Source organism: Nicotiana tabacum, chromosome 6 (genome assembly GCF_000715075.1).
Source record: "Nicotiana tabacum cultivar K326 chromosome 6, ASM71507v2, whole genome shotgun sequence".
In the NCBI taxonomy this organism is placed as follows: Eukaryota; Viridiplantae; Streptophyta; class Magnoliopsida; order Solanales; family Solanaceae; genus Nicotiana; species Nicotiana tabacum.
Window position 1 is genome coordinate 203,117,204 of NC_134085.1, and position 144,179 is coordinate 203,261,382.

The window sequence follows — 144,179 nt, forward strand, 5'->3', positions numbered from 1 at the left end:
TATTACTTACTGAGTTGGCGTACTCACATTGCTCCCTGCAACCTGTGTGCAGATTCAGGAGCCTCGGGTCACGCTAGCGAGTGTTGATTGTCTTCCAGCAGGCTTTTGGAGTTGACTAGGTAGTTGTTTGGCGTCCGCAGCCTAGTGCTTCTCCTTCCTATCTTTATTCTGTTTTGTATTAGCTTGATTCAGACTATGTTGCCTTTTCATATTTCTAATCGAGTCGTAGTTGCTCATGATTGGTGACACCCCGATGTCGGGCTGTATTTTATTTCCGCACCGTTCTATTCTACCTTACATTTAGGGATTCTAGCTTATAATAACTTTAAATGACTTATTATAATTGTTTGGCTGGTTTTTGGGGTTTGTGTCGGCTGGCCTAATTTCAGGATAGGCGCCATCACGGCTGGATCCGTTTTAAGGTTGTGACACCTACAGAGTATCCACACATGATGGTAAGAGATATTTTGTTACCCTGGTTGATGATTACACGAGGTATACTTGGATTTTTTTCCCTACAATCTAAGTCAGAAGCTATAGTAGTTCTAAAAAGTTTTCTTAGTCAAGTAAAAAATGTGTTTTCTGCTACTGTAAAGTTTCTAAGAACTGATAATGGAAGTGAGTTTTTTAGTACTGAATTTAAGACTCTACTATCTAATCTTGGTATCTTTCATCAAAGTACATGTGTCTATACACCCCAACAGAATGGGGTAGCAGAACAAAAGCACAGAATCATCATGGAAGTGGCTAGATCCCTCAGATTTCAAGTTGTTATACCTTTGAAATTTTGAGGGGAATGTGTTACTACTGTAGTATATTTGCTCAATAAACTTCCTTCAAACGTTGTTGGATAAAAATCATCATTTGAGATGTTATATTTACATCCTTCTTCATTGTCTCATCTCAAAGTCTTTGGCTGCTTGTGCTATGCAACTTGTCCCCAAGTACAGGATAAGTTCTCACCCAGAGCAATACCTGTTGTATTTTTAGGATATTCTTCCACTCAGAAGGGTTATTTGCTGTATACTTTGCACTCAAAAACATTCATTGTCAACAGGAATGCTGTATTTCAGGAGAATATTTTTCCTTTCAAGCATGTCACAACCACTGGAAGTCCTATTTCCTATCCTAGACTTGTTCTCTCCTGCTCTAAGCAATATTCCTTCCTCTTCTTCTGCACCACCAACAACAGAGTTGTCTATTGACTTCAATTCAGATCAGATGCCTACAAATATATCTCAGAGAGTCCCTCATTCCACAACAAGTTCAGAAGAAGCTGCTTCTATGTTTCCTTCTACTGATGATCCCTTGCCTAATGTCACTCAAACTGCACCTGTACCTTCTCCACAAGCTGCTGAGCTTCCTACTGAACAAAGAAGATCCTCTAGACCAAGCAAGCCTCATCTTTGGCTGCAAGACTATGTCACTACTTCCAAAGGATCCAACTGTGCCTACCCTATATCCTCTTATGTGGATTATTTTTTTATTGCCCCATCATACAAACAGGTCCTTGCAGCTTATTCAACTCTTATAGAACCAACTTCCTTCAAAGAACCTGCTTCTGATCCTCAATGGATAGCAGCAATGAAGTTGGAAATTGAAGCACTTGAAGACAATTACACTTGGAGTGTTGTTGACTTGCCACCAGGAAAGACTCCCATTGGGTGCAGGTGGGTTTACAGAATCAAATACAAAGCCTCTGGTGAAGTGAAAAGGTTTAAAGCTAGGCTAGTAGCCAAAGGCTATAGCCAGAAGGAAGGATTGGATTATGGAGAAACTTTCTCTTCTGTGGCCAAAATTGTAACTGTTAGATCTATTATTGCTTTAGCTTCTTCAAGCCAGTGGGTGATCTTTCAAATGGATATCCACAATGCCTTTCTGAATGGAGATCCCACTGAGGAAGTTTACATGGAATTGCCTGAGGGGTTTGCCAGACAGGGGGAGTCTAGGAAGAAGGTCTGCAAACTACATAATTCACTCTATAGACTAAAGAAGGCACCAAGGCAGTGGAATATGAAGTTGACATAATCTCTGCTCAACATGGGCTTTCAGCATAGTCATTATGATTATTCTTTGTTCACAAAGAAAGATGGAGATGATATAGTTGTCATATTGGTCTATGTTGCTAACCTCCTCATCACTGGGAACAATCAGCAACTATTATGCAGTACTAGATCAGATCTTATGAAGAAATTCAAGATGAAGGAGGTGAGCTCAAATTCTTCTTAGGAATTGAGTTTGCAAGGTCCAAAAGAGGGATTCTTATGTGCCAAAGAAAATATGTATTAGAGTTAATTTCTGAGTCTGATTTGAGTGGTGCAAAGCCTTCTGGAACACCACTAGAACTGAATCAAAAGCTAACCTCAGTAGAGTATGATAATCACTTAAAAAATGACAATGTCCAAACAAATGAAAATCTTGACAATCCTGGTGCTTATCAAAGACTAATTGGAAGGCTGTTGTATCTTACCATGACAAGACCTCACATTGCTTTGTGGTTCAAGTACTCATTCAGTATATGTATTGTCTTAAGAGGTCTCACATGGAAGCAGCACTAAGGGTTGTAAGGTACATAAAATAAGCTCCTGGCTTAAGCCTCTTCTTGTCTGCAGAATCTTCAGATCAACTAAGTGCCTTTTGTGATTCAGACTGGGGGCATGTATACAAACTAGAAGGTCAGTTACAGGGTACTTGGTAAAGTTTGGAAGTGCACTTATATCCTCGAAGTCGAAGAAGCAGAGCACTGTGTCTAAGAGCTCTACTGAAACTAAGTTTAGAAGCATGACTTCATGTGCATCAGAAGTTACCTGGCTGGTAGGACTATTTAGTGAACTTGGTGTCAAGGTTAAACTTCCTATAACCTTGGTATGTGACAGTAAAGCTGCAATCCAAATTGCAGCAAATCCAATCTTCTATGAAAGGACAAAACATATTGATATAGACTGCCACTTTGTGAGAGGAAAATTAAGTCAAGGTATGGTGAAAACTGAGTATGTCAACACTGCGAATCAACTAGCAGATATACTTACAAAAAGGCTTGGAAAGAGCTCAACATGTGCATTTGTTGAACAAGCTGGGGTTGAAGAATATTTGTATCAACCATCGGCTTGAGGAGAGTGTTAATCAACATGGTTAACCTTAATTTATTTATAAAGTGTAATGCTAAACCATAGTTAGTGAGTTAGTTAAGAAAGTTAGTTTGAGTTTGTTGTAAGTGGTGGTTGTTTGTACAGTTAGTCCGCAACTTCTCTTTTTGAAATGAAGATTGCTCTTCTCTCATTTCCTCTCTTCTAGATTCTTCTTCTCCTTCTTCCTCTTAGCTCAAAGCTCTCGGCTAACAAATACTCGGTATGTTGTCGTCGTCGAAGTGAACGTTGGTTTTGGAAAACCTAAAAACTGTCAGACATCAAATTTAGTCGCCCAAGAAGGTAAGATCAGTGTTTTTAACATTAGGCTAAAAATCTAGTTCTAGTTCACGTGACTGCTTAACAAACAGCCCCCCTGGGGTCTGAAGATAGCATGAGAGAATACGACTGAGAGTAACAAAGACCTCTTTTTCAGCAGGCGTGCGTAGAAATGGGCCCAGAGAGTCCTTTATGGAATAGACCAAATGGGAATAGTATCCAATCTCCCACTTCAAATTTTAAGACCATCCTCAGTGAAAACCATGTCTATTTTAGCCAAGGGACTAACTAATCAGATTCTTCCTATTAGATTTGTTTTGACTGTTTGAGCTATTCAACACCGCATGCTAAATGATATAGTCGTCACTTATCACTCTTAAGCTAAAATAGTTACTGGCCTCATCTTATATTACTCTTAGCTAGTCTTAGAAGAGGGTAAAATTTCCCCGGTTACATGGTATGGTAGAAAATATAAAATAAAACCAAACTTGAGCTTATAAAGTTAACAAGTGTAGAAGAAGACAAATCATAAAATAAACAAACAGCCTCAAAATCTAGAACTTCATCAAGAAATTCCATAGGACATATCTAAATAGAGTCTGTTAGGTGCAAGATAAATAAGAACTGGATTTAGTGGTGGAAAATGGACTAAAAATAGTTATTCATTCATATTATTAATTAAAAAATAAGTTGGATAATGAAATTTTTAAAAACGGGTCAAATATGGCTAAAAACCATATTATCCACTTAAAAATAGTAATAACTATTGGGAATCCCTCAAGTTTGGAAGACTAGGAAGTTTCCCAAAAATAATCATATTCAAGAAGTCATGAATAACATAGATATCCATGTTATACGCTGAATAACCTATTTTCTATTCATATTAAATATAGGTCAGGTCGAATAATTTATTCGTTTTTGCATCGCCCGTTTTCGACCTGTCCATATCCTACCACCCCTTTTGTCACCCCTAACTGGACCAATAAAATCCGGGACCTAGGATTACCACCACTTCTTTTATCCCCTTCTTATCAATACAAATTTCTCTTCCTTGTTTGTTACCAATCATTGAAGCAATTTGTTTCATTTTTGGTCAACAAAAGAGTCCCTCTTTCTACCTTTTTTGTTGTTTATCACCTTGTTTTTGCCTTCTCTACTTGATACTTCGTACCTTAATTATATTACTCACAAAGCACGAGTCACGGCTGAGGTGGAACACTGGTCCTACAAACTAAAATATAGAGAGAAATGGGAGGAGCAAATTCCTATAACCATTGAAATTTGGTAAGTTTCTTGAGTAATAATTTGTGAAACACCAAGGTGTTTATCAGATGGAAATTTGTCTTACTTTTCTTGAGGGCTTTTTCTTGAAAAATTATAAAGGTGTCGTTTCTACAATTTCTTTTGCTATACCAAGCTTCTTTAGAAAAATGAAAAACCACAAAGGTGAGGGTGTGGCGTTACCCAATCTTAGCAGAGGAACTAACACCATTTTTGTATTTGCTACGAATTTATTCTCATGTCACGTGAATCCATGCTCCGCTTCCTAGAATATATATAGTAATGTTAATTTTTTTCAAAAATACTTAAATGTATATATATGCATCCAAACTCAAAAATATCATATAATGTGATAATTATTAAAATTTGGGTGCATCTTTCTAAGTGAGGTTGGGAGTTAAATCGTATGTCTATCTTATCATTTTCCCCCTTCTTTTACTAGAATTTGGCATACCCATAAGTAGGAGCATTCAAACCGAACCGAAAAGCCACACCAAACCGAAAAGTCAAACCAAATCGATTAAAAAATCTTTACTAGGTTTGGTTTGGTATTGAACAAAAAAATTTCGAACCAAACCAACATATAAATATATAATTTTTTATATATACTTTTAAGACTTTATATAGAATTTTGTTTAAAAGATAACTAACAATATCTGAGATCCTCTCATAGGATATAATATCTAATAGAACTATAAAGTGTATTCATTTTTATTTACTTTAAATAACGGATTCTATCATTTTCTTATTAAGTATTGAAATGCGTTAATCATCTCTTTGTTTTTTCATATTCATAAGTCAAAATTTCTTATATCTTTTTCCAATTTGAAGTGGCAGTTAGATAATCTAAAATTACATAGAACATATCATTATTTAGGTGTCATATTGATCTTTATGTTAAACTATTAAATTCGGTTAACCTTGAAACTGTACATCAACCAAAAATTATTGTTACACGACTAAGAGAATAAACTATTATGTGTTACTAAAAAAAGTTCTCCCATAAAAATACGTTAATAGATCATATGTTTTTTTTTAATTTGTAGTAAACATATATTTAGACAAGAGGGGTTGCTCTGATGGTAAGCAACCTCCACTTCCAACTAAGAGGTTGTGAGTTCGAGTCTCCCCAAGAGCAAGGTGGGAAGTTCTTGGAGGGAAGGATGTCGGGGGTCTATTTGAAAACAGTCTCTCTACCCTAGGATAGGGGTAAGGTCTGCGTACATACTATCCTCCCAAAAATCCGACAAAATCGAACCAATCCAAACCGTTATAATTGGTTGGTTTGATTTTGATAAAACCCGAACCAGTCCGGTCCATGTACACCCCTACCAGTGGCCACAAGAGATGGACATACCTAGTGTCACTTCTTGCATACTAATTCTTTCTTTGTTTGGTGTATTAATTTTTTAATCTGACACATTGAGGAGTATAGATCTGGAAAAAATTAAAAGTTAAACTCGTAAAATTTATATCCTGAAATTATTATATATTTATAATAGTGCACTCATCTTCCCAAAATCTTGGATCCGGTGCATCGGTGGTTAAAAGGTGATGTAACAAGAATTCAACCCCTAAATCGCGGCAAGCCATGCTAACCCCGTCCGTTATGCTCTACGTAGTTTTCTGCTAAAGTTTATATTTCGTCAACCAATTACGATGTTTGCTATTGTCTCAAACTCAAATTGGTTAAAAGTTGTCTTGTTTTCATCTCCGATTAAAATATGAAAATATGATGAATTTATGTCCAATTAGTAGACGAACTTCAAATTTCTCTAATTAAAGAGCAAAACATATTTCGTTGTTATAGAATTGCTGGTCAATAGTAGAATGTTGAAGTGGAAAGTGGAGAATATTCATAATTTAAAGTTGGAAGGAACCTTATTGTAAAATGGGAGGGCAAAAATAATTTTCACCCATATATTAAATTAAATATTAATTAAAAGGTGGTAATTTCTATTAGACTTGGTAAAGGACAAAGAAAGAGATATTTCTCTCCGACTGTAACTCTGTAAGAACATTAATATTACTCCACTTATACGGTTACTTTTTCTTTTTTAATAAATTTTCTCCTTGTCTTTGTTTTTGCCTAGGACAAAATAAACCTTTGGCTAATCAAACTCTTTAAGATTAATTCCTCTAATTTTCATAAAGTAAAATAAGATAATCATGTAGATAAGATCGATTATTTTAATAAACTATTTAACAACCTAGAAAGAACGAAATATTATGTTAAAATCTTGACGGATGTACTTAAATCATTAATTTTTTTATCAAAAAGGAGAAAATTTATGAATTAAAACTCCTAAGCAAAATCGCCTAATTTAGGTCAATATTTAGTCCCTTACCAACTTTATCTCGAGAAAAAAAAAATTTGAATAAGTAAGATAGTAATTAATCTTCTAAAAGAATACTAAGTACTACTTATAAGATAAACATGGAACAGGTTAATATTTCGTCACGTACCAACTTTATCCCGATAGAAAAGATAGTGTAATAAGATTGATTAATTAATCTTCTAAAAGAATACTAAGTACGATAATTATTCTTCTAAAAGAATACTAATTAGTACTGCTACAATAGGATAAGCATGGGACCCAACTCTATTATATTTTTCTTCTATAAATAGATTTGTCTTGCCACCACGTACCTTCACATTCTACTCAAACCTCTCCATTGAGTACTTCACAATGATTAAAGCAATTAGTTCTCCATGGCTAATTATGCTGCTAATTGCAGCACTAAGTACTGTAATTACAGTTGAGTCTGATATTAATGATATTTCGCCGGAAAAGTTGAGTTTTGACACCGGAGGTTTAAGCAGAGAGAGTTTTCCGAAGGGATTTATATTCGGAACAGCAACTTCTGCGTACCAAGTTGAAGGTGCTGCTAGTACTGATGGCCGTGGACCTAGTATTTGGGATACTTTCATTAAACGACCTGGTATTAATACATTAATCTTGGATTATACAAGTTTTAATTATGTGATTTTGATTTTGTTGGTGTTTTGCTTTTACTAATGAATTTTGATGGAATAATAAAAACAGGAGTTGAACCAAACAATGCCAATGGAGAAGTTGCTGTTGACCAATATCATCGTTATAAGGTGAGTGTACTAAGTTAATATATGCTGCAACATATAGGGGTCGGTAGTAATGTCGGAATTATTTATGTTGGGATTAGTTATTATGATTATTAAGTATCGACTATTTGGTATGTATTAAAGGTTTTGAAAGGTCAGTTCCGTCTTTATTATTACAATCCCATATTGTGAATGTCTGACCTATAATGTAAAAATTCCTTTACGTATAAGTTAAACTCTTCATAAAATTGGAATTACTGAATATAATATAAAGACTGAAGTTCAAGTACAGGACATTAAGCTGTTTGATTTTTTCCAGTAATGACTTCAAAAAGTCATGTTATTTGATGCCACTTTAATGGGTACAGGAGGATATTGATCTGTTGGCGAATCTGAATTTTGAAGCTTATCGCTTCTCTATTTCATGGTCCAGAATTTTCCCAAGTAATTTCCCTATTCCTTTTTTATTTTATAGTCTATTCACTAGCCATTTGCAATAATAAGTGAAATTTTAATCTTTGCGTCTGAAATTTGTAATGTAGATGGGACTGGTAGAGTAAACTGGAAAGGAGTTGCTTATTATAACAGGTTGATCGACTACATGCTCGAAAGAGGTAACAATCATAGAGATTGTTGTTGTGAAAATACATAGTTTTTACTATACTGAAATTTAAACAAATTTTTAACAGGTATTACCCCATATGCTAATCTTAATCACTATGATTTACCACAAGCACTTCAAGATAGGTACAATGGATGGTTAAGCCGTGAAGTCGTGTAAGTATATCATCACTTAAACTCATGCTACTACCAACTATTTGCTTCTTTATTTGAGTTATGGTTTTTATTGTTGGAATATTGCAGGAAAGATTATGCTGATTATGCGGAGTTTTGTTTTAAGACATTTGGAGACAGAGTGAAGAACTGGTTTTCGTTTAATGAGCCAAGAGTTGTTGCTGCTTTAGGGTATGATACTGGATTCTTTGCACCCGGAAGATGTTCTAAACCATTTGGAAACTGCACTGAAGGAGATTCTGCAACTGAGCCTTATATTGTTGCCCATAATCTCATCTTATGTCATGCTACTGCAGCTCAGAGATACCGCGAAAAATATCAGGTACGATTTTCTCTTTCTCTTTTTCCTACTTTGGAAATCAAAGATCGCCTTTTGACCTTATTTTCTAAATGCAATAACAGGAGAAACAGAAGGGAAAATTTGGCATTCTCTTGGATTTTGTGTGGTATGAACCTTTGACAAGAGGAAAAGCCGATAACTATGCTGCTCAAAGAGCAAGAGACTTTCATTTGGGATGGTAAGAGCTTTCACACATAGTAATGTAGTCATGTTGGAATTGCTAAATTAATGGGTGATTCTTACCGGTAGATCCAGAATTTAGATATTGTCGTTTCTGAGTTGAGAGAGTGGGTTCTGACTAACTATAATCATACTTTGGGGTTGTTCGACAGGTTTTTGCATCCTCTTGTATATGGTGAGTACCCAAAAACCATGCAAAATATTGTGGGGAAGCGATTACCCAAGTTCACGAAAGAAGAGGTTAAGATGGTCAAGGGATCAATTGATTTATTGGGCATAAACCAGTACACTGCCTACTACATGTATGATCCTCATTACACGACGCCACAACCCTTGGGATATCAACAGGACTGGAATGTTGGATTTGCTTGTAAGAAACTACTCTTTTACTAATTCTTAAGTTATAAATGAAACTACTTGTTTTAGTATGTAAGAGGTTCTACTGATTCTAATTCTTTCACTTGCTCTTATGTAGATGATCGCAAGGGAGTACCAATTGGTCCCAGGGTGAGTATATGATGAAGTTAACATTGTTTTTAACCTAAAAATGTACTAATATCCTAATTATTAGCTAACACTATCTTTATTGAATATGATTGTAGGCACACTCAGATTGGCTATATATCGTTCCATGGGGTCTACATAAGGCTGTCAACTATGTTAAAGAACGTTATGGAAATCCTACCATGATTCTGGCAGAAAATGGTATGGTTTGTTTAATTAGTGAAACTTTTCAAAGCTGCATTTGACAAAAAGAATGTCTGAACTAATAGTATATGATTTACAGGTATGGATTATGCGGGCAACATTACCCTTCCTAAAGCATTATATGACACCAAAAGGATTGCTTACTACAAGAGCTATTTGAAAGAACTAAAGAAGACTGTAGATGAAGGAGCTAATGTCATAGGCTATTTCGCGTGGTCATTGGTCGACAACTTTGAATGGAGATTGGGTTATACTTCCAGATTTGGCATTGTCTATGTTGATTTCAATACCCTCAAACGATACCCAAAGTTGTCAGCATTATGGTTCAAGAAATTACTTAGGCGCCACAAGCATTAAGGCGGCTCTGCCCTTGTCTGTCTTTTTTTACTCTCATTAAAAGTAGTTCAGTTTTTAGAATGTCTGTTTAGATTTTAGAGGACTTGAAACTCATAATGGGGCCTTTATTAGGCACTAGGATTTCAAGTTGTGTTAGTTTAATACAAGAATGTTCTTTCTACAATATAGCTATGATGTTTGCAAGGAAATAAAAGAATGAATGATACAGCTTTAGTACTGCAATTCCTAATTCTTGACTTCTACTTATATAATTATATGCACAAGTCAGAACAAGTATTTTAAACTCTGTATCTACTTGGAACCTTCTAATTAATAAGCACTAAGAATCAAACTTACATAATTAGATTAGGGTTATGGTCTAGATAATGGAAGATTGACCAGTCTCGACCTTTAAAAAAAACTTAAAAAATTTATCACAGTTTACAGATTGCTTACCAGTGGAATGTTGGCAGAGGAATTGTTGTGTCTAATTGATGATAAAATTAAGAAATCTGCAAGATAATAGACTAAAAAGGAAAAGTGACTGATCAAAGTAAATTAATCAAGGCTGAAACAAATTCAATAAATTACACGCGAGAAAAGAAATTCAGTATAGAGTTTTTCTTGTTTTCTGAACTTTGACAATTACTCCTCTTAACCTTCCTTTCATTGGTAACTTTTCTTAATTCAATTCTTTTAATCGGCTTAGATTCCACACTTTTTTGTGATTCTGGAGTAGTACATACAACTTTCAGGCTTTCAACCTCAGTCACTTCTGAGATTTGTTCAGTAACACTTTCCATTTCATCTGGCTCAATTTCCTCCACTTTTCTTTTCCTAAAAAGGATTATTATCTGGAACTTTCAACACTTCTTTCTGCAGACTCTGTCTCTTTTCCCACCATTTTCCTAGTTGATATTGAAGGGCATAGCATGTTTTGAAGAGCTACTGCTTCCTCTATGCACTCCTTGTCGTCCATAAATGGACACTGGTTCTGTTCATCCGAGGCTTGCTTCGTCTCCACCACTGAAAGTGCCAACAAAAACTGTCTCTAATAAAAATTTGGAGCATCATTATCATTTTGCCAGCACATTATGTACCCCTTAGTTCCATTTAAATGCACTAGAAAACGATTGTAATATTAGTGACAATCTATATGTCATGCTTGCCTGTTGTTTCTTTTCTGGTTTTACTAGAAGAAATAGCAAGAAAACTGCCTAAATTTTGAAGCTTGAGCAGATGCCTGTTGTCGAGAGAATGGACCGCAAATTTTCTTGATGTTTGCAGTGGACACATGATTTACCTTGAGCAATTGCAGTTGCCAATGATGGAAGAATTTCTCTATTGACTGTCAAGGATAAATAGTTTTGCCATACCTTTCATTGCAAAAGCATCAGATATAGCAATTTAAAGCACTATTTTGCAAAAGGTCAGAGAATGCTGAAGCTTCATTCATAACAGAAGGCAAGCTCCAAGTAAGAGGAGGACAAATTTTGTCATATAACTCCAATAGGATGAAAACCACAAAGAAACTAAAGGATACGGTCCTAAGAAGTCAAGTTCTTCGTCCAGAAACTGCAACAGCTGTTCTGGGACAGGTTTCAAGTGCTTGGTCTGCTTCAAACTAATATCATATCTAATTAAACATAGAAGAAAAGTTTATCATTCACGTGTCAGCTGACAGAACAAATGCAGAACTATATAGAAAAGTTGTCATGTTAATTGTTAGACTCACATTCTAGCATGGTGGAAAACTGCAACAGCTTCTTTAAATGATTTTGTGTAATCTTCAGGGACTTGATCTCCCTTCTCAAACTTTAACATGGAAAGAACCTGTTAAACATTGGAAAATGATTTTTTATCTATGAAGCTCTAACTGTATAAATCTTTTCAGGACATCTTTGTTGCGGAAGCCAAATGTATATAGTGTGAATAAGTCACAACTACTATACCAAAATTATGACAGCCACCAAATAATAAATAAGACAATAAAGCAACAATAAAGGGAACACCAGAATTTACGAGGTTCGGCTAATTTTGCCTACTCCTCGGACACAACCAATATTTTATTCCACTCCAAAAATACAAATGAAATAATACTAAAGAGAGAAGATACAAATGCCTTAAACAGATGAGAAGGCAAATGAGAGGTGTGTTTAAATCCTAAACATTAAGCCTTCTTTTATAGGGGAAAAATCCCCCCAAACTTAACTCCCAACCAATGTGGGACTTTGGCATTTTGCCAAACTTCAACAAATCTCCACCTTGGCAAAATTCCACATTTTCAATTCTCTCTCAATAACAAATTTTGGTTGTGTCTTCATCTTCAATCTTCAGTGTTCAACAATGTTGATCAAATCCAAACAATGTTGAAACTTGATCGCAGTCACCACCTTAGTTAGCATATCAGCAGGATTCTCCGTAGTATGAATTTTCTTCACTGTGACTCCTCCTTCTTCTATGATTTCTCGTACGAAATGATACCGAACATCAATATGTTTCGTCCTTGCATGATAAACTTGGTTCTTCACTAATTGAATAACACTTTGACTATCACAAAAAATTGTAATACCTTTTTGTTCAACACCAAGCTCCTTTAGCAATCTTTGAAGCCAAATTGCCTCCTTCACAGCCTCTGTAATAGCCATGTACTCTGCCTCTGTTGTAGACAAAGCAACTGTTGACTGCAAAGTGGACTTCCAACTAACTGGTGCTTTTGCAAAAGTAAACACATAACCAGTAGTTGATCTTCGTTTGTCCAGATCACCCACAAAATCTGAGTCACAATATCCAATTACAGACTGATTGTATTCCTGCTCAAAAACTAACCTGATACTACAGTATTATGAATATACCGTAGAATCCACTTCACAGCTTGCCAATGCTCCTTCCCTGGATTGTGCATATATCTGCTAATAACTCCAACAGCTTGTGAAATGTCAGGCCTTGTGCAAATCATTGCATACATCAAGCTACCAACAGCATTTGCGTATGGTACCTTTGACATATACTTTCGTTCAACTTCATCCATTGGCGACATAGTAGTGCTTAGCTTAAAATGGGAAGCAAGTGGAGTACTAACTGGCTTAGTCTTGTCATCTATGCCAAAACGTTGAAGTACTCTCTTCAAATATTCCTTTTGAGATAAACAGAGTTTCTTTGAACGTCTATCTCTAATTATCTCCATGCCAAGAATTTTCTTTGCCTCACCCAAATCCTTCATCTCGAACTCCTTCTTCAGTTATATCTTCAACTTATCAATTTCTTCCAAATTTTTGGAAGCTATCAACATATCATCAACATATAGGAGAAGATATACAAAGGAACCATCTTTAAGCTTGTGCAAATACACACAATGATCGTATTTACTTCTCTTGTACCCTTGCCGCAACATAAACTCGTCAAATCGCTTGTACCATTGTCTAGAAGATTGTTTCAATCCGTACAACGATTTTTCAAGTTTGCACACCATATTTTTTTTTCCAGCAACTTTGAATCCTTCTGGCTGAGTCATGTAGATTTCCTCTTCCAAGTTTCCATGTAAAAATGCAGTTTTTACATCCATCTGAACTAGTTCCAAATCCAATTGTGCTACTAAAGCCAACATAATTCTAAGGGAGGAATGTTTTACAACTGGAGAAAACACTTCATTGTAATCAATTCCCTCCTTTTGAGCATATCCTTTGGCCACCAATCTTGCTTTGTAGCGAACATCTACTTGGTTAGGAAATCCTTCCTTCTTTGCAAATACCCATTTGCACCCAATTGCTTTCTTTCCCTTTGGGAGATTGGCCAATCTCCATGTATGATTCTGATGAAGGGACTGTATTTCATCATTCATGGCAATCCTCCACTTATTTTCTTCTGAACTTTGGACAACGTCTTTATAAGTAGTAGGAATATCATCAGCTACAATTTAGGTTGCACAAGCAACCGTCTCTATGAGACGAACAGGTTTCGTTATTGTTCTTTTTGGCCTGCTGGTTGCTATTGATTCAAGTTGTTGTTGAGGTTCCTGAGTTGGAATCTCCTCTACCGGCTCTCCTTCTAGAGGATAATCTTCATTTGTTTCCTCCTCTGCTTCTTGTGTAGGAAAAATAAATTTTCCCTCAAACTCCACCTGCTTAGAAGCACCTTTATTTTGTTTGGTATCTTCTGTTACCTTATTTACCATAGCAGATTCATCAAAGGTAACATCCCTGCTGAATATTACTTTCTTTGTCATAGGACACCATAAGCGATATCCTTTGACTCCAGAAGTAATTCCCATAAAAATAGCCTTCTTTGCCCTTGGATCCAATTTTGACTCCGTCACATGATAATATGCAGTTGAGCCAAACACGTGCAAAGAGTTATAATCTACAGCAGGTTTTCCATACCATTTTTCAAATGGTGTCTTGCCATTAATAGCAGCAGATGGTAAGCGATTAATGAGGTGGCATGCATATGTAATTGCCTCAGCCCAAAATTCTTTGCCCAAGCCAGCATTGGACAACATACACCGTACCTTCTCCAGCAAGGTCCGGTTCATACGTTCTGCCACTCCATTTTGTTGTGGTGTATGTCTAACAGTGAAGTGTCGGACGATGCCATCATTTTCACATACCTTATTGAAATGATCATTTTTGTATTCACCTCCATTGTCTGTGCGAATACACTTGATCCTCCTGCCTGTCTGATTCTCCACCATCGTCTTCCATTTGAGAAAAATTCCCAACACTTCATCTTTGCTCTTCATTGTATACACCCATACTCTTCGGGAAAAATCATCAACAAAGGTTACAAAATAGTGCTTCCCACCCAATGAAGGTGTTTTGGAAGGACCCCAAACATCAGAGTGTACATAATCCAAAATGCCTTTAGTATTATGGATCGCTGTACCAAATTTAACCCTTGTCTGTTTCCCTTTGACACAATGCTCACAAAACTCCAAGTTGCAAGCCTTTACTCCTTTTAACAATCCTTGATCTGATAGAGTTTTCAAGGATTTTCCTCTAGCATGTCCCAAGCGCATGTGCCATAGCTTGGTTGCTTCTGCCTCTTTGTCGTCACTGGATGTCACTGTCGCTGTCCCAATAACTGTACTGCCACGATAGCGGTACATATTATTATTCTTCCGATTAGCCTTCATTACCACTAGTGCACCGGAGCATACTCTCATCACTCCATTTTCTGCAATGATTTTGAACCCTTTTGATTCCAGGGCTCCCACCGAGATGAGATTCTTCTTCAAATCCGGTACATATCGAACATCTGTCAATGTTCTGATCATTCCATCATGGTTCCTTAATCGTATTGAACCAATGCCATATGAGGTAAGAGGGCTGTTATCTGCTGTGTGGATGACTCCATATTCTCCTTCTTGAAATTCCACAAACCAGTCCCTGTTGGGACACATATGATGGCTACAAGCCGAGTCCATCAACCATATGTCTGATGATGTTAATGACTCTGTTGTAACTAATGAGAAGTCTGAATCATCACAATCAGCTACATTTGAATCCATAATGGCCTTTCCATTATTATATTTGGCCTTATTCTTCAACTTCGGACAGTCTTTCTTCCAGTGCCCTTTTTCTCGACAAAAGGCACATTCATCTTTGCTGGGTCTGGATCTTGACTTGGATCTTCCCTTCTTTGTCCTCGTTTGATTTTGAGGACGACCCCTCACAAATAGTGCTTCTCCTTCTCCGCCCTTCTGTTTTTCTCGCTTTCTTTGTTCATAGCTGTACAAAGCCGAACAAACTTCTCTGAGAGAAACTTCGTCATTTCCATGGAGTAGAGTAGTTTCAAGGTGCTCGTACTCATCAGGAAGTGACGCTAACAACATCAAGGCCAAGTCACCATCATCATAAGTTGTATCCATATTTTGCAAATCTGTAACCAACTTATTGAAACTGGTGATATGTTCATTCATCGTGGTACCAGGAACATAGGTGAAGTGAAACAATCTCTTCTTCATGTACAATTTATTTTGACTGTTTTTCTTCAAAAATTTATCCTCCAGTGCTTTCCATAATCTACTTGCAGAAGTTTCCTTTGTGTATGGATATTTCTGCTCTCTAGCAAGGTAGGATCGAATGGTACCGCAAGCAACACGGTTGAGAATCTTCCAATCTTCTTCTCCAATAACATCTGGTTTCTTTTCTTCAATGGCCAGATCTAGCCCTTGTTGAAAAAGGACATCTAGAACCTCGCCTTGCCACATCCCAAAATGCCCGGACCCGTCAAAAATTTCTACCGCAAATTTCGCATTTGACACAATTCTTGTCATAAGCGAAGATGTCAATGATGACGTATTGTTGACACTTGATGTAGATTCTTCTTGTTTATTGTCTCCCATATTTGACACAAATATTATTTAATAGCTGACGACACAAATCAAGATTATTTCCTTTCTAATGTAGAAGATCAGACTAAGCTGCAACCACAGAGCATACTCAGACAGAACCTTGACTCAGTTACCAAGATAAATCTTTTCTGATGTGGAAGATCAGACTATGCTGCAACCACAGAGCATACTTAGACAGTACCTTGGCTCTGATACCAATTGTTGCGGAAGCCAAATGTATATAGTGTGAATAAGTCACAACTACTATACCAAAATTATGACAGCCACCAAATAATAAATAAGACAATAAAGCAACAATAAAGGGAACACCAGAATTTACGAGGTTCGGCTAATTTTGCCTACTCCTCGGACACAACCAATATTTTATTCCACTCCAAAAATACAAGTGAAATAATACTAAAGAGAGAAGATACAAATGCCTTAAACAGATGAGAAGGCAAATGAGAGGTGTATTTAAATCCTAAACATTAAGCCTTCTTTTATAGGGGAAAAATCCCCCCCAAACTTAACTCCCAACCAATGTGGGACTTTGGCATTTTGCCAAACTTCAACAATCTTAAGCTAAGAACAATCAGGGACAGTACAAATTCAGCATTTGCCCGTTCAACCCCCCCCCCCCCCAAGAGTCACGCCCAAAAGGAGAAAGGAAGAGGAAAAAAGAGCAAATAAACATCTATGCAAAATCTAAAATCAACAGTAATTACGGCTTCCTGTTGACTCCATTAAATTGTTGAACAATATCTAGTGCAAGTAATTATTCCATTAAATGTTGTTCCTCAATGTCTTGCTGTAAAAGGCTCTTGTAAATTCACTATGAAAAAACAAAGTTGGTTTTTTGGAAGAGTAAAAGTTATGGCGTAATATCTTTGATATTTGTGGTACTTAAGAAATACGTAGATATTCTAGAGTCTTGGATATTTAAGGAAGATATTAGTAGAAGATGATAGAATTGTCGAGATTATTTTTGTATATAAAATCATCCCTGGACAAGTATAAATAGGAGTAGTCTTATGCATTTGTAACGAAGCCAAAAATCAAGAAAGTCTTTCTTTCCTAAACAAGTTCTCATATCTAAAAACTCTCTTCTCTTTTCAAGCTTCCTTTTCTTTAGTTGAATCTTCCAATCTTAGTTAACGATCTTGGGTTAGCAGAAGGTCTCCAAATAATACTTTTCTTCTGCTATTGTTTACATGGTATCAGAGTCATAGTTGGCTTCTAGATATATTTGCAAGGTCGGGTTAGTGGTTGATTCAACTGGTTTCTCTAAATGGATTTGGGTGGTCGTGCTAATGGACTGGGGATGAAATTATTAAACCAGTCCAACTACAAGGTATGAAAGACTTGTATGGAGTCATACCTTGTTGGTGAGGATTTGTGGGAAAATTGTCAATGGGAGTAACACAAGTCCTCCTGCTAACGCATCGGAAAATAGCAATGCGCGTAAGAAGTGGAAGCAGATTAATGCTAAGGCGGAATTTATCCTAAAGAGGTCTATCTCTCCTAATTTATTTGATCATATTATAAGGTGTAAATCAGCTCATGAAAAATGGAGGACCTTCGATCGGCTGTTCAACAAGAAGGATGAAGCTCGGCTATAGATTTTGGAGAATGAGTTAGCTAACACCACTCAAGGTAATCTCTCTATCATCGAGTATTTTTTGAAGATTAAAAATCTGTGTTCCGAAATTACTCTATTGAATCCGGACGAGGCTATCTCTGAAGCATGAATAAGAAGAATTATTATTCGTGGTTTAAAGCTAGAATATATTCCCTTTATTACATCGATTCAAGGATGGGTTCAATAACCATCTTTGGAAGAGTTTGATAATTTGTTGTCATCACAGGAGCTACTAGCCAAACAGATGACTGGTGTATCTGTCAAAGAAGGGGGAAGAAAATGCTCTTGCCGCTGATAAGAGGAACTTTAAAGGGAAATCAAGAGATAAACTGTACTCTCGATCCTCAAATGGTTCAAGCTCACCAGGAAAGAAGGGGGAGTCTTCCAGCAATGGTAAGAAGCCTTTAAAATATTACCATTGTCGCAAAGTTGGACACATAAAAGATATTGTCGAGCCAAAGAGAACAATATGGGTCAAACCAAGAAAGCCGTTGAAGAAGAAGAAGAAGAAGAAGAAGAAGAAGAAGAAGAAGAAGAAGAAGAAGAAGAAGAAGGAGAAGAAGAAGAAGGAGAAGAAGAAGAAAAAGAAGGAGGATGAGGAGGAGGAGGAGGTTGGGGAAAGTACTTCGCAGCGGAGACTCGAGCAAAAATGCCATGGCTTCCATAAATTTTGAAAGAGATTGGATCGCGAATTTATGATGTGCGCACAATCTCACTGGAGATCAATCCAAATTCTCCACCTTTTGCGAATACAACAGACATGATGTCATTGGTATAGCAGATAATACAGTCCATAATATGGAGAAGGAAGGCACTGTTGTGATCAAGGAGAAGCAAAAAGACACTATCACCCTCAATAGAGTCTTTCATGTTCCAGGAATGAAGAAAAATCTATTTTTAATTGCAAATGTTGTAGATGCTGGAAACTATTTGCTATTTGGCCCATGTGATGTGAAGTTCCTCCAAAATATCAAGGTACTCAAGGCAGATATCATTCACTCAGGTAAGAGAGTTAACAATTTATATATTTTATTTGTCTCTAATTCATATATTGAGAAGATGAATAGCAATGATAACACATATCTTTGGCATGCTAGACTTGGACATCTTAGCATGGATAAATTAAAAGCCATGATAAAATTGAATCTAGTAGAAGGATTGCCTAACTTAAGAAATTTTGGTGGAGGGGAGGTTTGTGAAGGATGTCAATATGGAAAGGCACACTGTCTTCCATTTGATAGATCCTTGTCAAGGTGCAATGTCCCACTAGAACTTATTCACAGTGACTTGATGGGGCCAACGAGAACTTCTTCATTCTCAAGCTATTCTTATATGCTAATTTTTATTGATGATTTTACTAGATTCACTTGGATTTATTTTGTGAAGCATAAATCAGAAGCTTTCAATAAGTTTGTGGAGTTCAAAGAAACAGTTGAAGGCAATCTCGATTCCAGAATAATGCAGTTGCGAACTGATAATGGTAGTGAGTTCACTTCAAATGAATTTCTTTCCTTTTGTCGTTAGCATGGCGTTAAAATAGAACTCACATACACTGATACACCATAATAAAATGAAGTGGCTGAAAGGAAGATCCGACACTTAACTGAGATATGTAAGAGTTGGCTTCATGCCAAGAATTTACCTAGAGCCTTGTGGGCTGAAAGTATGAAATGTGCAGGGTATGTGATTAACAAGATGCCTCTTTCTCTAAACAATATGAAGTCTCTCTATGAATTATTGTTTGGAGAAAATCCTAGCATTAAACACCTCAGGATTTTTGGCTCTATTTATTATGTTCATATTATGGATTCTCAACGGAGCAAGTTGGATGCCAAGGCAAGACAATGCATCTTTGTTGGATATGATGAAAGAAAAAAAGGGTTGGAAGTGTATGGATCCTAAACCCCATCTCTTCATTGTTTCAAGGGATGTCATATACGGTGAAGTCTCTTTGTATGATGGATTTGCGCAAGAAGGCGCAGGTTCTAAACCCTTGAACCTTGAAGCATCAGATCTGCCAATCACAAGTACTTCTTTAGATAATGCAGTTGTTGATGAGCTAAAAGAAAGGGGGAGCCCGAGAACTCAACGACATGAAACTCGGCAAAGAGATGATTCAAATGTTTCAGGAAGGCCAAAAAGAACTATTGTTAAACAAGCTCGTTTCAAAGATGAAAATTTCGTCAGCACATACTCATGTTCTTTGCAGGACCAATTAAGGAACCTTAAATATTTAGGGAAGCAAGACGAGCCAGAAAAAATAGTGCTGAGATCTTCACCAAGACACGGCGTAAAGCATCGATTGAGATCTTCAGCGACAAGCTTGGGATAGCTTCCAAAAAATCACTTTAAGGGTGAGTGTAAAAAAATAAAGTTAATTTTTTGGAAGAGTAAAAATTATAATTAGAAGAAAGTTATAGAAAGTTATGGAGTAATATCTTTGATATTTGTGATACTTAAGAAATACCTAGATATTCTAGAGTCTTGGATATTTAAAGAAGATACTAGTAGAAGATGATAAAATTGTCTAGATTATTTTTGTATCTAGAATTATTCCTAGACAAGTATAAATAGGAGTAACCTTAGGCATTTGTAACAAAGACAAAAATCAAGAAAGTCTTTCTTTCCTAAACAAGTTCTCGTATCTAAAAACTCTTCTCTTTTCAAGCTTCCTCTTCTTTAGTTGAATCTTCGAATCTTAGTTAACGATCTTGGGCTAGCATAAGGTCTCCAAATAATACTTTTCTTCTACTATTCTTACATTCACCTCTTGTCCATATATCTAGTATCAGGTAAAGATTAGGTATCAGACTGGTGCAAAGCTGATATAAGCAATGCTAAACAAACCAAGTATATTATGATGAAGTTATCATAGCAATTAATCACCAATTACAGATACAAGAAGGTAAACTTCCTTGTTTTGAACAAATAGAGAATATGCTTACTCGATCTAAGCTACGATACTTAGAGACCAGATTATAAGCTTTTGTGATTCCTATACTAGGGACAAACGGAATAAAATCACAGCTAGCTAATACACACATGCGTGCAAATGATGAATAATGTAACTATTGTAAAAGTTACAAAGAATAAAGACAATCAAATGCTATTCAGAAAGAATTTCAATTTCAGCAGCTATTTTGCTTCTGTTGACTACACAAAAAAACAATTCCATCACCATTATTAGCTGCAAGAGTAGTCTATGCTTGATTTTAAATGCTTTAGGTTTGGTTATCAATGCAAATGAGTTAAAGCTAGAAATTGCAAGTAACCTACAAATAAATCTTTGTTCAAATATCTAAAGGAAGGAAGGTGAGTAGCAGAACTAAAAACACGATCTAGTACCACTTCTTAACCATTGCCAAAGGAATCCATCTTAAAGAAAACCTACTCAAAAGTACATAAAATTAACAGAGGTCACTTAGCTTTTAATTAAGGGAATTGAGCTATTAGGAGAGCAGCAACCTCCATTAGGCCATATCAAGGTATTTGATAATTTCTTACAGCGGGACAGTCATATGCTAGTAAGTCGCTATCCTCAGAAATTACTGCCACAATTCCACTCTTTTCTTCTTCTAGGCTAGACAAGTAGGCTAATTGTGCATCAACTTCATATGGTGACTACAACAAATTCTATATTCTCTGACTTCAGAATCTGCATGTGTTGTTAGAAGTATACCACCCACTCCTGATTAGTGTTAGGCCCATATTTTGTTTTGTTATTATTTGTATTGGTCTAGGCCCATTTTCATTTCTTTGTAATTATTATCTGAGTTGGGTTAGAAGGGGAAGTCGGGTCATGTATATATATTGTTTGGGCTTCTCATTTGTAAAGGGACGGATCATTGTAAATAGTCGGATCATTTGATTCTTTCAGTTCAGATATAATATCAAAAGCTCTCTTCTCTCACTCTCAAACCCTAGATCAGATTTGTATGATTTCACCTCAATTACTACTGTTAACATGGTATCAGAGCCCGGAATCTCATAGATCCAGTGTTCTTCTTCCTTCCGAGGTTACCCTTGTCGGATATCATCACTGTTACAATTTTCGATGAAACTGACAAAATTGACGGAGTTTTTATTGATCGAGCTTTATTGTGGTCTTTTTCTTCTGCACAACACGATGATTATCACTTCCCCGCTGGTTACTGCTTCAATGCTGTGCATCAAGGTCCAAACAACATATATTAGGGTTTGCTGGTGATTTTTCTTTTGATTTCAAGGTCATACCTTCTCCGGTTGCGAGAAGAGTTGGTATTCTCTTTCATTTTCTCCTATTGTTTTGTGATTCTTCATTAGGATTACTATTTTTTTTTAGTATTTTTGGTTTCAATGGAGATATCTACTACATCTTCACCTCCATCTATTTTTGACACTACAAGTGCTATATCTACCCGTCCTCCTTTTCATCTTGATGATTATACTCATCTTTGCCGTCCCTTATATGTTCACCCTTCTGATTTGTTGGGTAGTTATTTAGTCTGAGCCTTTTGATGGGACTTGTTGTGGAAGTTGGCGATGATCCGTGTTATTTGTTCTTTCTGTTAGAAGTAAGCTGTATTTCATCCATGGGACTGTAGAGAAACCTCCTGAGGGATCTCCTCTCATGCGATAGTGGCAGAGATGCAATGATTTAGTTTTTGCATGGCTTTCTAACTCTGTCACTAAGCAAATTCATTGCATAGTCGTGTATTCTGAATATGCCAAGGATATTTGGAGGGAATTAGAGACTAGGTATGGGCAGGCTGATGGTGCTAGAGTCTTTGAGATAAAGAAGGAATTATATCACATTTGTCAAGGTGCTCTTGACATTACCTCTTACTTCAACAAAATAAAGAAACTTTGGGATGAGTTGGCTTCTATTTCTACGAGTAAGTGTACCAGTGGTGGTGGTGTCAAGGTAGAGGAGGAACAACGTATTTACCAGTTTTTGATGGGGCTGAATGATGTATATGTTCAGGTGCGCAACAATATCATTATGCTAAAGCCCATCCCCTCTATTGATATTGTGTACAACATCCTCCTAAGTTATAAGAAACAGAGACAAATGTCCTCTACCTCTCACTTTACTTCAGAGTCTGCCTCCTTTAATACTAGTACTTCTAAACTTGCTTATGCACCTCGAGTGAATTTTGAGTCTTCAAAGTCTCTTATTTGCAAATACTATAAAAGATCTCGACATAGCATTGAAAAGTGCTACAAGCTCCATGGTTTTCCACCTAATTTCAAATTCACAAAGAATGTTGCACCTCGAAAAACATCTGCCAATGCTGCTATTAGGTGGTGCCAGGTACTTTCAACTAATCCATGTTGATACTTGGGGTCCCTACCATTCCCCTATATCAGGTGGTGCCAGGTACTTTCTCACTATAGTTGATGACTATACTAGGGCTACCTGGACCCACCTTTTTGGTTCCAAAAGCAGTGCTTTTGACCTTCTTAAGGGTTTCATAGCCATGGTAGATACCCATTTTCCTTCCAAGGTTCAAACTATTAGGAGTGACAATGCTTTAGAGTTAGGTTCTTCTACCTCTGGTTCCAAATTCTTTGCTGAAAAAGGCATCATCCACCAAACTTCTTGTCCACATACTCCTCAACAAAATGGTGTAGTTGAAAGAAAACATAGACACTTGCTTGAAACTGCAAAAGTTTTGCTTTTCCAATCCAGCTTGCCTACTTCTTTCTGGGGTGATTGCATTCTCACTACCACTTATCCTATCAACAGGTTCCCTTCTCCTTTTCTCCATCACAAAAGCCCCTTTGAACTCCTCTTTGGGAAGCCCCCTTCCTATACCATCTGAGATCCTTTGGCTGTCTATGTTATGCCAATGTTCCTAAGATCCATAGAGACAAGTTTGGAGCTAGGTTTGTTCCCTATGTTTTCATAGGCTATCCCTTTGCTAAAAAGGGATATAAGTTGTATAATCTTTCTTCCAAATATTCATGTGTGTACAGAGATGTTATTTTCCATGAGATCATATTTCCTTTTGCTCAACCTTCCTCCATTCCTCTACCTTCTTCCCCTCCTTCTCCTGTCTTTCCTTCCCGATCCTCTCCCGTTGATATTTTTCCTTCTGCTACTCCTTATTTCTCTACCTCTAATGAGACAAGTGATGAGGCTCTTCCCTCATCTTCCCCTCTTCCTTGTGATGTCTCTCCTTCTTCCTCCTCTCCTTCTTTTGCTGCTTTGCCTTCTTTTGCTCCTACTCCCTCCACTTCTCCTCCACCTGTCAGGAAATCCTCCAAACCCCACAATCCTCCCAGCTACCTCCAAAACTATGTTTGCTCTTCCCTCCTTGTTCTAAGCCTGCTGCTTCCTTCTCAGTTGCTGGTGCTCTTTCTATTTTTGAACCCCAGTCATATTCCCAAGCTGCCCTTGTTCCTGAATGGTAGGAGGCTATGAGGCAGGAATTTGAGGCTTTGGAAGCCAATGGCACATGGTCTGTCATGCCTTTGCCTCCTAGTAAGAAACCTTTTGGGTGTAAGTGGGTTTATAAGGTTGAGGTTTAAAGCTAGATTGGTGGTTAGGGGGACACTCAGGTAGAGGGTGTTGATTTCCAAGAGACTTTCTCTCCTATTGTCAAAATGCCCACCATTAAAACTTTGGTTGCTCTTGTTGTCAAAAGACATTAGTGTTACGACCCATTTTCTGAACAAGCCGGGACCGACACTAGATCACTAAACATGACCGAACGAACCATCTCTGCTTATCAAATCTATTATAACTCCAAACTTTATATGCAACAAGGCAATACTCTAACCAAATACTTTTGATTAATTTAAACATTTAAATAATCAACTCCAAAATTTAATTCGTAGTAACTACTGAATTACTGCTAAGTAATTATCAAAAATATTTGAATCTTAACCCAACGACTATGTCTATGAAGCCTCTACTGATAAACTTATGCACTGCTCAAGACATGAGATTTTCTAGCCAGTTCTCTAAGTAAACAAAGAAATAGCTAAATAAAAATGACTCTAAGGAACACTCCACGAACAAAAGCGAAGCTCACCAATAGCACTGGAAGAGAAGGAAGTCCTAACTCGTAGCCTATTTGCCTGCAAAACCGGTTCCTATTTTGTACCGCAGACCAACGTAGGTTCCCAAAAGAGAACGTCAGTACCATCCATTGTACTCAGTGAGTCTCACCAACAGGGGGCGAAACTTTAATATCATATATATTACGAGTAAAGGTTCTAAATGCATGTAAAACATAAAGCTTATAAGAGTAATTCTAAATAATTGCATAATAGCAGTTTATGAATATTCTAAAAGAAATTCTTTTCTTTTTCTTTATTGTAAACAAAAAATACTTCACTTTATACTTTGGGAGTTCCAACTATCCTGACTTAATTCTGTTTCAGTCACCGTGTGATCGGCACGGGTTCGATCCCAACCTGATCGAATATACCCAATCCACGAGGTGCCACTCGCTTTATGATTCTCAGCGCTCATGTCTCATACCCTAGCATGGCTAAGTAAATTCTCAGCAACGAGACCCTCGGCTCGTGTGCTCCCTACTTTGGCACAAGTAGTTTCAGGAAGTCAACGCTTTGGTCAGGACCCTAGGCTTGGACGGTGACCCCTAACAGCCCATTTTATGGGCTTTAGGCCCTTTTTCTTTTTTTTAACTAGTATTTAATGATATCCACTTTTAATAATTAATAATATTAAAATTATTAATATTTCCCTAATTGTATATCCAATTATTTAAGTGTATACACACACACACACACACACACACACACACACACACACACACACACACACTATATATATATATATATATATATATATATATATATATTTCACTATAGGCAAGATAAAAATAATAGTAATAATAATAATTTAGTTCTATAATTAGCGTATCTTGAAACTTTTATAAATTTGAGGAGTGTTGCAATCTTCCCTCCTTAAAAACATTCGTCCTCGAATGTTTCTAGGGCCTTATTCTTAAGTTAACAATCATTCCTTAGGTCCTTGAACCTCTTAAGTTTTCTTAGCACTACTCACTTTTCCAAGGGACTCAAAATTTTGGTTAACTCCCTAAATTTTCAAAAATTTTGGCAGAGTTTCCCTTGTAAATTGGATTATCCAAAAAATATCCCTGTCACAAATACCACAACTACACCAACAACAATCAAATATACCATAACAGGCCATTCATAGGTACCATACACAGCTCATAAATTAATTACTCACATTCTGGCAAGGAAGTACCACAATAACTAACAAGAATCTAAAGCACAACAACTTTAGCACAAATAAATCACTTTAATGAATTAAATATACTACGGCATAAACTAAATTACTATAACAACTAAGTATAATCTAGGAATGACAAAAATACTTGCTAATTTGTATTTAATAAATGAAATATAAATGTCAAAGCAAACTTAGGTTCACATACCTTTTTCCTCAAATAAATATGGATATTTCTTTCTCATATCTTCCTCGACCTCCCACGTAGCCTCTTTTGAATCATGATTACTCCAAAAAACTTTTACCGATGCTAAATCTTTTGTTCATAACTTTCTTATTTGCATATCAAGAATTTCTATAGGTACCTCTTCATAAGTCAAGCCTTCTTTAATTTCTATGGTATTGACAGGTATTATATGCGACTCATCATAAATGTACTCTCTAAGCATAGACACATGAAAGACAGGATGAATAGAGGACAACTCAATGGGTAGCGCTAGCTTATAAGCCACATGTCCTTTCTTTTCTAGAATTTCATAAGGTCCGATAAATCTAGGGCTAAGTTTCCCTTTCTTACCAAACCTCATAACTCCTTTCATTGGTGAAACTTTCAAAAACACCTTATCACCAACCATGAACTCTAACTCACGATGCCTCTTGTCAGAATAAGATTTTTGACGACTCTGAGCCGCTTTAAGTCCTTCTCTAATTAGCTGAACTTTATCCAAGGCCTCACAAACAAACTCTGGACCAATCAATGACACCTCTGTTAGTTCAAACCAACCCACTAGAGACCTACATCTCTGCCCATACAACGCTTCATAAGGAGTTATACCGATGTTGGCCTGATAGCTACTATTGTAAGCAAATTCTATAAATGGCAAGTGATCATCCCAATTACCTCCAAAATCTATAACACACGCACGCAGCATATCTTCGAGAGTTTGAATGGTCCTTTCTGCCTGGCCATCGGTTTGTGGGTGAAAATCGGTGCTTAAATTGACCTTGGTACTTAATCTTTTCTGAAATGCCTGCCAAAAATGCACCATGAACTGAGGGCCTCTGTCAGATATGATTGAAACTGGAGTACCATGCAATCGGACTATTTCTTTGATGTACAACTACGCATACTGCTCTACGGAATCTATCGTCTTTACTGGTAGGAAATGTGCGAACTTTGTCAGCCGGTCTACAATAACCCAAATTGAATCATGTTTACGGTACGTGCGAGGTAGACCTACTACAAAATCCGTATTAATCATCTCCCACTTCCACTGTGGTATCTCTATATCTTGAGCTAGGCTACCAGGCCTCTGATGCTCGGCTTTGACTTACTGGCAATTTAAATATTTAGCCACATGATCTGCTACTTGTTTCTTCATGCCTTTCCACCAATACAACTCTTTCAAATCTAGATACATTTTGGTAGCACCTGGGTGGATAGAGTACCTCGAACTGTGAGCTTCCTCCATTATGGCCTTCCTAAGACCATCTACATCATGCACACATAACCGATCATTTAACTTCAAAACTCTGTCACTTCCTAGAGTAAAAGCAGTGATTTCTTTGTTTTTGACTCCTTCTTTTAATTTCACTAAGTACGGATCTTCGTCTTGCTTAGCCTTAACATGCGCAACAAGGGAGGATTGCGCTAAGGCATAAGCAGTTATACCTCCTTCTTCGGTCTCATCCAATCTAATTCCATCATTTGCCAGTTTTTGAATTTCTCGACCCAAAGATCGCCTTTGTACTGTAAAATGGGCCAAGACACCCATTGACTTCCTACTAAGTGTATCTGCTAACACATTTGCTTTGCCCGGGTGATAAAGGATATTGATGTCATAATCTTTCAATAGCTCGAGCCACCTTCTCTGTCTCAAATTTAATTCTTTTTGCTTGAAAATGTACTGGAGGATTTTGTGATCTGTAAACACTTCAGAATGCTCGCCATAAAGGTAGTGACGCCATTTTTTTAGTGCAAACACCACTGCTACAAGCTCCAAGTCGTGTGTGGGGTAGTTCGTTTCATGATTCTTTAACTGCCTGGAAGCATAAGCAATAACTTTTCCATTTTGCATAAGAACACAACCGAGACCAACTCTGGAGGCATCACAATACACTGTGAACACACCCAAACCTGTCGGCAAGGTTAATATAGGTGCAGTGGTCAACCTCTTCTTTAACTCTTGAAAACTCTGCTCACAAGCGTCTGACCACTGGAACTTAACTGTTTTCTGGGTCAACTTAGTTAATGGAGCTGCAAGTGAGGAAAACCCCTCTACAAAACTTCTATAGTAGATAGATAACCCCAAGAAACTCCTAATTTCTGTTGGTGTTGTCGGCCTTGGCCAGTTCTTGACTGCTTATGTCTTCTGAGGGTCTACTTTTATTCCTTCGCTAGATATCACGTGGCCTAAGAATGCCACTAACTGCAACCAGAACTCACATTTTGAAAACTTGGCATAAAGCTCATTCTCCTTCAAGGTCTATAAGGCTATTTTGAGGTGTTCTGCATGATCTTCCTTGATCTTAGAGTACACCAAAACATCGTCTATAAACATAATAATAAAGGTATCCAGGAATGGCTTGAAAACTCTATGCATGAGGTCCATGAATGCAGCTGGAGCATTTGTCAACCCGAAGGACATCACTAGAAATTCATAGTGCGCGTAGCGAGTTCTAAAGGCTGTTTTAGATATATCCTCTTCTCTGATTCTCAACTTATGGTACCTTGACCTCAAGTCTATTTTTGAAAAGTACTATGCACCCTAAAGTTGATTAAATAAATCATTAATTCTTGGCACTAGGTACTTGTTCTTGATAGTAACTTTATTCAACTGCCGATAGTCGACACACATTCTGAGAGACCCATATTTCTTCTTGACAAACAGGATCTGGGCACCCCACGGTGAAACACTCGATCTGATGAAGCCCTTGTCAAGAAGGTTTTTTAGTTGTTCTCTCAACTCATCAAGTTCTGCTGGAGCCATCCTATAAGGAGGTATAGATATGGGCTGAGTGCCTGGCATAAGATTAATGCCAAAGTCTATGATTCTTTCGGGAGGAATTCCGGGAACGTCATTTGGGAAAACTTCTGGAAATTCTCTAACAACTGGCACTAACTGAAGAGCTGGTGGTTCTGATTCTAGATTAATGATGTGAGCCAAATAGGCGAGACACCCCTTACCGATCATTCGTTGTGCCTTAAGGTAAGAAATAAACTTACCTACAATCTATGCTGAACTACCCTTCCACTCTAAGACTTCTTTATTTGGAAATTATAACCTGACTATCTTGGCATGACAATATAATATGGTATAGCAGGAAGACAACCAATCCATAGCCATGATCACATCAAAATCCACCATTTCTAACTCTATGAGATCGGCGTTGGTGTTGCAACCTTGGACTGAAACTATACAACCTCTATAGACTTTGGTGACGTTCACTGACTCGCCAACTGGAGTAGATACTAGGAATGACTCACTAAGTTGTTCAGGTTCTAGTCCAAGGTTAATTGCAAAGTATGGAGTCACATATGAAAACGTTGAACCTGGATCCATTATGGCATAAGCATTATGTGAGCAGACTAAAAGTATACCTTTAATAACTTCTGCAAATGTCTCTGCACTCTAACGATCAAGTGTAGCAAACAAACGGGGTTGTCCCCCTCCCTGAGTAACTCGGTCTGCACCTCTGCCTGCTCCATGCTCGGTCTGATTATGATAACCACGAGCCTGAGGTGGTGCAACTGCAGTAGTTGAGGAACTAGAAGGACGAGTTGATCCACCACTAAAATTACATCACAACTTTGGGCCGTTGGCCTTTATATGACCAATGTCTCCACAATGGTAGCAACCATGAAACCCGAGCTTGCACTGACCTGAATGTTGCCGCTTACATGTTCCACAAAGACCTTGCTGGTGTGAATGTTGCTTAGCATGACTCTGGCTATGTGAGGATGATGTCCTAAAATTCTAATTCTTGCGAGAGTGGTTTCCATAACTCTGAGTACGTCTAAAGAAAGACCCACCACCTAACTGATGACTGGACTGAGCTAGTACTAATGAATCCTTATTAGAGGAATCCCTTCCACCTCCAGTGGATGTACCATTAAACCTGCCCGTTGTCCGGGCTTTCTTGTTATGCTCTTTTTCTTCTCTCCTTTGATGTCTGTCTTTTTCTAAGTGCTTGGTAAATCCCACAACAAAGGAGAAGACTGTCATCTCTACTGTTGCAGCTAATATCATATCCTTAATGTGGTAAGCAAAACCGCCAACAAACATGTGACTCTTGCTTTTTCTGTCTTAACCATGTGAGGAGCATGCTTATCCAACCTTATGAATTCCATGTAGTACTCTTGCACACTTTTGTTCCCTTGCTTGAGCTGTTAGAACTCTATAGCCTTAGCTTCCCTATCCTCTTCCGGGATAAAGTTAGCCATAAAGGCCTTTTCAAATTCTTCCCAAGTAGGCGGACCATCATCTTCATCTCTTTCCTTTTCCCATATCTCAAACCAAGCGCCAACCATATCTCTTAGCTGGTAAGCAGCCAGCTCCACAGCTTCATCATCCAATGTCTTCATCGCTCGGAGGGCTTTCTTGACACCCTCCACCACAATATTGGATCTTCCACAACTATAGAACCATGGAACACTGGAGGACTCAACTTCAAAAATTCATTCACTCTTGAGGACTCATAATTGTTTTGTCTATTTGATTGAGGTGAAAACTCATCTCTTCTCTCATTCTGGTTGGCCATGAAGGCTTTAAACATCTCCATAGCACTGTTGACTGCATTAAACATCTGACCCACCTCTGGAGATATAGTTGTCTTAGTCGGAGCTACTGTTGGGGGCGGTACTGGATCATTATGCTCCACCCCTTCTTCATGTTCAACCCAGGGTACTTGAACCCCCTTTGTGGATTTACCCTTCCTTTTCTGAGTTGAAGCCTTTTTAGTTCTGCCTTGAGCCACAATAATAGCAATAGTTTCTTGAGCAGCATCCTGAGTGTCGGTGTCAGAGTTGCGAGTATGAGCCATTTCTGCGAGTTTTAAAGGAACGAATACATCAGATAGTTTCTTAGAGGTAGGATCTACTGCACGATCTAAAGTATGAAAAAAATGAGACTTTTCCTAAATGCTTGTAGCCTCATGTTTATAAGTATGGCGCGCTTCATACCCATAAATAAGACTCTACTAACACGGCTTCATAGACCCGTAGGATTCCATAAACCCGAGGCTCTGATACCAAGTTTGTCACGACTCATTTTCTGAACAAGCCGGGACCGCCACTCAATCACTAAACATGACCGAGCGAACCATCTCTACTTATCAAATCTATTATAACTCCAAACTTTATTTGCAACAAGGCAATACTCAAACCAAATACTTTTGATTAATTTAAACATTTAAATAATCAACTCCAAAATTTAATTCGTAGTAACTACTGAATTACTTCTAAGTAATTATCAAAAATATTTGAATCTTAACCAAACGACTATGTCTATGAAGCCTCTACTGATAAACTGATGCACTGCTCAAGACATGAGATTTTCTAGCCAGTTCTCTAAGTAAACAAAGAAATAGCTAAATAAAAATGACTCTAAGGAACACTCCACGAACAAAAGCGAAGCTCACCAATAGCACTGGAAGAGAAGGAAGTCCTAACTCGTAGCCTATTTTCCTACAAAACCGGTTCCTATATTGTACTGCAGACCAACGTAGGTTCCCAAAAGAGAATGTCATTACCATCCATTGTACTCAGTGAGTCTCAACAACAGGGGACGAAACTTTAATATCATATACATTACGAGTAAAGGTTCTAAATGCATGTAAAACATAAAGCTTATAAGAGTAATTCTAAATAATTGCATAATAGCAGTTTATGAATATTCTAAAAGAAATTCTTTTCTTTTTCTTTATTGTAAACAAAAAATACTTCACTTTATACTTTGGGAGTTCCAACTATCCTGACTTAATTCTATTTCAGTCACTGTGTGATTGGCACGGGTTCGATCCCAACCTGATCGAATATACCCAATCCACGAGGTGCCACTCGCTTTATGGTTCTCAGTGCTCATGTCTCATACCCTAGCATGGCTAAGTAAATTCTCAGCAATGAGACCCTCGGCTCGTGTGTTCCGTACTTTGACACAAGTAGTCTCAGAAAGTCAATGCTTTGGTCAGGACCCTAGGCCTGGACGATGACCCCTTCTCAGAATAAAGGATACTCCCAAAAATCTTTTCTTTCTAAAACTTGTTCTTGTGACTTTTCAAGTCTAAATCTTTTATACATACTCATACTGGTATCTTTAAATGTAAGGCATGACATAAGAATGAAATAAACATTCAAAAGTATTTATAAGAATTCTTGATCCTTCATGAATTATCAACATGAAAATGGCATATAAGAATAACATAAAAATCTGAAATTTATACACATGTATCAAAATAATCATTTAAACTTTAGCTAGAAAATAATTCTAAGTTAATAGGTACTTACTACTCCACTTAAGTATATATTAACTCTTTTATGCAATTCATCAAACACCTTGTGTGCATGCTTTTGTAAGTTAAACCACTTTAGTAAATGGTTATATCAACTCATCTCAATTTCTCCTTTCAAGTAACAATGTAAGTTCCAATTCTTGTAATCAACTCAACGATCAAATACTATAATAATAAGTCACAATAAGTATCCAATTTCCCAAAAGCATTAATCTTTTGTCAACTCTAAGAACTTTAGGTTCAACTTCTAAGTTTCTAAGTTTTGGGGTGAGATCTTATTCTAACGATCCTTTACAGCCTCTAACAACCTTAACCCGTCATAGCAATCCATTAAAAATGAAGAATTTATCTTTTAACACAAAAAACGTAACTCGTATTTGATGGCTGTTCTTGAGGTTTTGTAAAACTTTTATATGAATTTACCCTATTAGGGTGTTAGATTCTAGTATATAATGATATTATAGCTTACAATTCCGTAAAAAGAATTACCTCAGTCATAGCCTAAAGAAGGTCCTGCGGAATAGCTCTCAATGACCTATACGCTGCTTTGTTCTTGCTCCTTCTAAGTCTATTTTTTTGTCGTTGTTTTGAATGTCTACACGCTGCCTTCTTTTCCAGCCCTTGACCTCTCATTCTTTTCCAAAGGCTTTAAGCCTTTTTGCCTCTAGCGTGACTAAACAGAACTTGGTTCTGTTTTGCTTAAGGCTTTAAGCCTTTTGTTTCCCAACAACCTATTTTATGGGCTTTAGTCCCTTTTTCCTTTTTTTAACTAGTAATTAATGATATCCACTTTTAATAATTAATAATATTAAAATTATTAATATTTCCCTAATTGTATATCCAATTATTTAAGTGTGTGTGTGTGTGTGTATATATATATATATATATATATATTTCACTATAGGCAAGATAAAAATAATAGTAATAATAATAATTTAGTTCTATAATTAGCGTATCTTGAAACTTTTATAAATTTGAGGAGTGTTACAATTAGACCCTCTTGCAACTTGATGTCAACAATTCTTTCTTGCATGGGGACTTGGATGAGGAAGTTTTCATAAAGCTTCTTCCTGGTTATTATGTTCCCTCATCATTTGGTTTTGACCAATTGGTATGAAAGCTTCAGAAATCTCTTTATGGCTTGAGACAAGCTTCAAGGCAGTGGTATGCTAAGTTTTTTCTCACATCTCGCGACTATTCTTCTTCTCTCAATGATTACTCCCTCTTCTTTAAGGGTTATGGTGTTTCTCTTGTGATATTGGTTATTTATGTGGATGACACTGTGATCACTGGGGTTGATTCTTCTGAAATTTTTGTTGTTAAGTCCTTTCTCCATGCTCAGTTCAAGATTAAGGATTTGGGGTGCCTTAACTATTTTATGGGTATTGAGGTTCATTATTCAGACTTTGGGGTTTTCCTTCATCAGAGGAAGTTTATTCTTGATCTATTGGCTAATTTTCATTGCTCATATGTTTTTCCTGTTCTTTGTCCTCTTTAGTTGTCTGCCAAGCTTAAAGCTCATAAAGGTGATCCCTTACCCAAGCCTGATGTGTACAGATCTCTTATTGAGAAGTTGAATTTTCTTACTCACACTCGGCCTGATATTTGTTTTGCTATTCAACACCTTAGTCAGTTCATGCAACCCCCTTGTCTTCCCCATATGCAAGCTACTTTCCATGTGCTGAGATACCTGAAGGGTACCTCTGATTGTGGGATTTTCTTCAACAATTCCTCTGATTTGTCTCTAACTACTTACTGTGATAGTGATTGGGTTGCTTGTCTTGACACTAGGAGGTCTGTGAGTGGCTATTGTGTGTTTTTGGGTGGCAGTCTTGTGGTTTAGAAGTCTAAGAAGCAGCCTGTTGTTTCCATGTCTTCTACTGAAGCTAAACACAAGGCCATGAGCAAAGCTGTGACTAAGTTGGCATGGTTGTCTCGTTTGCTCTCTGATTTGGGTTTGCATTCTTCTTCACCTATTCCTTTGTTTTGTGATTCTCAAGCTGCTGTCCACATTTCTAAGAACCCAGTTTTTCATGAACGAACAAAGCATATTGAACTTGACTGCTATTTGGTGCGAGCCAAGCTTGCTGAAGGTCTTATTCATCTGCTGCATACCTCTTCTTCAACTCAGTTGGCTGATACTTTCACTAAGGCTTTGGGTGGTGCTGCTCATCATGGTTTTCTTTCCAAGTTGGAAGTTTTGTCACCCTCCAACTTGAGGGGGGGGGGGTGTTAGAAATATATCACCCACTCCTAATTAGTGTTAGGACCATATTTTATTTTGTTATTATTTGTATTGAGCTAGGCCCATTTTCCTTTCTTTGTAATTATTATCTGAGTTGGGTTAGAAGGGGAATTCAGGTCATGTATATATAGTGTTTGGGCTCCTCATTTGCAAAGAGACGGATCATTTTATTCTTTCAGTTCAGATATAATATCAAAAGCTCTCTTCTCTCACTCTCAAACCCCAGATCAGATTTGTATGACTTCACCTCCATTACTACTGTTAACATGTGTAGAAAAGCGTAATTATAGCTAGATTACTTGAAATCTCGAATTGGAAGATACATAAAATTGAAATCCGCGCCAAACTGCTGGAAAATTCAAGGAACTTGTATGTCAATACAGATGTCAAATCAAAACTTAAGAAAAAATGAACTTCTGAATGAATTGTCTTTAATGACTGAAAGTGTACAAGACAAAAGAGATGACTATTATGTACCTAAATGAGTTTATGCGCCATCAATAGAGTGACACTCATTGCCCTATACAGCTAATAGAAACTACAGGTCCACCAAACTATATAGAGAACAAGGTTCTCTATTATTTCCACAGAATGCACACACACAACAGTAAGTAAATGACACAATAGAGTTTTACGTAGAAAACTCCCAGCTCTCAAGATTAAAAACCATGACCTACCCTCGTAAGATTTAAATTGCACTACTAAGCAAACTTCATATTACAACCTATTGTAACCTAGGAATTAACCTCTTAATCCCTTACTAACTTGTAACAACTCTATTACAAGCCCCTTTGTAATAACTCTATTACAAAGCTTACAACTCGACTAACTCTAGTCAAGACACAAACTCAAGGTTTATGATTTTACAAAAGGTTTCCTACACAATGCTTCTAACTAAGCTAAGTAGGAACTACAAGTAAATCACTTTAACAAAGGTGGAACACAACTAAGGACATATAATGTCTCAATACAGGAAACTGGTCCTTCATTATGTTGTTCTTTGTTCTTGATGCCCTTGAAAGTCACTTTCCAAATTGTCACACACTTGAGAGAATACTTAATGAATTCTAGGATGTGCAAGTGTGATGTTTTTCCTTTGCTTCATGTTAATATTACATAAGTGACATCACTTAGATGATGCAAGCATGTTTCGTACAAGGGCATTCCTCATAAAGTGATTATTGTATTGTTTGCATTGTTGCGTGTGCAGAGAAACAATTGCAATGACTTTACAGCAGTGGGGTTGACTGGTACAGTTGATCACTACCTACTCTGCACTACTAAAAAGTAGGAAGAGAGGCGCAATAGCTTTTACCCGATTTGTGGGTCGGGATCAATTTCCACAGGGAGCTAGGAATGGAGTCGAGTATCTATTTAGATTGGGATTGTGTAGTTGTTCCAAATATCACTTCCAATAATTTTTGGTTTTTCTTTAACAAACTACTATTATCAACTACTAATTATAAGTGCAATTAGATTATGCTAAACGAGAATTACTAAAAGTTGTATCTAATGGATAAAAAAAGAGCACTAGGGTAGTGGCATCCTCCTAGGTGGCCAATTGATGGGTAATTGCTTCTAAGGCATGATTGAACCGCTGCACGATTTTACCCACTCTCATACCTCTCGGTAGAGAGAGTGATTTTGCCCAATTGACTCTCTCAAGACCAAATGGGTAGGCAATTTTGCTCAAGCAACTAGGGTTCAAGTTGAGTAATTACTCACTCGAGGTTTAACCCTTTAATTGGGACTATCAATTCTCTTGAGTCCATCCCAATTCCTTGTTAGATCAATTTTGGAGACTTAGGCTCTCTTTCTCAAGAAGAGTCAAGTCAACTTAGCACAAACCAGTGTTTGCAACCAATTCATAGATTAAACCATAAAATTGACCCAAATAACAAACACCCATAATCAATCTAACCTTAAATCACAACACCCATCAATTACCCATTATAGGGTTGAGCCACAACCCTAGCTAATGGGTTTAGCTACTCATGCTTGAAGAGAAAAACAGAGAAATAGATGAAGATAAAGATATATTAATTAATTTCTAATGTAGATACAAAGATTCAATGATAAAAACTAAGTAAAAATGCCCAAAATGGCTACAGATGGTCTTCTCACGAGCGCAGCTCTGTTCAGAAAATAGTTGATACCCTAAAAATGTAAAAAGGTTCTATTTATACTAAGTTGGAAAAACTAGACAAAAATGCCCATGTGGGGTCAGTGCGGACTGCACAAAATGAACTGTGGCCGAACTAGGCTCTTGACTCTTCAATTTCATCTCTCTAAACTCAAGCTCCGCGAACCGCGCAAAATGGACCGCGGCCGCAGAGTCTTCTAATGCGGTCTACACAAACATGACCGCGGACCGCGCAGCTTAAGGCTTGGCAATTTTTATCTCTTTGATCTTCGCCTCTGCAGACCGCAAATAATGGTAGTGCGATCGCGGAGTCTTCAGTGTGGACCGTAGAATTTCCACTGCGGTCGCACTATTTTAACACTTGATTTGCCAGTTCTTTGAATCTCCCTAGTACGGACCGCACAAAGTGTAGTGCGGCTGCACTAGGCCTGTTTGTCCTAAGTTTGCCTTGTCTTTGGTACTTGTGCAGGTTTCACTCCTTTTGAGCCGATCTTTGACATTTTGTCACTTTTTTTATCAAACCTGCAATCAAGCACAACTTATGAGCCTTTTGGGACTATTTTGTAATAATTTACAATCAAAGCGCAAGCAAGAAAGAGCATGAAACACGTTAAAATCCCTAGTTATTAATAGTCAGCAAGGGAACTAATGTCCATATGTTCCCTCTGTTGTTTCTTTGATTCTGAAATGTTGAACCATGTCCCCAGCTTGAGACTTGTTGTTCTTAAGTACTTGAGTATGTGTAAGAGGTTCCTTATCTGGTTCTTAACTTTAAGTTTGTTAGATCATAAAAACATAACAGGAAGAATAACCTATCAATTTTACCCTTTTTGATGATGACAACGTTATAATTAAAACTTCCCTTGAGAACCAGAATGTCATATGTATTTCCCGTATTCCCCCTGAACCTGTTCCCCCTCTTTTTCCACGTCAATTAATTTTCCCCCTTTTAGAATCATAAAAAGATCAATAGCAAGCAATAAGCAAAAATAAGTCTAGCTTGGTGAACTCATGACATATGTGTGGACACAAACATGACTAAAAACAGAGCAGAAGAGCAAGGCATACATAGCAAAGGATGGGATATTCATTAATTTTGGAAATAAATAGGGAGCAGTTCCAATTGTTACATAATCACCCACAAAATAAAACAAAAAAAAAGGTACCAGCCAATAAAACATATCTAAACATAGGAAACCAAAATAGAGAATAGACACTTTGAAGGGAACGACTTTAAGGAGCACTGGAACGGGAGCATTGGAGGCAGAGGAAGATGCAAGGGTTCTAAGGAGGATGTCCATTCGAGCATTTGCTGACACTTGCTCGGTAAGAAACCTCTCCTTCAGGTCCTCGACCTATTCCCTAAGATCAACATTTTTCTTGGTTAGACGGGAAACCTCTATGCTTTGTGAACTGCTGAAACTAGGTGCCCTAAGCCTGAGTGAGATGAACTTCGAGAATGGCATTCCTTGCCTTCAGCTTCCTTATCTCTTCGGTGGCAATGTTCTGAGCTTCAATCAGTTGAGAGATAGTGGAAGTGCTGCCAACCCCCCCTTTCTTTTCGATGCACTCACACTCTTCTAAGGTAGAATTGGAGAAGGTTTTCTTGCGAGTACCCACTTTAGCCTTTCCCAAAGGGACCTTAAAGAAGTCAAATACTTTAGTGAGTAGGAACCCGTAAGGCAACCCAAGATTACCATCCTTAAAATCTGCCATTTTCTTCATATGCTCTATCATGAGACCACGAAGGTTTATAGTAGTGTAGGCATCCGGTTCTTCCATGAGAAACAAATCTGCTCTTGACATAATGGAATGTCTTTCTACGCGTGGGAGCAGAACTTTGTTCACCATTTCAATCATCAGTTGATACACTAGAAGGAAGGCCTTCTTGTGTACTCGTTCCCCTTATTGCACTACATTATCCTTCAAGATGGAATTTTTGATGTTTGGAGAACAAGTCCCCTCAATGGAGGATATGTCACCAGTAGGCACCCCCAAAATACCCATTACAGCTTATTGTCACGACCCCAAATACCCCGGTCGTGATGGCGCCTATCACTGTACTAGGAAAGCCAATCCAACATTTACCACATCGAATTATTTTTTATAAAATCATTTTCTAAAATCGATTAAGTCTCAAATTTTTCATATGTAATATATAAATCAATAGAAATATGCGGAAACCAGTATAAAATATACTAACACAGCCTGAATCTGGTGTCACTAGTCATGAGCCTCTAAGTACAACCAAAACAATGTCTGAATAATACAAAATAGTCTGAAATAACAAAATACTAAGATAGGAAGGAGGAAGGCAGGGCTGCGAACGACGTACAGCTACCTTGCGATCTCTGAGTACGACTATGAGAGTGTTGGAAGCTCTCACTATGATGCTCGGACACCTGGATTTGCACACAAGGTGCAAGGAGTAACGTGAGTACGCCAACCTAGTAAGTAACTAAAGTAAATAAAGTCTGAGTGCAGTGGCGAGAATTTAAAATCATATAAGAAATCTCCACAGAAATATCAAGTCAAAATCTGCAGTTCAATAGCCAGCTATCTCATAAAAAAAACTCCAATTTTAATTAAATATCCTTGAAAAACATTTATTCAACATCTTCAACAGAGGCTCAGTATAAAAGAAGAGTGAAAGCAATAAAAATGTCATAAACAAGCCCCTCGGGCAAGGTATCACTCATAAGTATAGCCTCACGAGCAAGCCTCTCAGTCACTCGTGATTCAACTCTCGTCAATCAGTACTCACACTCAGCACTCCAGCTCCATAGATATCTCATAATAATAAGAATAACCGTTGCGGCATGCAGCCCGATCCATAGTTTATAGTCGACTATGCTCGATGGGGATTGTTGCGGCGTGCAACCCGATCCACATATAATATTGTTGCGGCATGCAACGCGATCCATATACAATATTGTTGCAGCGTGCAGCCCGATCCATATATAATATTGTTGCGGCGTGCAGCCCGATCCATAACATATATATATAATCCTCACCATTAGGTTCTCAACTTCTCTCTCAGTCATTAACCTCACGACCACTCGGGCATATCAGTGAAAATTAGGGAAACTCAGCCCAATAGTTTTCATATATTAAGAAATAGAGTTATAAAATCGTATTTAAACAATAAACATGTAAAACATGACTGAGGATATGCTTTCAAATCAAATAAAGTGAGGAAAGTAGTAAAAATACCCCTAAGGGTCTAAACAGGTCGGCACAAAGGCCCCAAACATGGCATTCAGCCCAAATTAACAAACCAATTTCTAAAACACGTGGATATCATATAGGGTATATCAAAATATGCAACTATAAAGTCGTTACAGGACGGACCAACTCACAATTCCTACGGGTGCACGCCCACACGCCTGTCACCTAGCATGTGTGTTACCTCATTTATCAAAACAGTACAAAATTTTGGGGTTTCATACCCTCAAGTCAAGATTTACAATGGTTAATTACCTCAAACCCGATGAAATACTATTATGCGATGCCCTTGCCTCTCAACTCAACCTCAACCCGTGTCGAATCTATCCAAAACCATAATTATAACATCAATATATGCTAAGGTAACGAAGCCCATGCGAAAATAATCAATTTAATCAAGAATCCCGAAATTGGCCAAACCCGAACCTCGGGCTCATGCCTCAGATTCCGATAACAATCACAAAACTATAATCCTTACTCTCTCACAAGTTCATACATACCAAATACATCAAAATCCGACCACAAATGACCCCCTCAATCATCAAATCAAAGTCTCCAATTGCAAACCCTAAACCCCCAATTTTAACCACTATTTTCCATAAATTCCATGTTTAATCAGTAAAATATCACCATAGAATGAGTTTTAGTTCCAAAAATCTTACCTCCGCGAAGTTCCCTTGAATTCCCTCTTCAAAATCTCCCAAAAAGCTTCAATCCCGGATAAAAATGGTGAAAAACAACCCAAATTTTGCAAAGGGGAACTTACATACTTTTTGGCCAAGGGATTCCGCACCTACGGCCCTTTTACCGCTTCTGCGGTCTAACCAACCATATCTGTGATTTCCACTTAAAGTCTTGGGACCGCACTTGCACCTCATGACCTACCGCACCTGCGACTTCTGGTACACGAAGAAATTTCCGCGCCACTTCGTTATCCATGGCACCTCCTTCTGGTGGCGAGGATATGGCAGTTGAGGAAGAGGACAGTTTTCCTACCGTAGAGGAGATACTCCCAAGAAACCTTATGTCCTAGAATGACTTTCATAAAGAACTTGTCGCTTCCCCTATTTCGCTGGTCTCTAAGACTGAGCGGGCTTACATAAATGGCCTCCGATATACGTACAACATTCCTCCCCACGTTGAAATGGTTCCGGATGAGAGGGACTTCTTGGAGGTGCATAGACCGGGATATTATGCTTTCTATGTATATCTCTTTGTGATCGGTTACACCCTCCCTCTTCTTCCGCTGGTGGAGGAATTCTGTCGGTTCTATGAGGTTTGCCCGGCGCAGCTATCTCCGTATACGTATAAAATATTTCTAGTATTGACGAAGTATGCGGAGTTGGCGGGGTGTGAAGTTGGTCTTCATCACCTTTTACACTTATTTTCCCCGAGTTTTTTATATAGGCACCATGATACACTTGCGGCATTGTGGGACCAAGGGGTTGGTGGTCGAAACAGACGATCGGATGAGACGCAAATTTTGGCACAAGTACTTCTTCATTAGAACCGAGCACTTGATGTCGGACCCCGCTGGATTCCTAGAATGGTGGAATCATAACCGTAGGTGTTGGTACTCGTTGTTTACTTTCGTTCTTTCTAATTTGTACTTATTTATGGCTTTCCTATGTAGTTGTAAGACATGAACCTCTTCTAGTTGTTGGTATCGAGAACTGGGTAGCTCGCGTACTTCCTTATGTAGTGGGGACTCGAGATTGGCCCGCTTTCCTCAAATGCTTTGGGCTGAAAGTTCCATCCGGTAAGTGTTCCTTTTGCTTTAACCTTTGGCTGTTTGTTGTCATTTATTGATACGACCACTTTATGATGATAGGTCATAGGGCTTCTACGAAGAAGGCCCTAGTCCCGGTATTTCGCTAGGCTATCGCATTAGCAAGGATGCAGTTTGCCCTGGCTGAGCCTGTCCGAGGAGGCCGTGCTCAATCCTTACTAACTAGAGACTCTTCTTGTGATGTCATTACACGGGAGGAGATCTTCTCTTGACCCGTCTATCACCTCATGGATAAGCCCTCTAACGGTGATGAATCACCATCAAGGAAGAGGAGGAGGGCAGAGCTAGGGAAGGTCGTCGCCACTGATGCTGGAAAGAACAGAATTGATGCTTCGAGGGCAGCGTCTTTGCTTGAATCAGACACAGGTGTCATTTTATGGTGGACGCCATTTTGGAAGGGAGGTCCCCCAGGACCAAAGGAATATATCAAGGCGGGGGATTTGTATGATCCGCCGAGGGTGGCACATCGTCTGTCGTTGGAGGAGGCAGAGTTGAGCATGTCAAGGACGACGGTTCGGGTCGGATGTCGACCTAGAAGATGTACGAGCTTATTTCGAGCGTCATACTCACATAGAAGTAAGGACGGAAGGTCCTGATCGAAACATAGTCATTCATGTGGATTATGACTTGTTGGAGAATTGCGAGCAGGCAACATCAGTGTTTGTCCATTTGTGCATTGCTTCCGAGAGCACGGTACTTAAGGCGACGAGTGATGCAGAGTTATCACGAAGCATTTCCAGCATGGCCTTGCGGGTAGGTGTTTTTCTCTTTTCTTTTCATTTTTGGGTTCGTTTGTATACTTAACCCCTTCCTTGTTTTGAATTTGCTTTGCATACCAGACCCTCCTTATGGAGATTTAGCGCGGTCGGTGGGATAGGCGGAAGACGACCATTTTTGGGAGGGTAACCTCCAAATATAAGGAATACCGTACCAAACATCATGCATTGGACGATCTCTTCACTCAGGACAATGATTTTCAACTATTCCGTGACGGGCTCAAGCAGAAAGAGAAACGGTTGGCGCAAAAAGTCAAATAGCTAAAAGAGCGGGATGAAGACTTGATGTAGGCGATTTCCCGATGCAGCAAACTTGAGGTGGCTCTTAAGGCCAATGAAGAAGAACTCGAGATGAGTAAGGGGGTGATGGCCAAGAACATTGACCTCAAGCACGGATGGCCGCCTTAACTGCTGAGATTGACAAGAGGGCGGCGGAGGCTGTCGACCTTAGGGTCGAGCTGACCGCTAAGGCTTATGGATTGGATCATGCTAAAAGGGATAGGGCGGCTGCCATCTCGGAGGTAGCTGCTTTGGAAGATGCCCTTAGTGTTTGTAGATCAGAGCGAGACAAGGAGGCGGAGACATCTGCGCTTAAGGTAGCAAGGTCTGAGGGACGTATCCGAGATCTGGAGGTGGAGTTGTCCGTGTTAAACGAACAAGTTACCGCTGTGAAAGCAGAGGATGTGCAACGGCAGTTGCAACCCTCTACATCTCATACTTCGGCTGACCCTGTTGGTATTTTGCGGGAGGGGGGGGCATGGGCAACCCATCCTTGTGTGATATTTTACCGTAGGTGATCACAACATTTAATAACTCGAACAAGTTTAGTGATTCGGGCAACGTCGATTGTCAAGTAATCTATGTGACGTCGATTATTAAATGATTTTCAGCAAGGTCGAACTCTTTATTTGGCGATGGCCTTTGCTATAAGGGTGTTATTTAGAGTTAATGTCGAAATGTTAACCCGTTGCGTTTCGAGCAAGGTTGAACCCTTTCTTTTGGTGGTGGCCTTTGCCATAGGGGTGTTATTTTGAGTTAATGTCGAAATATTAACCTGTTGTGTTTCGATCGAGGTCGAGATATTGTCTTTGGCGATGGCCTTTGCATAAGGGTGTTATTTCGAGTGAATGTCGGAATGTTAACCCGTCATGGTTCGATCGAGGTTGAACTCTTTATCTTGGTGATGGCCCTTGACCTTAGGGGTGTTATTTCGAGCTTGTCAAAATGTTAACTCATCGTGGTTCGATCAAGGTCGAACTCTTTATCTTGGCCGTAGGGGTGTTATTTCGAGCTTGTCGAAATGTTAACCCGTCGTGGTTCGATCGAGGTCGAACTCTTTATCTTGATGATGGACCTTAGCCGTAGGGGTGTAATTTTGAGCTTGTCAAAATGTTAAGCCGTCGTGGTTCGATCGAGGTCGAACTCTTGATTACGAACGGAGATCGATGGAGAGAGAAATGTTGAGTAAAATGTTGCTTTATTTCATTTATTGAAGTATTGTACATGTCAGTTTCATACACATTAGAGAAGTTTCCTTGTATCTAGTCCCTTCATCGTTTGGCCTGGAGATATCATCGGCAGGCGGGGTGATGAATTATACTTTGAACTTCGAGACATTCCCCTCATTACCTCGTTAAAATCCTTCCCGAGAAAACCCAATTAGGACAAAACCCGAGTGAGCGAAAAAGAGTACGACTTGGGTGGCGTCGTTTTTTAGAAGTGAAAGTATTTGAGATGGGCGACATTCCAGTTGTTTTGTACTCCCTCCGTTTCATATTAGATGAGGTAGTTTGACTCGGCAAGGAGTTTAAGGAAAAATAAGAAGACTTTTGAAACTTGTGTTCTTAAAAGCTTAAGAGGTAAAAAGTTTGTGGGTCCATGACATTTGTGTGGCTATAAAAGCTTATCATTAAGGGTAAATGGGTAAAATGAAAGAGTTTAAAGTTGAATTATTTCCAAATTTAGAAATGTGTCATTTATTTTGGAACAGACTAAAAAGGAAAGTACCTCATTTAATATGAAATGGAGGGAGTAGTAGTTTTCCCTCCATTGTTTCTAGTTGGAATGCCCCTTTGCTTGCTACCGCTGTGTTTTATATGGCCCGTCCCAATTGGTTCCCAGTTTTCCTTCTTTTGGATTTTTGGTTGCTTGTGTTTTGGCCTTGAGGATGTGGTCCCTGACTTTGAGTGGTCTTATTTTGGCCTTCTTGTTGTAGTACCTTTCCGCTTGTTGTTTTTTGGCTATCGTCCTTACATGAGCCTTATCTTTCCATTCTTCTACTTCGTTCAGGTCTTGTATTCTATTTTTTTCGTTGTTTGGTCCACTCTCATTAGAGTATCTCAGGCTGGGTTCTCCGACCTCAACAAGTATGATGGCATCAGTTCCGTAGACTAAAGAATATGGCGTTTTGCCTGTGCTGGTTTTTGGCGTGGTGCGGTAGGCCCATAATACTTCTGGTAGCATTTCCATCCATAGCCCTTTGGCGTCCTCAAGCTTTTTCAAGGTTCTCCCAACCCACTCTCGTTCTGAACTGTCTATGCACATTAAGGTTGTGGGGTAAAAGATCTCTGTCAATGAAACTCCGCTCCAGTATCAATTTTCTCACTGGCCACCACTCCTTAAATTTGTGGTACGCCACCTGGCTCATGAACCTATCCTCCCAAACTTTGGGTTTTCTAGTTCGGGCAATGCCCCCAACCTGAGGCTCACCACCCTCAGCTACCTCCTCATTCCCTTGCACTTCCTCCTCACCTCCGTCTGTATCCTACCCAGATAATAAAGTTGTGGGGGAGGTGGAGTATTCACCACTGCCGGCTGCTGATCCCTCAGACGACTCAGTAGAAACATGCCCTGGTGCTTGGGCAGTGGGTGATGGTGGAGGAGTGTCATCTGTCAATATGAAACTTGAGTAGAAATGTGTTGGTGCTGAGTCTGACGAGATATCTTGGGAGGGCAGATACTCACTCCCCGACAGATCACAGGCTCTATCAGCTGCCTTAATTTCCTTTCTCATCTTCTTTATGTTTTGACGAGCCTGGGGAGTGAGTTTAACCAATCTCTACTTCCCTCCCCGGGAGGAATCACCTCGGCCGGGTTGTTTTGAGCCTTTCCCTCGTTGTTAAACCATTGTCTGCAAACACAAGTATCTAACTTGTTAGTATAAATAGAAGCACTGAAACATATGTGCATAATGAATTGCAGAACGTAAGCAGACAATTGTAGAAATGGTTGCAGAAACTGTCCAGTGCGGACCGCACAAAAATGGAGCGCGGCCGCACTGGGACCATCGCGGACCGCACAAAAACAAACGCGGTCCGCATAGGGGTGGGGCTCAGAATACCCACCCTCTGAATCTGACCAATGCGGACCGCACAAAAGGGTACCGCGGCCGCACTGGGCCAGTGCGGACCGCAAAAAATGCAGTGCGGCCGCACTGGGCAAAATTCATCTTGTAGAAGTTTATCACCGCGGTCCGCACAAACTTGCATTGCGGACCGCACTAGGGCACCGCGGTCCGCATAAATACGACGCGGTCCGCGGAGGGTGCCCAGATATGGCACTGAGTTAGGTTTCCTAGTTTTTGCTTTTTAGTTCAACCTTTTACCTAATTAGGGTCCCTACTCAATTACCCAGCACATTTTACTCACTAAGTCCAAAAGAATCATCATTTAAACTAAACTAACCTAAAAATTGAACTAATTATGGAAAGAAGAGGAATAGAAATCAAGACAAAATGAAAATTAAACAAAGTCACAAAATTAAATTAAGAAAAGTTGAGTGAAATGTTACCAGATATAGAGATGGAATGAATCAACACAATGCAAACAAGCTACTACGATCAAAGGAGAATTATGAACAGTGAATATGAGCTCTGAGATCCGATTTTGCGAAAAGTGTAAAAGGGGGTCCCTGGGGTCTATTTATAGAAAAACCCCAGGGGACCATTATCACCTACCAGTGCGGCTGCACAAAATGGACCGCGGTCCGCACTGGGCTATTCAAATCAAACCCGATAAGGCAGGCCTATGCAGTCCGCAAAAAATGAACCGCGGCCGCAGAGCTCCACTGCGGACCGCACAAAATGCCATACGGCCGCGATGGCAAACTTTAGAGAGTCCTCACATTGGTCACACCAGTGCGGACCGCATAAAATGTAGTGCGGCCGCACTGGCAACTTCAGAGACTTGTTTAATTTTTCCATCATGCCTTGTACTGCATCAACACAACCCTGTAACATCTCACAACCAGTGAGCCCAAAAATCAATCCTATACTACAAAGAAAATCAAATAAAACAAGAAGAAAAAGACATGGGTTGCCTCCCAAGAAGCGCCTGATTTAATGTCGCGGCACGGCGCATGTTACCACTACATCACTTGAGATGAAGGAGCGCCACCACGTGGCTATCATCAAACTTTCCAAGATAATGCTTGACCCGATTCCCATTAACTCTGAAGACTTCACCATTTTTGTTTTTCAAATCAAGAGCACCAAAGGGGTCACAAACACAACTTCAAACGGTCCACTCTATTTGGATTTGAGATTTCCCGGAAACAGACGTAATCGGGAGTTGAACAAGAGAACCAAATCACCTGCGTTGAACTCCTTTCCACAAGCATATTTGTCATGAAGGTACTACATCTTGTCCTTATACAAGGACGAACTGAAGTAAGCATGGAATCTAAATTCATCGAGTTCATTGAGTAGTTCAACACGAAGATTAGCTGCAACATCCCATTCAAGGTTCAACTTCCTCAAAGCCCACATGGGCTTGTGCTCTAACTCAACCGAAAAATGGCATGCTTTCCCAAACACCAACCGATACAGAGACATCCCAATTGGAGTATTGTAAGCCGTCTGATAAGCTCATATAGCGCCATCCAACTTCTTCGACCAATCGGTCCTATTTGCATTGACCGTCTTTGACAAGATGCTTTTGATTTATCTGTTGGAGACTTCCACTTGACCACTAGCTTGAGGATGATAAGGGGTCGAAACCTTATGATTGACACCGTACTTGGAAAGCAATGTGTCGAAAGCTTTATTGCTAAAGTGAGACCCCCCATCACTAATAATCGCACGAGGAGTGCCAAACCTTGTGAAGATGCTCTTTTTAAAAAATGCAACAACACTCCGGGCTTCATTGTTAGGCAAAGCTACGACTTCAACCCATTTTGAGACATAGTCAACCGTCACAAGAATGTAAGTATTCCCACAAGAGCTAACAAATGGACCCATGAAATCGATGCCCCAAACATCAAAGATATCCACTTCAAGAATGGTATTGAGAGCATCTCATCCCTTTTTGAAATTCAGCCCGCTCTTTGGCAATCGTCACACCTTTTCACAAAATCACCCGTATCTTTGAACAAGGTGGGCCAATAGAATCCACAACTAAGGACTTTCGAGGCGGTCCTCACCCCACCATGATGGCCACCATAGGGTGAAGAATGGCAAGTCTCTAAGATACTCAATTGTTCTTCCTCCGGGACACATCTATGAATCACACCATCCGTGCAAATCTTGAACAAGTATGGCCCATCCCAATAGAAATCCAAACTATCCCACTTGAGCTTCTTCCTTTGGTTAGAAGAGAGCTCACACGGGATTACTCCAGTCGCAAGGTAATTTGCAACATCAGCAAACCATGGCATCTCATTCATTGACACCGTAAGGAGTTGTTCATCGGGAAATGAATCATTGATCTGAAGGCCATCACAAGGCCTCCCCTCCCCCTCCAAACGAGACAAGTGGTCCGCTACTTGGTTCTCACTACCTTTCCGGTCCATAATTTCTAGATCAAACTCTTGAAGTAGTAACACCCATCGCATCAATCTTTCCTTGGGGTCTTTCTTTGTCATCAAGTACCTAAGGGCGGCATGATCGGTATGCACTATGACCTTGGCCCCCATAAGATACGGCCGAAACTTTTCCATTGTAAATACTATAGCCAACAACTCTTTCTCGGTGATTGTATAGTTCCTTTGAGCCTCATTCATGGTCTTGCTTGCACAGTACACCGAATAAAACATCTTGTTAATCCTTTGACCTAAAATAGCTCCAACCACAATGTCACTTGCGTCACACATGAGCTCAAAAGGCAAGCTCCAATTTGGTGCGGTAATGATAGGGGTAGTGGTCAACTTAAGCTTGAGAAGCTCGAATGCTTGCATACATCCCTCATCAAACACAAACTTTGCATCCTTTTCTAGCAACTTGCACAAGGGGTTTACCACTTTTGAAAAATCTTTTATAAACCTCCGGTAAAAACCAACGTGCTCAAGAAAACTCCTCACCCCTTTGACAGAAATGGGGGGAGGAAGCCTTGAAATCACCTCTATCTTGGCTTTGTCAACTTCAATTCCATGCTTTGAAATTTTGTGACCCAACACTATACCCTCTTCAACCATGAAATGACATTTTTCTCAATTGAGTACGAGGTTTGTGTCTTCACATCGGGCCAATACTCTATCCAAATTTCTCAAACATTCTTCAAAGGAATCACCAACCACACTGAAATCATCCATGAAGACCTCCAATATATCTTCCACCATGTCGATGAAAATAGCCATCATGCATCTTTGGAATGTTGCTGGAGCATTGCATAATCCGAACGGCATCTGAGAGAAAGCGAAGGTTCCATACGGACAAGTAAAAGTGGTCTTCTCTTGGTCCTCCGAGGCAATTAAGATTTGATTATACCCTGAGTACCCATCCAAAAAGCAATAAAAAGCACGCCCCGCGAGACGATCAAGCATTTGGTCAAGGAATCACAATGGGAAATGGTCTTTTTGGGTCACCTTGTTTAGCTTCCGGTAGTCCATACAAACCCTCCAACCTGTTACTGTCCGAGTAGGAATAAGTTCATTGTTGTATTTGGTCACCAAAGTCATACCACCCTTCTTTGGTACACATTGCACCGGAGAAGTCCATGAGCTACCAGAAATGGGGTACACAACCCTAGCATCCAACCATTTGATCACCTCTTTCTTCACCAATTCTTGCATAGCCTTGTTCAATCTTCTTTAATGCTCCAAGGAAGGATTTGCATCATCCTCCAAGATAATTTTATGCATACAGAATGCGGGGCTTATTCCCCGAATGTCAGCTAGAGTCCATCCAATTGCCCTTTTCCGCTTTTGAAGCACCACCAAAGTGGCCTCAACCTGCATGTTAGTAAGGCAAGAGGAAAGAATAACTGGTAAAGTAGAGTTTGAGCCCAAGAATTCATACCTGAGGTGTGGAGGAAGTGGTTTCAACTCCAACACCGGTGGCTCCTCAATTGATGGTTTTGTTGGTGGAGTTTTCCGGTTTTCAAGATCCAAAGACAATTTTCTAGGCTCATAGGAATAAGAGCCCATCCCATGTAAGGCATTCACGCACTCCACTATACTTGCATCCTCATTGACATCAAGATTTAATAGCACGGCCTCAAGAGGATCCTCCATGTTGATCATAAAACTGGTATCATCCATAATCACAGCTGTGACAAGGTCTACAAATGAGCACACCTCAGTGCTATTGGGTTGCTTCATAGACTTGCAAACATGGAAAACGACTTTTTCATCTCCCACTCTGAAAGTGAGCTCACCCGCTTCAACATCAACCAATGCCTTCCCCGTTGCAAGGAAAGGTCTACCCAAGATAATAGTAACCTCATAGTCCACTTCACAATCCAAAATGACAAAGTAGGCCGGCAAAATGAATTTGTCCACCCGGACAACCACATCATCAATAATGCCCAAAGGTCACTTCATCGATCGATCCGCAATTTGAAGTCTCATTGAGGTTGGCCTAGGTTGCCCAATACCCAAAGTTTTGAAAACCGAGTAGGGCATTAAATTGATACTAGCTCCCAAGTCATATAGAGCCTTGGCAAAATCCCCACTCCCAATGGTGCAAGGAATGGTGAAAGCACCAGGATCTTCAAGCTTCGGGGCCATTGAATGCACTATAGCACTAACTTGGTGAGTCATCTTTATAGTTTCACAATCCATAGAACACTTCTTTGTAACCAAGTCTTTCATGAATTTTGCATAACACGACATTTGTTCAAGTGCCTCCACCAAAGGCACATTAATAGATAATCTATTCATCATGTCAATAAACTTTTTAAACTGATTATCATTCTTCTGCTTCGCGAGCCTTTGAGGATAAGGTGGAGGTGGCCTTGGCAAAGGAGCCTTGGCTTTTGGCACAACCGGCTCCGGCATGTCAATTATGTATTCCCTAGATGGGTTCACATCACTTTTGGTTTCCACCTTGACTTATTGAATATCAATCCTTACTTCATTGTTCACATTTTCATCAACCACATCTTCAAATACCAAAGGGACTTCGTCATCTTGCAACTCAACATCATCATCCACGACTTGTTTTTGCTTAGAGGCATTCACATCACTGCCTCTCCCACTTCTTGTTGTGACCGCCATAACATGATTGTTCCCACCCTTTGGGTTCACTACCATATCACTTGGTAGAGCACCCTTCGGTCGAGTATTCAATGACTGAGAGATTTGGCCTAATTGCACCTCCAAGTTTCGGATAGAGGTATTGTGAGAAGCTAACTGTGCATCCAAATCCGCATTCCTCTTCATCATCTGCTCGAACATCATTTCAATTCTGCTCATATTATTACCAGAAGAACTAGGACCTTGAGAAGGGAAAGGGGGTGGATTGTTCGATTGTTGGTACACTGGGGGCCTTTGAAAGCCTTGCCCCCGGTTGCCTTGGTTTCCATTGTTGTTTCACCCGCCTTGATTGTTATTGTTGCCCCAATTGTTGTTATTTATATTCCAATTGCCTTGGTTGTTGTTTTGATTACCCCAATTGTTGTTTTGGTTGTTGTTGTTTCAATTTCCACCACTTTGTTGTTGATTGCCCCAATTTCCTTGGGGTTGCCATTGTTGGTTTGAAGAGTTGCCTCTATTGCCTTGATAATTGTTGACATATTGTACCTCTTCACTTTGGTCATCATAACTATCATTTTTAAACCCGTCACATGTATCATCATATTGCTTAGAATTCCCTTGATTTTGTTGCCTCCTTTGCCTTCTCTTATTGACAAGCATACTAACACCCTCCATGGCATTCACTTGGCAAGGATTCTGAACTTGTTGTAACTGTGCCTTAGCCAATTGATTCATCGTAGTAGTAAGCTCAGCTATCGCTTGCCCGCGGTCATGTAATTCCTTGTGCAAATGGATAACCATAGGGTCACCTTGAGGCACATTTGCTCTACTCTGCCATGCTGAAGAAGTGTCCGTCATTTCATCAAGTACATCACATGCCTCCTCATAAGAAAGCTTCATAAATTGCCCCCAGCCAATTGGTTAACAATGCATTGGTTTGTAGTATTTATGCCCCGGTAGAAGGTTTGTTGGATCATGGCCTCGGTCATATCATTATTTTGGCACTCCTTCACCATCGTTCTATATCGCTCCCAAATCTCATGCAAAGGTTCCGTTGGCTCTTGCTTAAAGGCTAATATTTCATCTCAAAGTGCCGCCATATGACTAGGAGAGAAGAATTTGGAAATAAACTTATTCGCCAACTTATCCCAAATTGTGATGGAATGGTTGGGGAGTCTCTCGAGCCAGTCTAATGCCTTCCCCCGAAGTGAGAACGGGAAAAGTCTCAATCTCAGCGCATCCTCGGATACATTCGTCTGCTTGCTCCCCCAACATGTATATACTAACCCCTTGAGATGTTTATAGGCATTTTGATTTGCAGTGCCCGTGAAGTACCCATGCTGCTCAAGTAAGGTCAACATCACATTGGTTATCTGAAAGTTGCCCGCCCAGATTCGGGGTGGGACAATAGCACTTGCGTAGCCCTTGTTCGGTAATACTCTGGGAGCCACTCTTGGAGGAACCGGGGGAGGGTCTGGAATATTGTCATTTGGATTAGCATTGGCATTCCGGCCTCTCTATTGACCTTGAGGTGCAAGAGGCACCTCATCTTGCTCAAGATCATCTACCTCATCCCCCGCTATCACATTTCCAAGAGGGTCATTAGCATTGTTTAAAGCCATGTTGGTACCTGAGTAATCACACAAACAAGTAAGTAACAAAGAAGGAAAGAATAACAATACACAAAACTAACTAAATAGATAGCCAAAACCGTTAGCTCCCCGACAACGGTGCCAAAAAGTTGATCGCTACCTACTTCGCACTACTAAGAAGTAGGAAGATAGGGTCGCAATAACTTTTACCCAATTTGTGGGTCGGGATCAATTTCCATAGGGAGCTAGGAATGGAGTCGAGTATCTATTTAGATTGGGATTGCGTAGTGTTTCAAATATCACTTCCGATCATGTTTGGTTTTTCTTTAACAAACTACTATTATCAACTACTAATTATAAGTACAATTAGATTATACTAAACGAGAATTGCTAAAAGTTGTATCTAATGGATAAAAAAGAGCACTAGGGTAGTGGCATCTTCCTAGGTGGCCAATTGATGGATAATTGCTTCTAAGGCATGATTGACATGATTGGGGAAATATGCTATAACCGCTGCACGATTTTACCCACTCTCACAGCTCTCGGTAGAGTGAGTGATTTTGCCCAATTGACTCTCTCAAGACCAAATGGGTAGGCAATTTTGCTCAAGCAACTAGGGTTCAAGTCGGTTAATTATTCTCTCGAGGTTTAACCCTTTAATTGGGACTATCAATTCTCTTGAATCCATCCCAATTCCTTGTTAGGTCAATTTTGGAGACTTAGGCTCTCTTTCTCAAGAAGAGCCAAGTCAACTTAGCACAAACCATTGTTTGCAACCACCAATTCATAGATTAAACCATAAAATTAACCCAAATAACAAACACTCATAGTCAATCTAACCTTAAATCACAACACCCATCAATTACCCACATTAGGGTTGATCCATAACCCTAGATAATGGGTTTAGATACTCATGCTTGAAGAGAAAAACAGAGAAATAGATGAAGATAAAGACATATTAATTAATTGCTAATGTAGATACAAAGATTCAATGATAAAAACTAAGTAAAAATGCCCAAAATGGCTACAGATGGTCTTCTCACGAGCGCAACTCTGTTCAGAAAATAGTTGATACCCTAAAAATGGAAAAAGGTTCAATTTATACTAAGCTGGAAAAACTGGACAAAAATGCCCCTGCAGGGTCAGTGCGGACCGCACAAAATGGATTGTGGCCATACTAGGCTCTTGACTCTTCAATTTCATCTGTCTCAACTCAGGCTCCGCGAACCGCGCAAAATGGACCGCGGCCGCGGAGTCTTCTAATGCGATCGGAACAAACATGACCGTGGACCGCATAGTTTGAGCCTTGGCAATTTTCATCTCTCTGATCTTCGCCTTTGCAGACCGCACATAATGGTAGTGCAGCCACAGAGCCTTCAATGCGGACCGCATAATTTCCACTGCGGCCGCACTGTTTTAACACTTGATTTGCCAGTTTTCTGAATCTCCCTAGTGCGGTCGCACTAGTCCTGTTTGTCCTGAGTTTGCCTTGTCTTTGGTACTTGTGCAGGTTTCACTCCTTTTGAGCTGATCTTTGACATCTTGTCACTTTGTTGATCAAACTTGCAATCAAGCGCAACTTATGAGCCTTTTGAGACTATTTTGTAATAATTTACAATCAAAGCGTAAGCAAGAAAGAGCATGAAACACGTTAAAATCCCTAGTCAGCAACTGAACTAATGTCCATATTCTGAAATGTTGAACCATGTCCCCATCTTAAGACTTGTTGTTCTTACGTACTTGAGGATGTGTAAGAGGTTCCTTATCTGGTTCTTAACATTAAGTTTGTTAGATCATCAAAACATAACAGGATGAATAACCTATCGATTTTACCCTTTTTAATGATGACAAACTTATAATTAAAGTTCCCCCTGAGAACCAAAATGTCATATGTATTTCCCTTATTCCCCCCTGAACCTGTTCCCCCTCAATTAATTTTCCCCCTTTTGGAATCATAAAAAAACCAGTAGCAAGCAATAAGCAAAAAGAAGTCTAGCTTGGTGAACTCATGTCATATGTGTTCACACAAACATGACTAAAAACAGAGCAGAAGAGCAAGTCATACATTACAAAGGACGGGATATTCATTGATTTTGGAAATAAACAGGGAGCAGTTCTGATATGCCAGAGAATTTTGGCACATTTGATACTAATTGCTTAGATTTTAGCTTGTTTTAAATGCAATTTCCTTGTGTACTTATGTTATTTTAGTGTTTTTGCAGTGTGTAAGGCTTAAAGACCTCAGAGCATGAAAAGGAGTCCAAAAAGCCACAAAAAGACAAGAAAAGAGCAAAAAGGCATCGCAATTGACACTATGCTATGGCAAAACCTATATGCGAGCCACAGATGTCACACTGAGATCGCAAACCAAAGCAGTCTTTTGGGCAAAGTTCAACATCAAAAATGCGATCTAGTCTGCGATCGTATAACGTGTCTGCGGGCCGTATAATGGATCGCAGACTAAACATGAAGGCTGTTGAAGGAAGCAAATGCGACGCAAAATACGGTCACATTACCACAATGCGGACTGCAAACCATGAATGCGGTGGAGGCCTGGAAACTAGGGTTCTGAAGTGCGATGGGCTTGACGAGAATGCGGACCGCATGTCTGTTATGCGACAGAAATGCGGTCGCATATTTGACCGGAAAGGGTATTTTTGTCCGTTCTCTGTCCCGAATTTTGGCCCTCTATAAATAGATTTATTGGGGTTTTGTGAGCAGCATCTGGTCTGACTTTGAAGCTACAATACAAGGCATTAATATTCCTCTTTTTTGGAAGCTTTTGGGTCAAGAATCTTTCACTTTGTAAGCTTTATGGCATTAAATAGTGTCTTCCTTTTGTATTTTAGCATGTGTAGCTAACTTTAAATACTAAGGTTGTGGACCCTAAATGGGTTTTATATTAATGGGTGTTTAACATTGAATATATATATAATGGTTGGTTGATATTTATTTACTTCTCATTCTTCATTTATTGTTGGTGGTTGCAAACATTAACAAGTGCCATTAAATTCGTGCTTTGTTTAGGAAAGTGGGTTGGAATTTGGAAGAAGTAAATATCAAAGACTCAAGGCTTTAAACCTTGTTTAATAGAATCGCTTAGGAATAAGTGGGTTTATTTGGCATATATTGATTGTTCTTAATTGCAACTCTTTTATATTTGGAAAAAATCATAAAAATGAAATACTACCCAACTATTGGAAAATATTGGGTAGACATTTAGACATTATTTGCATATCAAAATGACCTTCCATTAGAAATATATCATATTAACATCGATAGCATTACACTTCATTAAAGGGGACACAACCTTGGTTTCTTTAATCAAATTATTTACATTCTCAATATTTCAACTAGTTGTTACTTCAAATCAAACTCAACTCATACTCTTGTTACCATTAATTCATACTCTTGTTACCGTTAACTAGATAGAACTACGACTTTAGTCGAGCAACACACTAATCGAGTAACCTTTTCACACCTATTCCCTGTGGGATTCGACCCCAACCTTGTTGGGTTATTATATTTGACACCGACCGCCTTACACTATTTATTAAAGTGTAATTTGAGCATAACAAATTTTGGCGTCGTTGCCGGGGAATACTGTTTTGAAATTACTAATTAGTGTGTGCTTTACTTTACGTCTTATTCTATTCCATCACACTTTGTTTGTTTTGCTTGGTGTTGATAGGAAAACATGTCTGATTATGGTGATGACGTAGAGGCAAAATGGGAGAAAATTCTTTTGCGGACATCGAGGAGTACATTGAGGATACAAATGCTATTGTACATCCGATTGTTAGTGCTACAACGTTCAAGGTGGAACATGGTTTAATCCTTATGCTCAAAGCGGAGGGGTTTTTCAGGAATTCCACTGATGATGATCCGACCCAACATCTTAGAAACTTTTTGGGTGTGTGTGCAATGCATAAGCAGAATAATGTCTCTGATGATGCCCTAAGGTTGAGATGCTTCAAGTATTCTCTAGCTGGGGACGCAAGGAAATGGCTCCAAAATCTTCCCCCAAACTCCATTCATTCTTGGGCCGAACTTGTCCGAGCCTTCTTGTCTAAATGGTTCCCGCAAAGTAAGAAGTCGGAGCTCCGGGATAAAATTTTCTTTTTCAAGCAAGTACCGGGAGAACATATATATGAGGCATGGGATCGTTTCAAATTATATTTGGTGAGGTCTCCAAACCATGGTTTTCCGGATTCTATTTTGTTGGAGAAATTCTACATGGGCTTGGATCCTATGAACCAATCTATAGCCAAGAATGCAGCTGTCGGATCTTTCATGGACAAATCATTCGCAAGGGTGACACAAATACTTGACAAAATGGAAAAGCATAATCAAGCATGGAACTCCGAGGATACCACAGGAGGAATTACATATGGTTCTCCTTCCTTGAGCAACATGATCAAGGAAAATCAAGAGAGAGATCAAGTGATTGCAGGGCTTGCTACAAATGTTAATGTGTTGACAAAGATATTCACCGAAAGCTAAACAAAGAAGGTGAATGTGGTTGAGGATGTGCAATCCGTATCCAATGAGGATTTTGAGGAACCAAATTATGTCAACAACTCTCAAGGAGGGTACCAAAGGCAACAATACCAAGGTCAAGGACAACAAAACCAATGGAGGCCAAACCCGCAAGGGCAAGGCCACCAACAATGGAGAAATAACCAAGGTGGCTCAAACCAAGGAAATTGGAACAACAACAACAACTTCTCAAACCGAAGTTTAAACCCTTATGTTCCCCCAAAGGGTCACTATTCAAATCAAGGTTCCTCAAGCGAGTCTAAGTTGGAAAGTATGCTTGAACGGGTATTGCAAAATCAAGAAAAATCCGACACTTCTATGAGGAACATGACTGAGCTTGTTGGCTCTCATACCGCATCCATTCAAAAATTGGAGATGCAAATGAGAGACCTCTCTAGGGAGAAAATTCAAAGCAAAAGGGAGCACTCCCTAGTGACACAATTGCGAACCCAAAGGGTAGTGGGAGTGGCCCAACTTCTCATGTCATGGCAATTACTACTTGGAGTGGGAAGGTACTACAAGGAGAGGGTGAACAAGTGGTTGAGATAGAAGAGTTCGAGAAAGGGGTTGAGGTTGAAGAGCCGAGTGTTGTCAAAATTGAGAAAATTTCGGAAGATGCGCAAGTGCAAGAAGAGTATGGGGAAGCGGTAAAGGAAAAGGTAAAAGAGACACCAAAAACTCTTCCACCTATTCCTAGACCTCCTCCTCCATTCCCTCAAAGACTCGCTAGGAAGGTTGATGATAGAAAACTCGAGAAGTTCTCCGACATTCTCAAGCAATTATCGGTGAATATCCCATTTGTGGAAGCATTTCAAGAGATGTCGGGTTTTGCTAAGTATTTGAAAGATTTGATCACCAAGAAGAAAACCACCAAAAATGAAGTGGTGAATGTGACTCACTGGGTTAGTTCCATCATTGCAACATCACCCGTTCAAAAGAAAGAGGACCCGAGAGCTTTTACCATTCCTTGTACCATCGGGGTACATGATTTTGCAAGAGCCCTTTGTGATAACAGGGCGAGAATCAACTTGATGCCTCTTGCCATTTATAAGAAAGCAGGATTGGGTATGCCAAGGCCCACAAGTATGAGATTGCAAATGGCCGATCGTTCCATCAAACGCCTAGTGGCAATTGTTGATGATGTACTTGTGAAGGTCGGAAAATTTCATTTACCCATCGACTTCGTAATCCTTGATTGTGCGGTTGACAAAGAGATCCCTATCATCTTGGGGAGACCATTCCTTGCCACGGGAAGAGCACTCATGGATTTGGAACGGAATGAGATTAAATTTCATGTGAATGATGAAGAGGTTACATTCCAAGCAAGCAAGGTTATGAAACTACTGCATGAGTATGAAAGCATCTCGGTGATCGATGTTGTTGATGAAGTAGAGGATGCGGTTGAAATGAAAATGGAAGAACAATGCCTCGGCGAAGCATTGGCGGTTATTTTGGTGAACTTTGATGGTGAGGATATGGAGGGATATATGGAATCGGTAAATGCATTGGAGGGGCTTGGTTCTTACACTTATGTTCTAGAAAAACTCTCTCTCGACTTGGAGAATAGAGCCAAACCTCCCGCAAACCCATCTATTATTGAGCCACCACAACTAGAGCTCAAACCACTTCCACCGCACTTGAGGTATAAATTTCTTGGCTCAAATGATACTTTACCGGTAATCGTTTCTTCTTTGTTGAATGATGTGCAGGTAGAACGATTGTTGGAAGTCTTGAAGGAGCATAGGCAAGCCATTGGATAGACAATTGCGGACATCTGTGGGATTCCCGCGGGAATTTGTGAACACAAGATCCAACTAGAGAGCGAGACAAAACCAAGTGTGGAACATCAACGACGGTTGAACCCATCAATGCAAGAGGTGGCAAAGAAGGAGATCATCAAGTGGTTGGATGTCGGGGTAGTCTACCCCATTGCCGATAGTTCTTGGGTGAACCCGGTGCAATGTGTGCCGAAAAAGGGAGGCATGACCGTGATCGAAAATGAGAAAAATGAGCTCATCCCAACAAGAACGGTAAACAGATGGAGGGTATGCATGGATTATCGAAAGCTTAATAGTGCCACATGCAAAACCATTTCCCAATGCCTTTTATTGATCAAATCCTTGATCAGCTAGCGAGAAGGTCATTCTATTGCTTCCTTGATGGATATTCCGGCTATAACCAAATCAACATAGCCTTGGAGGATCAAGAGAAAACGACTTTCACTTGCCCGTATGGAACTTTTGCCTTTAGCCGGATGCCATTTGGTTTGTGCAATGCTCCGACCACTTTTCAAAGATGCATGATGTCTATTTTCTCCGCATGGCAGAGGACTTTCTAGAAGTTTTCATGGATGACTTCTCTTGTCTTCACAATCTTAGACAAGTGCTTAAGATATGTGAAGAGACCAACCTTGTTCTCAATTGGGAGAAATGTCACTTCATGGTGGACGAAGGCATTGTGTTGGGGCATAAAATTTCAAAGCATGGCATAGAGGTCGACAGGGCAAAGATCGAGATTATTTCTAAGCTTCCTCCACCTACTTCCATGAAAGGTGTTCGAAGTTTCTTGGGGCATGCCGGGTTCTATAGGCGCTTCATCAAGGATTTTTCCAAAATTGCAAACCCTATGTGCAAACTCCTTGAGAAGGATTCCAAGTTTGTGTTTGATGAGAAATGCCTCAAAGCCTTTGAGTAATTGAAGCAAAGGCTCACCACGGCACCTATTATTGTCACACCCGATTGATCTCTTCCTTTCGAGCTCATGTGTGACGCCAGTGGTGTAGCTATTGGAGCAATGCTTGGCCAACGTTGCAACAAAGTTCTCCACCCGGTCTACTATGCAAGCAAAACACTCAATGGGGCACAAATGAATTACACGGTAACGGAGCAAGAGCTTCTTGCCATTGTCTATGCCTTTGAGAAGTTCCGGGCTTATTTGTTGGGATCCAAGGTGATAGCGTACACAGATCATGCGGCTCTTCTCTACCTCATAGCAAAGAAGGATGCAAAGCCTCGGTTGATTCGATGGGTCTTGTTGTTGCAAGAATTTGACTTCAAAGTCAAGGATCGCAAGGGAACTCAAAATCAAGTGGCGGATCATTTGTCAAGGCTTGATGAGGCAGGGAGACAAAGGGAGATCTTGAAATCAACGATACATTCCTGGATGAACACATATTGGCACTATCTAGCACTTTTGCTCCTTGGTATGCCGATGTTGCTAACTATCTAGTTAGTGACCTTATCCCAGATGGATTGGAATCCTATCAAAAGAAGAAGTTTTTGAGAGACTGCCGGCAATACTATTGGGAGGATCCATTATTGTTCCGTGTTTGTGCTGACAATATTATCAGAAGGTGTGTTCCGAAAGAAGAGATTATGCCAATTCTAAAGGCATGTCACGACTCACCAGTTGGGGGTCATCATGGAAGAAATCGAACAGCGGCTAAGGTTCTTGAATGTTGTTACTATTGGCCTTCAATCTATCATGATGCCAATCAAATGGTCAAGGCTTGTGACAAATGTCAACGACAAGGTTCAATCTCCAAGAGGCATGAAATTCCAATGCACTTTGTGATGGATATAGAGATCTTCGACGTGTGGGGAATTGATTTCATGGGGCCCTTTGTAAGTTCTTGCGGGATGAAATATATTTTGGTGGTTGTGGACTATGTGTCCAAATGGGTTGAAGTGATTGCCTTACCAAACAAAGAGGCAAGGAGTGTGACCACATTCTTGAAGAAAAACATTTTCACTCGGTTTGGCACTCCTAGAGCCATTCTTAGTGATGGTGGGTCTCATTTCTGTAACAAGGCTTTCATGGGGCTACTTGAGAAATATAGCGTCAAGCACAATGTAGCCACACCTTATCATCCGCAATCAAGTGGTCAAGTTGAGGTTTCCAACTGGGAGATCAAGAGTATTCTAGCAAAGACTGTTAATGCAAACAGGACCGACTGGTCAAGGAAGCTAGATGACGCATTGTGGGCATACCGCACGACGTACAAAACTCCTAATGGTACTTCTCCTTATTGGTTAGTCTTCGGAAAAGCTTGTCATCTACCCGTGGAATTGGAGCACAAGGCTATGTGGGCGTTGAAAAGGTTGAACTTGGACTGGGCTGAAGCTGCAAATTTGAGATTAACACAACTCAATGAAATGGAGGAATTCCATTTCCATGCTTATGAAAGTGCAGTTGTGTACAAAGAAAGGATGAAGTTCGTCCATGACAAGAAGATCCTAAAAAGAGAGTTCAAGTCGGTGACTTGGTATTGCTCTTTAACTCAAGTCTCAAATTGTTTCCGGGCAAGCTCAAATCAAAATGGTCTGATCCATTCAAAGTGGTCACTGTCTCTCCTTTTGGAGCTATGGAACTAGCATCGGAACTCCAGACATTCAAAGTAAATAGCCAACGAATCAAACACCACATGGTCACAGATGGAGAAAAACATTTGGTGGAGCAGCTGGCTCTCAAAGATAGTTCGTGCCCGACTATTGAGTGAATCCAAAGGAACACCAACTTCGTCGTGTCGCGACGTTAAATCAAGCGCTTCATGGGAGGCAACCCATGTGTGGTAACACCCTTTTTGTTCTTTAAAGTTTTTAATTTTTGATAGATAGATTTACTTGAGCAATTTAAAGTGTGTATTAGAGTACAGGGGATTCAAACGATCATAACACAGGGTAGGATTGCATAAGAAAGGGAAGAAAAATCACCGTGAGAAGTTTGCTGCAAATCTGCGGTCACATTTTGTGCAATGTGGACCGCATTTTGGTCGCAACCAAAATGGTGAGTTTGGCTAATATTGTTGTCCAGGATGCGACAAGGTGGTGGATTTTGCGGACAACATTTCAACAATGCGATCGCATTATGAACCGCATTCTATGCCTTTCAGCAAGTTACTTGAACCCACCGTATAACACTTATGCGGTCGCATAGTGTGTTATGCGGTGACTTACCCACTGCAAAATGGTTAGGTATGTCTCTCACACACTCAAAAAAAAACAAAAACAATAAAATTTCTCTAACAGAAGAAAAAAAAATAAGAGAACGAAATGAAAAGAGAAGCTAACAACGACCAAAAAAGGGCATAATCTTACAAAGGATGAAAACCAATTCATAATCTCCATAGTGCTTGTACTTATCTTCACCAGTAAGTGTCCTTGCCCTAATTTTCCAATTTTCAATTTCACGTTTGTCTCTCCTGTGTTTCTTCTTTATTTTTGATTGTGTTGTTTTTAAAGGTTGTTTTCCCATATCGTGGTGGTTTTTGGGTAGAAAATGTGTCTGGGGTACTGGGTAGTACGGATTGGGACCGCCATTGTTGAGGGTTAGTTTAATCGTTTGGGACGATAAACTTTGCGGCTCACAAATTCAAAATGCGGTCCACATTTTTGTCGCATAACTAAACCCTAGCTCGGCTGAGGAAGATGCTAAAATGCGGCGAGTTTGCGATCGCATAATTAATATGCGGACCACAAACTCATCGCATACTGAGATAGTGCACCCAGTTTCTCAGCATAATTTTTGCGACAATTTTGTGATCACATTTCCTACTTTGCAGTGGAAATTGCGATCGCATTTCAGGCATTGGTTTTCAATAGAATCAGGGTTTGCGATGGTTATGCGGTCCGCATAGTGGTTATGCGATCGCATAACCCATCGCATACTTGAATTAGTTCAGGAGCTACAAGTTTGCGACAAGTCTGCGGTCCGCATAGTGGTTATGTAACCCGCATACATGTCGCATTCTTAACTTTTTCTCTAGTTCTCTTTTCGCTGATGCTTGCAATGTCGCTCACATTTCACTTTCGTGCAGATATGGCTCCCAAGAAACATGCAGCCTCTGCCCAGAAAAGGGCATACACAATTCGTCAAGCGTCACAAGCAAAATGATCCAGAACGGACCCTAATGTTCCTCCTCTCTCCCAGTTTGATGAGCAGGAGCTCTTGCCATCAGTTGACTTGCAAGCTGAGGCAAGAAGGAAGCAAGGAGTTGATTTCCAACTCCAATTTGGGGTTGAGGGTTCCAAGGCATTGTATAGAAAAGGGATCACAAAACGAAAAATCCTGGCCAAGAAACAATTGAGCTTGAACGGGCTACAAGAACAGTATCCCCACATCTTGGAGAACATAAAAGCAAGAAAATGGGAGTGCTTCACTAAGCCACCTGCGGAGTATAATGAGACAAACATCCGGGAATTTTATGCATCATATGGGGCCTCCCCGACTGCACACCACAAACGCAACAGGATCTTTATTGACACTATGCTTGTTCCAGGGGAGAGCGTATTTTGCAGCAGAGAGACTATTAATGAGCTGTATTTCCCTGGTAGGAGATCGGGCGCCGCTGAATATGCTGCCAAATGGGCGAATAGGGAGAATGAACGTGGTTGGATTGCTTCGATGATAGCAAGTGGGACCCCTGCTTGGATCAACCTTGTGCATAAGATATACAAGGAGGATCTCACAAGAGAGGGTCGATTCTGGCTCAGCTTTATTACCTCTCGATTGATACCGTACCGGAACGAGACTGACATAGGCATTAAGAAGGCTCTTCTCATTGCATGTATCATGGCGGGCATCAAGATTGATGTGGGAGCTCTAATCTTCCAAGAAATAGGGATCAGGGCAAAGCAGCATGCCACTTCGCTTTTGTTTCCTTGTTTGATCACAACCCTCTGTAAAGCTATGAAGGTTCCTATCATGCCACACTCTGACATGACAGGGAAGGAGACGAGGGACATTGACATCACACGTATTAGTGATGTTGTTGCCCCACCAGAGGTTCAGGTTCATGCTTCAATTGATGGAGAGCCTTCAGACTCCCAGACTCCTGTAACTCCTCAGGTTACAGTGGCATCCACTTCTACTTCAGAGCCTATATCTCAATCCACCACTGCTCAGCCTTCTGTTGCACTGCCAGCCATCTCGAGGCTTGGTCTCATTGCTCAGCATGCCAATGCCAAGGTAGACCAGCTTTTGAAGATATTGCCCACCCTCATCAAACAAGCCCTGACTCTAATACAATCCTCAGTGACAGCCCTCCAACAACAACAAACAATGTATGGGGATCGCCAGCAGCAACTTGAATTGAGGGTTGAGAAGATCGAGTGAGGTGAGTTTGGTGACCTGCCTAAGCTCCGGGAGGAGGTTGCCACTATAAAGACCGAGCTTCATAAGTTGTAGACTTTGGAGTTCGACATGTCAACCCTCCTGCCCAAGGAAGGTGAGTAGGGAGCAGACATAGGAGCACCAGATTTGGGCCTCGACTTCTTCACGCTGATGACTGATATTGCCCCTCCGACTACTGGGACTTCCCAGCCTCCAGTTCCTCTTGTACGTAGTGATGTTCCTAATGAGGAGGTTTCCGGACGCTCTACTAAGTCCGAGGGTGAGGAGGCAGACGAGGGTGAGGATAAGGAGAGTTCATGGTCCTCGGAGGATGATGGTCCTCCGGACAAGGGTAAGCAGATTGCTGCTCCTACAGTTGAGGATGAGGAGCAAGCAGACATTCAGATGGCGATAGAACATTTGCTAGCAGATTTGGCTGCCCCTGCAGATCCATCGGCCACCCAGCCATCAGCGGCCGACGCTAGTAGCTCCTATGTCCCAGCTCTAGTTCTGGACCAGCCAGAGATCCCTCCTCCATCAGTGAAGGTCACTCCTCAGGCCGAACTCTCATCGGTCCCAGCTTCAGCATCAGAGGGTGACCCCGCCATCACTCAGCTAGTTGCCGACTCCCATAGCGCTTAGTGTGCCTCAGGGAGCCCCTTTGACTCTACACTATGTTCTTATGCATTGGGGACAATGCATGCTTTTAATTGGGGGTGGTGGTAGCATTGTATATGCTTTTGTGACATCGGCAATTGTTGTACATATGTATATTTGTGTGTTATAAACAAACTTATGTACTCATGTATATTTTGTGTTCTCTATATGTTATGTACTCATGTATATTTTGTGTTTTGTATATGTTAGTGCTTTGTGATTTCCGTACTTAAGTTGTGCATACTTAAAAAAAACAATATTTAGATAATGTCCATCTTTAGTAATTAGCAATGAATTCCCCTCGATTTTTCTTCTCCAGGTTCTTTTTCAAGGGTATAATAGTAGAACCAGGATAGTATAATGAAGCATGTTGATCGGTTTGGTGTACTTGTTTAGTTGCAAGCATGTGTGTTGTAGACATGTGATTTTTGACCCTCCCCAAGATTTTTCATATTTTAGAACGTAAATATTTAATTTAGGCTTGATATCTTTATTTCAACTAATTTTGACTCTTTTACTTTATTTCGTCACAAAAAATGAAAATTACAAAAAATATTTTAGTTTATGTATCTTTCATAAATTTAAATAAATAAATACAAAAAATAGTACCTTATTTTTATCTTTATATAATCTTACAAAATACAAAAAAATATATAATAGTTTCATGTTTTAATATAGTTTAGTTTAATTAATTAAAATTAGTTTTTGCATTGTATAGTATTTTTATCTTTTATTAAATGGGGTTAACTAAGGTGTTAGACCACAATTTTAGGAGTCTTAGAGCCCATTTTTTTAACCCAATTCGGATCAGCCCATTAAGCCCAATACCCAATACCCATTAAGCTAATTCTAGGGACCTTTCTAGACTTTTCTTTGGAACAAAAAAATAAATAAAAAGACCCTAAGGACCCAAGAGCAAATACACAAAATATAAACCTAGACTCTAGACCTATAAGACCCTAAAGCTAAAAAGACACTGAACAAAAGAGAAAAAGAGGGAATCAGCTGACAAAAAGCAGTAGCCGCCTACCACCAAAAAAGGATCAGCGACAACCTTGCATGAAAAGAACGGAGAGGCAGACTTGAGAAAAAGGGATTAGGATTCTTCTCATTTCTTAAATTTCGGTTCTATCTTTTAGAAAATACAAGTCAGAATTTTTTTTTCTTTATGGCTTAATCTCTGCTTCAAATTCAAAAAAAATACAGATCTTTCACATTTCGGGTGTTTAAAAATGGAGTTCGGTTGAGCCGATGTTTCAAGTCGATTCGAGTTCTATTCAAAATCTGTTTGAGGTTCTGGACCCCGGTTCCCGTTGCTGAACTCGGTAGCTGTATATTGAGCATTTAGTTCTTGTATTCACGAAAGGAGTCAATGTACAAACTGGAGAAGAAGTTGTTGTGAAGCTGGTGAGTATGTTTATTAGAATTAAAATAAAGGATGTTGATTTAGCTGAAGCTAGAAACTCAGTACATAGTTGTGGTGTCAATTGTTTTAAGATTGGGCTTTCACTAGAGCTAAATAAAACTAAAATTGGAGTATAATACTTTTATGGTAAGCAGTATTTCAACTTTCTAGGCAAAACTATTACATATAGCACCTCGTTAATTAGAGTATAATATTTCCAGTACAGAAGTTGTTGAATTCAGATGCAGGCTAAAAGACGTACTAAATATTTCTTTTAATTATGTTCTGTTATTAGTTCAACTAAGTGGAGGCATTCATTTTTTGCGTAGTAAATGTTCTGTGTGTTTGTTTGATTAGATAATTATTAGTGTAGTGTTAAACTTTGCTAAAATACAGTAATGTTACTGTTGAATTCCCTTGAAGGTTTCAAATGTTGGTTTATTGCTTAATCGGTTGTTAATTAGCCGTTTAGTTGTTCATGGTTCCAATATTTATGTATTTTAATAAAAGTTTGTAAGCGATTAATAAATGATTACAACTACGGGTACGGTTCCCGTGACGTGGTTGTGATACTTAGTTTTTTAGATATAAGTAGGAGTATTAAAGTCTGCCTTAGCTAAATACAATTCTTTTCATAAAATAATTTGTGGTGCGCCATGCCAAATAAAATCTCAAAATGCATGGTCCTCACTTAATTAATTTTAATCCTTAGAAATTGAGGCATGCCATTTAATTGAATTTTTCATGGCCCTCGCAAACTTGAAAGGGCGTAGTTGCTTTAGGCGCGCTATTTAAATTAATTTCCTTAAACTCGGGTGTGCATTTATGTGACCCAAATCCAAATCTCAACAACGTTAGATAAAATGTGCCGTGGACCGCAGGTGCATCTATGTGACGTGGTTCAAGACGCTTTTAGATGACGTTGAATCTTTCCTAAAAATAACTAAATAAAAGTGGTTATAAAGTTAAAACTGAACCATAGGTTAAAACATGTTTTAAAATCAAGTAAATAGGCCAATTATAACAGTTGAGCGACCGTGCTAGAACCACAGAACTCGAGAATGCCTAATACCTTCTCCCGGGTTAACAGAATTCCTTACCCGAATTTCTAGTTCGCGGATTGTAATACAGAGTCAATCCTTTCCTCGATTCGGGATTTGAGCCGGTGTCTTGGGACACTATAAATCTCCCAAGTGACGACTCTGAATCTTTTAATAATAAATCTCGTTTCGATTGTCACTTTAAGTTGGAAAAAACTCCCTTATACCTTCGGGTGTAAAAAAAAAGGAGGTGTGACAGCTCTAGCGACTCTGCTGGGATCGAACCCAGAATCTCTGGTTCAGGGTTCAAAATTCGAGCTTAGATAAATTGTTATATTTGGCTTTATCTGATTTTGTTACATGTTTAGGCCTAATGTGCTAAGTGATGCTTTTTACCGCTTTGATATTATCTGAATTGTATATAAACTGCTACGAAACCTTTCTCTTCTCATCTTTGAGGATGTGCTCGCTGGTCGAGACTCCCTATTCTGTTAATGTCATACCTTGAAATAAGAAAGAGGCTCGGACAAGTTACTAAGCCGGATGGCCTTTTGGTTCCCGGTACGTAGCCCCCTCCTTGGCTTGAGTTGTCCGCTCGGGTACACAGTCTAAAACATATACCCATGTTTTGAACCTAGAATAACTCAGCCTCATGCCGGATACCTAGTAGGAACGTTTGTTTGCATCATGTGCATTTTGACTTTGGAGACTCAACACAGGGGTTGGGTCTGTCTAGGACAGGTGTACCCGAAATGTAAAGACCATTATGATGCATCTTACTTGCTATTTGTGCATTCATTTGCTTCGGATTTGCATGTTGACCGGCTTATAAGGAAAAATTAAGGGTTAATGAGATGGTTGAGAGGGATAAGTGTCTATTTTGAAAAATCAATGTCCCAAAACATACCGAAACTCTACCGAAATTTTGAGAAAAAAAAAAGGAAAAAAAGGGAATTTTGTGGTTTTTAAAGAAAAGAAAAAAAGAAGAAAAAGGAAAATCTTTGTGTTTTTGGAAAAGAAAAAAAAGTTGGTTTCCTTTTTTAAAAAAAAAAATTGCCCGAACTACGCCAGTTTGATTCTCATAGGGTATGAGATGCGTAGGCAACCCTCATCGGGTCCAACTTCTTTTTGCAAAAATCGCCCAAAAGAAACAAAAAATTTACTTTTATTTGAAAATAATTAGGGTGATGCCATTCTTGTCAAATAGCCGAATGTCCCTAAAAGGGCGCCGGAAGGCTTCTTTTGTAAGAACAACCGTCTGTGGCCATTTTTCAAGGTTTTCACTGGTTAGCCAACACAACCTTAAAATCCTCGTCTCCAAGGTGCTGACAGGTCGTATTTGTAAAATCGGACTTTATTTAATTTTAAAAAAAAGTGTCAATTTGTTTTTGAGTCAATTGAATCGTGATTTTTGCTTAACCACCCTAATAATTGTGCAGAATGAGCACAAGTCAGAATTTGCCAATAACAATCGTGAACAAGATCCCTTTGGAGTTGCATATGTGGGGGGATGATCTGGATAAATCGAGACAAGACACGGTCAATCTATACTTGGGAGGCCTCACTGGGTTGCTGAAGATTAATCCTAGGGGAGACATCATAAAGGCGTTGGTTACATTTTGGGGCCCGACCCACAACGTATTTCATTTCTCAGATTTTGAACTTACCCCAACATTGGAAGAAATAGCCGAATATATTGGGAATCCCAAAGTTCCCCTGAGACACCAGTACCTGATTGCTCCAAGGGCCGTAGCCGTACACAGGTTCTTAGACTTTTTGAAAATAAGCAGGGGGGTCCACAACCCAGACTTGGTAGCTGGTTTTTGTACTTTGCAGTTTATATACAACAGATATGGTCATGTAGGAGGGTTCAACAAGCCGGAAAATAAAATTTGCAGCGAAGGAAACCGCCTTAAGTGGGAAGAACACAGGTGTTTTGCATTTATGGTGGTCTTTTTTCGACTTTTGGTGTTTCCTAGAAAAGATGGGAATATTGACATATGAGTAGCCGGAGTTATCAGCACTTTGCATACTCAGGCCAACAGCCCCTCGCACCCATGATAGTAGCTAAAATCTTCCGCGCTCTCACAACCTGCAAAGCCAGAGGAGACTTTTTCGAGGGGTGCAACGTGTTGTTGCAGATGTGGATGATCGAACACTTATGCCATCGTCCTCAATTTATGAGCTATGGGTCGACAGAGAAAACATGCGTAGAAGAATTTCACACAAGGGTTAACGGGATCAACCTGCCGGAGGGGGTCACAGAATGGGTAGCGCACCTCCATTCCATCACTGCAAACCAAATAGAGTGGACATTTAGATGGCTGTCTGTGGATGAGGTCATACACATGCCAGCCGCCGGGCCTCATTTCCTCTTGATGGTACTCAGGAGTATTTAGCCTTATGCCCCATATCGGGTTTTGAGGTGGCTGGGGAGATGCCAGATAGTTCAGAGAGATGAAGATCTTAGTGTCCAAGTAGTCGAGATCGGACCTAATGGCCAGTTTCATGAAGCAGCAGTCCGCCAAATTTGAAGCGAGTGTCAATACTTAACAGCCAATACATGTGTACGTGATCAATCCAAAGGTGAGGTTTCACCAGGGTACCTTGCTTGGTACAGAAGAGAAATTGAGTTTGGGAGGCCGGCCAAAAGACCCCATCTTTAGGAATTCGTCGAGGCGTCACAAGAACAGTGGGCTTGGTTGGCCAAGGAGAATGAGTACAGGGCCACAATAGGAAAGTTGGAAAAACAAGTCAAAGAACTTCAATTCGAGAATAGCTTGAAAGCAGCGGCGGACGAAGGTGAAAAGAAAAAGCTATCCAAAGAAAATGAGGATCTTCGATCCCAAATTCAAAAAATGAAAATAGCGGCAGAAAACCCCGCCCGAAGTGCCAAAGATGAAAAACTCATAAATAACCTGAGGCAGAAAGTGAGTGACTATAGTTTTGATGTGAGCAAAGCAGAAAGTGAACTAGCCAAGGCTCAAAAGCAATTGGCTAAAAACACAGATGAACGAGCACGCCTGGTTAAGCAGTTGAAAGAAAAGTACGACAATGAGGTCGCGGGATTGAAGGAAAGGGTCATCACCACGGAAAACAAAATGATCAAATAGGCGAAAGATTTCAAGGCTGAAAGAGAACATTGTTATACAGCATTGGCACAATTAGAAATAGATTTGCAACAACTTCAGGAGCAGAATCATGTGGCCGAGCAAACTTTGGAAGCCAGGGCCTAGTAGATCGGGCGTTTGTTACAAGAAAAGGGTGTCATAAGAGAGAGAATTAGAAACATCGTTGATTACATTGTTGTGAAGTGCCAAGTCTGTGAGGATATGACTCGCACCACCTTCTTCGCATCAGTGATGACATTTGTTAAACAGATAATGAGCGACTTGGACCGACTTTAAAGGGATCTTGCATATAGGCCCGCGGCGAGACCGAATGATGTCCTGCGGGCACCAGGAGCATTGATGTATTCATGATTTTTCATTTGAGTCTGTATTTCCTGTTCCGTTAGAGTCTGTCAATTGTGTTGAGTTTGTATTTTGTTTCTGCTGGAGTCTGTCAATTGTTTTCGAGTCTGTACTTTCTTTTGATTGGAGTAGGATAGTTTACTTTTGGAGTCTGTATCTTTGTAATCAAAGCATTTGCTTTTATGAAAATTGAAAATCCCAAAAAATGTTTTATTATTTACTTTCACACTTATCTCCCAGAACTACGCTCGATCTAATTCATGCGGGGTCATGATACGTAGACAATCTCCATAGGATTCGACCATAACCAAAGGAAAAGAAAAAGAGAGGAAAAAACAAGAGAGGAAGAGAAAAAAAATAATAAGAGAAAGAAACAATGGCAAAACAAGAGGAAAATGAGAGGATAAAAATAAAGAAAAACAAAGGGCGGAATGAAAAAAAAAAGAAAGTTGCAAATGGAAAACCCGGGATAACGCAAGCAGCCGATCAAATGCATGATAGAAATGGTTAACTGCTTAGGTGCATTCATTCCCCAAATGTGTGGTTACTAATTTGTTAAAGCCCTAACCACTAACAAGGTTGTTGTTGATGTATTGAGTTCATGTAGGTGGTTAGTTGATTGACATTCTGGGAACTCACTCGTACAACACTCGATCAAAAGACAAGCTGAACATGGCTAACCAAGAACCGAAAACAAGTAATGTCGACCCGTCAAACGAGGTGGAAGAATTGGATGTTAATGCGATGAGGGAAGAGATGTATAAGTTAAAGCAACAAATGGCTAAAATGTACCAAGCCTAGGCAAAGGGGCATCCACTGCCGGTTTATCCCGCCAACCCTGCTTATATCCCACCATTGGCTCAACCTCAGGAACCTCCCACTGTGAACTCATCTCCAGCCTTTCCCCTCTACCAACAATTCCACGACACCACTTCTCATACATCACAAGCTCCTCCACCCAGACAAGTCCCGCACCCTCCCCCACCAACCACACCTGTCTTTGTGGCACCTCCACCTGCTATGTTACACCGATCTTCCAGTGAACCTCTGTTTCAGACTCACGACAACCAGTATTATTCCCCTGAACCCACCTTCAAAGTTCCAGAACCATATTCTTACACCCCTCATCTTTATCTCCCGGCAGAAATCGAGAAGCCACCCAAAAATGCCGAACATGAGGAGATGATCAGAAAGGTCAAAAGCTTAGAACAATTATTCAGAGATATGAGGGGATTGGGAGGTCAAGTAAGTGTGGCCTATAAGGATTTATGTCTGTTCCCAGATGTTCAGTTACTAGCAGGGTTTAAAATGCCCAAGTTTGATCTGTACGACAGGCATGGTGACCCAGTAGCATACCTAAGAGGATTTTGTAGCAAGATGAGAGGAGTAGGCGAAAGAGATGAATTGCTGATGGCATATTTCAGCCAAAGTTTGAGTGGATCTGCATTAGAATGGTATACCAGACAAGATCACAGCAGGTGGTACACATGGGACGATTTGGCCCAAGCCTTCGCCTGTCATTTTCAGTATAATCTTGAAATTATCTCAGACCGTATGTCATTAACAAAGATTGAGAAAAATCCCGGTGAGAGTTTCAGAGAATATGGATTCTGTTGGAGGGAACAAGCAGCGAGAGTTGATCCTCCAATGAAAGAAAGTGAGATGGTTGATTATTTCTTGCAGGCTTTGGAACCCACTTATTTTGGTCACTTGGTGTCAGCAGTGGGTAAGTCCTTTAATGAGGTTGTAAAAATGGGAGGCATGGTTGAGGAGGACCTCAAATCCAACAAGATCATGAGTTATTCAGCAATCAAAGCGACCACCCAGGCCATTCAAAATGGTACTGGAGGTATACTCGGGAAGAAGGAAAAAGAGGATGTTGCGACAATCGAGTGGGGAGCTTGGGTCGGGTCCAGGGGACCTTCACATTACTACAACTATCCTCGACCCTGTCATCAAACTTACCCCCATATTCTATATAGCCCACCACAACACTACTACCCACCGCTCGATCCCTATTTTTCCGTCCATCACGCACAAACCTATACCCAACCCCCTGCTCACGCACAAAGGCGTGTGCCAGCTCCACAAAATCCATACCCAGATCCCCAAAATACCTATCCACCCCCAAAAACCTACAGAAACCCCCCTAGAACAGGTATTCGGCCCAATCAAGCCTTTAAGAATGAGAGGTTGCAGAAATAGAAGACTTTCACTCCTTTGGGAGAATCATATACTAGCCTATTCCACATATTGAGACAGTTGGGTATGTTGAATCCAATCGAGGCTAAACTACCAAATCCCCCTCCCAAAAATCTTAACCGCTCGGTGAGTTGTGAGTATTGTTCAGGGACCCTGGGTCATGACATAGAGAAATGCTGGAAATTGAAAACAGCTATTCAAGAGCTCATTGATACTAATCGGATTGAGGTCCAAGCCCCGGAGGCATCCAACATCAACCAGAACCCGTTGCCGGCCCATCATAAGACAAATATGATTGAGATAGTGCATAAGGGAGGGGAGCCTAAGAAGCCTTCGTAAACCATCATGATGATTCGGGCTAGTGAAGCCAAGCCGTTTGAAAAGTCAACAAGTGAGAAGTCTGTGATCAAGTTGAACGGGGCAAATAATGAACCATCTGTGGAGGTCAAGAAGGGGTCCCCAAGTGACGTTGCAGGAAAACATGAAAGAGCAAAAGTGGTTGTGCCAGGAGTGACGAACAAGCCTGTAGTAATTGTGAAGGTGCCCGCACAGATCCTGTCATTATCAAACCGGTAACTCAATTACCCATAGTCAACAGTAAGGTAGTCCCATGGAATTATGAACGAGTGACAGTGAATTACAAGGGGAAAGAGGTTAAAGAAGAAGTGTGTGAGACCCATGGTTTGACTCGATCGGGGAGATACTTTGCCCCCGAAGAGTTGAGAAAAGCTAAGACCTCAAAAGATAACCCAGTGTTGATGAAGAAAGTTGTGACCGAGGAAGAAGCAGAAGAATTTCTAAGAAAGATGAAAGTACAAGATTATTCCATTGTGGAGCAGTTAAGGAAGACACCGGCTCAGATCTCGCTCTTATCATTATTGATCCATTCAGACGAGCACCGTCGGGCTTTGATAAAAATCTTGAACGAAGCCCACGTTCCTGACAAAATCTCAGTAAACCACTTGGAAAAGATAGCTAACAAGATATTTGAGGTAAATAGAGTCACTTTTTTTATGATGAGTTGCCCGTGGAGGGTACTGAGCACAATAGAGCCCTCTATCTGACGGTGAAATGTGAAAATTCCGTGGTTACTCGGGTACTGGTTGACAATGGTTCCAGTGCAAATATTTGCCCTCTTTCCACTCTGAACAAGTTGAAGGTGGATGATGAAAGAATTCACAAGAACAGTATCTGCGTTCGGGGATTCGATGGTGGAGGGAAAGATTCAGTCGGGGACATAGTGCTCGAGCTTATAATAGGGCTAGTTGAATTTACTATGGAATTCCAGGTGCTCGATGTGGTTGTTTCTTACAATCTGTTGTTAGGTCGACCCTGGATTCATGCTGCCAAAGCGGTCCCGTCCACTCTGCATCAAATGGTTAAGTTTGAATGGGATAGACAGGAAATTGTTGTGCATGGCAAAGATAATTTGTATGTTCCCAGTGATGCCATTGTTCCGTTCATAGAGTTTGAAGACGATAAGGGGCCATGGGTTTATCAGGTTTTTGACACGGTATCGGTAGAGAAAATTCCTAAAGGGAAATGTGTGCCGACTCCAAGGGTAGTTGCTGTATCAGTCATGGTAGCCGTTGAAATGTTGAAAAATGGTTTTGTACCGGGCAAGGGTTTGGGTGCATCTCTGCAAGGTATCGTATAGCTGGTTTCTCTTCCTAAAAACTTGGATACATTTGGTCTGGGGTTCAAGCCCACAGTCGCAGACGTGAGAAGAGCCAGAAAAATGAAACAGAGAGAGTGGGCCCTTCCAAAGCCAGTCCCGTGTCTTTCCAGATCATTTGTTAGGCCTGGTACCAGAAAGCGCCCAATGATGACGGTTCCCAGTTCGGTGGTTGATATGGATGGAGATTTGATGGCAAAGTTCGAGCGGATATTCAACGAAGTGAACACGGTGGAAGCTGGAGAGGGTTCTAGCAATGCGGATGTGCAATATGTTGGGCCCAGTGCAAAGATTAACAATTGGAAAGCTACTCCTCTCCCCACCAGGAAGGAGTTTTGGTAGTTTGATTTGATTTTCTTTCAGTTTATCTGGATTATCCCAGGGTTGTAGTTCAGATTCTATGTTCCGTCTGTTTGGATGTATAAGCCCTGTTATCTCTAATTTCAATAAAATGCAATTTCCATTTTGCTCCCTTCCTGATAGTTTTATTTTTGTTTTTCTTTTCTTCCTTGTACAGTTCTTTTTATGCTGGCTTCAATGATATGACATGCATGTGGAATCTCTGGCCCAGTCTTAAAAGCCAATCTAATTCTGAAATAGTAATTCAATAAATAGAGTGTGATGTTGAATCGGAATATGACAAGGATGAAGCCTTTGAAGAGACTAGTAAAGAATTAAGTCATTTTAAAGAAAAACCCAAGCCTAACCTGAGTGATACAGAAGCAATCAATTTAGGGGACCAAGATAATGTCCAGAAAACTAAAATAAGTGTCCATCTTGAACCACAACTCAGCGAGCAGATAATTAAAACACTGTTCGAGTATAAAGATATTTTTGCATGGTCCTATGACGACATGCCAGGTCTAAGCACTGGCTTGGTGGTTCACAAATTGCCCACTGATCTGACATTCCCCCCTGTCAAGCAGAAGCTGAGGAAATTTAAAACTGATATGAGTGTGAAAATTAAGGAAGAGGTCACCAAACAGTTTGAGGCCAAGGTCATTCGGGTCACTCGGTATCCCACTTGGTTAGCCAATGTAGTGCCTGTGCCGAAGAAGGATGGCAAGACCAGGGTGTGTGTTGATTATCGAGACCTCAACAAGGCGAGTCCCAAGGATAACTTCCCACTGCCAAACATCCATATATTGATCGATAATTGTGCCAAATATGATATTGGTTATTTTGCGGATTGTTATGCGGGCTACCACCAGATCTTAATGGATGAAAAAGACGCAGAAAAGACAGCATTCATCACGCCAGGGGAACGTACTGCTATCGAGTCATTCCATTTGGTTTGAAAAATGCTGGGGCAACCTACATGAGGGCAATGACGACCATATTCCACGACATGATACATAGGGAGATCGAGGTTTATGTGGATGATGTGATTGTAAAGTCTAGAAAGCAGTTTGACCGTGTCAGAGATCTGAGAAAGTTCTTCCAAAGGCTTCGCAGGTACAATCTCAAGCTCAATCCTGCAAAATGCGCGTTCGGTGTTCCGTATGGAAAGTTGTTGGGATTCATAGTCAGCCGACGAGGTATTGAATTAGACCCGTCAAAAATCAAAGCCATCCAGGAATTGCTACCTCCAAAGAACAAGACTGAGGTGATGAGTCTGTTGGAAAGATTGAATTACATCAGCCGGTTTATTGCTCAGCTCACAACAACTTGTGAGCCTATCTTCAAACTGTTAAAGAAAGATATTGCAGTCAAATGGACAGATGAATGTCAGGAAACATTTGATAAGATAAAGGGGTACTTGTCAAACCCACATGTGTTGGTCCCGCCAGAACAAGGGAGACCTTTGATTCTGTATTTGACGGTTCTGGACAATTCATTTGGTTGTGTGTTGGGCCAGCATGACATTACCGGCAGGAAGGAGCAGGCCATTTATTATCTCATCAAGAAGTTCACAACTTACGAGGTTAAGTACACTCATCTTGAGAGGACGTGTTGCGCCCTCACTTGGTTGACACAGAAGTTGAAGCACTATTTGTCATCTTACACTACTTACCTCATCTCTCGTTTGGATCCGTTAAAGTATATCTTTCAGAAGCCTATGCCCACAGGGAGGCCCGCAAAGTGGCAAATCTTGCTCACATAATTTGACATCATCTATGTGACTAGAACTGCAATGAAATCACAAGCATTGACCAACCATTTGGCTGAGAATCTTGTGGATGAAGAATACGAACCTTTGAAGACTTATTTCCCTGATGAAGAGGTAATGCACTTTGATGAGTTAGAACAGGTTGAAAAGCCAGGATGGAAACTTTTCTTTGATGGGGCTGCTAACATGAAAGGCGTTGATATAGGAGCGGTACTTGTTTCTGAAACAGGGCATCACTACCATGTTACGGCTCAGCTTCGGTTCTACTGTACTAACAACATGGCTGAGTACGAGGAATGCATTCTGGGTTTTAGGATGGCTGTGGATATGGGTGTCCAGGAAGTCTTGGTCTTGGGTGACTCGGACCTTCTGGTGCATCAGATTCAGGGAGAATGGGAAATATGAGATTTAAAACTCATACCGTACCGGCAATGTTTGCATGATCTTTGCCAACGGTTTCAAGCAATAGAGTTCAGGCATATTCCGAGGATTCATAATGAGGTCGCTGATGCTTTGGATACTCTGGCATCGATGTTACATCATCCGAATAAGGCTTATGTTGACCCGTTGCATATTCAGATCCGCGATCAGCATGCTTATTATAATATGGTGGAAGAAGAACTCGATGGGGAGCCTTGGTTTCACTATATCAAGGAATACATCCGAAGGGGAGTATATTCGGTACAAGCCACAGGTGATCAAAAGAGAACAATTCGTCGCTTGGCAAGTGAATTTTTCTTCAGTGGAGGAGTTTTGTACAAAAGAACTCCAGATCTCGGGTTATTAAGATGTGTAGATACCAGACAGGCCGCGGCTATCATGAACGAAGTACATTCTGGAGTTTGTGGACCGCACATGAGAGGGTATGTGCTGGCAAAGAAGATTCTCCGGGCAGGTTATTATTGGCTCACTATGGAGCGAGATTGTATCAGTTTCATGCGTAAATGTCATCAGTGCCAAGTGCATGGAGATTTGATTCATTCTCCACCATCTGAATTACACACGATGTCTACACTATGGCCCTTTGTTGCTTGGGGCATGGATGTCATTGGACCAATTGACCCAGCAGCATCCAATGGGCACAGATTCATTCTAGTGGCCATTGATTATTTCACCAAATGGGTTGAGGCTAAAACATTCAAGTCTGTAACCAAGAAGGCGGTGGTTGATTTTGTGCACTCAAATATCATTTGCCGGTTCGGGATACCGAAGGTAATCATCACAGATAACGGTGCTAATCTCAATAGTCACCTGATGAAAGAGGTATGTTAAAAATTTAAGATTGCGCATCCCAATTCCACCCCATATCGTTCTAAGGCGAATGGAGCAGTCGAGACAGCTAACAAGAACATAAAGAAAATACTTCGAAAAATGGTGGAGGGTTCTAGGCAGTGGCATGAAAAGCTGCCGTTTGCATTGCTGGGTTATCGCACTACTGTTCGTACTTCAGTGGGGGCAACTCCCTATTTGTTGGTGTATGGAACAGAAGCAGCGATACCCGCAGAAGTGGAAATTCCATCACTTCGAATTGTTGCAGAGGCTGAGATCGATGATAAGGAGTGGGTCAAAACCCGCTTGGAACAATTGAGTTTGATCGATGAGAAGAGACTGGCAGCAGTGTATCATGTCCAGTTGTATCAACAGAGAATGGCAAGAGCATACAATAAGAAGGTGCGTCCACGGAAGTTTGAAGTGGGTCAGTTAGTATTGAAACGCATTCTTCCTCATCAGGTTGAAGCAAAAGGAAAATTCGCCCCAAATTGGCAGGGGCCGTTCGTTGTAACTAGAGTGTAATGGTGCATTGTATTTGACAGATGTAGAAGGCAAATGTGTAGAAATGGCTATCAATTCCGATGCAATCAAGAGATACTATGTATGATTTCTTTCTTTGATTGTACTTGTTTGTATTTGGCATGTCTTGAATATTGAAATGACGAAGGCATTTTGTTCTGCTATCTAAACATTTTATCCCTTGTCACCCCTTTTGAGCCTTATTTATTCTCTTTCATACCCCTCTTTCGGAATCAATAACAAATATCAGAAACACAAGCGTAAAAGATAAGTAAAGGAAGGAGAGAAAAATAGAAAGAAAAGAAAAGAGAAAGAAAGAATGAAAAGAGAAAGAAAGAATGAAAAGAGAAAGAAAAGAATGAAAAGGAAAAAGAGAGGAAGAAAAACAACAAAAGGGAAAAAGAAAGCAAAAGAGAGAGTAAAGAAAGAGAAAAAGAAAAATCACAACAACAAAGTAATTTCTATGACATGAACTACGTTCGACCTAATTCTTTTTAAGGATACGTAGGCAGCCTCATGGTTCGGTCTCATCAAAACAAAAATCCAAAAGTTCCCAAGCAAGAAACTGGGGCAGAAGTTGTGGTTGTTGTAAGAAATCTGGTTCCGAAAGTTGTAATTTTGAACCCATGATGAGTTGTTTTGAGACTTTTTATACCCTTTCTTTCTAACTCCATCCAAAAGCCCACATTATGGTCCAAAGAAAGACCTTCCGATAAGTCTTCAAGAAATGCCAAGGCGAGCAAGTAGCGGTGATTCATATCAGGGGCAACATTCTGGTCCAAAGAGGGAAAATAAATGGTAAAAATGAGAGAGTCTTATTGGTGAAAACCCTCATGGGCACCGTAAGGCGACGGGAGCTGAGAGAAATCAAAAAATGAGAGTCTTATTGGTGAAAACCCTCACGGGCACCTTAAGGCGAAAGTGAGTTGACAGATGAACGAATGAGAGAGGTCTGCTGGTGAAAACTTTTCAAGGCACCGCAGGATGAACAAGGTCGAGATTTGGACGAAGAAATCAGGTTATGGAAATTCCGGGACAACAAAATATGACAACTGGAAATTGATTGGTTGGACAGATTGGGCCGATTAATCCAAAATGCATGTCATGATCATTGGTGCCAGCAGCTCCATCCAGATAAGTCCTTTTTCTTTTTCCTCTTCAAATAGTCTTCCAGTTTTGGATTTTCTTATCCTTAACTCTGAAAGTCATTGCATTTCATTTCTTTCGAGTTTATTTCTCTAAGATGTTCCCAATGTAAGTTCTGTTTAAGAAAATAAGAAGGAATTTCAATGTTCACTACCAGCTTCAAGATTGCGAAGCACAGTGCGGCCAGAGCATACCAAAGATAGCATGATGTAAAGTGTGGTGAAGTGCCAGCAAAGTTCCATCGGCAAAATAATTTAGTAATTTCATGGGAAATGCAGAGGCTCAGCTAAAGAGGTCAGAAATGTGAAACAATGGTTCGGGTATAGAACATTCGGGTCATCCAAAGTCATGGGGGTGTTGAAAGTCAGTCGGAAAGTCAAACAGTTTAGGGTCAGTCCGGGGAAGCTAGTCAAAACAAAATAATGCAGCGGAAAGACCTCCAACAAAGAATGCCATCAACTAACCACCACATTTTTAAATGGACGAATTTTTCTCTAATTAAACAGGGGCAGGAAATGTCGGCTGTTTCGGAGAAACCCTCCATGGAGAAAGGCAAACACCAAACAGGTTTGATTTTTGATTTTCAGGACCCTCCTGGAAAATGGGACCTAGTTCAAAGTTCAGAAATAGCATAATCTAGCATAAATGTATCCCAAGATTTAGCAATAATGGGAGTAGTTTAAAGATCCTCTTAGATAGCAAGATTTAGCAAAAGTTACACTTGTAGAAGATATAACTTAGATTTAAAATTGCCGTTTAGTTAAGAGTTGTCAGGATCCCCCTGAATAATGTGACCTAGATTTCAAATTCTTGGTAATATTTGGTAATATGATTCAGTTTAACACTCACATATGTGCCCAGTTGCCAAACTGGGGCAAAAAAAATTTCTTTGTTTTGTCTATTTTTTGTTGAAATCAGGTACTCGCTTGGAGAATAGGGAGAAGCAGTTCAAGTCTAACAGCAGAAAAATTTCCTCTGTTTTGTCATTTTGATTGAAATCAAAAGCCCAACTAGAGAGTGGGGAATATGTTTCAAGTTTAGTAGTTAGGAGCCCGCCTGAAGAGCAGGGAATACATTTCAAGTTAGCAGTCAGGAGCCCACCTGGAGAGCAGGAAATACATTTCAAGTTTAGTAGTCAGGAGCCCGCCTGGAGAGAAGGGAATATGTTTCAAGTTTAGTAGTCAGGAGCCCACCTGGAGAGCAGGGAATACATTTCAAGTTAGCAGTTAGGAGCCCGCCTGGAGAGCAGAAATGTAGTCAGGAGCCCTCCTGGAGAGCAGGGAATACATTTCAAGTTAGCAGTCAAGCGTCCATCTAGAGAGAAGAAAAAACATCTCAAAGTGCAGTTGGCAGTCAGGCATCCACCTGGAGAAATGGAAAACATCTCAGATTACAATTCAAGGCGGCAACAAAGGGATTCCATCGGGAGAATACAAGTTAACAAGGGAATCTTGTAACTCGTAGCTGATAGGCTTAGTTAGTCTTTTTCATTTTTGATTTTGATGTAACATCAGGACCGCAGACCGGAACCTCGGCGGAACGGCACCTCGACCGGTTCTTCGCCTCGGCATACTCCATCATCTCACTCACCTTTGAACTACAAGTGGCCTGATTCCTTTATAGCCAAGGATATGTAGGCAGCTCAGATACCAGGGCTCGGTCACATTCCCTTTTCCTCTTAGTTTTAGTCTCTCCAAATAAGGGTCGGGTCAAAAAAACTTGTCTAGTCGTTCTTTTTCTAAAAACTCTTCGCGTTTCTAGTCAAAGAGGGGCAGCTGTAGACATGTGATTTTTGACCCTCCCCAAGATTTTTTATATTTTAGCACGTAAATATTTAATTTAGGCGTGATATCTTTATTTCAACTAATTTTGATTCTTTTACTTTATTTCGTCACAAAAAATGAAAATTACAAAAAATATTTTAGTTTACGTATCTTTCATAAATTTAAATAAATAAATGCAAAAAATAGTACCTTATTTTTATATTTATATAATCTTGCAAAATACCAAAAAATATATAATAGTTTCATGTTTTAATATAGTTTAGTTTAATTAATTAAAATTAGTTTTTGCATTGTATAGTATTTTTATCTTTTATTAAATGGGGTTAACTAATGTGTTAGGCCACAATTTTAGGAGTCTTAGAGCCCATTTTTTTAACCCAATTCGGATCAGCCCATTAAGCCCAATACCCAATACCCATTAAGCTAATCCTAGGGACCTTTCTAGACTTTTCTTTGGAACAAAAAAAATAAATAAAAAGACCCTAAGGACCCAAGAGCAAATACACAAAATGTAAACCTAGACTCTAGACCTATAAGACCCTAAAGCTAAAAAGACACTGAAAAAAGAGAAAAAGAGGGAATCAGCTGACAAAAAGCAGTAGCCGCCTACCACCAAAAAAGGATCAGCGGCAAACTTGCATAAAAAGAACGGAGAGGCAGACTTGAGAAAAAGGGATTAGGATTCTTTTCATTTCTTAAATTTCGGTTCTATCTTTTAGAAAAAACAAGTCAAAGAATTTTTTTTTCTTTATGGCTTAATCTCTGCTTCAAATTCAAAAAAAAATACAGATCTTTCACATTCCGGGTGTTTAAAAATGGAGTTCGGTTGAGCCGATGTTTCAAGTCGATTTGAGTTCTATTCAAAGTCTGTTTAAGGTCCTGGACCCCGATTCCCGTTGCTGAACTCGGTAGTTGTATATTGAGAATTTAGTTCTTGTATTCACGAAAGGAGTCAATGTACAAACTGGAGAAGAAGTTGATGTGAAGCTAGTGAGTATGTTTATTAGAATTAAAATTAAGGATGTTGATTTAGCTGAAGCTAGAAACTCAGTACATTATTGTGGTGTCAATTGTTTTAAGATTGAGCTTTCACTAGAGCTAAATAAAACTAAAATTGGAGTATATTACTTTTGTGGTAAGCAGTATTTCAACTTTCTAGGCAAAACCATTACATATAGTCCCTCGTTAATTGGAGTATAATATTTCTAGTATAGAAGTTGTTGAATTCAGATGCAGGCTAAAAGACGTACTAAATATTTCTTTTAATTATGTTCTGTTATTAGTTCAACTAAGTGGAGGCATCCATTTTTTGCGTAGTAAATGTTCTGTGTGTTTGTTTGATTAGATAATTATTAGTGTAGTGTTAAACTTTGCTAAAAATATAGTAATGTTACAGTTGAATTCCCTTGAAGGTTTCAAATGCTGGTTTATTGCTTAATCGGTTGTTAATTAGCCGTTTAGTTGTTCATGGTTCCAATATTTATGTATTTCAATAAAAGCTTGTAAGCGATTAATAAATGATTACAACTACGGGTACGGTTCCCGTGACGTGGTTGTGATACTTAGTTTTTTTAGATATAAGTAGGAGTGTTAAAGTCTGCCTTAGCTAAATACAATTCTTTTCATAAAATAATTTGAGGTGTGCCGTGCCAAATAAAATCTCAAAACGCATGGCCCTCACTTAATTAATTTTAATCCTAAGAAATCGAGGCGTGCCATTTAGTTGAATTTTCCATGGCCCTCGCAAACTTGAAAGGGCGTAGTTGCTTTAGGCGCGCTATTTAAATTAATTTCCTTAAACTCGGGTGTGCATTTATGTGACCCAAATCCAAATCTCAACAACGTTAGATAAAATGTGTCGTAGACCGCGGGTGCATTTATGTGACGTGGTTCAAGACGCATTTTAGATTAGTTTGAATCTTTCCTAAAAATAACTAAATAAAAGCGGTTATAAAGTTAAAATTGAACCATAGGTTAAAACATGTTTTAAAATCAAGTAAATAGGCCAATTATAACAGTTGAGTGACCGTGCTAGAACCACGAAACTCGGGAATGCCTAATACCTTCTCCCGGGTTAACAGAATTCCTTACCCGGATTTCTGGTTCGCGGACTGTAATACAGAGTCAATCCTTTCCTCGATTCGGGATTTGAACCGATGTCTTGGGATACCATAAATCTCCCAAGTGGCGACTCTGAATCTTTTAATAATAAATCACGTTTCGATTGTCAGTTTAAGTTGGAAAAAACTCCCTAATACCTTCGGGTGTAAGAAAAAGGAGGTGTGACATGTGTCTGTATATAGCATATGGCCTTCCATATATAAAAGAGAGATATCAACACTGTGAACTTGAGGATCGCTCTGTGACTCTACGTCTACCTAGAGTTATAGATGTATATATGATGAAAGCTTTGCGTTGCTAAGTGTTGACTCGAGGGCTTCAAACTATGTGAGCCAAACAGTTCGTGTGCCACGTGTGAGAGTTCTCCGTGTAAATAATTCTTGTGTTTGCTTCTGCCATCTAGAACTTGACCGGTTGGTTTTCGATGCGTATAATAATTACATTTGGTTGGAGAAATGACCTTAGGCAGTCTTTGTGATTTTTGGGAAACCAGTTAGCCTTTCAAGCCACCCATTGTACAGATAGTATCACTAGTCACTCCATTTGAGTTTTTAACCTTTTCTTTGGCTACCTCATTACAAACCTTCCCTTTGTTTTGTGAAATAATTCCTTCTTTTGAACCCGTCCCTCCTTGAGCATTAAGAATGAGGCTAAAAGCCTAACCGGAAATTGGAAAGGTGGTGCAATGAGTGTAGAAAAGTGTACCTCAAAATTTGGAACTACTCAAGCTCCTAAAGCAAAGTAAAAAAAACAAAAAAAAAGAGAAGAGTATAAGAGTGTAAGTGTTTGTACATAAGGAGCCTTGAAGAGAATAAAAGAGGTAGTTGAGGTGGCTAAATGGTGGAAAAGTTGATACGAATAAAGGCTTTGTGGTTTGAAAAGAAGCAAAGAGCACAAGAAAGAAAAATGTGATTAGTGTTCGAGGAGGGTATAGTCACTTGTACCAAATGCTTATCCGACCCTTCCCTAAACCTACATTACAAGCTTAAGAAGTCCTTATGGGATCTCCAACCGAACGTTCTTAGAATAAAGCGATGAATTAAAATAAGGGCAAGCCTATGGTATGGTATGTTGTAATACTTGAAACTCTTTCTGAGAGTGAGTGTATTTGTGAATTCATCCCTTTTTCTTGTCATCGTAAATATTGTGATTTTGGGACTTTCTTTCTAGTGAGGGCACATGAACTGTTGCACTCGGCTGAGGGTAGCATTTTGTCACATTGTCTGAGGCTCAAAGTTAACAAGTTGATTAGTTTTCCTTGTATATATTGATGGTTCAGGAAGGGTAAAACACCCAAAGATGCATGCTTGAAATACTAACAACAAACACCGTCCATGGTCACTACTGTTTTATGTCTTGTAGATGGAGTCTAGAATAGGATAGTGTTGTCTTAGTTGCTTGAGGACAAGTAAGAGTTTAAGTTGGGGGTGTTGATGTGCTGAAGAATTTCGGCACATTTGATACTAATTGCTTAGATTTTAGCTTGTTTTAAATACAATTTCCTTGTATACTTATGTTATTTTAGTGTTTTTGCAGTGTGTAAGGCTTAAAGACCTCAGAGCATGAAAAGGAGTCCAAAAAGCCACAAAAAGATAAGAAAAGAGCAAAAAGGCATCGCAATTGACACTATGCTATCGCAAAACCCATATGTGAGCCGCAGATGTCACACTGAGATCGCAAACCAAAACAGTCTTCTGAGCAAAGTTCAACGTCAAAAATACGATCCAGTCTGCGATCGCATAACGTGTCTGCAAGCCGCATAATGGACCACAGACTAAACATGAAGGCTACTGAAGGAAGCAAATGCGACACAAAATGCGGTCGCATTACCACAATGCGGACCACAAACCATGAATGTGATGGAGGCCTGTAAACTAGGGTTCTGAAGTGCGATAGGCTTGACGAGAATGTGGACCGCATGTTTGTTATGCAACAGAAATGCGGTCGCATATTTGATCGGAAAGGGTATTTTTGTCCGTTCTCTGTCCCGAATTTTGGCCCTCTATAAATTGATTTATTGGGGTTTTGTGAGCAGCATCTGGTCTGACTTTGAAGCTACAATACAAGGCATTAATATTCCTCTCTTTTGGAAGCTTTTGGGTCAAGAATCTTTCACTCTGTAAGCTTTATGGCATTAAATAGTGTCTTCCTTTTGTATTTTAGCATGTGTAGCTAACTTTAAATACTAAGGTTGTGGACTCTAAATGGGTGTTATGTTAATGGGTGTTTAACATTGAATATATATATAATGGTTGGTTGATATTTATTTACTTCTCATTCTTCATTTATGTTGGTGGTTGCAAACATTAACAAGTGTCATTAAATTCTTGCTTTGTTTGGGAAAGTGGGTTGGAATTTAGAAAAATTAAATATCAAAGACTCAAGGCTTTAAACCTTGTTTAATAGAATCGCTTAGGAATAAGTGGGTTTTATTTGGCATATATTGATTGTTCTTAATTGCAACTCTTTTATATGTGGAAAAAATCATAAAGAGGAAATACTACCCAACTATTGAAAAATATTGGGTAGACATTTAGACATCATTTGCATATCAAAAGGACCTTTCATTAGAAATATATCATATTAACACCGATAGCATTACACTTCATTAAAGGGAATACAACCTTGGTTTCTTTAATTAAATTATTTACATTTTCAATATTTCAACTAGCTGTTACTTTAAATCAAACTCAACTCATACTCTTGTTACAATTAATTCATACTCTTGTTACCGTTAACTGGATAGAACTACAACTTTAGTCGAGCAACACACTAATCGAGTAGCCTTTTCACACCTATTCCTTGTGGGATTCGACCCCAACCTTGTTGGGTTATTATATTTGACACCGACCGCCTTACACTATTTATTAAAGTGTAATTTGAGCGTATCAAGTTCCAATTGTTACATAATCACCCACAAAATAAAACAACAAAAAGGTACCAGCCATTAAAACATATCTAAACACAGGAAACCAAAACAGAGAATAGACACTTTGAACTTGATACTTTGAAGGGAACGACTTTAAGGAGCACTAGAAGGGGAGCATTGGATGTAGAGGAAGAGGCAAGGGTTCTAAGGAGGATGTCCATTCGAGCATTTGCTGACACCTGCTCGGTAAGAAACCTCTCCTTCAGGTCCTTGACCTATTTCCTGAGATCAACATTTTTCTTGGTTAGACGGGCAACCTCTATGCTTTGTGAACTGCTGAAACTAGGTGCCCTAAGCCTGAGTGAGATGAACTTCGAGAATGGCATTCCTTGCCTTCAGCTTCCTTATCTCTTCGGTGGCAGTGTTCTGAGCTTCAATCAATTGAGAGATAGTGGAAGTGCTGCCAACCCCCCTTTCTTTTCGATGCACTCACACTCTTCTAAGGTGGACTTGGAGAAGGTTTTCTTGCAAGTACCCACTTTAGCCTTTCCTAAAGGGACTTTAAAGAATTCAAATACTTTAGTAAGTAGGAACCCGTAAGGCAACCCAAGATTACCATCCTTAAAATCTGCCATTTTCTTCATATGCTCTAACATGAGACCACGCATGTTTATAGTAGTGTAGGCATCCGGTTCTTCCATGAGAAACAAATCTACTCTTGACATAATGGAATGTCTTTCTACGCGTGGGAGCAGAACTTTGTTCACCATTTCAATCATCAGTTGATACACCGAAAGGAAGGCCTTCTTGTGTACTCGTTCCCCTTGTTGCACTACATTATCCTTCAAGATGGCATTTCTGATGTTTGGAGAACAAGTCCCCTCAATGGAGGATATGCCACCAGTAGGCACCCCCAAAATTCCCATTACAGCCTTATTGCCACGACCCCAAATACCTCGGTTGTGATGGCGCCTATCACTGTACTAGGCAAGCCAATCCAACATTTACCACATCGAATTATTTTTATAAAATCAATTCCTAAAATTGATTAAGTCTCAAATTATTCGTATGTAATATATAAATCAACAGAAATATGTGAAAACTAGTACAAAATATACTAACACAGCCTGAATTCGGTGTCACTAGTCATGAGCCTCTAAATAAAACCAAAACAATGTCTGAATAATACAAAATAGTCTGAAATAACAAAATACTAAGATAGGAAGGATGAAGGCAGGGCTGCAAATGACGTGTAGCTAGCTTGCGATCTCTAGGTACGACTATGAGAGTGTTGGAAGCTCTCGCTCTAATGCTCGGGCACATGGATTTGCACACAAGGTGCAGGTAGTAACGTGAGTATGCCAACCTAGTAAGTAACTAAGTAAATAAAGTCTGAGTGCAGTGACGAACATTTAAAATCATATAAGAAATCTCCACAGAAATATCAAGTCAAAATCTGAAGTACAATAGCCAGTTATCTCATAAAAAAACACCAGTTTCAATTAAAAATCCTTTGAAAAACATTTATTCAACATCTTTCAACAGAGGCTCAATATAAAAGAAGAGTGAAAGCAGTAAAAATGTCATAAACAAGCCCCTCGGTCAAGGTATCACTCATAAGTATAGCCTCACGAGCAAGCCTCTCAGTTACTCGTGACTCAACTCTCGTCAATCAGTACTAACACTCAGCACTCCGGTTCCATAGATATCTCATAATAATAATAATAATCGTTGCGGTGTGCAGCCCGATCCATAGTTTATAGTTGACTACACTCACTAGGGGTGTGCAGACTCCGGAGGGGCTCCTACAGCCCAAGAGTCATATTGTTGCGGCATGCAGCCCGATCCAATATTTATTGTTGCGGCGTGCAGCCCGATCCATATGTCTATCGCTGCGGCGTGCAGCCCGATCAATATATAATATCGTTGTGACGTGCAGTCCAATCCATTACATATATATATAATCCTCACCATTAGGTCCTCAACCTCTCTCAGTCATTAACCTCACGGCCACTCGGGCATATCAGTGAAAATCAGGGAAACGCAGCCCAACAGTTTTCATATATTAAGAAATAGAGTGATAAAACCGGATTTAAACAATAAACATGTAAAACATGACTGAGGATATGCTTTCAAATCAAATAAAGTGAGGAAAGTAGTAAAAATACCCCTAAGGGTCTAAACAGGTCGGCACAAAGGCCCCAAACATGGCATTCAGCCAAAATTAACAAACCAATTTCTAAAACACGTGGATATCATATAGGGTATATCAAAATATGCAACTATAAAGTCGCCACGGGACGGACCAACTCACAATTCCTACGGGTGCACGCCCACACGCTTTTCACCTAGCATGTGTGTCACCTCATTTATCAAAACAGTACGAAATTTCGGGGTTTCATACCCTCAAGTTAAGATTTACAATGGTTACTTACCTCAAACCGGATGAAATACTACTACGCGACGCCATTGCCTCTCGACTCAACCTCAACTCGCATCGAATCTATCAAATATCAGAATTATAACATCAATATATGCTAAGGTAACGAAGCCAATGCGAAAATAATCAATTTACATCAAGAATCCCGAAATTAGCCAAACTCGAACCTCGGGCCCATGCCTCAGATTTCGATAAAAATCACAAAACTATAATCCTTACTCTCTCACGAGTTCATACATACCAAATACATCAAAATCCGACCACAAATGACCCCTCAATCATCAAATCAAAGTCTCCAATTTCAAACCCTAAACCCCCAATTTTAACCACTATCTTCCATAAATTCCATGTCTAATCAGTAAAATATCACCATAGAATGAGTTTTAGTTCCAAGAATCTTACCTCCACGAAGTTCCCTTGAATTCCCTCTTCAAAATCTCCCAAAAAGCTTCAATCCCAGATAAAAATGGTGAAAAATAGCCCAAATTTTGCGAAGGGGAACTTATATACTTTTTTGCCCAGGGATTCCGCACCTACAGCCCTTTTACCGCTTCTGTGGTACCGCTTCTGCAATCTAACCAACCGCTTCTGCGATTTCCACTTAAAGTCCTGGGACCGCACCTGCACCTCATGACCTACCGCACTTGCGACTTCTGGTACACGAAGAAATTTCCGATGCCACTCCGTTATCCATGGCACCTCCTTCTGGTGGCGAGGAAATGGTAGTTGAGGAAGAGGACAGTTTTCCTACCGTAGAGGAGATACTCCCAAGAAACCTTATGTTCTAGAATGACTTTCATAAAGAACCTGTAGCTTCCCCTGTTTCGGTGGTCTCTAAGACTGAGCGGGCTTACATAAATGGCCTCCGGTCTACGTACAACATTCCTCCCCACGTTGAAATGGTTCCGGATGGGAGGGACTTTTTGGAGGTCCATAGACCGGGATATTGTGCGTTCTACGTATATCTCTTTGTGATCGGTCACACCCTCTCTCTTCTTCCGCTGGTGGAGGAATTCTATCGGTTCTACGAGGTCTGCCCGATGCAGATATCTCCGTATACGTATAAAAATTTCTAGTATTGATGAAGTATGCGGAGTTGGCAGGGTGTGAAGTTGGTCTTCATCACCTTTTACACTTATTTTCCCCGAGTTTTCATAGGGGCAACATGATACACTTGCAGCATTGTGGGACCAGGGGGTTGGTGGTCGAAACAGACGATCGTGTGAGCCGCAAATTTTGGCACAAGTACTTCTTCATTAGAACCGAGCACCTAGTGTCGGACACCGCTGGATTCCCAGAATGGTGGAATCATAACCGTAGGTGTTAGTACTCGTTGTTTACTTTCGTTCTTTCTAATTTGTACTTATTCGTGGCTTTCCTATGTAGTTGTGAGACGTGAACCTCTTCCCATTGTAGGTATAGAGGACTGGGTAGCTCGCGTACTTCCTTATGTAGTGGGGACTCGAGATTGGCCCACTTTCCTCAAACGCTTTGGGCCGAAAAATCCATCCGGTAAGTGTTTCTTTTGCTTTAACCTTTGGCTGTTTGTTGTCGTTTATTGATACGACCTTTTCGTGATGATAGGTCGTAGGGCTTCCACGAAGAAGGACCTAGTCTCGGCATTTCGCCAGGCCATCGCATCAGTAGGGATGTAGTTTGCCCTAGCTGAGTCTGTCCGAGGAGGTCGTGCTCAATCCTTACCGACTAGAGACTCTTCTCATGACGTCATTGCACGGAAGGAGATCTCTTCTTGACCCGTCTATCACCTCACGGATAAGCCCTCTAACGGTGATGAATCACCATCGAGGAAGAGAGGAGGGCAGAGCTAGGGAAGGTCATCGCCACTGATACTGGAAAAAACAGAACTGATGCTTCGAGGGCGGCATCTTTGCTTGGATCAGGCACAGGTGTCATTTTTATGGCGGACGCCATTTTGGCAGGAAAGTCCCCCAGGACCAAAGGAATATATCAAGGCGGGGGATCTGTACGATCCGTCGAGGGTGGCATATCGTCTGTCATTGGAGGAGGCAGAGTTAAGCATGTTGAGGATAACGGTTTGGGTCGGATGTCGACCTAGAAGATGTACGAGCTTATTTGGAGCGTCATACTCACGTAGAAGTAAGGACGGAAGGTCCCGATCGACACATAGTCATTCATGTGGATTATCACTTGTTTGCGAATTGCGAGCAGGCAGCATCAGTGTTTGCCCATTTGTGCGCTGCTTCTGAGAGCACGGTACTTAAGGCGATGAGTGATGCATAGTTATCACGAAGCATCTCCGGCATGGCCCTGCCGGTAGGTGCTTTTCTCTTTTTTCATTTTTGGGTTCGTTTGTATACTTAACCCCTTCCTTGTTTTAAATTTGCTTTGCATACCAGACCCTCCTTATGGAGATTGAGCGCGATCGGCGAGATAGGTGGAAGACGGCCGTTTTTGGGAGGGTAGCCTCCAAATATAATGAATACCATACCAAACATCATGCATTGGCCAATCTCTTCACTCAGGATAATGATTTTCAATTGTTCCGTGACGAGCTCAAGCAGAAGGAGAAACGGTTGGCGCAAAAAATCGAAGAGCTGAAAGAGCGGGATGAAGACCTGATACAGGCGATTTCCTAATGCAGCGAACTTGAGGCGGCTCTTAAGGCCAATTAAGAAGAACTCGAGATGAGTAAGGGGGTGATGGCCTAGAACGTCGACCTTCAAGCGCAGATGGCCGCCTTAACTGTTGAGATTGATAAGAGGGCGGCGGAGGTTGTCGACCTTAGGGGCGAGCTGACCGCTAAGGCTGATGGATTGGCTCATGCTAAAAGAGATAGGGCGGCTGCCATCTCGGAGGTAGCTGCTTTGGAAGATGCCCTTTGTGCTTGTAGATCAGAGCGAGACAAGGAGGCGGAGACGTCTGCGCTTAAGGTAGCGAGGTTTGAGGGACGTATCCGAGATCTGGAGGTGGAGTTATCCGTGTTAAACAAACAAGTTACCACTGTGAAAGCAGAGGATGTGCGACGGTGGTTACAACCCTCTACATCTCATACTTCGGCTGACCCTGTCATGCCATGAGATTTATATGAGATGTGGGTTCATGCCGAAGCTCAACTTGACGTGTATAAGTCTCTTCGTGCCAATAGGAAGGTGTTTGAGGCGGAACTTCGAGAGGTGCATATTAAAGAATGTGCCGCTCGTGAGGCGTGCGGTTATGACCCCAGCACACCTGGCAGAGGACAAGCTCGCCTCTGATTCTTGGTACAATGAGGAGTATGCCACGAGGGATGATGTGGCATAGGACTTGGTTGTATTTGTTTTTGTTTTGCTATTTTTATGAGGGCGTCCTTGAGCCCTTTATAAAACATTCTTGTAATATATCAGTTGTAATTGAACAGTTACTTTTTTGTTGTGTCTCTCTTTTCTTTTGTTACGAGGGGGAGGGGGTCTGGGCTACCCATCCTTGTGTGGTATTTTGCCGTAGGAAATCGCGTCATTTAATAACTCGAACAAGTTTAGTGATTTGGGCGACGTCGAATGTCAAGTAATCTATGTGACATCGATTATTAAATGATTTTCAGCAAGGTCGAACTCTTTATTTGGCGATGGCCTTTGTTATAAGGGTGTTATTTAGAGTTAATGTCGAAATGTTAACCCGTTGTGTTTCGAGCAAAGTCGAACCCTTTCTTTGGTGGTGGCCTTTGCCGTAGGGGTGTTATTTCGAGTTAATGTCGAAATATTAACCTGTTGTGTTTCAAACGAGGTCGAGATATTGTCTTTGGTGACGGCCTTTGCCGTAAGGGTGTTATTTCGAGTAAATGTCGAAATGTTAACCCGTCATGGTTTGATCGAGGTCGAACTCTTTATCTTGGCGATGGCCCTTGACCTTAGGGGTGTTATTTCGAGCTTCTCAAAATGTTAACCCATCGTGGTTTGATCGAGGTCGAACTCTTTATCTTGGCGATGGCCCTTGGCCGTAGGGGTGTTATTTCGAGCTTGTCAAAATGTTAACCTGTCGTGGTTCGATCGAGGTCGAACTCTTTATCTTGGCGATGGCCCTTGGCCGTAGGGGTGTTATTTCGAGCTTGTCAAAATGTTAACCCGTTGTGGTTCGATCGAGGTCGAACTCTTGATTACGAACGGAGATCGATGGAGAGATAAATGTTGAGTAAAATGTTGCTTTATTTCATTTATTGAAGTATTGTACATGTCAGTTTCATACACATTGGAGAAGTTTCCTTGTATCTAGCCCCTTCATTGTTCGGTCTGGAGATATTATCGGCAGGCGGGGCGATGAATTATACTTTGAACTTCAAGACGTTCCCCTCGTTGCCTCGTTAAAAACCTCCCCGAGAAAACCCAATTAGGACAAAACCCGAGTGAGGGAAAAAGAGTACGACTTGGGTGGCGTCGTTTTTTAGAAGTGAAAGTATTTGAGATGGGCGACATTCCAGTTGTTTTGTACTCCCTCCGTTTCATATTAGATGAGGTAGTTTGACTCGGCACGAAGTTTAAGGCAAAAGAAGAAGACTTTTGGAACTTGTGGTCTTAAAAGCTTAAGGGGTAAAAATTTTGTGGGTCCATGACATTTGTGTGGCTATAAAAGCTTATCATTAAGGGTAAATGGGTAAAATGAAAGAGTTTAAAGTTGAATTATTTCCAAATTTAGAAATGTGTCATTTATTTTGGAACATACTAAAAAGGAAAGTACCTCATTTAATATGAAATGGAGGGAGTAGTAGTTTTCCCTCCATTGTTTCTAGTTGGAATGCCCCTTTGCTTGTTCCCGCTATGATTTTATATGGCCCATCCCAATTGGTTCCCAGTTTTCCTTCTTTTGGATTTTTGGTTGCTTGTGTTTTGGCCTTGAGGATGTGGTCCCTGACTTTGAGTGGTCTTATTTTGGCCTTCTTGTTGTAGTACCTTTCTGCTTGTTGTTTTTTAGCTACCGTCCTTACATGAGCCATATCTTTCCATTCTTCTACTTCGTCCAGGTCTTGTATTCTGTTTTTGTCGTTGTTTGGTCCACTCTCATTGGAGTATCTCAGGCTGGGTTCTCCGACCTCAACAGGTATGATGGCGTCAGTTTCGTAGATTAATGAATATGGTGTTTCGTCTGTGCTGGTTTTTGGCGTGGTGCGGTAGGCCCATAATACTTCTGGTAGCATTTCCAGTCATAGCTCTTTGGCGTCCTCAAGCTTTTTCTTTAGTATATTCAATATTGTTTTGTTGGAGGATTATGCCTAACCGTTGCTAGCAGGATGGTATGGCATGGAGAGTATTCGCTTGATGCGCCATTTTTCGAAGAACTCGGTCATTTTTTTTCGATGAACTGAGGCCCATTGTCGCAGCTGATTTCTTTGGGGATGCTGAAGCGGCATATGATATTTTTCCATATAAATGTGATGACTTCTTGTTCGTGTATTTAGGTGAATGCACCTGTTTCCACCCATTTGGAAAAGTAGTTAGTTAAAACTAAAAGGAAGCGTGTTCGACCTTTTGGGAGGGGTCCGACAATGTCCATTCCCCATTTGATAAACGACCATGGTGAAGTGACGGAGTGCAAGAGTTTGCCCGCTTGGTGTATCATTTGTGCGTACTTTTGGCATTGCTCATATTTCTTGACGTAATCCGTTGCTTCCCTTTTCATAGTGGGCCAGTAGTATCCTGCCCGTATGAGGCATCTGACGAGGGCTCGATTTCTTGTATGGGCACCGTAGTGACCTTCGTGTACTTCTTTGAGCACACGCCTTATTTGATTTGGTCCTAGGCATTTAGCAAAAGGGCCGCCGAACGTCCTTTTGTAAAGATCGTGGTTTATGAGGCTATACCTGGCCGCCTGTATTCGAAGCTTTTTGGCTTCCTTTTTGTCTTGCAGAAGTGTTCCTTCCTGCAAATATGTCATGATGCGGTTGCACCAATCCTAAGTTAGATTTATAGAATGTACCTCTACTTAGTCTATTGACGAATGGAGGAGGGTGACCACATTTTCCTTGGTTGTATTTTTGGTTGCTGCTGCTAGTTTAGCGAGGCCATCTGCTTCGATGTTTTGCGCCCGGGGTATTTGATCGAGTCGGCATTCATCGAATTCTGGCAGTAGCTTATGGATTTCTGCACAGTATTTTTGTAGCCTTTGTTCCTTGATTTGGAAAGTCCTACTAACTTGGTTTACGACGAGTTGTGAGTCGCACCTGAGGACGACTCATCGTGCACCATATTTGAGGGCCAATTTCAATCCTGCAAGTACGACCTCATACTTGGCCTCGTTGTTAGTCATATCAGGACACCATATGGACTGACGAATTACTTTCGCCTGTTGGGACTTCAAGTACGAGTCCCAGTCCAGATCCCGACGCATTAGATGCATCGTCGGTGCAGAGGACCCATAGGTCGGGTTGCCCAGGGGGAGTGAGAAGACTTCCTGCTTGACCTCGGGAAATATTTCGGCACTGAAGTCGGCGACGAAGTTAGAGAGTACCTACGACTTTATCGATGTTCGCGGCTGATAGGTTATATCATGCTCGCTCAATTCTGTAGACCATTTGGCCAATCTTCCCGACAACTTGGGTCTATGTAGGATGCTTCTAAGGGGGAAAGTCGTCACCCTTGATATGGGGTGACATTGGAAATACGGTCTAAGCTTTCGTGAAGCTATGACCAATGCCAAAGCCAGTTTTTCGAGGTGGGGATACCTCGTTTCGGCATCAATCAAGGTTTTCTAATATAATAAATCAGGGATTGCATACTTGTGTTCTGCGGACCAGAACTGCGCTTACCGCGACTTCTGAGACGGCCAGGTAGATCAAGAGGCATTTGCCGGGATCTGCCTTAGCGAGTAGTGGTGGAGAAGACAAGTACGTTTTTAGTTTTCTCAGGGCCTCGATGCAATCTGAATTCCACTGGATCCCATTGTCTTTCTTTAGCACGTTAAAAAATTTATGGCATCTGTCGGATCACCGTGAGATGAACCTTGACAGGGCTGTTATCCAGCCCGTCAGTTTTTGTACCTGTTTTTTGCTGGTTAGTATTTCGGGTATTCCTCCAATGGCCTTGATATGGTCTGGATTGACCTCAATGCCTCTTTGTGATACCAAGAAACTAAGGAATTTGCCTGAGGTTATGCCAAAGGCGCACTTCTCGGTATTTAGCTTCATTCCATATCGTCTTAATATGCCAAAGGCCTTTGTAAGGCGGTCAATGTGGTCCTCTTTCCTGTTGGATTTGACCAACACGTCATCGATGTAAACCTCCAACGTTTTGCCGAGTTGGTCTTTAAACATTTTGGTGACCAACCTTTGGTATGTCGCCCTCGCATTCTTTAATCCGAATAACATGACTCTGTAGCAGCATGTTCCCTGATGAGTAATGAACGTGGTTTTCTCCTGGTCTTCCTCCTCCATGAGGATTTGGTTGTAACCTGAATAGGCATCCAAAAAGCTCAGCAGTTCGTGCCCTGCTGTTGCATCTATGTGTTGGTCGATATGGGGCAGTGAAAAAGAGTCTTTCGGGCAGGCCTTGTTTAGTTCCGTGAAATCGACGCACATCTACAATTTTACGTTTTTCTTTTTTACCATGACCATATTCGCGACTCATTGGGGATATTTTGATTCTTGGATAGAATCATTGACGAGTAGCTTATCAACTTCAATGTTGATGACCTCATTTATTGTAGCATTGAACCTTCTCCTTATCTGTCACACCAACGGATATAGCGGGTTGACGTTTAGCTTACGTGTAGCGATATCTTTCGGAATGCCCGGCATATCTGAATGGGAGAAGGCAAACATGTCGGCATTGTTAGTTAAGAATTTATGAAATATACCTAGTTTTGGGAGATTGTGTACGATATAGGCCTTTTTTGTGTTGTCGTTGCTATCTAGTCAGACAGGGTCAAGATCTTCTATGGTCGACTCAGCGGCCTCTACGATATCAGTATCTTTGATAATATCTATTTGCGCCTTGAGTTTGGTTCCCAATGTCGTTAATTGTTATGCCTCCACGTTCGCTCCCTTTAGTTGTTGGGTGTGTGCGCAATCCTGGGCGATGAGATAGCATTCTTGTGCGGTGCGGTGTGGTGCTCGCTCCGGATGCTGAATATACCCCATAGAGTAGGAAACTTGATTACTTGATAGAGACTTGACAAGACGGCTCGCATGACGTGTATCCATGGCCGCCCTATGATGGCGTTGTAGGTTGTGTCTTGGTCCATGACGTGAAACGTTGTTTCAAGGGTGACTCCTCCGACTAGGACAGGTAGCACTATTTCTCCAGAAGTTCGCTCGACTGCATTATTAAAACATGTTAGTGTTATGAAGCGTGTTGCTATTTTATCTTCGAGCCTCATCTGCGCGAGGACTCGAGGATGGATAATACACCTGCCGCTTTTGTTTTCCACCATTATTCTTTTCACATTAGTATCTATAATACGTAAAGTAATGACATCGTAGTGAGGAAAGACAAACCATCGGTATCTGACTTGTCGAAGATGATATTATCATTTGTATGGTACAAGCGGGAGAGGGCAGTTTTGGAGGTCCCTGGGGTTGCTCGCGTCCGCGGGCAAAGTTGGCTCGTCCTCGGTCGCTCATCAATTCTCTCAGGTGTCCCTGATTTAACATTCTCACTACCTCCTACCGCATACCTATACAGTCCTCGATTTTGTGACCTCATTCATGGTGGAATTCGCAGAGGATGTTCGACTTCCGAGTACTTGGATCGGACTTCATTTTTTGCTGCCATTGTACCTTCGTGCCAAGTTTCTCCAGTGCGTACACTATTTTTGAGGGGGAAACACAAAAATTGTGAGCAGATAAGAGTCGAGGCATACCTCTTTCATTTCGTTGTGTTGCGGTATTCCGAGGAGGACCGTCCGTGTTCTGCAGGGGAGGAGGGATGGATGTTGTGACGTAGGGTTGATGTCTATCTCGGCCGAGACGGGGACCCAACTGATCCCTTCGACCGTCATTACGATGATCCTTCCTTGTTTCTACTTGAACTGACGTCAGCCATTGGATCGGGCCATTAAGGTCGTCTTCGTCGGCCCTTACCTCGGCGCAATAGGCATTGTGGATTTCTTCCCAAGTAGTGGGAGGGTATTTCATGAGCCTGCTTAATAGCTTCCTGGTTGCCCTCGACCCATTCCTGCTCAACCCGTTCTGGAAGGCCACTACTGTTATCCCCTCTGATACATTCGGTAGGCTCATTCTCACCATGTTAAACCGAGCTAGGAAGTTATTGAGTCCATGTCGGACGTCTTCCTAACAGCGAATATGTCGTTTATCCTAGCTTCCGCCTTTTTAGCTCCTACATGAGCGGTGACGAACTTGTCCTCCATTTCCTCGAACGTTGTTATTGACCGTGCCGGTAGTTGTGAGTATCGGGTTACGGCTCCCCCTGTTAGGGTTTTGCCGAATTTTTTTAGTAGCACTAATGGTACTTGTTTTTTCGAAGGATCTTTGCCTTTTACAGCTATGACGTAGTGGATGATATGATCTTCTGGGTATGTAGAACCGTCATATATTTTCAGGTATGGTGGCATTTTGAAGGTTTTAGGTATAACGTGGGGGGTTGCTTCATCGTTGTACGGTTGCTCAATGAATCGACCAACGTCTCGTTTTGGTAACAACTTTTGGGCGCCTGGTATTTTATCGACCCTTTCCTGATGCTCCTTCATCTGGTCATGGAGTGCCTTATTCTCATTTTCCATTTCCTCCATTTTCTTGAGAATGGCTGCGAGCGCGTCATTACCTGCGTCAACAGTGGTATGAATGTTACCTACTCGGGGGCGTCTTGTTCGCCAGTGGTTGTGATATCTATGTGTGCAATGTCTCTATTTTCCCTTTGAGCGGGTTTGTCAAGTATGTTGTTCAGAGTGTTTGTTAGCCATTCTTCCAATGGCCTTTTTACCGCCAGTGGTGCCTCTCCTATTGTAGACGTTGAGGCTTCCTTTTCACGCGAAGTAGTTACGCTTTCGCGGGGAGGAGGTGAAGCGTCTCTCCTAGGCATACCGGTTGGTGTCACGTTTTCATTGTTTTCCCTACCGTCTTCGTTGATGGTGTCCAGGATGTTGGTTGTGACACTCACTATCACTTTTAACCTTGCATCTCCTTTTTCCTACCATTGTTATTTTATGCAAAGCTAGGAAAAGATGGCTATCTCATTTTACGATCTATATGAAACTAAAATTTCAACTAAAGAAATCCCCACAGACGGCGCCAAATTATTTGACCAAAATGTGTTAAACCTTTTGACTAAACCAATTAATGATGAGAAGAGGGGTAAATCTTAGTTAAGGATGAATAGCAGTAAATCTTAGTTAAGGATAATAACTGAAGTAGACAAGATGAAAGACAGTAATTAATATATTTGACTGATTAGATACTCATAAATGTAGTGACATTAATGTGCAATGGATCTGAATAAATGTGGCTAACGTAATCAAAAGAAGTTACTACCCAGTTATTGTGATCTTTCGGAGAGTTTCTTCCCCTGACAATAGTGCAGAAAGAAAAAAGGTATCAGACGATTTGGGATCTTGTTAGTATAGAACAACAATGTATGCTTTTTGTTATGCAATCAATGAATAAGGCCACTCTAGTATATTCTTTCAGATAAATCTTTTACAGAGTGTTCTCTTGTCTTTTTTCCCAGGATCCCATCTTCTTTACTAACTCTTCCTCTTTATAGGAGACACTCTCTCAAGAAACCCTAAAAAGTACAACATAAAGAATATTCGAAAAGCATATTCTAACTGTCTCCCTCCAAGTTTAAACTATCATTAATGTCTCATTTCGGCTGACCGCTCTTGGTCGTCGTCCTTTGCCACAACGACCATCAAACATCGTGTTATAGTAGCCTCGTTCCATGCCTTACTTAACAGTTATCGATGTTGCCAAATTTGGACCCATACAGTCATGTTCCTTGATCTATTTCTGACCAGTGTTGCTTCTTTATTTCCTTCATTCTTTGTGATCCTACATCAACTGTAATATATTATTTTTCATCATGGAAATTTATAACTAACAACTATGACTACAAGCGAACAAATAGTACCTGAAAGATCTCAACGGCATTGTATGGGTCGAAATTTGTACGACCACGACCGAAACCAAGTGTAGCAGAGAGCGAGCTCCCTACGATGTTGCTTCTTAAGGATCGTCATGATGAACGACGATCAACAGTGGCTAGAGAACGTACGACGTTTGTAGTCGTGTTAGCATGATAGGAAATAATGGGAATATGCCTCTAGAGTATTCTTTAAGTTGTACTTTTTTCTTTTGAGAGTAAGAAGGGAAATTGTCCCCTATAAAAGGGAACCGAACACTCTATAAAAGGGGGAGATTTTTTGGATCACAATTCTAAAATCTATATACGACTTTTACTTGAAACTGAGAATATCTGTTGCAAAATCCCTCTACATTTAAAGCGATCATATTTACAATTTGTCGTCCTTCTCTGAAATACAGAGAAATATTATTCATTTTGCTCATTCTTAGCATCCTTAAAGCTAGATCTTATTATACTTGGCTAAGATTTACCCCTTCAACTTTCTTAATTGATTTAATCAAAAAGGTTTCAATATCTTTTGGTCAAACAATTTGGCGTCATCTGTGGGGATTTCTTTAGCTAAGATCTTAGTCTCATCTAGACTCTTCAAAGGGATAACCACCTCTTCCTAGCTTTGTGTAAACTAACAATGGCAGGGAAAGGAGATGTCAGACTAAAAGCGATAGTAGGCACCACAACAAGATTGCGCATACACCCACCAACTCAAAGGCCCGAGTGCAGAAGCATAGCAATCAGTAATGTCGGGAGTCATACTTGACGTGCGGACAGATGTTATCAAGGAACCCGACATCGTGGAAGCATCCAAATAAACGATAGAAAATCTTGATCCCGCCTTGTTGGACGGCAAGGACCGCACAAAAAAGGCTTATATCGGGAACAACCTTTCGAAACCAGTTAAGTTTCACAAGATCTTGACTGAACATGCTGATCTGTTTTCCTTTTCCCACGTAGATATGCCAGGCATCCCAAAAGATATCGCCACCTACAAGCTAAATGTCGATCCCCTATATCCGCCGGTGCAGCAAATGAGAAGGAAGTTCAACGCTGCTATCAACGAAGCCGTTAGATGCTCGCGAATGGTTCGGTCCAGGAATCAAAATATCCTCAATGCGTCGCCAATGTGGTCATGGTGAAAAAGAAGAATGGAAAGTGGCGGATGTGTGTAGATTTCACAGATCTAAACAAGGCATGTCCGAAAGATTCTTTTCCATTGCCACACATCGACCAGCTCATCGACGCAACAGCAGGGCACGAGTTGTTAAGCTTCTTAGATGCCTATTTAGGTTACAATCAGATCCTCATGGAAGAAGAAGACCAGGAGAAAACCACTTTCATCACTCACCAGGGAATACACTGCTATAAAGTGATGTTCAAGCTAAAGAATGCGGGGGCGACATATCAGAGATTGGTCACCAAAATGTTCAAAAACCAACTCGGTAGAACAATGGAAGTATACATCGACGATATGCTGGTTAAGTCGAAAAGGAAAGAAGATCATATCGATCATCTGAAGGAGGCCTTCGATATACTAAGACGGTACGGCATGAGGCTGAACCCCGAAAAATGCACCTTCGACGTAAGTTCGGGTAAGTTTCTCGGTTTCCTGGTATCCCAAAGAGGCATTGAGGTCAACCCAGAACAGATTAAGGCAATCGAAGGAATACCCGAAACGTTGACCAGCAAAAAGCAGGTGCAGAAGTTGACAGGACAGATAGCCGCCTTATCAAGGTTCATCTCACGGTCATCGGATAGATGCCACAAATTCTTTAATGTATTAAGGAAAGACAATGGACTTCAATGGAATTCAGAATGTGTCGACGCCCTAAGGAAACTAAAGGCATACTTGTCTTCACCACCCTTACTCACCAAGCAGATCCAGGAGAATGCCTCCTAGTCTACCTGGTTGTGTCTGAAGTTGCGATAAGTGCAGTTCTAGTCCGAAAAGACAAAGGTACGCAATCTCCAATTTACTATATCAGCAAAACCTTAATTGACGCCGAAACGAGGTACCCCCACCTCGAGAAACTGGCCCTAGCATTAGTCATAGCTTCACGAAAGCTTAGACGGTATTTCCAATATCACCCCATAAAGGTAAGAACAACCTTTCCCCTCAGGAATATCCTACACAAACCCGAACTATCGGGAAGGTTGGCCAAGTGGGCCATAGAATTAAGTGAGCATGATATAACATACCAACCGTGAACTGCGATAAAGTCGCAAGTACTCGCCGACTTCGTCGCCGACTTCAGTGCAAAAATATTGCTCGAAGTCGAACAAGAAGCACTTCGCACTTCACATGACCAACCTGACCTCTAGGTCTTCTACACCGATGGCGCGTCCAACGCCTCGGGATCAAGATTGGGACTCGTACTCGAAGTCTCGACGGGCGAAGTGATTCGTCAATCTGTACGATGCCCCAAAATGACTAACAATGAGGCTGAGTATGAGGCCGTAATTGCAGGATTAAAATTGGATCTCAAGTATGGTGCTCGGCGGATCATCCTCAACTGCGACTCGCAGCTCATTGTGAATCAAGTCACTGGGACTTTCCAGATTAAAGAACAAAGATTGCAGAAATACCAAACCGAAATCCACAAACTGCTGCCAGAATTCGACGAATGCCGATTCGACCAAATTCCCCGAGCGCAAAACATTGAAGCAGGTGGTCTCGCCAAACTGGTAGGAGCAACTAAAAACATCACCAAGGAGAACGTGGTCACCCTCATCCACTCATCAATAGACCAAGTCGAGGTACATTCTATAAATATAACTTGGGACTGGCGTAATCACATCATATCATATCTACAGGAAGGAACACTCCCACAAGATAAAAAAGAAGCCAAAAAGCTATGAATACAAGCGGCCAGGTACAGCCTTATTAACCATGACCTTTACAAAAGGACGTTCGGCGGCCCCTTAGCCAAATGCCTTGGACCAAATCAAACAAGGCGTGTGCTTGAAGAGGTACACGAAGGCCACTGCGGCGCCCATATGAGTAATCGGACCCTCGTCGGGTGTCTTATTCGTACAAGATACTACTGGCCCACTATGAAGAAGGAGGTTGCAGAGTACGTTAAGAAATGTGAGCAATGCCAGAAATATGCCCCAATGATACACCAAACGGGAGAACTCCTATATTCCATGACCTCTCCATGGCTATTTATAAAATGGGGGATGGACATCGTCGGGCCCCTCCCAGCAGGGCGAGGTAAGACACGTTTCCTTTTGGTTTTAACTGACTACTTTTCCAAATGGGTGGAGGCAGGTGCATTCGCTCAAATAAGCGAACAAGAAGTCATCACGTTCATCTGGAAAAACATCATATGCCGCTTCGGCATCCCCAAAGAAATCAGTTGCGACAATGGACCCCAGTTCATCGGAAAGAAGACGACTGAATTCTTCGAGAAATGGAACATCAAGCGGATACTCTCCACGCCATATCATCCCACCGACAATGGTCAAGCAGAATCCTCCAATAAAACAATATTAAACATACTAAAGAAAAAGCTTGAAGATTCCAAAGGGTTATGGCTGGAACTGCTACCGGAGGTGCTATGGGCCTACCGCACAACGTCGAAGACCAACATAGGCAAAACGCCATATGCACTAGTCTACGGCACCAATGCAGTCATACCCGTTGAGGTCGGGGAACCCAGCCTGAGATACTCAAATGAGAATAGATCAAGCAACGACAAGAGCAGGTTACAAGACCTAGATGAGGTCGAAGAACGAAGGGTTATGGCACACGTAAGAATGGTGGCCCAAAACAACAAGCAGAAATATATTATAACAAAAAGGCCAAAATACGACAACTCAAAGTCGGGGACTACGTACTAAAAGCCAAAACGCAAGCAGAGAAAGACCCGAATGAAGGGAAATTAGGAACAAACTAGGACGGGCCATATAAAATCACAGTAGCAGCAAGCAAATGAGCATTTCAACTAGAGACAATGGAAGGAAAACTACCACAAAATAACTGGAATGTCGCCCACCTAAAATACTTCCACTTCTGAAAAGAGACGCCGCCCAAGTCGTACTCTTTTTCCCTCACCTGGGTTTTGTCCCAATCGGATTTTCTCGGGGAGGTTTTTAATAATGCGACGAGGAGGGCGCCTCAAGCTGTGAGGTATTGTTCATTGCCCCGCCTGCAGATTACATCTCCAGGCCGAACAATGAAGGGACTAGATATAAGGAATCTCCATTATATGTACAAAACCGACATGTATCGCCATTGTACGAGCAAAGTTGACATGTATCCCCAACATATGAATAAAATCACTCCATTATATACACGAAATCAACACGCGCCTCCAATGGCTAAGGCCATCGACAGAAGAATGGGTTTGACATCATTCGAACCACGACGGGATATTACTTCGGTGCCCGCTCAAAAGTAACATCCCAATGGCTAAGGCCATCGAGAAGGAATGGGTTCGACATCATTCAAACCATGACGGGATATTACTTCGGCACCAGCTCGAAAGTAAAATCTCAATGGCCAAGGCCATCGACAAAGAATGGGTTCGACATCATTCGAACCACGGCGGGAGATTACTTCGGTGCCCACTCGAAAGTAACATCCTAATGGCTAAGGCCATCAACAAAAGAATGGGTTCGACATCATTCGAACCATGGATATTACGTCGGTACCAGCTCAAAAGTAACATCCCAATGGCTAAGGCCATCGACAAAAGAATGGGTTCGACATCATTCGAACCACGACAGGATATTACTTCGGCGCCAGCTCGAAAGTAACATCCCAATGGCTAATTCCATCGACAAAAGAATGGGTTCGACATCATTCGAACCACGGCGGGATATTACTTCGGTACCAGCTCGAAAGTAACATCCCAACGGCTAAGGCCATCGACAAAAGAATGGGTTCGACTCATTCGAACCACGACGGGATATTACTTTCGGTGCTAGCTCTAAAGTAACATCCCAATGGCTAAGGTGACAAACAAATGGGTTCGACATCATTCGAACCACGACGGGATATTACTTCGGCGCCAGCTCGAAAGTAATATCCCTACGACCAAGGCCATTGCTAACAAACATAGTTCTACTAAATGCAATAAGTTTAGCATTTCAACAAAGCTCCAGAGCGACATGATTAAGGCAAAAGCCGCCGTCAAACAAATCAAAGAAAGAAAACGACTCAGAGGTGCATGCCCAAAACGACCTTCATTTATAGCAAATATGTTACAAATATTGATCCTTACAAAGGGTTCAAAAACACCCTTACAAAAATCGCGAAGCAAAAAGCACAAAACAAATACTACACATCATTTCCGATGGCATACACGTCTTCGTACCAAGAGTTGGAGGTAAGTCTGTTCGCATCATCAGAATTAATATCATTTCCATCAGGCGTAAGAGGATCGTACCCGTATGCCTCACGAGCCGCACGAGCCCTAGCACGTACATCCCGAAGTTCCGCTTCAGACGCCCTCCCATAAACATGAAGAGCTTTGTACACATCGAGCTGAGCCTCGGCGTGAACCCACAACTCATATAAATGTCGAGGCACGACAGGATCAGCTAGGGTGTAAGATGTAGAAGGTTGCGACTATCGTCGTACGTCCTTCGCTTTCAAAGAATCCACTTGCTTGTTCAGTGCGGATAGTTCCGCCTCCAACCCTTGAATACGCCTCTCAAGTTCCGTCGTCCTAAGCGGAGATGCCTCCATCTCCTTAGTCCGCTCTAACTTACAAACACGGAGAGTGTCCTCTGAAACCGCCACCTCAAAAACGGCCGCCGCCCTCCCCCTCTCAGCATGGGCCAATCTATCAGCATTCGCACTCAATTCACCCTTAAGCTCGTCGACCTCAGTCATCTTCAGGTCCAGTTCAGCAGTCAAACTGGCTACCTTCGCTTGAAGATCGGCATTTTCAGACACAACTCCCCTACTTAGCTCAAGCTTATCTTCCCTGGCTCTAAGGGCTGCCTTAAGCTCACTACTACGGGAAACGGCCCTCATAAGGTCCTCATCTTGTTCCTTCAAGTCATCTACCTTACGTGCCAGTTGACCCTCCCTCTGCTTGAGCCCTTCACGGAGCAGTTGAAAATCACGATCCTGATTGTAGATGTCGACCATCGTACGATGCTTGGTGCGATATTCTTGGTACTTGGAAAACATCTTTCCATAGAGGGTCGTCCTCCTCCTTTCCCGACGCTCACGCTCGATCTCCATGATGAGGGTCTAGCACGAGAAGTAAAAATTAGAACAAATGGGCCAAAAATAGTAACATGGATCCAAAGACGAAATAAAAAGAAAGACATTTACCCGTAGATCCATGCCAAAAATGCTCCGAGACAACTCTGCATCACTCATCGCTTTAAGTGCCTCGCTCTTAGAGGCAGCACACAAAGGGGCAAAAACATATGCCACCTGATCACAATCCGACAACAAGTTGTAGTCCCCAAGGACAACTATATGTCGATCAGAACCCTCCATTCTGACCTCTACGTGAGTATGACGCTTTAAAAACTAACGAACATCCTCTGGGTCAACATCTGAACCCGAACTGTCGCCCTCGGCGCGCAAACCCCCGCTAATAGTAGATTATACGTCGCCCTCTGCGGAATGCGTAGACCCCCATCCTTGATAAACCCCTTCTGTTTGGGGATATCTCCCCGCCAAGATGGCGTCGGCCATAAACTTGGGTACCGGTACCATCTCCAATGCACTCGTCCTGCTCTTGCCGGTCTCAACAACCACGCTCTTCCCAAGCTCTACCCTCCTCTTCTTTCTCAACGAAGACTCGTCCCCATTAGAAGACTCATCCACGGGGTGTTGAACTGGTAAAGAAGGGTCTCCTCCCTCACAACCAGGTCTCAAGAGGAGCCCCTCGCCTGTAACGACTGGGCATGATCCTCTTGGGCGGACTCACCCAAAGTGAATTGCATCCCTGCAGAGGCGACGGCCCTACGAAATGCAGGGACTGGGGGGCCCGCCTAGAAGCTCCACGACCTGCCGTCATAAAGAATCGTATCAATAGATAATGATATATGGACGAAGAATTATACAGAGGAAGGCACTCACCAGATGAAACTTTCGGCCCAAAGTGTTTCACGAAAGCAAGTCAGTCTCGAGTCTCCACTGCATGGGAAGCAGACGGGTTACCCCATCCCTTTATGGCCGCAATTAAGGGTGTCAATGGATATTCGAAAACCGACTAAACCGACCGAATCGTACTGCACCGAACTAATTTTTAGGTTTCTTTTTAAGAAACCGTAAGTTTTTATATAAATCTATAACTGCACCGATAATTAGGGTAGGTTTTTATTTTATAAAAATAAACCAAAAAAATACCGAATCGTACCGAATAAATTTTACATGTAGAAAATATATTTATTTAGTAAGTTTAAAAAGTAATGATGCATTACATTTTCTTTGAGCCTTGAAATTATAAAAACTATTACAAGCCAACAAGTAATTAAACTCAAAATACTAATTTCTAAAACCTATTATACTACTTCTACTTAAACTAAGTTATTTCAAGTATCTTTATTAGGAAGACACAAAGTATTCTAGTGATTATGAGTAGAAAACTACAATGTATTGAATATGTTTCCTTTCATATAATTTAGATTTATCTTTTTGAATATTTAAACTTTTATAAACTTTATTCTTGAGTCCCAGCTTAGTATATCTTTCAACGCATGTGATTAATATTTTCTTTGCCTTTGTTTGATTTCTTTTATGCTGTTGTAGAATAGTTGATAGATCTATACTTTAGCCATCTTTTTTTTTTAATTCATCACCCTTTAAACAGTAAAAATATCTAGAGAGTTTTACTAAGTCCTATAAAAGAACGTATGTTATTGCAATTCTACTTCTACTGGTGAATTTTACATGATATTAAAAAAATACCAAAAATTAACCGAACCGTACTGATACCGAAGAGAGACCGACATGATTAGGACGGTTTCGAAAAGTCTAATTTTGGTTATACATAAGAGAATAACCGAAAAATTGGTATGGTGCAAATTTTATAAAATAACCGGCCGAACCGAACCATTGATACCCCTAGCTGCAATAGGATAGGGTGGACGCCCCATAGCTGCAAAAGAAAACCACAAATAAACACTAAGGTGAATGAAGAAAAAAGAAAGAGTAAACAAGCGGTGGCACTTACGATTCTCATTCCACCGCTCAGGAAATCTAGCAGGGTCGGATACGATGTGGTCAGTTCTGACAAAGAAGTATTTATGCCAAAATTTGCGGCTCGCCCGATCATCAGTTCCGACCACCATCCCTTTTGTCCCACGGTGCCTCAAATGCACCATAGTACCCCTGTGAAAACTGGGTGAAAATAAATGCAGGAGATGGTGAACGGTAACTTCACACCCCGCCAACTCTGCATACTTCGTCAACAACATGAGTATTTTGAGCGTGTACGGGGAAAGTTGCGTCGGGCAAACCTAATAAAATCGACAGAACTCTTCCGTTAATGGGAGAAGGGGGAAGGAATGACCAATCACAAAGGGGTACTCATAAAAAGCACAGTACCATGGTCCATGGACTTCTACGAAGTCTCTTCCCGCTGGAACCATTTCAATATGAGCAGGAATGTTATATTTTGCACGAAGGGCATTGATATGGACTTGCTCAATTTCAGAGAATACTGGGATGGGAGTAGGAGGAGGATCTTTGAGAAAGTCACTTCGAGACAAAGGGTGTCTCGGCAGTAGCTCATCCACGGTGGGAAGGCTATCCCCTTCCTCTATCGCCAAGTCCTCGCCACCGGTAGGGGACGCCATGGATAGCGGGGTGGCGTCAGAAACTCCCCTCACGCGATCGGTGTGTTCTAGGCATGTCTGTGAAGGGAGATGTGCTAATGTAACAAGAAAGACCAAGAACAATGAACGAGAGAGAGGATATGAAAAAAAACGCAGAAGCAAAGCTAGAAATGTGAAAGGAAATGATCGGAAGAGAAATGGCCAAACTTTTTTGAAAAAACAAACCTTTCCCCTATTTATAGGGTTGGGTGGCCCCAGAATCGAAGCGAAAAGACTTCTCGTGGCAGCGAAACCGAAGCGACAGGCCATCATGTTGCCCCTCGGGAAGACGTGCCATGATGACGCACGTGGAAGTGACATCACTCTAAAGATAGCACACACCGCCCAAGGTATGGCGAAATGCTTCGTTCTTCCGTCATCAGCCGAAACCGACATGGTTTGCAAATCAAATTTCTTCGTATGCATGGACAACGTCCGCTTATCAAGGACGCCTCAAACTGCGACCTCAACAAGCGGAGGAACTAACTCTATGGGTCGAAATTTGTACGACCATGACCGAAACCAAGTGTAGCAGAGAGCGAGGTCCCTACGATGCCGCTTCTTAAGGATCGTCATGATGAACGACGATCGACAGTGGCTAGCGAACGTACAATATTTGTAGTCGTGTTAGCATGATAGGAAACAATGGGAATATGCCTCTAGAGTATTCTTTAAGTTGTACTTTTTTTCTTTTGAGAGTAAGAAGGGAAATTGTCCCCTATAAAAGGGGACCGAACGCTTTGTAAAAGGGGGAGGTTTTTTGGATCACAATTCTAAAATCTATATACGACTTTTACTTGAAGCTGAGAATATCTGTTGCAAAATCTCTCTACATTCAAAGAGATCATATTTATAATTTGTCGTCCTTCTCTGAAATACAGAGAAATATTATTCATCTTGCTCATTCTTAACATCCTTCAAGCTAGATTTTATTATACTTGGCTGAAATTTACCCCTTCAACTTTTTTAATTGATTTAATCAAAAATGTTTCAATATCTTTTGGCCAAACAGGCGCCAGCAACGTTTCCTTCCTTTAACTTCAGCATTGCCTGATCTCTGTTTGATTTCCTTCTCCTGTTGAAATAACAGATTCACAATCCACAAAACTGGTATAACAAAAAAAAAATGTATTACTACTACTTAATTAAGTAACAAGAATTAAGTTGGCGATTACATGCATGTGCCTTACATCTTCAGTTCCAGACTTACAGGGTAAGCTCCCACCATCAAAAACAACTACAGGAGTAATCTTATAATGTCGAAGCAGATTAATTCGATGCATGAAGTAATTCAAGTACTGCAATTTCTTGTCGCCCTCCAAATTAAGGCACAGCTCCATACTACGTGAATATGCTGAAAATTACAGCTTTTATTGATTCTATCCAGTTAAAAAGCTAAACAAAATCGCCTAATTTAGGTCAATATTTAGTCCCTTACCAACTTTATCTCGAGAAAAAAATATTTGAATAAGTAAGATAGTAATTAATCTTCTAAAAGAATACTAAGTACTTATAAAAGACAAACATGGAACAGGTTAATATTTAGTCACTACAAACTTTATCCCGATAAAAAAGATAGTGTAATAAGATTGATTAATTAATCTTCTAAAAGAATACTAAGTACTATGTTTATTCTTCTAAAAGAATACTAAGTACTACAATAGGATAAGAATGGGACCCAACTCTATTATATTTTTCTTCTATAAATAGATTTGTCTTGCCACCACGTACCTTCACATTCTACTCAAACAACCTCTCCATTGAGTTCACAATGATTAAAGCAATTAGTTCTCCATGGCTAATTATGCTGCTAATTGCAGCACTGAGTACTGTAATTACAGTTGAGTCTGATATTAATGATATTTCGCCGGAAAAGTTGAGTTTTGACACCGGAGGTTTAAGCAGAGAGAGTTTTCCGAAGGGATTTATATTCGGAACAGCAACTTCTGCGTACCAAGTTGAAGGTGCTGCTAGTACTGATGGCCGTGGACCTAGTATTTGGGACACATTCATTAAACGACCTGGTATTAATTCATTAATCTTGGATCATACAAGTTTTAATTATGTGGTTTTGATTTTGTTGGTGTTTTGCTTTCACTAATAAATTTTGATGGAATAACAAAAACAGGAGTTGAACCAAACAATGCCAATGGAGAAGTCGCTGTTGACCAATATCATCGTTATAAGGTGAGCGTACGAAGTTCATATATGCTGCAACATATTGGGGTCGTTTCATAGGGCATATAAGAATGATACTAAATAAGATATATTAGTAATGTTGAGATTATTTATCGATTGTTTGGTTTGTATTAAATGTTTGGATTAATTATAGTGAGATTATTTCTTATCGACGGATTGTTTTGTTTGAAAAGACAGCTCTGTCTTTATTATTACAATCCCATATTATGAAACATTAAACTATGTTGTTTGAAATTTTCCAGCAACGTGAAATTTTTGAATTCTCTTTCAAGCATATACGCGAAATTATTTGCCATAACTAATTACAATATGTAATTGTAAGTGTACCAAATTGTTATCCGCTGAATATTTCAACATAGTTTTTAATGTATAAGGTGATCCTTTAATTCTGCTATTAATCCTCATGCCACTTTAATCGATACAGGAGGATATTGATCTGTTGGCGAATCTGAATTTTGAAGCTTATCGCTTCTCAATTTCATGGTCCAGAATTTTTCCAAGTAATTTCACTATTCCTTTTCCTATGTTATAGTCTATTCTAGCCATTTGCAATAATAACTGATAATTTAATCTTGTGTCTAAAATTTTTAATGTAGATGGAACTGGTAAAGTAAACTGGAAAGGAGTTGCTTATTATAACAGGTTGATCGACTACATGCTCGAAAGAGGTAACAATCATAGAGATTGTTGTTGTGAAAATACATAGTTAAGTACTATACTGAAATTTAAACAAATTTTTAACAGGTATTACCCCATATGCTAACCTTAATCACTATGATTTACCACAAGCACTTCAAGATAGGTACAATGGATGGTTAAGCCATGAAGTCGTGTAAGTATATTATCACTCAAACTCGTGCAACTACCAACTATTTGATTCTTTATTTGAGTAATGGCTTTTATTGTTGGAATATTGCAGGAAAGATTATGCTGATTATGCGGAGTTTTGTTTTAAGACATTTGGAGACAGAGTGAAGAACTGGTTTTCGTTTAATGAGCCAAGAGTTGTTGCTGCTTTAGGGTATGATACTGGATTCTTTGCACCCGGAAGATGTTCTAAACCATTTGGAAACTGCACTGAAGGAGATTCTGCAACTGAGCCTTATATTGTTGCCCATAATCTCATCTTATGTCATGCTACTGCAGCTCAGAGATACCGCGAAAAATATCAGGTACGATTTTCTCTTTCTCTTTTTCCTACTTTGGAAATCAAAGATCTCTTTTTGACCTTATTTTCTAAATGCAATAACAGGAGAAACAGAAGGGAAAATTTGGCATTCTCTTGGATTTTGTGTGGTATGAACCTTTGACAAGAGGAAAAGCCGATAACTATGCTGCTCAAAGAGCAAGAGACTTTCATTTGGGATGGTAAGAGCTTTCACACATAGTAATGTAGTCATGTTGGAATTGCTAGATTAAGGGGTGATTCTTACAGGTAGATCCAGAATTTAGATATTGCCATTTCTGAGTTGAGAGAGTGGGTTCTGACTAACTATAATCATACTTTGGGGTTGCTTGACAGGTTCTTGCATCCTCTTGTATATGGTGAGTACCCAAAAACCATGCAAAATATTGTGGGGAAGCGATTACCCAAGTTCACGAAAGAAGAGGTTAAGGTGGTCAAGGGATCAATTGATTTATTGGGCATAAACCAGTACACTGCCTACTACATGTATGATCCTCATTACACGACGCCACAACCCTTGGGATATCAACAGGACTGGAATGTTGGATTTGCTTGTAAGAAACTACTGTTTTACTAGTTCTTAAGTTATAAATGAAACTACTTGTTTTAGTATGTAAGAGGTTCTACTGATTCTAATTCTTTCGCTTGCTCTGATGTAGATGATCGCAAGGGAGTACCAATTGGTCCTAGGGTGAGTATATGATGAAGTTAACATTGTCTTTAACCTAAAAATGTACTAATATCTTAATTATTAGCTAACATTGTCTTTGTTGATATGATTGTAGGCACACTCGGATTGGCTCTATATCGTGCCATGGGGTCTACATAAAGCTGTCAACTATGTAAAAGAACGTTATGGAAATCCTACCATGATTCTGGCAGAAAATGGTATGGTTTGTTTAACTAGTGAAACATTTCAAAGCTGCATTTGACAAAAAGAATGTCTACTAATAGTATATGATTTACAGGTATGGATTATGCGGGCAACATTACCCTTCCTAAAGCATTATATGACACCAAAAGGATTGCTTACTATAAGAGCTATTTGCAAGAACTAAAGAAGACTGTAGATGAAGGAGCTAATGTCATAGGCTATTTCGCGTGGTCATTGGTCGACAACTTTGAATGGAGATCGGGTTATACTTCCAGATTTGGCATTGTCTACATTGATTTCAATACCCTCAAACGATACCCAAAGTTGTCAGCATTATGGTTCAAGAAATTACTTAGGCGCCACAAGCATTAAGGCGGTTGTGCCTTGTCTATGTTTTTTTTTTTCTCATTAGAAGTAGTTCAGTCTTTAGAATGTCTGTTTAGATTTTAGAGGGCTTGAAACTCATAAGTTGGGGCCTTTATTAGGCACTAGGATTTCAAGTTGTGTTAGTTTAATACAAGAATGCTCTTTCTACAATATAGCTATGATGTTTGCAAGGGAATAAAAGAATGAATGATACAGCTTTAGTACTGCAATTCCTAACTCTTGACTTCTACTTATATAATTATATGCACAAGTCAGAACAAGTATTTTAAACTCTGTATCTAGTTCGAACCTTCTACTTAATAAGCACTAAGAATCAAACTTGCATAATTAGATTGCTTACCAGTGGAATGTTGGCAGAGGAATTGTTGTGTATAATTGATGATAAAATTAAGAAATCTGCAAGATAATAGATTAAAAAGAGAAGTGACTGATCAAAGTAAATCAATCAAGGCTGAAACAAATTCAATAAATTACACTCGAGAAAAGAAATTCAGTATAGAGTTTTTCTTGTTTTCTGAACTTTGACAATTACTCCTTTTAACCTTCCTTTCGTTGGTAACTTTTCTTAATTCAATTCTTTTAATCGGCTTAGATTCCACACTTCTTTGTGATTCTGGAGTAGTACATACAACTTCCAGGCTTTCAACCTCAGTCACTTCTGAGATTTGTTCAGTAACACTTTCCAATTCATCTGGCTCAATTTCCTCCACTTTTCTTTTCCTAAAAGGATTATTATCTGGAACTTTCAACACTTCTTTCTGCCGACTCTTTTTCTCTTTTCCGACTGTTTTCCTAGTTGATATTGAAGGGCATAGCAAGTTTTGAAGAGCTACTGCTTCCTCTATGCACTCCCTGTCATCCATAAATGGACACTGCTTCTGTTCATCCGAGGTTTGCTTCGTCTCCACCACTGAAAGTGCCAACAAAAACTGTCTCTAATAAAACTTTGGAGCATCATTATCATTTTGCCAGCACATTATGTACCCCTTAGTTCCATTTAAATGCACTAGAAAACTATTGTAATATTAGTGACAATCTATATGTCATGCTTGCCTGTTGTTTCTTTTCTGGTTTTACTAGAAGAAATAGCAAGAAAACTGCAGTCTTTTGAAGCTTGAGCAGATGCCTGTTGTCGAGAGAATGGACCGCAAATTTTCTTGACGTTTGCAGTAGACACATGATTTACCATGTTTGGAAAGAAATCGAAGGCCTCCATTGTACAAGGATCTATGCTACCTTGAGCAATTGCAGTTGCCAATGATGGAAGAATTTCTCTATTGACTGTCAAGGATAAATAGTTTTGCCATACCTATCATTGCAAAAGCATCAGATATAGCAATTTAAAGCACTATTTTGCAAAAGGTCAGAGAATGCTGAAGCTTCATTCATAACAGAAGGCAAGCTCCAAGTAAGAGGAGGACAAAGTTTGTCATATAACTCCAGAAGGATAAAAACCACAAAGAAACTAAAGGATACGGTCCTAAGAAGTCAAGTTCTTCATCCAGAAACTGCAACAGCTGTTCTGGGACAGGTTTCAAGTGCTTGGTCCGCTTCAAACTAACATCATATCTAATTAAACATAGAAGAAAAGTTTATCATTCATGTAGAACAAAGGGAGAACTATATATAAAAGTTGTTATGTCAGTTGTTAGACAAGAGGGGTTGCTCTGATGGTAAGCAACCTCCGCTTCCAACCAAGAGGTTGTGAGTTCGAGTCACCCCAAGAGCAAGGTGGGGAGTTCTTGGAGGGAAAAATGTCGAGGGTCTATTTGGAAACAGCCTCTCTACCCCAGGGAGTGGGATTATACTGGGTTGTTGTTGTTATTGTTGTTCTGTCAGTTGTTAGACTCACATTCTAGCATGATGGAAGACTGCAACTGCTTCTTTAAATGATTTTGTGTAATCTTCAGGCACTTGATCTCCCTTCTCAAACTTCAAGATGGAAAGAACCTGTTAAACATTGGCAATAATTTTTAGTTATGAAGCTCTAACGGTATAATTTTTTTCAGGACATCTTAAGCTAAGAACAATAAGGAACGGTACACATTTGCCCATTTAACTAACAAAACCATATTATACATCAGCTAACACCCCAAAGGGAAGCTACGCCCCTGCCAAATCCTTGGCTCCCGCGTCATCCCTACCCCCCCCCCCCCAAAGTCACGCCCGAAGGAAGAAAGGAAGAGGAAAAAACAGCAAATAAACATCTATGCAAAATCCAAAATCAATAGTAATTACAGCTTCCTGTTGACTCCATTAAATTGTTGAACAAGATCTAGTGCAAGTAATTATGCTGTTCCTCAATGTCTTGCTCTAGAAGGCTCTTGTGATTTCACCTCTTAACTAGGAAATGATTTATCTCTTCAATTGGTGTCCATACATGCTAGTATCAGGTAAAAAATCAGGTATCAGACTGGTGCAAAGCTGATGTAAGCAATGACAAACAAACCAAGTATATTATGATGGTATCATAACAGCAATTAATCACCAATTACATTTGCAAGAAGATAAACTTCCTTGCTTTGAACAAATAGAGAATAAGCTTACTCGATCTAAGTTCCGATACTTGGAGACCAGATTATAAGCTTTTGCAATTCCTATACCAGGGACAGACGGAAGAAAATCACAGCCAGCTAAGACGCACATGCCTGCAAATGGTAAATGACCTAAATATTGTAGAAGTTACAAAGAAGAAAGACAATCAAAACTTTCAGCAGCTATTTTGCTTCTGTTGCCTACATGAAAAAAGCAAGTCCATCACAAACACATAAAATCAATGCAATTGAGTTAAAAGCTAGAAATTGAAAGTAACCTGTAAACAAATCTTGGTTGAAATGTCTGAATGAAGGAACGAGAGTAGCAGAACTGAAAACACGGTCTAGTTCCACTTCTTGACCATTGCCATGGGAATCCATCTTAAAGAAAACCTGCTCGCAAGCACGTAATATCAACATAGGTTCTTTAGGTTTTAAGTTAAGAGAAATAAGCTGTTAGGAGAGCAGTAACCCCCATCAGGCCATATCAAAGTATTTGAGAATTTCTTACAGCAGGACAGCCATATGCCAGTAAGTCACTATCTTCAGAAATCACGGCTACAATTCCACTCTTTTCTTCTTCTAGGCTAGACAAGTAGGCTAATTGTGCATCAGCTTCATATGGTGCTACAACAAACTCTATATTCTCCGACTTCAGAATCTGCACTTGTAGTAAATCATAATTACTGCTGGATTACTTGAAATTATGAATTGGCAGATATATAACATTAAAATAATGCCAAATTACTGGAAAGATTCCAGGAACTTGTATGTCGATGCAAATGTCAAATCAAAAAATAAGAAAAAACAAACTTCTGAATGAAAATGTCTTTTATGACTGAAAGTAGACAAGACAAAAGAGATGAATATTGTGTACCTGAATGAGTTGATGTGCCATTGATGGAGTGACACTCACTGCCCTCTACACATGAAGCATTAGAAATGAATATTTTATTTTGCTATCTGAATGGATAGTGCATTAAACATCTAAAGATAAACAAATTAGCATAGTTAAGTATTGTCAAATACCACAACCCTTTAGGCTTATTTAAATCAAACAACAACAACAACAACCCAGTAAAATACCACAAGTGGGGTCTAGGGAGGGTAGAGTGTACGCAGACCCTACTACTAACCCAAGGGGTAGAGAGGCTATTTCTAATAGACGCTCGGCCCAAGCAGACGAAAAAGACAATATATAAGTACCAACAGCAGAAAGCATAAAAATAATAACAGAATCAAAAGTACCAAAAAATAAATGAAAAACAATAAAAGTAGCACGTAAGAAAGGCACTTATTCAAATCATATGAACTAATTATTCCAATTTGTGAGGGTTATTAAAGAAACCACATTTACCATGACTATTTAGAGACTAGATAGTACCTGGAAGAGCTCGACAGCGCCAGCAACATTTCCTTCCTTTAGCTTCAACATTGCCTGATCTCTATTTGTTTTCCTTCTCCTGTTGAAATTAACAGATTCACAATCCACAAAACTGGTATAATAAAGACTGTAATACTACTTAATTAAGTAACAACAATTAAGCTCGCGGTACTTGCCTGTGCCTTTCATCTTCAGTTCGAGACTTGCAGGGTAAGTTCCCACCATCAAAAACAACTACAGGAGTAATCTTATAATGTCGAAGCAGGTTAATTCGGTGCATGAAGTAATTCAAGTACTGCAATTTCTTGTCGCCCTCCAAATTAAGACACAGCTCCATACTACATGAATATGCTGAAAGTACAGCTTTTATTGATTCTATACATTTAAAACCACAAAATATGCAATAACAATTGAATCTTGAGCTAATATATGCCAAACCAAATTAAATACCTCCTTTGTGAAGCCAAGAATACGCATCAATTCCCACCTATAACCAACAAAATATGATTTATTTTTTTAAAATTAAAACACAGAAATGCGATAAATGTGAATGAATCTGTATATTGAATTGAAGGGAGAGGAAAGGGAATGTTACCCTTTTGCCTGCGTATTTTTTAATGTGGACCGATTCAACATAGGGCTTCATGAACCGGAGGAGATCTTTGATACCCATTTCTTTCTCTCTCTTTTTTTTCTTCTAGGTGTTTTCTCCTGGATTTCTTGCTTGAGCTTCTGGGTTTTGGATCTGTAGGTGAAAATTAGGAATTGGAGGAAGTGAGAGAAAATGGCGGGAAGAAGAGCAAGTGTTGAATGGGAAGTGTATATACCTAGCAGTAAAAGCGTCAAGCAACGGCACTGTGACGGAACTAAAGTACCATCCATTGGAAAAACGCCACGTGCGAAAATTCAAAGTCATGTACACGTGGCGGGTAATTATTCGTATGTTTTCTCTACTTTTTTACCTAGTATTGCGAGGTATGACTTGGAGCTTCGGCATTTTAACGTTTTTACCGCGAAGATAAATTTCAAATTTTGGGTCTCAAGAAAAATTTCCCCGCGAACTTGCGTCTGTTGCTGATGCATACACCACGCTCCCAGTTGGCGCGTGCAAATGCTTGAATTTCTCTTTTTCTTTTTCTTTTTCTTTTTTGTGAATAACTAACTTTTTCCTATTAATCACCGGTGTATCTAAGGGTGGCAAGTGGACCGGTTAGGCCCGGGCCCGCGAGCCCATATGGTAGTGGACCTAAACGGGTCTACCCGTTTAAACCCGGAACTGGGGGGCTTGAGGTCCAAGTGGGTCGGATCGGACATAAACGGGCCCAACGGCTACTTTTTTAAAAAAAAAAACCAAAATTTTTTTTTAGCCGTTGCAACATTTAAAAAATAGTCATTGCCCTGCAAAAATAGCCGTTTTACCCTCGCCCCCCCTACTTTGTTTTAACCTCAAACTTTTTATAATTACACGTTTTCCCTATTTTCAACTATAAATACCCCTCATTTTTTTCACAAAATCACCAATCTCTCTCATTTCTCAAACTCAAATTGAAGTATTCAAGTCTTCACTCATCTCTCATTTCTCAAACTCAAATTCTTAATTCAAGTTAAATCATGCCCGGTGATTCTAGATTGCGCCCATTTGTTTTGGAACACTTTAATGTGGTAGAATAAAATGAAGAAGTTTACATAATAAAGTGCAAGAATTGTGATCAAGTCTACACTCGTCGTCCAAAGGAGGGCACAGGTTGTTTAAGGAGGCATATAAAGAGTTGTCTTGCGCGTTCTCCAGACATTCGTATTTAAGATTTTAAGTTGATTTGAGACAATTTGTGTTATTTTAAAATTATTAGACGTATTATGCTTAATGTTTTAGTTTGTTAGATTAATTTGAAGTATTATGTTGAAGGCATTGAACTTTAATTTGAAGTATTAAATGTAAACTTTAATTTGCAACTTTGATACCGACTTCATCTTAATATATATATATATATATATACATCTTAATATAGCTAATGTTATATCGAATATAGCGAATATAGCTTATATATTATACACTTAGTATATCTATAATACTATACTACTATATATACAATCTTATATAAGGCAATATACTATATAAGCCAATTTCTCACACACACACACACACACACACACACACACATATATATATATATATATATATATATATATATATATATATATATATAAGCTATATAATTTACAAGAAAATGTCTTAGATAAAAAATTTAAACAAATAAATAGGCCCACTTAGGCCTCCCCCATATATATATATATATACTCACACATATAAGCAATATGTAAAGTATATATGTATATTATAGATATAGATATAGTATATATAATTTACAAGAAATTGCCTTAGATAAAAAAAATTAAAAAAAAAACTTGCCCATGTATATATATATATATATATATATATATATATATATATATATATATATATATATATATATATATATATAATTTATATAGTATATATGTATATTATAAATATAGATATAGTATATATAATATATAAGCTATATAATTTACAAGAAATTGCCTTAGATAATTTTTTTTATAAAAGATAATCAAGGCCCATTTAGGCCCGGACCCGGCCCAGATAGCCCCGGATATTAATTCGTGGTCCCGGTCTGGTTACACCCAAACGCCCATGAAGCCCGAGACCATTTAAGCCGACCCACGAAGCTCGGGCCCACTTAGAAGCGAACCGTTTAGGCCCGGCCCGCGAGGTCCATTTAGGACCAGGCCCTTGACCGTTTGCCACCCTTAAGTGTATCTTACCAAATCCGTCAATATTGGCTTGGCAGGCGTAAGCCAGCCCATAATTTAATAGGAATAGGCTAAGATTTTTGGAACTCATTTAAAAATAGGGAAACTTACACAAATATCTCAAATAAGTCTTAACTTGTCAATCTCTAGCCATTAGTCATGACCTTATCAAAACTAGCCAAGTACATATAAAAATTAAAAAATCAAATAAATAAGGTCTTTCTTTCAAATAATCACATGCAAAAATCACCTTCCATATTTTTAAGCGTGATTAGCAACATTAGATGCAAGACGGAAAGAAATTTCATGGATGAGGTAGCAAAAAATTTTATGGAACATGTATCAAACTATAGAAGGTGTATACAATATTCCAAAAATCTAAGCAAAAAAGGAACTTTTTCAATGTGTATAGTTGAAATTCATTGAAAATATATAGATAAGTCAATACACAAAATTTAAGGAAGATCGGAGGTGATTTGAACTGGTTTTGTATCAAAATTCGTAATTAAATCGTGTTCAAAAAATTCTTCTGCGACACATGTATCACGCATGTATCTCGCACACAGGTATACATGGATATACATGTAATACACAATTGATGCAAATATAATACATATGTGATTCACAAATGATAAACAGTATGATACACATCATTTTTTTCATGTTCAGTTTTTACTTCGAATTTTTAATTCATACCACATCAAAACTTCACCAAATCATCCTGACTCTAAGATTCAAGCTCCTTAAGCCAGTCTATTCTAATAGTACCAGCCCAAAAGAAAGCAAATAATTGACTTTTTTGCTACAAATAGCTAATTGGGTAATATTAGTAATATTTGGCTAATATTAATAATATTTTGTGAATTGGCCAATTTTTGTAATGAGTTACTTATAAATGGACATAGATGGTAGTTTCCCTTAAAAATAAGGCTTTAAGCCCGACCCAAGTAAGTTAGTGGCCCATGAAACTTGACCAAGGTTGGGTTGGGCCGACGTATTTAATTAGAAAAATGACATTGTATAGCCGTTGTAAAAATAATAGCCGAAAAGATGTATAAAATTTGTATATTTCTCTGTGTGTGTGTATATATATATATATATATTGTATGTTATATACAAATTTTATACACTTTTTCGGTTATCAGATGTAAATAATTTTTGGCGCGGACTAAAAGTAATAATACCCCTATTTAATTAAAATTATAAAAAATACAGGGAACTAAAAATAACAAGAAGAGTAATGTAATCTCAAATCGGTAGCATTTTTTATACGAATATAAATATTTTGTGATTTTAAATTTTTAGTTATTTCTTAATGTTTAACTAATTAACATTACATATAATTATATATTTAGATAAAAATAAAGATGTTAAGATATCTTTATTTCATAATAGGATTCAAATGCACTTGATGAAGATAATTTGTTGGTATTGTATATGCCCTGAGTACCTTGAAAATATTTTTGAGTAGTTTGTTTTGAGTAGACTCTTAATGAATGAAATATTGTCCTTCTTTTTGTGTTTTTATTGTAATCTATTATATTTTATTTTAAAATTTAAAATTTTAAAAATATAAAAAAAATATTGTGGGCTTGCTCGTGAGGGCCTATGACCCACGAGGGCTGAGTTAGGCTAACCATTTTAAGGCTCATCGAAACAGTGGGACGACCCAGCCTAGCCCGTCAAATTCCAAAGCCCAAGTGGTTTCTATTTTATTTAATTATAGACTTCTTTATTTATCTCGACAATGACAGACTTCTTTAAGATATGGTAAAATTCATATGCGATACGATCTAAGATAGTTAACACGAACATTGGAGGTCAATTGTGGCTACTTTCGCAATCAGGAGGCAATGTGTGTAATTTGCAGAAAATTGCACGGCGCCCCTTTTTAACTTGTAGCCGCTTTGTCTTTCTGTTTGCACCCGTACCCGTTTTTTTGTTAAAAGCCTTTTAAAAAGACTATTTCGGCCTTCTTCATTAAAAGACTATTTTCTCTCCAAGTATACGCTAGTCCTTTACAGTCTCTGTCTCTCTCTCCCGTTATTCGCGTTTTTTGATTTGTTCTTTTGTGAAATCAAAGGGTTTTCATCGTTGTTTTGATTTTTCAACTGCTATTCGTCGTTGTTCCCACATTACGATTTAATCACAAATACATTGCATTAATTTTCTGGGTTTTATTTTACGATTTTCTGTGTTTTTTTCTGGTTTTAGTTTGATAGTCATGTATTTATGATTAAATAGTTTCTTAGTGTTTAGTTTGATAAGTGCATTAGTTTTACTTTTACGATTGTGTTTTTAGTTTTTTTGAACGAGTTTTTATGTTGTTGATGAAAATTCTATAAATTCTTCAGTGATTAGACGTCCAAATTTTATAAAAAAATTGAGAGTTAAATAGATGATACTATTAAAGTGATGGTACCTTTAGATAGGAGCTGAAATTTTCTTTTCATGTTTTGGCATTATTTTTGGATTTGAATTTGTTTTTTTTGTTTTTTGTAAAAACTACAACATGGGGTTGAATGTTTTGTGTTTTGTAACTGGTGAGCTGAAGTTTTTGTGTTTTGTTACTGGTGAACTTCAGCTCTAGATCTGAAGGTTTTGTTTTTGTAACTGTCAAACTTCAGCTTTAGAGCTGAAGTTTTTGTTTTTGTAACTAGCAAACTTCAGCTTTAGAGCTGAAGTTTTGTTTTGTAACTATCGAACTTCAGCCTTCTTGGATATTGAAGTTTTAACTGATCTTTTTGATAATGTCCTGATGTTATTTTTTGTATGTTTTACTTTTTTTGAACAGATGGCACATAAAGCACCTAAAGATCCTAATGCATCTAAAGTATGCAAAGCATCTAATGCACCTAAAGCACCTAGACTACATGTAATACCCCCAGATCCTTATGTCCCTGCTCCTCCACCTACAAGACCAGGTCAAATATATTTTGAGTTTCGAGGTTGGTTTAACTCTAAGGGTTACTGGAAGGGGAACCAAGATTTGAAGAAATTAATTGCAACTTTCTTGATTCCTACACAAAGGGATAAGCTTCATAATGGTACATTTCGATACATTATGGCTATGGAGAATTTCAAATGCAGTATGAAGTTGGTTCATTGTCTATGTCTTTCTCGAATATTCACGAATGATCGAGACTCGATTAGTTTCAAGATTTTTGGCTATGATGTTTCCTTCACCCTAGAAGACTTTCACATTATGTGTGGTTTGCGGATCACATCATATAATGTTGAAAAACCAATTAATCGAGAGAGAAATATTCTGAAGCGCTATTTTGGTAAGTCTAAGGGTGTGACTTTGAAGGATATTCGAGATTTTATGACTCATAATGAAATTCCAAAGAATGATGTGAATCACATACACGTATGCGAGAGCGATCGTGATGCTGTGAAGCTTATGAAAATTCTTGTTGTAGAGTCTATTTTGTTTGGAAAAAAGACCGAGTCATTTATGATGGAGGAGTATGCATCTATTGTTGAAGATGATAAGGTTTGTGCTGAATATCCTTGGGGTAATGTGGCTTATGATAAGCTCATTTACTCACTGAAACATGCATTGGACAAGCAAAACAAATTCCATGCAACTGAGTATAAACTTGGTGGATTTCCTTATCCGTTATGTGCTTGGTTCTATGAGCGCTTCCCAGATATTCGGGAGAAGTATATAAGAGAGGATGAGTACCTTGATACCCCTCAGGTTCCCGGGATGTTACGTTATGTATGTGTGGGAGAGCCTAAATTTCCCGAACTTTTTGAGATGTTCAGTAGTCATGAAGCAAGTTACCTTTTTTTTGTCTTTGTGTTAATATGTTGACGTATTAGTTTTTTTCTTCTCATAATATACTTTTTTGTATTAAATAGAAATATCGCAGCTTTAGGGTATTGGATATAATTCCTACATAAGAGGAATTGAATTCAATGCCTTTAATTGGCCAATTACCATGCAGCCGGATTCGTTCAAAGGTACTTAACGCGGGTCCTTCAATTGGTGAATCACCACGTACTATGAGTCGATCAAAATAATCGAATCAAACTCATGTTATTGGTGAATCACCACGTAGTCAGAGTCGATCAAAAGAAGCGAATCGAACTCCTTTTATTGGCGAATCATCTCGTACCCAAAGCCGTTCTTACCGTTCTACAAGTGACTTTGATGATAATGAATTACCCGACACAATATGTTCTGTAAGTTTTGATATGAAGTTTTTTGGTTTTGTGTTTTGTAAAAGTACAACATGTCTTTGAGTTGAAGTTTTGTTCTATATCTGAATTTTTGTTGTGTGTCTATTCTAGAGATTAACGATGGAGGTTCAAAGGCATGTAGAAAAATAAAGAAGCACAATCGTGAAAGAAGTTTTTAATAAGTTTAAAAAGGAGGAGCGATCTGCTTTTGTGGATGCGGTTTTTGTAAAAGTGAAGGTAAACTAATTTATAGAGAAGTCTTTTTATTTCTGCTGATGTTATTCAGATTAATCATTGTTAGTAATTTTTTTTCTAGGAATATTTCGATGAGAAGTTTGAATAGTTGTTTAAGATTGTCAACAAATCAAATGGAATGGATGATGACAATTTTGATTTGAGTAACCATCGAGAATATGATAGGGGGAACGACTGTTACGAACATCCATCAGATATTAATGTTGTTGATGATGCATTAGATAAAGTCGCAGGTGTAAATGCTATACGTGAGGAAACGACTTTTGTAGGCGATCAACATGTTCAAGAACAATTTGAAGAGGAACGTCCCAGTGCTGATAGATTGAGCAGAGACGGAAATGATGAAGCACAGTTATCAACTGAGAATATTGGAAGCAAGCAAGGTGTAGATAATCAAGCTGTTGAGACTGAAGAACATAATGCTCATGATGCATTGTGTAAAGTCGCAGATGATAATGCTACACATAAGGAAGCGGATGTTGAAGTCGATGAACATGTTCAACAACAAGGTGTAGACGAACAATCCAGTGTTTGTAGACAGAGTAAAGATGGAAATGATGAAGAGTTAACAACTGAGAAAGGTTTAGATGATTAAGTTGTTGGCACTGAAAAACATGCACCGAGTTGTCCTTTGGAAAGTGATATTGGAAAAGGCAATTTGTTTGGCGATAGAGATCAAGCACCTGTTTGTACTTTAGAACTGAAAGCGAGTGATATGTCTAGCACTATTGGGAAAGACAATCGATATGCAGGATTACTAGCTATTTGCAAAGAACTTCTAGGTGGTGATATACATGAAATTGTTACTACAGGTACAAAGTGTGAAGTTTATAATATTTCAATGATACCTTAGATTGGAGCTGAAGTTTTGTTTCATGTGTTTGTGTTTTTTGTAAAAACTACAACATATTTTTTTGCTGAATGTTTTGTTTTGTAACTGGTGAACTTTTGTAACTGTCGAACCTAGAGCTGAAGTGTTTTTTTTTGTAACTGTCGAAGTTTTTGTTTGTGACTGTCTAACTTCAGCCTTCTTAGAGTTGAAGTTTTAACTATTTTTTTTATAATATCCTGTAGTGAAATTTTCACTACAGGTATAAATTTTTTCTACGTTATATATATAGAAAAACTAGTTGATCTATTCACCCTCTTTATGAATATGCAGTGGAAGTTGAAACTAGTCGTGCTTCAATTGACACAACTCAAAAACTCTCTGATGATGCTGAATTGAATGAAGGTAGAGTTGAGAAAAACCTTCCAGAGAATACTCCAATGCTCCTCAACGTTGGTATGAATGAAGCTGTAAATGCTGATATTGACAAAGGCATGCAGCCTGGGGAAACCACAGCGGAAGATAAACGTCAAGGTATTCTATAGATCATGAATTTATTATATTTGATTGAAGTATATTTTTTACAGTTTAAAATTTTACATACTTTATTTTCTTTTTTGTGTTTTTGAATGATTTTTCAGAAAGACTCGAGGCAGCTCAAAAAGAATTTGGTGAGCTTATGCAGATATATGAAAAAGGAGAAATACATATATTCACACCTGTTGCCTCACAGACAGGTATGAAGTATGTTGGTATTATTTTATAAAATTTAGTCAATATTATTTAGTTTTTTTTGCATGAAGATACAGGATCAGTTGGAATGCAAACACCATCTGTGTCGCAACATTTAGACATGGTAGTTATTTTCTGCAATTCAGTTACAAGCTGTTTTTTTGCCTAATGTTTATTTTCTATCAGTTTTATTTATGTTTATATTTTCCTTGCTTTTGCAGATCTCATCTGATGCATCAGACTTCTTCCAAAACCTAAGAGAAAGAAGATTTCCAGTTTTCCTATGTGTGACACCAGTGATATCCCCAACTTCAATTTATGTTCATTTTCACTTGGTAGTACACAAGGGACTGATTCAGAAGGTAATTCTACTGCTGTTGTTGTTCGTGAAGAGACACGAGAACGTCGTGAACAGCAGGGAGTTGGTCAAGCATCTGCCACGATGGTTGTAGTTTTTCCCCCTACTGCTGAACAACAGCAGTTAGTTGTGACGGAATAGCAGGAAGAGCAAGCAAAAGGAAAACCAGATAAAAAAGGGAAAAAGATTTGTATGAAGAGTATTTGGTTGAGAGCTCCTTATGTAGTTTATAAAAAAAGGGGCGGGGGGCAAGATTGGAAAGTAGGAAAGTATACAAGAAGGTGTCCCTTCCATTATGTTAATCAAGATAGTGGATTGATCGAAAGATTTGCAGAGTGGTTGGAGATGGATGCCAGTGAATATGATTCCAATCAATTCAGATTAGCTGGATTTGATATTGCGAAATCATTCTTTACCGAGCTTATGGATCCTGACTCTGATCTCGCGGATGAAGTAAGTTATTAAGTTTGTTTTTTGAATTGGTTTTCAACCGTATTTCCCAAAACTTCAGCTTATTTTTTATAGTAAAGTTTTTGCGCTGTAATTTGGAAAACTTCAGCTTTATTCATAGAAAGTGTTGAAGTTTTTTAGCTTATTTGCTAAAACTCCAGCCTAACACTTCAAACTGAATATGCTTAAGTTTTTGTCATGTTGTTTGTAGTTTTGTAATGCATTTTTTCTAAACTTCATAGTGGTATTTTCACATGTTATCATTTGTTGTTGTTCATTTGCAGCATATTGATGTGGGCATATATTACTTGCGCAAAAAATATTGCTATCACCTTCCACGTTATCCAAAATCAAGATGAGTAGTAACAGATTTACTTTTCGATCAGTATATGACTAAGCTGGATGGTATTCATCCTTCAGAAGAAAAGACAAAGATAATTAACAAAAGGAAGCAAGAGAGAATGCAAGATAAAAAAAGAGCAAATCAAAGAGAAAGAGGATATCCAAACAACGGGCTGAAGAAGAAGAAGAAGAAGCGGTTATTCAGCCACTTATGGACTTTAGTTGGTTTGAGGAAGAATCAACGAATGAAAAGGTGGCCAACTACATAAAAGGTCTCGATCTTTCCTGTGGTATCTCATGGGCATCTGCTAGAAAAGTACTCTTTCCATTTCGACTTAAGCCAAGGATGAGTCAGACATCTACGCACTACTTTTTTGGAATTTTGGACTTTAAAGATAAAATTATATATGTGTATGATTCCATGGGCAATGTAACATACGATTGTGCGCTTGAACATGTTATCATTTCCCCGAAGAACCAAATGTATGCCTCATTGTTTTCTGAATCTGCTACACCAAAACATAGAGGAAAGATTTGATTGTTTGCATCCTTTGATACATCAACAAATAGAACACCATGATATTTTGACTTTAAAAACGTTGCATCTACTGCAATAACGGGTCTACAGTAGGACCAACCAGCTATTGATGCCGCAGGAGCAAAGAACATGTAAGCAAATCTGTACAGTGAAACATAAAAAAAATAAATCATAAGATGTGAAGTTTTTCAAATAGGAACATTTGAAACTTCAGGCTGATGGTTAGTATTGTTTTTGCTTACCTATTATGCGCATCTATTTTTATGCTTGTGTACGTTCCTGGGTTTTTGCCTACCATCATGTGTAGGTATGAAGGAAGAATCTGGTAGTTCTTTTCAGGTGTTCCCCTTATGCAAGCAACAACTTTTTGAATAGCACGCCATGCCTTGTGATAACCAATGTCAATTCCAAATTTCTTTTTCATTCATTTTTTACAAAGGCTGATGTAACCTCTATCTTTTTGTCTCGAACATGTTCTATAATTTGTTCACTTATAAAATTTGATGTAGCATGCTTCTGATCTGATTTTCTTGCATCAACCGAGCATTCATGGATGTTATGATATTTTATCACCCTAAATAGTGTGGAATTTTTTATTCTGGTAGCACGTACATTCCAACCACATTTGTCCACGATGCATTTCAGCTCGTATCTCTTTAAACATGATCTAACAACAGTGAATTCAACTTTCTGGTTTATATCCAAGCTGCAGAAAAATTTAGTCATGTTTTGTTTGTTTTCAAAAGTTGATCCAACTCTTACTTCCTCAGGCAACGCATCGTGCCTACGTATTTTACATGGTGGAGATTCTTTCAGCTTTCTCCTCACTCTTTTTCTTGTGTTCTGAGAAGCACAAGATCTTTCAACAATTTCTTCAATTCTATCTGATGTTATCGGTATAAGCTCCACGTTTACTTCATCTTCGTTGTTGCTTATCATTGCAGAAGGTAACAAAAAGCTTTGTTGGATTGTGTGCTAGTTGTCAATTTGCATTATTAGTTGTCCTTCTTCTTCTCGGTCATCGACAAACTTGTATGAATTTATTGGAGGAGGGGGTAATTGTTGCAGCATTATATATTCTGAAGCAGCTGTAATGTTAGAAAGTTGTTGCTCGTTGTCTACTTTCATTATTGGCTGTCCTACTTCATGTTGATAATCAACAAAAGGTTCTAAATCTATCGCATATGCAAGCGATTGTTTGAATGCTGCAGATTCTGAAGGATGTATTTTTTCGATGATGAAATGACAATTATTGTAGGGTGAATCAGTTGTAAGCAAATGTATACAAGTACTGATTTCTTCATCTGAAGTTACAAGAATTCCTTTGCTTGTATTTAGTTTGATATCAAACTATACTTTTAGTGCATATCTGGTTGAATCAATATTTGCAACTTCACTAATTTTCTTCAGGAAAGTATTGAATGACATGTGCTTATTAAGTAGAATAAGTTTTGTATCATGATCCAAGTATTTGAAATCAGGAGTCCAACTCCCATTGAAAGTTATAACAAAGCAAATTGAACTCATCCTGCAGATTCATGTTAGTGGCAAGTATTAGGAAAGTGAATAGAAGAATTTTTAGGTTGTTTGTGCTGAAATTTTTACAAGTGAACTAAATCACTTAGGCATCTTCTGCTGATTTTTTTTGGAAAAAGATGTATGACATAATTAATGAATGCTGCACAAAAAACTTCAGCTTATTAAGTGCAGAAGTTTTTAGAAATAAGCTTAATAACTTCAGCATATCAGTTGAAGTTTTTTTGAAAAAGCTGTATGACAGAGATTCATGAATTCAGGAAAAACAACTTCAGCTCATTAGGTGCTGAAGATTTTAGAAATGAACTAAAGAACTTCAGCACATTGGGCTGAAGTTTTAGCAAATGAATTCAACAAACTTGAGCATGTTTCAGCATCAATTGCATAGTATACAGGAGTAACCTACACAATTAAAGTAGTAATTATATTGCGTTGGGGGTATGTGTTAGTGTAATAATTACATTCATATCACATTCATGCACGCTTTTCATTAGACAACGTTTAAAATTCCTCTTTGCCTTTTCATATACCATGCAGAAGTTTTCCCCCTATATAAGCACGCTATTCCTTGTGAGTTTATTCACTCAAACACATATATTTTAGCAGACACAATAAATACAAAAAGGAAAAAATGGATGTTGTCATCAGGCAAATAGTGGAAGAAATCAAACAAGACATTATAGAGGCTTTTGAACTGAAACTGGATGAGCTCATTCACAAGTACGACAGGGAGCTGGAAGAAATTAACAACAAGCTTGATACGCTTGTGATGTATGCAAGATTTGATAATCTTTATGATGAAGATGCTCGTCCATCTGGTAGTGACGACGATGATAATGATGATATAGACGATTAGTTTTTCTTTTTGTTATTTATATTTATTTTGTTATTTATGTAGTTTAATTTATCTTTTTTGATGTTTAATGAAATATTCAATTTTTGTTTTAAGTTTTTTCTGCGTTTTTTTTAATATTAATTCTATTCAAAGTCGAAAAATAGCAGAGGAAGTGAACTATATAAGTTCAGCAGGAATTAAAAAAAACTAATCCGAATATTAAGCATTTTTTGGTATGAAGGTTTTTCAAAAAATCATAATAAAATACACAGTGCTTGATGAAAACTTCAAGCATGAACTAAAAATTCTTTTAAACTTAGAAAATAACAGAACAATTAACAAAAATTTATCCGAAAATTATATATTGCACGACAAAATATTAAGCATTTTTAGCAGACGAACTAAAAACACTTCAGCATACAAAAAATTATATGAAAAATATTTTACATATTCCTGAAAACATAAGTATTTTTTGGTATGAAGTTTTTCCAAAAAATGATAATAAAATACATAGTGTGGGAGAAAAACTTCAGCTCCATCAGCCGAAGTTTTTATAGATTAACTAAAGAACTTCAGCACCTGTGCTGAAGTTTTTTGTGCAATATGAAATTTTAATTTAGGTTTTATTTTTTACCCAGTGTAGGAGGAAAACTTCAGCTCCTCCTGCTGAAGTTTGTAAATATTAACTAAAAAATTTCAGCACCTATGCCGAAGTTTTTTGTGCAATATGAAATTTTAATTGATGTTTTATTTTTTTTACAGAGTGTAATAGGAAAACTTCAGCTTCTCCTACTGAAGTTTGTAAATATTAACTAAAAAACTTCAGCACCTATGCCGAAGTTTTTTGTGCAATATGAAATTTTAATTGGTGTTTTTTTTACCCAGTGTAATAGAAAAACTTCAGCTCCTCCTGTTGAAGTTTTTAAATATTAACTAAAAAACTTCGGCACCTATGCCGAAGTTTTTTGCGCATAGGTGTTGTAAATATTCAAACACTCATATAATGTTTTAATATAATTTTTTCTTCGTTGTGTTATTTGCCTGCTCGTTTTGCTGAATTTTTTAGATATGAACTAAATAACTTCAGCTTGTTTCAGCATATTTGTCGGATTAGAATGTTAGAATTCATCGTCAAATAGATTTAGAATGCAAATTCAGCATATCAGTGAAGTTCGTCAAACAATTTCAATCAATCAATCAGAAAACATGTAATTCAAAAACTATTTTGAATTCTGAAGATGAATTTGAATACTTACAATATATTTTGTAATTTTGAATTTTGAATTTGAATCTGGTTCAAATCTGGTTTGCGAGAGGCGATCTCAGGAGAGACGGATTGATGGAGGAGATACGAAGAAGATCTGGAATTTGATTCTGGGTATGCTTGATGCATCTTTTATATGTTTTGGAAGGGGTATAATGGTCATATTATTACGGATTTTTTGTTAGTTGGTTACAAAATCAATAGTTTTTAAAAATAGGTATAGGTTAAAAGGTGGCATAAAAATAGGGTACGACTGCAAATCGCCCGTGTAATTTGCCATCAATTGAAAATGACGAAATGACTTCCTAGCCACTTAAACTTGCATCAGTTTGTAAAGCCGATATATAAACTCTTGAGTTTCCCATTTGAACACCTTTACTTGAAAAAATGGCTACTAATAAACACTTTTGATGATGCGTGTTGTTCAATTGCTGCTGACATGGATTTAATTTAATATTTTATATAGTCACGTCATCCATTCATTCACATTTGTTGACACTTGTATATTCAAGGTCCCAATTTGTGGGCCCTTTACTTTTCATCTCTTTTCCAACATCATCCTCCTCTTCATCATCAAGCTCACTGCCTTCATCTTCTTCTTCATCTTCATTCTCCTCAAACTCAACTGCTACACCAACATCATAATCAAGAGCTTCATCACCAATATCGCGACCATCTAATTGGTAGTCAGTGATGAGTCGCCCCATCGACACCGACTTATCAAACACCTGATCTGAAATAAGCTTTAATAGTTTTTCAATTTCTAATTTCTAACAGCTTTTCAATTTCTAATGAAGCTTATTGGTCAGAAGAAGGGAACGCCTACGAGGCCTAACTCCAATTTGAACATATACGTGTTTGCCTTGTTTAACGAGAACCTCAAGCCTGGTCCTAGCTCGGACATGAATTATGGCCTCTTCAAACCCGACCGATCTCAGGCCTACCCGTTAGGTTTTCCGTCCGTCGACGTCGTCAGTACTAATAGCAGCAGCTCAGGTGGTCATTCTGGATTTGGTAGGGAAGACTGTTGTCATTTCCTAATTAATTTCCAAAAGGGGATCCCGATGCTCTTTGGTTTAGGATGGATCCAGACTGAAATAATCTTGAAGATCTAATTACGGACTGGAAGTTAAAATACCTTCAAAATGGCCTCTTCCTCCTCCTAATCATCACCAACCTCATTATTCTTTGTGACTATCTTAATAGAATAGCAAGTGGATGCACCTTGACATTGCTCTTCAAGGAGACATTTGCCAAATATTGTTTACTGATCTTGAACACATGCTTCGTCAGACAGCATGAGGGGAAAATAGAAAAGAAGGAGAAAAGTTTTTTTTTCTTTTCTTTTTTTTTTTCCTTTTTAACAAAAGTAATTACTGTCCACGCACCTTTGTAGCGTGATATGCACACAATTTAGTCATGTCAGCTGCGCCGCTTCCACATAGGCATAGTCAACGGCCAAATGTGTTTATTAGTTTTTGTTGCATCAAGTTGCAGTGTTCAAATAGAGAAAGTGCAAGTTCATGTATCGGCTTTACAAACTGATGCAAGTTTAAGTGGCTTTACAAAATGCAAGATTACTACGTCTTTAGCGTAAGAGTATTTAGGCTATACTTGTAATAAGTGATTACTTAGATTCATTCAAGCGGAAGTGTAATTCCACGCGAAGAAAACACCTTGAACAAATTATCATTAACAATGGCAATAATGACAATCCATCATTACACATCTCAAAAGAGAACTCATCATTCCGCAAAATAGTCTCCCAAAATGAACAGATTCCATTTGGCCATACATTTTGACAACATTTTTTCAAATCTTTTTTGAAAACATTGTTTGTTCATAGATTAATGATCTATTTTTGAAAAAAATTCTGAAATTATTTTTCAAGTTCCCAAAATCTAGTTTAAGGTAGATTTTGGGTGAAACTTGTTCTCCCACTCACAAAACTTCAAATTTTTTTCAAATAAAATGCATGTCCAAACATAATTTCAACTTCCAAAAATTATTTTTCAAAACTACTAGCGAAATCCTTAAGGGCTATTTCATACTAGGGAGGATATTTAGCTGACAAGATCGTATTCCCCATTTAATTCATACAATATGTGACTGCTTCAATCTTCTGTCGCAAATAAAATGGAGATATATGTTTAAGCCTTACCTATATAAATTAATTTTCGAGCTGAAGAAGATTATGAAATTATTTATTCTCCCATGGAGTCATAGGACAGCAAAAAGTTCACACACTTGCATAGTATGTTAAGCCTTACCTATAGATTTACGTGATCTTACATATTATACTTTCAAACTTTACGTACACCATGTTACATATTCATCTCATACAAAGGTTACAAAGTGCACATCCTATAAAACATATCAGGTTGCTGGTCTAAGGTAAAGAGGTAAATAATGTCTAGGATCAGGATCCGAATTCCACACTGAGAATGCACTTGTGCATCTCATGTATTTCTCTGTCATTTCAGGGAAGTGTCGATCTATAACATCTTTCAATGTCTCTGTCTTGTTAACCCATTCGAAGCCTTTCTCTGTGTAGGTTCGCGCATTGAAATTAGTTGTAAAGAATCTATCAGCTTCTAGCCTCCTGAAGAAAATAAAAAGATTGTCACGCACTCACGCTTATTAACACGAAGACCAATTCTATATTTTGCACATACTACTGCAACATATTGACTTACCTTGAAGCAATGAGCAGAAATATGTTGAAAGCAGTCTCACTAATGGCAAAGCCTTTAATTTTCTTCTCCGCGTGTAGACCAACTTGGAGATCTAGCTTCTCAACATCATCACCATATACTTCTCGCAAAGCCTCAATTACTTCTTCATCATCAGTTAAATCTTCCCACTTGCTAATTGGTATCATCAGCAAATTCCTTCTGAACTCGTTGTACCGTGGAACTCCCCTCTCTCTATCTCTATAAACTATTAAAATAGTAAGTCAGTCTGTAGTTTCTATGAAATAAGAGGACAATGTTTTATGTCAATAGGGAACAACGAATAAACATACTTTCCAATGCAGCCATGTCAACTAAATCTGGTCTTTCTTCTCCATCAATATCATGAGGAACAAGATTCCTCATCCACGTCGGATAATTCCACAATGTAGCAGCTCCACATGACTGATGACCCATTGATACCAGCATCTGCTCTATACCAATTTTGGACAAGCTTTTTTCTCCTTCTTTCCCGATCATTTCTGTCATAGGAATCCTGATCAAACTAGACAGTTAGAAAGCACATACAGTTTCTAACTTTCTCATTTCTGATTTCAATAAATCTGGCCTTTTTGTGTTATAAATCAAATGTGTGGATCAGATCCTGAAATCAATTTCTAGAGCTTATAATGCAAAGTGTGAGTAATTGGATAACATACTCTTCTTGAATAGGCAACGATTTGTCTTCTGAAGTAGTCGACTTCAAGTCCCTCAGAACAATTTTTTCAGGTAAAAGTGAGTGCATTCTATAGACGCTAACAAACTCTTCAGTCAATGAGTAGGGAGTCCCGTGATCTCTGGGCCTTTTAAGTCCAACTAATCCACTCAGAATTGGTCCAAACTTAGGTCCTAACAAATCTTTGATTTTCTTCCCCAAAAAGCCATACCTGAATCAAAGTAGACTCTGCTAGTTAACATTAGTAGTTAATATTATAGTCATTCGGTATTCGCAATGCGAAGCATGATGCATGACATTTGATGATCATGAGAACTAATTGAAAACTGGGAGCTGCATTGTTAATTCAACCACAGTTATAGCAGACAGTTTCAGGCACTAGCTATTTTACTACTTTACCCAACTACACCATATAGGATTACTATTTTATACTACTATAAAGGGCAACCCAGTGCACTAAGCTCCCGCTATTCACGGGGTCCGGGAAGGGCCGGACCACAAGGGTCTATTGTACGCAACCCTATCCTGCATTTCTGCAAAAGGCTGTTTCCACGGCTCGAACCAGTGACCTACTGGCCACATGACAACAACTTTACCAGTTACGCCAAGGCTCCCCTTCACATGGCAACAACATAGGAGTACTATTTTATGCTACTATGTTTGCAAAAGATGTCGCTGCGCCCATGTCAGATCTTCCAAAAATAAATTACTTTTTGGGGATCCGACACAGATACGATAACATTTTTGGAGGATCTCGCCAACATAGAATTTATCAAGTACCTAGCAATGAGCTTACCAGTTGATCCTCATTCCCGCCACTATAGTATCAGTCTTAACAAGTTCAATTGTCCAATCAAGGGTATGGATTTTAGCAATGACTGCTGAAGTTATCAATCTTGCATGTCGGTACAGCTTTTCATCGTCAAATTCAGGGTAATGTTCCTGAGACAAAAATCAGGCTTTTAAGCAAATTCAGTTCTTTTAAGGTGCACAGTTATCCTGATGAAGCTGAAAAGGAAAACATACTTTAAGCATATCGCATATGGCATTATGTTCCTTCATAAACAAGGCCTGCAACAGAGAGAAGCCTGCCCAATTGTTACGAACATCTCCAGATATTGGAATGCCATTATCGTCATGTTCAAGAAGTCCATCTCCTGAGACCCTGAGCTTTCCATCCTTAAATGTTCTCACCCTAATCATGCCCTCCTTATTATTCCCATATATTACACTCCCATCCCTAGCAAAACAGTAGGAACATATATCATTCATCAGATGAAATAAAACTCCATCATTAGACTAACTTCTAATCTGCATTAAAATGAACTAAGCATCAAATTGAGTTCCAACTGGACAGTGTGGACAAGAGGTGACCAGCATATATGTCAAAACGGAATAATATTTCCACCTCCTTTTCCCCTCCATCTCCATCGTAGTTGTTACTTCACTCTTTTAGGAAGCTACTAAGCAGCACTTTGATACAGTATTTAGTTGAGTTTACTACTGATTTTAATAGAACCTATTTTGCTCGACTGAATATAACATGCAATAGTCTCTCTTGAAGTTTCTCTCCACTAACAAAGAATAACCTGCTATTAGCACCATTCGATTGTGGGTGTATTCATGCTTTTATAAATTTATGACAGTTTTAGATTTTGGGATGCAAGAGCATGGACTTGATGATGTATTTATCTTTGTTCTTCTTTCCTTGTCCAGAATCTTGTCGGTTTAACAGGTAATTCTTTTCCACCAGTGTCTTATATTATTAGCTGAGTCCATCTCCATCACCAGTAGGGTATTTAGTTTTATTGCTGGCTTTGGAGTGAATAGAAGCACAAATAAAGTCACAAAAGTTCAAAATATGAGAGAACCTTTTAAGGTTTCTCTGTGGGGATTTAGAAGTTTTTGAGTCTACTCACCACCATGGGGTCCTTGAATTCAAATGCCCAAACTTCAGATCAGATGAATTTGTGGGAAGTTTTTTGGTCTTAAAGAACTTAAATGACTTCAACGGACACCCTGCTACAACATCTTCAGGAGCCCTAAGCTCTACCTGTCAAAAAAATTGTGTTAGAGAAACATAAAACACACCTTTACCATGACCTTTTAATCTCCTCCCCCTTAAAATGGAAAACAAAAACATTGATATCTTCCCTAAAACCTTCAAGAACTTTCTTTAACAATCAAACAGCATAATATCCTCATAGAGCAAATTAAATACCGACTCTGGCAAGTTAGACAACAGAAAATGGTCTCCCACCAACTTTTGCCAGTTATTGCAACAAGTGATGAATTCTTTCATGCCTTTATTGATGCAAAAAGTAGGTACCTGTTCAGTGTCCTCCATATGGTCATTCCAATCATGGATCATAAATTGTACCCACGCGCACGCTATCATGTTGAATTGGCTCCCACAATCTGTGCACTTTCTCCTTTCCAAGAGCTTCGTGGCCACTGTTACTGGATGAGGTTCCAGCAGCTGCATAATCAAATGATATTGTCAATAACTCATAAATGAATGAGAGATCTCAAGCTATAGATTTCAGATAGTGATATGACTATGGCACATTTATTGGATCATGCTAATTAGCTATTAAAAATGATCAGAATGAAAGAATTGAAACAGGTTCAATAAACTTAGCACAGCTGAAAGAATCAAAGAAAGCTTTGACATAGCAAAATGCTGTGAATTTGCATGATTGTTTGAATTGTTAGCGCGCTTACCCCATAATTTGAAGTAGATGGTGGCATGTTGCGACCAAAGAAGGTTCCATGACTGCCCACTAAATGATCCGCAGGATGATTGCACGTACCATCAGCAGTCCGATACGAAAACTCTTCTGTATCATATTTCTTGCCATTAACTTCTCCAACATGTAAGAGGTTGTATCGCTGGTGCAAGTGTCTTCTTAGTCCTAGGTAAGCCAATCCGAGTAACACTGGTAATCTATGCCATAGATCAAACTTGTCCAAAAGATGTACCACCTGACATATCAAAAACAGGAGCATTAGTAAAAACACTATTCTAGTTTGTAAAGCATAATATCACAGCTGTGCTCGTATAAAAGAGGGGAACGGAGAACACTAACAGAGAACAAAATTGTGTCGAACAGAGACATCTTTGCAACAACATGCCGGAGTTGAGGGTGAACAAAGGCTGCAAGAGAAAATGAGAATGCCATGAGAGTTTCTCAGCTGTTGACCTGTCAATGAAACAAAGGATTGATTCAAGAGATTTGGTTATGAAGACTGAGAGGGAAGATAGCATTTAAAAGAGCTGAATCAGTGTCAAACCTGACCTGTTTCCTGTCTTCAATTACTCATATCTGTAGGCCCAATCAAGATTGCTGCAATCAACTGTCTTCAATTAATCTTTTTATATTACAAGTGACGCAAATCGAAGACAAGTGTCCAATATCTCGTTATGGTATATCTTAATGAGCTTGGGAACTATTACATCAGTTAGGTTTTACCAGAACAAAATTTTGGATTGATGAGAAATATATATACTAGTAATTCTTTAATTCAACAACAACAACAAAAAACCCAGTGATTCCCACAAGTGAGGTCTGGGGAGGGTAAGATGTATGCAGCCTTACCCCTACCCTGGAAGGGGAGACAAGCTTTTTCCGATAGACCATCGGCTAGAGAAAAAAAAGACTGAAGATAAAAAAGGGAACAATAGTAATTCTTTAATTCGACGAGGATTAATTAGCAGTAAACAGCCAAAAGGACCCTTTTTTGAAGGTTAGAATAAGCTACTTAGAACATTAACAACAGAAACATTCTTTTCGTCTTTCATATTTAGAGTAGTTAACAATCCATAAATGATGCTCTTAAAGAAAAATATCAACATCTGATCAAATATTACTCCCATATCCTTCTGACCTTATCCATCCCCTTTAAAGGCGCCTTGACTCAGAACTATGTATACATACAAAAAAATATTATACATGTATACTAAGATCACATTTACCGAACACACAGGCACCGGGTTGAACTGAACCTAGTATTTTGCACGAAGAGAGTATATTTATATGTAAAAATTCACAAAAATTGCAACAAATAGTAGGTCTGAACTCATAATTGGTAAAGAATTTCATAGCAAATTAATTACCTCCAAACTAACGAAGCAGTTGAAGAATAAGTAAAGCCAGCATCAGCTTCTTACTTCTGCCATAGTGCCATCACAAGTCACAACCCAAAAAGAAACTTTCTAGGCTAAATTTATGTAAAATTATACGTGAAATCAATGATCTTTACTCACTAGGCAAGGGTTTTGGAATAGTAAAACCAAGACGTTTTTCTTATTCTAGGAAATTTGACGCAAGAAAATGTAAGGTTTGGGAATTGGTAAAGTTGGAAGCAACATCTATATAGTATCTGTCTACTTTTTCTAAAGCCTTTTCGAACATTATTTATTCTATTGATGTTCACACATTATTTTGGGAACAGTAACTTCGTATGAGATTCTAAGAAGCTGATGTGACGTTTTCATAACACGTTCACAATATTCCAAATTAACTTAATTTAAAAATACACACTCTCCCCTTAATTTATAATTTAATCATAGTAAATCAGTATGATTTTACGTGAACATCTGGTTCGAATAAGTTTTACCATTGCAAATACCATATTGTTACGTCCATAAAAATTACAGGAACTTAACTAATCAATCATATGATTCTTAAACAACATGGGATATCGACTTTGCTTATGAATTTAATACGTTGGATGATACAATGATCTAGAAGGAGTATTAAAGGGAGAGGAAAATTAGTTCATCTTAAGCAGAAGAGAGGTATTTATGTTCGTAATTAATGTCAAACGAATAACTAAATATAGCTGGCCAATAATGGCGTTCTTCTAAATAACAAAATGTCAGTTCTTATTTTAGCCAAGTTCTTGTAGGAAAAAGTATACATTTGAAGCCGCACATTAAAAACGATGACAGGGAAAGTAATAAAAATTCATGGAATAAAGAAATAAGAATATTTGACAGCTGACTAAAATTGGTAACTAACGAAGTGCGTGTAAACGATTAAAAAATAAAGAATACATGCGTACTAAAAATAGTACATAATGATTTTAAATAATATTCCTCCAACGATATAGAAAAATACATTATCAGGTCACTTTATTGCAGCTGGCAGCTTGCCTTATAATCGCACACTTTTATAAAGAAAGAATTACAAGAAAATACATATGACTTCACGCCATAATTAAAAATGACCATGTTTTTAAGTTTTATCCTATCTAGTCCATATTGTACATGAAAGTATTAGCAAATTCAAAATATATGTTCTTATAATCATTGCTTCTAAAAGTTATAGAGTTAAATTTCACAACCTTTGTTTTCACTCTCTCTTCTTCTTACATCTTCTACATATACTTCAAGGGGCCGTGTAATTTCTGCTTCTCCCCCTGTTTGCAATTTCAAAAAATTGAAGAGTAGAAGTCCACCATTGAAGGCCATTCAAAGCTTTGCTTTCGAAAATAGGATTTTTTGAGTTTGTTAGTTGTTTGGATTTGGCGTTGTTCCAATTGATTGAAAATATCAAAAGGAGCTCAAATTTTAAATTTGAAGTGATTTGGAATAGATTTGAGCAAGATTTAAGTTAAATTTCAGAGAAAACGCAAGGTAGAAGACGAAGTCAGTTTTTTGTATAATTTTGTATAATTTTGTATAATAGTGTATATGAGTGTATAAATACATCTTATACACTATTATACACTTTTATACACCTTTATACAAGCGTCTATAGACAAACTTCTCCCACGATTTTCAGTTACAATTCTTGTTCAAAACCAGTCCAAATCTCCATTAAATGACTTTAATTTTTATATACAATCCCCTTATACTATTTCTAACAAGTCTAAATAACACTCACTCTAAATTTCTTACAAAATCAAATTCGAAAGTTAAACCCACATATTTTAGCTTGTTAAAAATCTAATTTTCACCACCCAAATAGATTTGGTTTGTTGAACTAATATTTGAGTCACAGTTACTGATTCAAAAATTAACTTAAAAACTTGAGCAATCTTTTTTAAAAATTAAATAGTAATTTCGAGAATCCGTTGGAGTTGAATGTTGGGTATTAGCCTATTATTTTTGGGTTAATTGATTGTAAATTGAAATATGAGCTATAAAGTTAAAAAGTAGAGAGTCTAGTTGTTCTTATGTGAAATTTTCCCTTTTAAAAGTTTGTAAATTTTTTTTGAATGACCTAATAGTATAAAAATTGTATATTATGGTATATATAAATTAAACTTGTAGATAATTATTACTGTAAGGGTGATACCTTTTATATTCCTGTTAGATTGAACTCCTGGCGTGATAAATTAACTTTTCCTCCAACTTTTACTTTATTCCATAACCAAACAGGAGATATTAACAGTTTCTCTTGTTTACACTAAACAAACAAACAAAAAAGAAGATCAAGATATTGGCAAAAGCCAACATGGATACCCCACTATTACATGCACCACAACCACAAACTGGCACCAATCAGTGGCACAAGTGCAAACAGCCACACTATTAAGTATTAACTAGCTTTAGTGCACGTAACTTTTGCGTCTACAAAAAAAATTGAGAATAAGAATGAATTATGTGCTATTTACGTCAAGATAAATACAATATTTGTTTAAATTGAAAATTAAATGTTACATTGTCGAAATAGTTAAGTGCAGAGTTATTGGGTATCTTCTGAACTTGCAAAAATTAAAAATTTATGTAGGTTAATTATATAATTTTTGTATATATATATATATATATATATATATATATATATATATTATGAAGATAATATGATATGTTATGTTTTGTATTTGTATTGTTATATATTTATAGACAATATTCTTGAAGTAGAAATATTATTTCCAAATATTAAGTATTATATATACCATATAGTGTATGATTATTTTTAATAAAGTGTTCTAAACTATATGCTTTTTTGGATTTAGTTAAAGTTGTTCGAATGAGTGAATAAGTTATGATAAAATTTTCTCCTCTCTTATTAATTAGTACTTTTATCTCCCTCTTCAAGTTTGATTTTTCCCTCTCTACTATATTTATTTTATTTTTATGCTTCTAATGATTTAGTAATAGACTAATGCTTCTCTAATGATTTTATTTTATTTTAATGCTTTTATGAAAGACTATAACATATAGTAATACACTAATGTTAATAAAGTTGTTACAATTGGTTTTATATTTGCTGGAGTAATTCTTTCCATAATTAATTTTATACTTGATGGCATCTCTTAATTCGTATCTCAAGTTGATTAAAAATTAATATCTAAATATTAAAAAAATAATTAAGATATTTTTAAAAATATACTTCATGATTCTTAAAGGAACGACTCAACAAGGGAGAAATTATATGTAGCAAATGATTCCAAATAATGGTAAGACAACTACGACAAGGGATAGCTAAACTTCATTTAGGGTTGAGCAATTACGAAGCAATACAATAAATTCAATTAAGGGTAAGCAATTAGGAAAATAGCATGGCCGTCGAATAGGTTATAACTTCAGTTAAGGCTTACAAGAGTCAAAATAGGCAATAAGAGAGGAACAAGAAGCAATTAATTCCAATTAAGACACGTCGAGGTGAAACCAGTAAATGAGGAACTTAACAAAACAACTTCATATCTAATGAACATAAGAGCCTAGGAGCCCTAGAAGGTCAACTTTCCACAAATAAGCCCGAACACGTACTCCTCACCTCGCGTACACGGGCTTCACATGACACTATTAGCATAAAAGACTCAAATCCTAAGGGGTAGTTCCCCCACACGAAGTTAGGCAAGATACTTACCTCAAAGAAGATAGACCGTTGCTCTAAAATGAACTTCTCGAGTGAAACAACCTCCGGACGGCTTGAATATAGCCAAAATAATTTCAAAGCATAAATAAAACTCATAAGAAACTATTTCGGATAATAAAGTTTCAATCTTTATCAAAAACTAAAAATCAACCCAAAAGTTGACCTCCGAGCCCACACCTCAGAAAACCCGACAAATTTTACAGAACCCGAACACCCATTCCGATACAAGTTTAACCATACCAAATTATTAAATTCTGATACCAATTCGTCCATAAAATCATCATTTTACATTTTGAAAATTTTCTTCAAAAATTCCCATTTTTCCTCAACTCAAAACACTAATTATAAGATGAAAATAAAGATAGAATGATGGAATATAATAAATTATAGGTGAAGAACCTTTACCCTAATGATTCGCTTGATAACCCCACGAAAATCGCTCAAAATCGAGCTTTAGAACTCCAAAAATGATAAAAATGTCTAACCCTCAGAATATAATACTTTATATTCTGCCCAGTGATTAATGCATCGTGATCGCGGAATATCTCTCGCGATCGCGAAGAAGAAAATGAAGGCTGCCCCAAAATGTGCTAGCGAATGCGACATCGAGCTCGAGAATGCGATGGCCAAATCCCGAGGCCTTATGCGAATGTGTCTGTGCACTCGCGAACGCGATAAGAAGTTGCCTAATGCCCTATTCCACACGCGATCGCGGACCACTGAGTGCGAACGCGAAGACAAAGATCTTCAATCTTCGCGAATGCGAGCTAATCTTCACGAAGGGCAAATGCTGCCTGCCTTCCAATAACACTACGCGGACGCGATTGCTTCGTTGCGAACGCGATAAAGGCGCACCAGATGACAGAACCAGCTCTCCAAAACATGAGGAATTGGTCCGAAGCTCGTCCGAAACTCACCTAGGCCCTCGGAATCCTGTCTGAATATCCCAACCAGTTCTATAACATAACACGAACCTGCTCGAGGCCTTAAATCACATCAAACAATGTCGAAACTACGAATCGCACCATGAAGCGAAAGAATGAACTTTCAAATTTTTCAACTTCTAA

General features: G+C 39.2%; 5 protein-coding genes and 1 pseudogene across 9 annotated transcripts; 3 read left to right on the forward strand and 3 right to left on the reverse strand.

Annotated features, from left to right (window-relative positions):
* Positions 1-7,281: 7,281 nt before the first annotated feature.
* On the forward strand, positions 7,282-10,369 carry LOC107811992 (beta-glucosidase 44). Its single transcript, XM_016636997.2, has 11 exons — positions 7,282-7,628; positions 7,733-7,791; positions 8,136-8,211; positions 8,310-8,381; positions 8,457-8,544; positions 8,632-8,884; positions 8,965-9,080; positions 9,235-9,452; positions 9,558-9,589; positions 9,685-9,787; positions 9,870-10,369. The coding sequence occupies exons 1-11, from the start codon at positions 7,376-7,378 to the stop codon at positions 10,145-10,147; spliced, it is 1,548 nt and encodes a 515-aa protein (XP_016492483.1). The 5' UTR covers positions 7,282-7,375; the 3' UTR covers positions 10,148-10,369.
* Positions 10,370-10,812: 443 nt separating this feature from the next.
* On the reverse strand, positions 10,813-110,949 carry LOC107811988 (exonuclease 1-like; annotated as a pseudogene).
* On the forward strand, positions 110,921-114,043 carry LOC107811995 (beta-glucosidase 44-like). The gene is made up of 11 exons (XM_016637001.2): positions 110,921-111,212; positions 111,317-111,375; positions 111,812-111,887; positions 111,984-112,055; positions 112,132-112,219; positions 112,307-112,559; positions 112,640-112,755; positions 112,910-113,127; positions 113,233-113,264; positions 113,359-113,461; positions 113,542-114,043. Exons 1-11 carry the CDS (start codon positions 110,960-110,962, stop codon positions 113,817-113,819), a joined length of 1,548 nt encoding a protein of 515 aa, XP_016492487.2. The 5' UTR covers positions 110,921-110,959; the 3' UTR covers positions 113,820-114,043.
* Positions 114,044-114,265: 222 nt separating this feature from the next.
* Positions 114,266-118,558, reverse strand: LOC107811994 (exonuclease 1-like). Of its 2 annotated transcripts, none has more exons than XM_016636999.2 (12): positions 118,348-118,558; positions 118,203-118,239; positions 117,929-118,103; positions 117,753-117,831; positions 117,246-117,290; positions 116,880-117,029; positions 116,647-116,761; positions 116,382-116,482; positions 115,687-115,784; positions 115,311-115,403; positions 114,888-115,108; positions 114,266-114,744 (listed from the first exon to the last, which is right to left on the reverse strand). In XM_016636999.2, exons 1-12 carry the CDS (start codon positions 118,423-118,425, stop codon positions 114,305-114,307), a joined length of 1,632 nt encoding a protein of 543 aa, XP_016492485.1. In that variant the 5' UTR covers positions 118,426-118,558; the 3' UTR covers positions 114,266-114,304. The 2 variants fall into 2 exon arrangements, with proteins under 2 accessions (XP_016492485.1, XP_016492486.1); XM_016637000.2 differs by having other exon boundaries at positions 117,929-118,090; positions 118,348-118,550.
* Positions 118,559-123,339: 4,781 nt separating this feature from the next.
* LOC142182287 (uncharacterized) lies at positions 123,340-125,076 on the forward strand. The gene is made up of 2 exons (XM_075256493.1): positions 123,340-124,248; positions 125,050-125,076. The coding sequence occupies exons 1-2, from the start codon at positions 123,340-123,342 to the stop codon at positions 125,074-125,076; spliced, it is 936 nt and encodes a 311-aa protein (XP_075112594.1).
* An 8,970-nt stretch (positions 125,077-134,046) lies between these two features.
* LOC107811991 (alpha-dioxygenase 2) lies at positions 134,047-139,669 on the reverse strand. Of its 4 annotated transcripts, none has more exons than XM_075256490.1 (13): positions 139,548-139,664; positions 139,398-139,453; positions 138,575-138,627; positions 138,370-138,483; positions 138,005-138,265; positions 137,610-137,759; positions 137,200-137,333; positions 136,307-136,520; positions 136,077-136,222; positions 135,264-135,491; positions 134,898-135,100; positions 134,569-134,812; positions 134,047-134,474 (listed from the first exon to the last, which is right to left on the reverse strand). In XM_075256490.1, the coding sequence occupies exons 4-13, from the start codon at positions 138,460-138,462 to the stop codon at positions 134,249-134,251; spliced, it is 1,899 nt and encodes a 632-aa protein (XP_075112591.1). In that variant the 5' UTR covers positions 138,463-138,483; positions 138,575-138,627; positions 139,398-139,453; positions 139,548-139,664; the 3' UTR covers positions 134,047-134,248. The 4 variants fall into 4 exon arrangements, with proteins under 4 accessions (XP_075112591.1, XP_075112589.1, XP_075112590.1 ...); XM_075256488.1 differs by having other exon boundaries at positions 138,580-138,627; positions 139,548-139,647; XM_075256489.1 differs by having other exon boundaries at positions 139,398-139,669.
* Between the last annotated feature and the right edge of the window lie 4,510 nt (positions 139,670-144,179).

Bases quoted from the DNA above. Each gene is read 5' to 3' on its own strand.
- LOC107811994 (XM_016636999.2), bottom strand. From the start codon at position 118,425: ATGGGTATCAAAGATCTCCTCCGGTTCATGAAGCCCTATGTTGAATCG. The intron at 117,832-117,928 runs GCAAGTACCGCG...TAATTTCAACAG, and splicing joins ACTGAAGATGAAAGGCACAG to GAGAAGGAAAACAAATAGAG. The intron at 117,030-117,245 runs GTACACAATATT...CTACAAGTGCAG, and splicing joins TGGCACATCAACTCATTCAG to ATTCTGAAGTCGGAGAATAT.
- LOC107811992 (XM_016636997.2), top strand. From the start codon at position 7,376: ATGATTAAAGCAATTAGTTCTCCATGGCTAATTATGCTGCTAATTGCA. The intron at 8,212-8,309 runs GTAATTTCCCTA...TTTGTAATGTAG, and splicing joins ATGGTCCAGAATTTTCCCAA to ATGGGACTGGTAGAGTAAAC. The intron at 8,382-8,456 runs GTAACAATCATA...AATTTTTAACAG, and splicing joins CGACTACATGCTCGAAAGAG to GTATTACCCCATATGCTAAT.
- LOC107811991 (XM_075256489.1), bottom strand. From the start codon at position 138,462: ATGGCATTCTCATTTTCTCTTGCAGCCTTTGTTCACCCTCAACTCCGG. The intron at 136,521-137,199 runs GTGAGTAGACTC...CTGTTTTGCTAG, and splicing joins AATTCAAGGACCCCATGGTG to GGATGGGAGTGTAATATATG. The intron at 135,101-135,263 runs GTATGTTATCCA...TAGTTTGATCAG, and splicing joins TCGTTGCCTATTCAAGAAGA to GATTCCTATGACAGAAATGA.
- LOC142182287 (XM_075256493.1), top strand. From the start codon at position 123,340: ATGGCACATAAAGCACCTAAAGATCCTAATGCATCTAAAGTATGCAAA. The intron at 124,249-125,049 runs GTTCCCGGGATG...TTTTTTTTCTAG, and splicing joins AGTACCTTGATACCCCTCAG to GAATATTTCGATGAGAAGTT.
- LOC107811995 (XM_016637001.2), top strand. From the start codon at position 110,960: ATGATTAAAGCAATTAGTTCTCCATGGCTAATTATGCTGCTAATTGCA. The intron at 111,888-111,983 runs GTAATTTCACTA...TTTTTAATGTAG, and splicing joins ATGGTCCAGAATTTTTCCAA to ATGGAACTGGTAAAGTAAAC. The intron at 112,056-112,131 runs GTAACAATCATA...AATTTTTAACAG, and splicing joins CGACTACATGCTCGAAAGAG to GTATTACCCCATATGCTAAC.